This window comes from Tachyglossus aculeatus, chromosome 18 (assembly GCF_015852505.1).
Source record: "Tachyglossus aculeatus isolate mTacAcu1 chromosome 18, mTacAcu1.pri, whole genome shotgun sequence".
Classification (NCBI taxonomy): Eukaryota; Metazoa; Chordata; class Mammalia; order Monotremata; family Tachyglossidae; genus Tachyglossus; species Tachyglossus aculeatus.
Window position 1 is genome coordinate 8,957,809 of NC_052083.1, and position 117,800 is coordinate 9,075,608.

General features: G+C 57.1%; 8 protein-coding genes across 14 annotated transcripts; 5 read left to right on the forward strand and 3 right to left on the reverse strand.

Moving 5' to 3' along the window:
- The first annotated feature begins 5,056 nt into the window (after window positions 1-5,056).
- Window positions 5,057-15,510, forward strand: SLC39A4 (solute carrier family 39 member 4). Its single transcript, XM_038760447.1, has 12 exons — window positions 5,057-5,213; window positions 9,294-9,599; window positions 10,340-10,541; window positions 10,751-10,929; window positions 11,007-11,181; window positions 11,495-11,667; window positions 11,830-11,967; window positions 12,065-12,169; window positions 12,273-12,327; window positions 13,030-13,182; window positions 14,910-15,097; window positions 15,248-15,510. The coding sequence occupies exons 1-12, from the start codon at window positions 5,076-5,078 to the stop codon at window positions 15,374-15,376; spliced, it is 1,941 nt and encodes a 646-aa protein (XP_038616375.1). The 5' UTR covers window positions 5,057-5,075; the 3' UTR covers window positions 15,377-15,510.
- Window positions 15,511-22,708: 7,198 nt separating this feature from the next.
- On the forward strand, window positions 22,709-40,248 carry CPSF1 (cleavage and polyadenylation specific factor 1). 3 transcript variants are annotated; one of them, XM_038760450.1, is made up of 36 exons: window positions 22,709-22,864; window positions 24,277-24,304; window positions 24,503-24,645; window positions 25,180-25,260; window positions 25,476-25,627; window positions 25,893-26,039; window positions 26,207-26,346; window positions 26,512-26,622; window positions 26,974-27,067; window positions 27,357-27,444; window positions 27,548-27,696; window positions 28,206-28,261; window positions 28,382-28,476; window positions 28,883-28,957; window positions 29,079-29,159; window positions 30,904-30,993; window positions 31,741-31,851; window positions 32,009-32,150; window positions 33,201-33,516; window positions 34,635-34,809; window positions 34,895-35,110; window positions 35,199-35,288; window positions 35,372-35,515; window positions 35,637-35,789; window positions 36,015-36,131; window positions 36,617-36,707; window positions 37,407-37,491; window positions 37,718-37,859; window positions 38,033-38,185; window positions 38,469-38,645; window positions 38,831-38,897; window positions 39,074-39,121; window positions 39,291-39,446; window positions 39,673-39,802; window positions 39,896-40,034; window positions 40,121-40,248. In XM_038760450.1, exons 1-36 carry the CDS (start codon window positions 22,709-22,711, stop codon window positions 40,166-40,168), a joined length of 4,386 nt encoding a protein of 1,461 aa, XP_038616378.1. In that variant the 3' UTR covers window positions 40,169-40,248. The 3 variants fall into 3 exon arrangements, with proteins under 3 accessions (XP_038616378.1, XP_038616379.1, XP_038616380.1); XM_038760451.1 differs by having other exon boundaries at window positions 27,548-27,688; window positions 28,210-28,261; XM_038760452.1 differs by lacking the exons at window positions 22,709-22,864; window positions 24,277-24,304; window positions 24,503-24,645 and adding an exon at window positions 24,646-24,710.
- Window positions 40,249-40,734: 486 nt separating this feature from the next.
- On the reverse strand, window positions 40,735-55,870 carry ADCK5 (aarF domain containing kinase 5). Of its 4 annotated transcripts, none has more exons than XM_038760670.1 (15): window positions 55,830-55,870; window positions 52,109-52,209; window positions 51,345-51,494; window positions 45,821-45,896; window positions 44,472-44,672; window positions 44,198-44,338; window positions 43,781-43,894; window positions 43,463-43,594; window positions 43,080-43,163; window positions 42,873-42,954; window positions 42,660-42,738; window positions 42,366-42,457; window positions 41,895-42,147; window positions 41,108-41,224; window positions 40,735-41,018 (listed from the first exon to the last, which is right to left on the reverse strand). In XM_038760670.1, the coding sequence occupies exons 1-15, from the start codon at window positions 55,839-55,841 to the stop codon at window positions 40,913-40,915; spliced, it is 1,740 nt and encodes a 579-aa protein (XP_038616598.1). In that variant the 5' UTR covers window positions 55,842-55,870; the 3' UTR covers window positions 40,735-40,912. The 4 variants fall into 4 exon arrangements, with proteins under 4 accessions (XP_038616598.1, XP_038616601.1, XP_038616600.1 ...); XM_038760673.1 differs by lacking the exon at window positions 55,830-55,870 and adding an exon at window positions 52,323-52,436; XM_038760671.1 differs by lacking the exon at window positions 40,735-41,018 and having other exon boundaries at window positions 41,128-41,224; window positions 41,895-42,127.
- A 3,158-nt stretch (window positions 55,871-59,028) lies between these two features.
- On the reverse strand, window positions 59,029-70,996 carry SLC52A2 (solute carrier family 52 member 2). Its single transcript, XM_038760309.1, has 6 exons — window positions 70,911-70,996; window positions 62,317-62,391; window positions 61,842-61,984; window positions 60,857-61,748; window positions 60,009-60,132; window positions 59,029-59,726 (listed from the first exon to the last, which is right to left on the reverse strand). The coding sequence occupies exons 3-6, from the start codon at window positions 61,972-61,974 to the stop codon at window positions 59,514-59,516; spliced, it is 1,362 nt and encodes a 453-aa protein (XP_038616237.1). The 5' UTR covers window positions 61,975-61,984; window positions 62,317-62,391; window positions 70,911-70,996; the 3' UTR covers window positions 59,029-59,513.
- Window positions 70,997-71,129: 133 nt separating this feature from the next.
- Window positions 71,130-79,712, forward strand: FBXL6 (F-box and leucine rich repeat protein 6). Its single transcript, XM_038760651.1, has 10 exons — window positions 71,130-71,151; window positions 73,533-74,026; window positions 74,760-74,903; window positions 75,474-75,537; window positions 75,805-75,936; window positions 76,053-76,160; window positions 76,339-76,452; window positions 77,390-77,621; window positions 77,932-78,175; window positions 79,352-79,712. The coding sequence occupies exons 2-10, from the start codon at window positions 73,554-73,556 to the stop codon at window positions 79,506-79,508; spliced, it is 1,668 nt and encodes a 555-aa protein (XP_038616579.1). The 5' UTR covers window positions 71,130-71,151; window positions 73,533-73,553; the 3' UTR covers window positions 79,509-79,712.
- Window positions 79,713-81,814: 2,102 nt separating this feature from the next.
- Window positions 81,815-86,874, forward strand: TMEM249 (transmembrane protein 249). Of its 2 annotated transcripts, none has more exons than XM_038760587.1 (6): window positions 81,815-81,886; window positions 82,064-82,210; window positions 84,565-84,665; window positions 86,118-86,313; window positions 86,425-86,510; window positions 86,613-86,874. In XM_038760587.1, exons 1-6 carry the CDS (start codon window positions 81,874-81,876, stop codon window positions 86,787-86,789), a joined length of 720 nt encoding a protein of 239 aa, XP_038616515.1. In that variant the 5' UTR covers window positions 81,815-81,873; the 3' UTR covers window positions 86,790-86,874. The 2 variants fall into 2 exon arrangements, with proteins under 2 accessions (XP_038616515.1, XP_038616516.1); XM_038760588.1 differs by having other exon boundaries at window positions 86,616-86,874.
- Window positions 86,875-99,697: 12,823 nt separating this feature from the next.
- On the forward strand, window positions 99,698-103,716 carry SCRT1 (scratch family transcriptional repressor 1). The gene is made up of 2 exons (XM_038760078.1): window positions 99,698-99,865; window positions 102,791-103,716. The coding sequence occupies exons 1-2, from the start codon at window positions 99,751-99,753 to the stop codon at window positions 103,714-103,716; spliced, it is 1,041 nt and encodes a 346-aa protein (XP_038616006.1). The 5' UTR covers window positions 99,698-99,750.
- A 3,370-nt stretch (window positions 103,717-107,086) lies between these two features.
- Window positions 107,087-117,497, reverse strand: LOC119940278 (TBC1 domain family member 20-like). The gene is made up of 8 exons (XM_038760448.1): window positions 117,394-117,497; window positions 115,398-115,577; window positions 115,205-115,285; window positions 110,975-111,161; window positions 110,740-110,841; window positions 109,687-109,828; window positions 109,352-109,533; window positions 107,087-107,497 (listed from the first exon to the last, which is right to left on the reverse strand). Exons 1-8 carry the CDS (start codon window positions 117,473-117,475, stop codon window positions 107,248-107,250), a joined length of 1,206 nt encoding a protein of 401 aa, XP_038616376.1. The 5' UTR covers window positions 117,476-117,497; the 3' UTR covers window positions 107,087-107,247.
- Window positions 117,498-117,800: the final 303 nt, after the last annotated feature.

The window sequence follows — 117,800 nt, forward strand, 5'->3', positions numbered from 1 at the left end:
TATTGAGCGCTTCCTGTGTGCAGAGCACTGTACTAAGCGCTTGGGAAGTCCAAGTTGGCAACGTCTAGAGACGATCCCTGCCCAACAGCGGGCTCACAGTCTAGAAGGGGGAGACAGACAACAAAACTTAGTTCCCCAGGGCGACCTTCCCCCATCATTCCCCAGCCTGAATCCCCCTCCTCACCCCGGGAAAGGGGCTCCTCTGCTCCCTGGCCTAGTGGGATCAAGTTGGGAAGGGGGCCAGGCTGGGCTCCCATTCCAATTCAACTGTCCCTCACAATCCCCGGAGGCCTGATCACTACTTGGCACATAGTCCCCAGGGCCCAGGGTGGGGGAAAGCCCGGCCATTGTCATGGTGATAATAATAATAATAATAATAATAATAATAATAATGGCATTTATTAAGCACTTACTATGTGCAAAGCACTGTTCTAAGCGCTGGGGAGGTTACAAGGTAATCAGGTTGCCCCACGGGGGGCTCACAGTCTTAATTACCATTTTACAGATGAGGGAACTGAGGCACAGAGAAGTGAAGTGATTTGCCCAAAGTCACACAGCTGACAATCGGTGGAGCCGGGATTTGAACCCATGACCTCTGACTCCAAATCCCGGGCTCTTTCCACTGAGCCAACGCTGCTTCTCTAATGGGACGATTAGATTAGTGATGGGACGATTTCCCCACCCCAGGGGCTGCCAGGGGGGTGGTCTGGCCTGACCTGAGGTAAAGACCCCTAAACTGGAAGAAAGGTCTGAACAGAGGTGGCATGGGGGGATTCATTCATTCATTCGTATTTATTAAGCACTTACTGCGTGCAGAGCACTGTACTAAGCGCTTGGGAAGTACTAGTTGGCAACATATAGAGACGGTCCCTACACAACCCTGGGCCCAATTTCCATGGCTGTGTTGCGGTCCACTAGGCCCAGAGATCCGCTTGTCTTTTCCGGAGCCCCAAATTCCTGTCCCGCTCTCACCCCTGTGGCCTATCTCCCCCTCCCCGCACCCCCAGCTGTTTGTGGGTCATAATAATAACAATGGCATTTATTAAGCGCTTACTATGTGCAAAGCACCGTTCTAAGCGCTGGGGAGGTTACAAGGTGATCAGGTTGTCCCACGGGGGGGCTCCCAGTCTTCACCCCTATTTTACAGACGAGGTAACTGAGGCACAGAGAAGTGAAGTGACTTGCCCCAAATCACACGGAGCCGGGATTCGAACCCACAACCTCTGACTCCCAAGCCCGTGCTCTTTCCACGGAGCCACGCTGCCCAGAGTAAGCGATTTATTAAGCACTTACTATGTGCAAAGCACTGTTCTAAGCGCTGGGGAGGTTACAAGGTGATCAGGCTGCCCCACGGGAGGCTCACGATCTTCACCCCCATTTTACAGATGAGGTAACTGAGGCACAGAGAAGTGAAGTGACTTCATCATCATCATCAATCGTATTTATTGAGCGCTTACTATGTGCAGAGCACTGTACTAAGCGCTTGGGAAGTACAAATTGGCAACATATAGAGACAGTCCCTACCCAACAGTGGGCTCACAGTCTAAAAGGGGGAGACAGAGAACAAAACCAAACATACTAACAAAATAAATAGAAGTGACTTGCCCAAAGTCACCCAGCTGACAATTGGCGGAGGCAGGATTTGAACCCATGACCTCGGACTCCAAAGCCCGGGCTCTTTCCACTGAGCCACACTTGCTCTCTTGAAGCCCGGTTGCTAGTGTGGGGTGGAGGGTTGGTTTTATCTGCCGGGACCCCAACAACTCCCTACCCCCAATTCCATCCCAGGGGAGGACTGAGCATGGAGGCAGACATCAAGGCAGCCCAGACTACAGGACACGTGAGAGAAAGGCCAAACCTTCCTTCTTCCTTCAGTCGTATTTATTGAGCGCTTACTATGTGCAGAGCACTGCACTAAGCGCTTGGGAAGTACAAATAGTCAACATACAGAGACGGTCCCTACCCAACAACGGGCTCACAGTCTAGAAGGGGGGACCTTACGCTCAAACCAGCAGCTGTGGGTGTGTTCAATAATAATAACAATACTTAGGGCGCCTGATAGGCGCTAATTAATTAATTAATCCCAGCTCTGCCAATTGTCAGCTGTGTGACCTTGGGCAAGTCACTTCACTTCTCCGGGCCTCAGTTACCTCATCTGTAAAATGGGGATTAAGACTGTGAGCCCCCCGTGGGACAACCTGATCACCTTGTAACCTCCCCAGCGCTTAGAACAGTGCTTCGCACATAGTAAGCGCTTAATAAATGCCATTATAATAATAATAATAATAATTATGTGCCAAGCACTATACTAAGCACTGGGGAAGATACAAGTTGGGTTGGACAAGTGATTCTGAACACTGCTCGTCGACATCCCTTCATCCTTTTAGACTGTGAGCCCACTGTTGGGTAGGGACTGTCTCTATATGTTGCCAACTTGGACTTCCCAAGCGCTTAGTACAGTGCTCTGCACACAGTAAGCGCTCAATAAATACGATTGATTGATTGATCCTGCCCCCCAGTGTGGCATAGGGAAGCAGTGTGGCTCAGTGGAAAGAGCCTGGGCTTTGGAGTCAGAGGTCACGGGTTCAAATCCCGGCTCCGCCAACTGTCAGCTGTGTGACTTTGGGCAAGTCACTTCACTTCTCTGTGCCTCAGTTATCTCATCTGTAAAAGGGGGGTTAAGACTGTGAGCCCCCAGTGGGACAACCTAATCACCTTGTAACCTCCCCAGCGCTTAGAACGGTGCTTTGCACATAGTAAGTGCTTAATAAATGCCATCATTATTATTATTATTATAGTGGACAGAGCACGGACCTGGGTTCTAATCCCGGCTCTTCCGCTTGTCTGCTGTGTGACCCTGGGCAATTCACTTCTCTGTGCCTCAGTTGCCTCATCTGTAAAATGGGGATGAAGACTGTGTGGACAGGGACTGTGTCGAACCCAATCACCTTGTATCTACCCCAGCAGTATGTATAGCGCCTGGTATACAGTAAGCGCCTAACAAATACCATTGTTATTATTGTTTGTTAAGAGCTATTTACTAAACACTGTGCTAAATGCTGGAGGGTAGACACAGTCCCCATCCCCCATGAGGCTCACAGTCTAAGAGAGAGGGAGAACAGGTTTTCGATCCCCATTTTACAGATGAGGAGACTAAGATTCAGAAGGGAAGTGACTTGCTCAGTGCCCCACAGCAGGCAAGTGGCGGAGTCGGGATTAGAACCCGGGTCTCCCGACTTTATTCTGATGACTTGTCACCCGTCCACATGTTTTGTTTTGTTGTCTCTCTCCCCCTTCTAGACTGCGAGCCCGTTGCTGGGTAGGGACCGTCTCTAGGTGCTGCCAACTTGTGTTTCCCAAGCGCTTAGTCCAGTGCTCTGCACACAGTAAGCGCTCAGTAAATACAAATGAATGAATGAATGAATGACTCCCGCCCTGTGCTGAGAGTTCCCATCTGAGGGTGAGAAGGAGATCTTGGTGGGGGAAAGGGGAAGCCTGGCACTAACTCCAGTCTGTGACAAGTGACCTCTTCCTTCCTAGGACACCCCTATATGGGCAGGCTCCGGGGTACGGCCCCCCACCGCCCTCCCAAGTTGTCCCCCGACCCCTGACCCCTCTTCTACGTCTCCCCCCGGCCCCCCACCGTCCTCCCAAATTGTCCCCTGACCCCTCACCCCTCCCAAGCTGTCCCCCGGCCTCCCACCCCTCTACCCCGGCTCCCCACCGCCCTCCCAAATTGTCCCCTGACCCCTCACCCCTCCCAAGCTGTCCCCCGGCCTCCCACCGCCCTCCCAAATTGTCCCCTGACCCCTGACCCCTCCCAAACTGTCCCCCGGCCTCCCACCCCTCTCCCCCGGCTCCCCACCGTCCTCCCAAGTTGTCCCCGACCCCTCACCCCCTCCCAAGGTGTACCCCGACGCCCACCGGCCCCCCACCGCCCTCCCAAACTGTCCCCTGACCCCTCACCCCCTCTCAAGTTGTCCCCCGTCCCCCCCCCGCCCTCCCAAATTGTCCCCCGTCCCCTCACCCCTCTCCTACGTCTCCCCCCGCCCTCCCAAACTGTCCCCCGACCCCTCACCGCCCTCCCAAGTTGTCCCCCGGCCCCCAACACCCTCCCAAGTTGTCCCCTGACCCCTCACCGCCCTCCCAAGTTATCCCCTGGCCCCCCACCGCCCTCCCAAGTTGTCCCCTGACCCCTCACCCCCTCCCAAGTTGTCCCCCGGCCTCCCACCGCCCTCCCAAACTGTCCCCTCACCCCCTCCCAAGTTGTCCCCCCGTCCCCCCACCGCCCTCCCAAATCAATAATGACAATAACAATAATGATAGCATTTATTAAGCGCTTACTCTGTGCCAAGCCCTGTTCTAAGCGCTGGAGAGGTTCCAAGGAGATCAGGGTGTCCCACGTGGGGCTCCCAGTCTCCATCCCCATTTTCCAGGTGAGGTCACCGAGGCCCAGGGAAGTGAAGCGACTTGCCCAAAGTCACCCAGCTGGCAACTGGCAGAGGCGGGATTCGAACCCACGACGTCTGACTCCAAAGCCCGGGCTGTTTCCACTGAGCCACGCTGCTTCTCGAAATTGACCCCTGACCCCTGACCCCTTCCCAAATTACCCCCGGCCCCGCAAAGTGTCCCCTGCCCCCTCACCGCCCTCCCAGGTTGTCCCCTGACCTCTCCCCCCCTCCCAAGCGGTCCCCCCGCCCCCCGTCCCGTCCCAAGCGGTCCCCCCGCCCCCCGTCCCGTCCGGTCCCGTCCCGCGGCAGAGTGGGCGAGGCTGGCCGTGGGGCCCGGTGGAAATGGTTAACTGGGGCGGCCCGGGGCGCGGCCAATCAGTGGCCCGGCCGGCCCCCGCCCCGGCCCCGGCCCCGGCCCCGGCCCCTCCGACGGCCCCTCCGACGGCCTCCTCTCCTCTCCTCTCCGCCGCCAGCTGCCTCGGGGCACCGGTGCCACAACCACCCCACCGACCCCCCGAGGGCCCCAGGCCGCCCGGAGCCATGGGGGTCCCGGGGCCGTCCTGCCTGCGGGTGACGACGACGACGCCGACGACGACGACGCTGCTGCTGGCCTGCCTGGGGCTAATGCCGGGGGCCAGCCCCGAGCCCGGCCTGCTGGCCCTGCTGGCCGGCGGGGCCGGCGGTGTGGGGCGGGACACCCCGGGCTCCCTGTTAAATACAGTGTGGGCCCGTGTGCACTGCCCCGACGGGCCGTGTGGAAAGGTAAGGCCTCCCCTCCTCCCTCCCCCCCTCTGCCCTCTCTGCCCTCTGCCCTCTGCCCCCGACGGCCCGGGACCGCAGGGCATCCACGGGGGCAAACTCCACCCGGGCCTGGGGCGGGCCGGGCCCCGACGACGCGTTCAACTCATCCCCGACTTCCGAAGCCCGGCCCCGACCCGGCCCAGACCCTACCCGGATCCTGCCCTGATCCTGCCCTGATTCTGCCCAGCCCCTGCCCCAGCCTTGTCCAGATTCTGCCCAGATCCTACCCTGACTCTGCCCTGACTCTGCCCAGACCCTGTCCTGATTCTGCCCAGCCCTGTCCAGATCCTGCCCAGATCCTACCCTGACTCTGTCCAGATCCTGCCCTGACTCTGTCCAGATCCTGCCCAGACCTTGCCCTGACTCTGCCCAGATCCTGCCCTGACTCTGCCCAGACCCTGCCCCAGCCCTGTCCAGATCCTGCCCTGACTCTGCCCAGATCTTGCCCTGACTCTGCCCAAACCCTGCCCTGACTCTGTCCAGATCCTGCCCAGACCTTTCCCTGACTCTGCCCTGACTCTGCCCAGATCCTGCCCTGACTCTGCCCAGTCCTTTCCCTGACTCTGCCCGGATCCTGCCCTGACTCTGCCCTGACTCTGCCCAGCTCCTGCCCTGACTCTGCCCAGTCCTTTCCCTGACTCTGCCCTGACTCTGCCCGGATCCTGCCCTGACTCTGCCCTGACTCTGCCCAGATCCTGCCCTGACTCTGCCCAGTCCTTTCCCTGACTCTGCCCTGACTCTGCCCAGATCCTGCCCTGACTCTGCCCAGTCCTTTCCCTGACTCTGCCCTGACTCTGCCCAGATCCTGCCCTGACTCTGCCCAGACCTTTCCCTGACTCTACCCTGACTCTGCCCGGATCCTGCCCTGACTCTGCCCAGACCGTGTCCTGATTCTGCCCAGCCTTGCCCAGATCCTGCCCTGACTCTGCCCAGTCCTTTCCCTGACTCTGCCCTGACTCTGCCCAGATCCTGCCCTGACTCTGCCCAGACCTTTCCCTGACTCTACCCTGACTCTGCCCGGATCCTGCCCTGACTCTGCCCAGACCGTGTCCTGATTCTGCCCAGCCTTGCCCAGATCCTGCCCTGACTGCCCAGATCTTGCCCTGACTCTGCCCATACCCTGCCCTGACTCTGTCCAGATCCTGCCCATCCCCCGTCCTGATTCTGCCCATCCCCTGTCCTGATTCTTCCCAGCCCCTGCCCCAGCCCTGTCCAGATCCTGCCCAGCCCCTATCCAGCCCCTGCTCAGGCTCTGCCCCAGCCCTGTCCCGATCCTGCCCAGCCGCTGCCCCCTTCTCCAAGCTTGGTCCAGGGTTGGGGGAGGCGCCCGGGACCCTCGGCTCGACCATGCCCCCGCCTCCACCCCCGAGCTGGGCGTCCCAAACCTGGATTTGGGCCCAGGGGAGCAGTCTGGCAGAGCCTCGGGTGTCCGCCCCATCGTCCACAGAGGCAACAACAGGCAAACTTGGAAGCAAGTTGGAGATGGATTCCTCCTCCCCCCCAAGTCGTCCACCTCCTCCCCCCCACAAGCAGCTCTCTGGAAAGCCCGAGGCTACCACCTGCCACATTCCTGCATTCCTCTGCTGGGGGGTTGGAGGGAAGGGGGAAGGGGGCAACAGCCTCCACACCTTTGGGAGCTGGTTGGAGGTGGGAAGGGCCTTTCCTTGGCTCCTGCCCCTCAACCCCAGTCCCAGAAGCGGGGCGAGGAGAAATGAAAACTGGGCCCACCCTCTCCCCATCCTCCTGCCCCCACTCCCTGGTGAAATCACCAGATCCGGGAAGGCCCTGGGCAGAGCTGGCTCAGCCCCAGGAGAGATTCTCAGAGACTCAGTTGTGCCCCAAGTAGCCTGGGGGCTGACTCTGAGAAAGTTGACCTGGGGCACATGGGAGGAATACAGATCCCAGTAGGGAAGGGCTAAGGGAGGAGGAAGAGAGATAGTAATAACCGGCCAGGGGGTGCGGGGAGAGGATTGTCCATCTCTTGACCTCACCCTGCTCCCAGGGTGTGGGGGAGATGGGGGAAGCACAGAAGATGGCAACTCTCTCTCTCTTCAATCCAGTCAGGTCCTTTCCTCTCCCCAGAGCTAACCCTGACACCCCGCTTCTGATAGCATATATGCAGTGCTTACTTTATGGAGCGCTTACTGTGTGCAGAGCGCTGTACTAATCAACAATCAGTCGTATTTATTGAGCGCTTACTGTGTGCAGAGCACTGTACTAAGCGCTCGGGAAGTACAAGTTGGCAACGTATAGAGACAGTCCCTACCCAACAGTGGGCTCACAGTCTAAAAGACTAAGCGCTTTACTAAGCGCTTGGGAAGTAGGGAAGCAGCGTGGCTCAGCGGAAAGGGCCCGGGCTTTGAAGTCGGAGGTCATCGGTTCAAATCCCGGCCCCGCCACTTGGCAGCTGTGTGACTTTGGGCAAGTCACTTCACTTCTCTGGGCCTCAGTTCCCTCCTCTGTAAAATGGGGATTAAGACTGTGAGCCCCCTGTGGGACAACCTGATCACCTTGTAAGTTCCCCAGCAGTGCTTTGCACATAGTAAGTGCTTAATAAATGTCATCATTATTATTATTATTATGTGCACAGCACTGTTCTAAGCGCTGGGGAGGTTACAAGGTGATCAGCTTGCCCCATGGGGGACTCACAAGTCTTAATCCCCATTTTACAGAGGAGGTAACTGAGGCACAGAGAAGTTAAGTGACTTGCCCAAAATCACACTTGCCCCTTAGTTTGTGAGCCCCGATTAGGACAGAGATCATTGTCTGATCCGATCACCTTGATTGATTCATTCAGTCGTATTTACGTCTCCCCCTTCTAGACTGTGAGCCCACTGTTGGGTAGGGACCATCTCTATGTGTTGCCAACTTGTACTTCCCAAGTGCTTAGTACAGTGCTCTGCACACAGTAAGCGCTCGATAAATACGATTGATTGAATGAATGAATGAATTTATTGAGTGCTTACTGTGTGCAGAGCACTGTACTAAGCGCTTGGGAAATACAAGTTGGCAACATATAGAGACGATCCTATTGTAACTGTTAGCCCAGTGCTCGGCACAGAGAGCTTAATAAATACCTTAATTACCCCCCTTCCCAAGCTGGAAGCGGGCATGCCCGGGTTCCCGGATCCTCCGCGGTTTTCTTCCCCCCATGTGAGTTCCCCTGCCCCTCTCAGAGCCTGTCCCAATCCTGAACGGGACAACCTAGGATGAGGGGCGGATCGGGAAGGAATGGCGGGACTGAACTCAATCCTTGTGTCCCTGCTCCTCCCGGCCCCCCTCTAATAATAATAAGAAGAATGATGGCATTTGTTAAGCGCTTACTATGTGCCAAGCACTGTTCTAAGCACTAGGGGGGATACAAGGTGATCAGGTTGTGCCACATGGGGCTCACAGCCTTAATCCCCATTTTCCAGATGATGTAACTGAGGCACAGAGAAGTTAAAAGTGACTTGCCCGAAGTCACACAGCTGACTTCGGCCCACGTCATCCCCCGGGCCTGGAATGCCCTCCCTCTGCCCATCCGCCAAGCTAGCTCTCTTCCTCCCTTCAAGGCCCTGCTGAGAGCTCACCTCTTCCAGGAGGCCTTCCCAGACTGAGCCCCTTCCTTCCTCTCCCCCTCGTCCCCCTCTCCATCTCCCCATCTTACCTCCTTCCCTTCCCCACAGCACCTGTATATATGTATATATGTTTGTACATATTTTTTACTCTATTTATTTATTTATTTATTTTATTTGTACATATCTATTCTATTTATTTTATTTTGCTAGTATGTTTGGTTTTGTTCTCTGTCTCCCCCTTTTAGACTGTGAGCCCACTGTTGGGTAGGGACTGTCTCTATTTGTTGCCAATTTGTACTTCCCAAGCGCTTAGTACAGTGCTCTGCACATAGTAAGCGCTCAATAAATACGATTGATGATGATGACAAGCGGCGGAGCTGGGATTAGCGAGAGCACTGTAGTAAGCGTGAGGCTCAGCTTGGGCCAGAGATCCTTGGCTGCGGGAGCGAGCCGGCTGATGACTCGGTGTCTCTGCCCTCAGTGCCTGGACGAGGACGACGTGCTGGCCCTGCTGGGGCGGTCCGAGGGGCCGGTGCTGGGCTCTGGGGACGTGCCGCGCCTCAGTGCCGGGGTCCTGCTCTATCTCAGTGACCCCCCTGGGGTGTGCGCCGACGCCAGAGCCCGACGCTGGGGACTCCGGGCCGAAGCCCTCCTCCGGGCCCTGGAAGGAGCACCGGACGACCCTGCCCCCCTGCCCACCTCCAACATCGCCGTGAACTCTGACCTCCTGAGCCAGCTGATGAGGAGGGTCCTGACCCACTACCGTCAGGAGCCGGGGGGCTCCAAGGTGAGGGGGGAGGGCTTCGTTGGCCCTGAAATAATAACAACAATAATGATGGTATTTGTTAAGCGCTTACTACGTGCAAAGCGCTGTTCTAAGCACTGGGGGGGATACAAGGCCATCAGGTTGTCCCACGTGGGGCTCACCATCTTAATCCCCATTTGACAGATGAGGGAACTGAGGCCCAGAGAGGTGAGGTGACTTGCCTAAAGTCACACAGCTGACAATTGCCGGAGCCGGGATTTGAACCGGTTACCTCTGACTCCAAAGCCGGGGCTCTTTCCACTGAGCCACGCTGCTTCTCTACTGAAATGACCAGGCCCAGAGAGGTGAAGTGACTTGCCCAAAGTCACACAGCTGACAATTGGCAGAGCCGGGATTTGAACCGGTGACCTCTCACTCCAAAGCCGGGGTTCTTTCCACTGAGCCACGCTGCTTCTCTACTGAAATGACCTGCTCTGGGGGAGCCTTGCTGGCATTCTCACCTCATTCATTCATTCATTCAATCGTATTTATTGAGCGCTTCCTGTGTGCAGAGCACTGGACTAAGCGCTTGGGAAGGACAAGTTGGCAACATATAGAGACGGTCCCTACCCAACGGCGGGCTCACAACCTCATTCAGCCTGGTGGGAAGAGCTGGGCACGGGCGGCAGAGGGTGGGCCCGGTGGGGTTCGGGGCTGGCCCTGGGGGAGAGAGGGACGTTTCTTGGGGACGTCGCTCAGCTCCGAGCCCGTCTCTCCCCCAGCCCTGTGTGGATGTCGGCCAAGTGTTGGCAGAAGCGGCGGGGGCTGCGGGGCCTGGGGGCCGGGGGCCAGAGCGGGCGCTGGCCGCCCTGCTGGACCACGTTCTGGCCGGGTCCTGCTTCCGGGCCCTGCCGCCGCCAGACTACTTCGTGGACTACGTCTTCCGGCACGTGGGCAATGAGTCCCGCAATCTCACACTGACGGGTGAGGAGGGTCCGGGGGCACGGTCGGGGACGAAGGGGCCCAGGCGGGCAGGGGCCCGCTGCTCGGAAAGGAGGGCGGCCGAGGAGGGGTAGGGGTAGTCCGGGAGGAGCTGAAAACCCGGCGGCGCGGGACTAAGAAACCGGTTGGAGGGTGGTCGGGGGGTGGGAGAGGGTCAAGCTAAGCCCAGGCCGTCCCTCTCACCCCCTCAGAGCTGAGCGCCCTGATGGGACACCTTAGGGTGGGGAAGGAGGCCTCAGCCCATCCCCACGGCCACACGGACCCTGGCAACCACGACCACGGGGACCACAACCACACAGAGCGACGGAGGAGGAGGAGGAACAGCCTCTGGCGGGGGGAGTCTCGGGAGTCCGGCGACGTGTGGGACACGGTGAGGCAGAGACGGGGGGCCGGGGGCGGGACCCCCAGATGAGGGCCCCGCCCCCTCACCCTCCCTGTGCCCCCCAGGTGTGTCTGAGTGCCTCGGAGGTACTGGAGGTGTATGAGATAGCCGGGGCCGGGGGCGTCTCCCCCGCAGCCTGGGCTCAGCTCAGTCCGGCCCTGATCCAGCAGCAGCTGAGCGGAGCCTGTCTTTCGTCCCCCGACCCGGCCCCGGCAGCCGGACAGCTGACCCAGGCGGAGAGTGAGTGACCCCGGGAGTGGCGTCCCCGTCCCCTCCCTCCCCTTGCCCCACCCCTTCTGCCAATCTGCAATTCATTTATTCATTCAGTCGTATCTGTTGAGCGCTTACTGTGTGCAGAGCTCTGTACTAAGCGCTTGGGAAGTACAAGTTGGCAACATGTAGAGACGGTCCCTACCCAACGACGGGCTGCAATCCCACCCCTGAGGCGGGGCACCGGACTCTCTGCCCCAGTCCGTCCCCTCCCTCGCCCCCCGCCTCCCCCACAGGATACCCATCCCGCCTCCCCCGGTCCCTGTGCCCCCCACTCCCGTAGAGTACCTGTACGGGTCGCTGGCGACCCTGCTCATCTGTCTGGGCTCTCTCGTCGGCCTCGTCTTCCTGTCCTGCTCCGCTTGCGCCTCCGCCTCCCACTATATCACCCAGACCTTCCTGAGCCTGGCCGTGGGTTCGCTCACCGGAGACGCTGTCCTCCACCTCATCCCCAAGGTAGGCCGGCTCCGAACGCCCCCGCGGCCCCTCCGCCTCCGCACGCCCGGAGGAAGCGGGGGGGACCCCCGACGCTGGTCTATCCCACTCCCCTCCGTCCGACTCCGGGGCCCGCCGCCCCGTCCCTCACTGTCCTCCCCTCACCGCTCCCACCGGCCCTAGGTCCTGGGCCTGCATTCCCACGAGGCCGAGGCGGGGCCGGTGGAGCCGGTGTGGCGGCTGTTGGTTGTGTTGGGCGGCTTCTACAGCTTCTTCCTTCTGGAGTCCCTCTTCAGCCTCCTGGGAGCCCACGGCCACAAGGTGGGAGAGGGGGGAAGCCGGGGCCACCGAACGGGCACCCCCGGGAAACCCCCGGCCCGGCCCAGAGGTGCTTCCGGTGACTGGGTCCGTCCCCCAGGACTCGACGGACGGGCACTGCGATCATGGGCTGCCCCTGCCGATGGCACAGAATGAGCTGAAGCTGAGGAAACAGCCCTCTCCGGGGGGGTCCCGCGCTGACCTGGTACGCCCCGTCCCCCCGTACCACCTGCCCCCGCCCCTCCTTGGCACCGGAGACCCCCACAACCTCCCACACTCATCCCGGCTTCCCCATCCGCCTCCCTCAGGTCTCCGTTGAGAACCCAGAGCAGGGCGACCCGGAGACACGGAAGGCCAGTCGGGGTGAGTTTGGGCCACGGAGTCGGCGCCCCGGCCCCACTCTCCCCTCCCGAGGCCCCGCCCCAGCCCGGGATCTGCACCCCCCCAGAAATCAATCAATCAATCAATCAATTGTATTTATTGAGCGCTTACTAATCAATCAATCAATCAATCAATCGTATTTATTGAGCGCTTACTGTGTGCAGAGCACTGGACTAAGCGCTTGGGAAGTACAAGTTCCCAAGTTGGGAACTTGTTGGGAAATGCCTCGTGCCCCTCTCCTCCCTCATTCCCAAGCTGTCCCCAGCCCTCGGGACCTGACCACCGCCCTCCATCCTGAGAAGCAGCGTGGCTCAGTGGAAAGAGCCCGGGCTTTGGAGTCAGAGGTCATGGGTTCGAATCCCGGCTCCGCCACCTCATCATCATCAATCGTATTTATTGAGCGCTTACTATGTGCAGAGCACTGTACTAAGCGCTTGGGAAGTACAAATTGGCAACATATAGAGACAGTCCCTACCCAACAGTGGGCTCACTTGTCAGCTGAGTGACTTGGGGCAAGTCCCTTAACTTCTCTGCGCCTCAGTTCCCTCATCTGGAAAATGGGGATGAAGACCGTGAGCCCCCGGTGGGACAACCCCGTCACCTCGTAGCCTCCCCAGCGCTTAGAACAGTGCTTGGCGCATAGGAAGCGCTTAATAAATGCCGTCGTTATTATTATCCTCCCAGAGTTACAGGTCCTGCCGTACATGATCACGGTCGGCGACGCGCTGCACAACTTCGCGGACGGGCTGGCGGTGGGGGCCGCCTTCTCCTCGTCCTGGAGCACCGGGCTGGCCACCTCGCTGGCCGTGCTCTGCCACGAGCTGCCCCACGAGCTGGGTCAGTGCCTTGGGCCGCCGGGGGGACGGGGACGGGGCCCGGCCGGTGTCCCTCAGGGCCACCAGAAAGAGGCCGGTGGCAACCGGCAGGATCCGGATCAATATCAATCAATCAATCGTATTTATTGAGCGCTTACTGTGTGCAGAGCACTGGACTAAAGAAGCAGCGTGGCTCAGTGGAAAGAGCCCGGGCTCTGGAGTCAGAGGTCACGGGTTCAAACCCCGGCTCCGCCAATTGCCAGCTGTGTGACTTCGCTTCTCTGCGCCTTAGTTACCTCATCTGTAAAATGGGGATTAAGACCGTGAGCCCCCTGTGGGACAACCTGATCACCATGTAACCTCCCCAGCGCTTAGAACAGTGCTTTGCACATAGTAAGCGCTGAATAAATGCTATCATTATGAGAAGCAGTGTGGGTCAGTGGAAAGAGCCCGGGCTTTGGAGTCAGAGGTCGTGGGTTCAAATCCCGGCTCCGCCACTTGTCAGCTGTGTGACTCTGGGCAAGTCACTTCACTTTTCTGGGCCTCAGTTCCCTCATCTGTAAAATGGGGATTAAGACTGTGAGCCCCATGGGGGACAACCTGATCACCTTGTAACCTCCCCAGCGCTTAGAACAGTGCTTTGCACATAGTAAGCGCTTAATAAATGCCATTATTATTATTATTATTATAATTATTATTATTATTATTACTAAGCACTTGGGAAGTACAAGTTGGCAACAACTTGTTGTTGATGTTACAACATCCAGATCTTGAAGTCGAGCCGAACTTCAGCAGCAGCGCCTGCCTCACGCTCTGCCCCACGTGCAGCGGCGCGTGGGTGGCTCTATTTATTTATTATTCCTCTATTTACTTATTTATTTTACTTGTCCGTATCTATTCTATTTATTTTATTTTGTTAATATGTTTTGTTTTGTGGCCCCCAGCCCTTCTCTGCTCTGGGGGGATTGTCACACAGAAGTTGGTTACTCTATTTATTTATTTATTTTACTTGTACATATCTGTTCTCTCTGTGTTGCCAACTTGTACTTCCCAAGCGCTTAGTACAGTGCTCTGCACCCAGTAAGCGCTCCATAAATACGATTGATTGATTGAGTGTCCTCCGTCTCCCCCTTCTAGACTGTGAGCCCACTGTTGGGTAGAGGAATGCCCTCCCTCTGCCCATCCGCCAAGCTCGCTCTCTTCCTCCCTTCAAGGCCCTACTGAGAGCTCACCTCCTCCAGGAGGCCTTCCCAGACTGAGCCCCTTCCTTCCTCTCCCCCTCGTCCCCGTCTCCATCCCCCCATCTTACCTCCTTCCCCTCCCCACAGCACCTGTATATATGTATACATATTTGTACATATTTATTACTCTATTTATTTATTCTACTTGTACATATCTATTTATTTTATTTTGTTAGTATGTTTGGTTGTGTTCTCTGTCTCCCCCTTTTAGACTGTGAGCCCGCTGTTGGGTAGGGACCGTCTCTATACGTTGCCAACTTGGACTTCCCAAGCGCTTAGTCCAGTGCTCTGCACACAGTCAGCGCTCAATAAATACGATTGATGATGATGATGACCGTCTCTACGTGCTGCCGCCTTGTACTTCCCAAGCGCTGAGTGCGGTGCTCTGCGCACAGTAAGCGCTTAGGACGGCGCTTTGCACATAGTAAGCGCTTAGCAAGTGCCATTAAAATAAATAAATATGATTGATTGATTGATTGATTGACGGCCCCCGCCCCTTGTCTCCCAGGTGACTTTGCCGCGCTGCTGCACGTGGGGCTGAGCGTGAGGCGGGCGCTGCTGCTGAACTTCGGCTCGGCCCTGACGGCCTTCCTGGGCCTCTACGTGGCCCTGGCCGTCGGGGCCCAAGGGGACTTCGAGATCTGGATCCTGTCGGTGGCCACCGGCCTCTTTCTCTACGTGGCGCTCTGCGACATGGTGCGGGGCCGGGGGCCGGGCCCGCCGACCGCCGGGAAGCGGGGGGCGAGGGCTTCGGCAATGGGGGGCGGACGGGGATCCCGGGCCCGGAGGGGAGGAGGGGGCCGGAGCCAGCCCCCCTGAGCTCCCCGGCCCTTCCCGCCCCTCCAGCTTCCCGCCATGCTGAGCGTGAAGGACCCCCGGCCCCGGCTCCTCTTCCTGCTCCATAACGTGGGGCTGCTGGGCGGCTGGGCCATCCTGCTGCTGCTGTCCTTGTACGAGGAGAACATCGCCCTCTGACCACCCTTTGACCCCCCCGGTTTCCCGGTTGAGATCATTCCCACGTCACCGGTGGGCTTCGACTCGCCTGGGCGCTCAGTGCAGCGCCCTGCACCCAGTCGGCACTCAATAAATACCGCTGACTGGTTGATTGATTGATTTGATTGACTCGCCTCGGTACCCCCCGATAATAATAATAATGATGGCATTTATTAAGCGCTTACTATGTGCAGAGCACTGTTCTAATTATTATTATTAAGCACAATAAATACCGCTGACTGATTGATTGATTCGATTGACTCGCCTCTGTACCCCCCGATAATAAGAATAATGATGGCATTTATTAAGCGCTTATTATGTGCAAAGCACTGTTCTAATTATTATTATTATTAAGCACAATAAATACCGCTGACTGATTGACTGATTCGATTGACTCGCCTCTGTACCCCACAATAATAATAATAATGATGGCATTTAGTAAGCGCTTGCCATGTGCAGAGCACTGTTCTAATGTGATCTAATCGTACCCTGCCCTTCAACCTCCCCTCTCTGCACCCAGTCAGCACTCAATAAATACCACTGGTTGATTGATTGATTTGATTGACTCGCCTCTGTACCCCCGATAATAATAATGATGGCATTTATTAAGCGCTTACTATGTGCAGAGCACTGTTCTAATTATTATTATTAAGCACAATAAATACCGCTGACTGATTGATTGATTCGATTGACTCGCCTCTGTACCCCCCGATAATAAGAATAATGATGGCATTTATTAAGCGCTTATTATGTGCAAAGCACTGTTCTAATTATTATTATTATTAAGCACAATAAATACCGCTGACTGATTGACTGATTCGATTGACTCGCCTCTGTACCCCACAATAATAATAATAATGATGGCATTTAGTAAGCGCTTGCCATGTGCAGAGCACTGTTCTAATGTGATCTAATCGTACCCTGCCCTTCAACCTCCCCTCTCTGCACCCAGTCAGCACTCAATAAATACCACTGGTTGATTGATTGATTTGATTGACTCGCCTCTGTACCCCCGATAATAATAATGATGGCATTTATTAAGCGCTTACTATGTGCAAAGCACTGTTCTAATTATTATTATTAAGCACAATAAATACCGCTGACTGATTGACTGGTTGATTCGATTGACTCACCTCTGTACCCCGCGATAATAATAATAATGATGGCATTTAGTAAGCGCTTGCCATGTGCAGAACACTGTTCTAATGCGATCTAATCATACCCTGCCCTTAGACCTCCCTTCTCTGCACCCAGTCAGCACTCAATAAATACCACTGATTGATTGATCGATTCGATTGACTCGCCTCTGTACCCCCCGATAATAATAATGATGGCATTTATTAAGCGCTTACTATGTGCAAAGCACTGTTCTAATTACTGTTATTATTAAGCATAATAAATACCGCTGACTGATTGATTGACTCGCCTCTGTACCCCGCGATAATAATAATAATGATGGCATTTATTAAGTGCTTGCAATGTGCAAAGCACTGTTCTAATGCGATCTAATTGTACCCTGACCTTCGACCTCCCCTCTCTGCACCCAGTCAGCACTCAATAAATACCACTGATTGATTGATTCAATTGACTCACCTCTGTACCCCCCATAATAATAATAATGACGGCATTTATTAAGCGCTTACTATGTGCAAAGCACTGTTCTAATTATTATTATTAAGCACAGTAAATACCGCTGACTGATTGATTGATTCGATTGACTCACCTCTGTACCCCGCGATAATAATAATAATGATGGCATTTATTAAGTGCTTGCAATGTGCAAAGCACTGTTCTAATGCGATCTAATCGTACCCTGCACTTCAACCTCCCCTCTCTGCACCCAGTCAGCACTCAATAAATACAACTGATTGATTGATTGATTCGACTGACTCGCCTCTGTCAATAATAATGATGGCATTTAGTAAGCGCTTGCCATGTGCAGAGCACTGTTCTAATGCGATCTAATCATAACCTGCCCTTAGACCTCCCTTCTCTGCACCCAGTCAGCACTCAATAAATACCACTGATTGATTGATTGATTCGATTGACTCGCCTGTGTACCCCCCGATAATAATAATAATGATGGCATTTAGTAAGCGCTTACTATGTGCAAACCACTGTTCTAATTATTATTATTAAGCACAATAAATACTGCTGACTGATTGATTCGATTGACTCACCTCTGTACCCCGCGATAATAATAATAATGATGGCATTTATTAAGTGCTTGCAATGTGCAAAGCACTGTTCTAATGCTACCTAATCGTACCCTGACCTTCGACCTCCCCTCTGCACCCAGGCAGCACTCAATAAATACCACTGATTGATTGATTGATTCGATTGACTCGCCTCTGTACCCCCCGATAATAATAATAATGATGGCATTTATTAAGCGCTTACTATGTGCAAAGCACTGTTCTAATTATTATTATTAAGCACAATAAATACCGCTGACTGATTGACTGATTGATTTGATTGACTCACCTCTGTACCCCGCGATAATAATAATAATGATGGCATTTAGTAAGCGCTTGCCATGTGCAGAACACTGCTCTAATGCGATCTAATCGTACCCTGCCCTTCAACCTCCCCTCTCTGCACCCAGTCAGCACTCAATAAATACCACTGGTTGATTGATTGATTTGATTGACTCGCCTCTGTACCCCCGATAATAATAATGATGGCATTTATTAAGCGCTTACTATGTGCAAAGCACTGTTCTAATTATTATTATTAAGCACAATAAATACCGCTGACTGATTGACTGGTTGATTCGATTGACTCGCCTCTGTACCCCGCGATAATAATAATAATGACGGCATTTAGTAAGCGCTTGCCATGTGCAGAACACTGTTCTAATGCGATCTAATCATACCCTGCCCTTCAACCTCCCCTCTCTGCACCCAGTCAGCACTCAATAAATGCCGCTGACTGATTGATTGATTGATTCAATTGACTCGCCTCTGTACCCCCCGATAATAATAACAATAATGATGGCATTTATTAAGCGCTTACTATGTGCAAAGCACTGTTCTAATTATTATTATTATTAAGCACAATAAATACCGCTGACTGATTGATTGATTGATTGAATTGACTCGCCTCTATACCCCGCGATAATAATAATAATGAAGACATTTATTAAGCGCTTACTATGTGCAAAGCACTGTTCTAATGCGATCGGATCGTACCCTGCCCTTCGACCTCCCCTCTCTGCACCCAGTCAGCACTCAATAAATACCACTGATTGATTGATTGATTCGATTGACTCGCCTCTGTACCCTGTGATAATAATAATAGTGATGGCATTTATTAAGCGCAATAAACACCACTGACTGATTGATTGATTGATTCGATTGACTCGCCTTTGTACCCTGTGATAATAATAATAATGATGGCATTTATTAAGCGCTATTTTCAAAAGACTGTTCTAATGCGATCGAATCGTACCCTGCCCTTCGACCTCCCCTCTCTGCACCCAGTCAGTGCTCAATAAATACCACTGATTGACTGATTGATTGATTCGATTGACTCACCTCTGTACCCCGCGATAATAATAATGAATCGTACCCTGCCCTTCGACCTCCCCTCTCTGCACCCAGTCAGTGCTCAATAAATACCACTGATTGACTGATTGATTGATTCGATTGACTCACCTCTGTACCCCGCGATAATAATAATGATGGCATTTATTAAGCGCAATAAATACCGCTGATTGATTGATTGATTCGATTGACTCGCCTCTGTACCCTGCGATAATAATAACAATGATGGCATTTATTAAGCGCTTACTATGTCCAAAGCACTGTTCTAAGGCGATCGAATCATACCCTGCCCTTCGACCTCCCCTCTCTGCACCCAGTCAGCACTCAATAAATACCACTGATTGATTGATTGATTCGATTGACTCGCCTCTGTACCCCACGATAATAATAATAATGATGGCATTTACTAAGCGCAATAAATACCGCTGACTGATTGATTGATTGATTCTATTGACTCGCCTCTGTACCCTGCGATAATAATAACAATGATGGCATTTACTAAGCGCTTACTATGTCCAAAGCACTGTTCTAAGGAGATTGAATTGTACCCTGCCCTTCGACCTCCCCTCTCTGCACCCAGTCAGCACTCAATAAATACCACTGATTGATTGATTCGATATACTCACCTCTGTACCCCGCGATAATAATAATAATGATGGCATTTATTAAGCGCAATAAATACCACTGACTGGTTGATTGATTGATTCGATTGACTCACCTCTGTACCCTGCGATAATAATAACAATGGTGGCATTTATTAAGCGCTTACTATGTCCAAAGCACTGTTCTAAGGCGATCGAATCGTACCCTGCCCTTCGACCTCCCCTCTCTGCACCCAGTCAGCGCTCAATAAATACCGATGACTGATTGATTGATTGATTCGATTGCCTGCTTCGGATTCCACCTCCGCTCCCGTTTAGGGTGGGAGATGGAGGTTTGTCTGGTGGCCCTGGTAGGGCTGTGTGGTTGGAGATGGGGGCGGCTGGGGAGGAGGCCGAGAATCCCGTAGAAAGCTTCTGCTGTCCGTGCTACCCATCTGTGTGTCATCACCTTATAATCTCCCCAGCGCTTAGAACAGCGCTTTGCACATAGTAAGCGCTTAATAAATGCCATCATTATTATTATTATTATTAATTCCCTGTGCCTCAGTTTCCTCACCTGTAAAATGGGGATTGACTATGAGCCCCACATGGGACAACCTGATCACCTGGTAACCTCCCCAGCGCTTAGAACAGTGCTTTGCACAGAGTAAGCACTTAACAAATGCCATCATTATTATTATCATCAACTGTCTCCGCCGAGCCAGAAATAAAGCGCCCTCGATGCGAGGGGCCACGACTCCCACGGGGAGGGAGGTAGGGTGGCCTGTTGCTCTGGTCTTCAGCCGTCTCCAAGTCAGCGTTGGGAATGTTGGATTGGGAAGGGTCGGGAAAGATGCCGTCCGTATTCTAGAGCGCTGGAAGTCGCCCCCCTGGAAGGACAGTGGGACAGGGGTTGCCAGGATTATAATAATAATAATAATAATAATAATAATAATGGCATTTATTAAGCACTTACTATGTGCAAAGCACTGTTCTAAGCGCTGGGGAGGTTACAAGGTGAACAGGTTGTCCCACACGGGGCTCACAGTCTTAACCCCCATTCATTCATTCATTCATTCAATCGTATGTATTGAGCGCTTACTGTGTGCAGAGCACTGGACTAAGCGCTTGGGAAGTACAAGTTGGCAACAGATAGAGACGGTCCTTACCCAACAGCGGGCTCACAGTCTAGAAGGGGGAGACAGACAACAAAGCAACACATATTAATAAAATAAATAGAATTTACAAGTAAAATACATAGAGTAATAAATCTGTACAGACATATATACAGGTGCTGTGGAGAGGAAGGAGGGGGCTCAGTCTGGGAAGAGGGGGAGTTCGTGGCAATACATGCTGGGAGGAGGTGACAGATGAGGTAACTGAGGCACAGAGAAGTGAAGTGACTTGCCCAAAGTCACACAGCTGACAATTGGCAGAGCTGGGATTTGAACCCATGAACTCTGACTCCAAAGCCCGGGCTCTTTCCACTGAGCCACGCTGCTTCTCAGACAGATAAGCGCCGAATACAGTATCCTGCTCCCAGTAAGCACTCAGTAAATACAATTGATCGTATTTACCAGTGCCTCCGTTTCCTCAACTGTCAAATGGGTTCATTCATTCATTTAATCGTCTTGAGCGCTTACTGTGTGCAGAGCACTAGACTAAGCGCTTGGGAAGTCCAAGTTGGCAACATATGGAGGCGGTCCCTACCCAACAGCGGGCTCACAGTCTAGAAGAGTTTAGAGAAGCAGCATGGCTCAGTGGAAAGAGGCCGGGCTTTGGAGTCAGAGGTCATGGGTTCGAATCCCAGCTCCGCCACATGTCTGCTGTGTGACCTTGGGCAAGTCACTTCACTTCTCTGTGCCTCAGTTCCCTCATCCGTAAAATGGGGATTAAGACTGTGAGCCCCCCGTGGGACAACCTGATCACCTTGTAACCTCCCCAGCGCTTAGAACAGTGCTTTGCACATAGTAAGCGCTTAACAAATGCTATCATTATTATTATTATTATTATTAGAAGGGGGAGACAGACAACAAAGACTGAGTCCCCTCCTTCCTCTTCCCCTCCTCCCCCCTCCATCTCCCACGCCTTACCTCCTTCGCTTCCCCACAGCACCTGTATAGATGTATACATGTTTTTACGTATTTATTACTCTGTTTATTTATTTATTTTACTTGTGCATATTCTATTTATTTTATTTTGTCAATATGTTTTGTTTTGTTCTCTGCCTCCCCCTTCTGCCGCTGTTCTCCGTCCGTCCTCCAGGGGCCGCTGTTCTCCGTCCGTCCTCCAGGGGCCGCTGTTCTCCGTCCGTCCTCCAGGGGCCGCTGTTCTCCGTCCGGCCTCCAGACTGAGCTCCCTCCTTCCTCTCCCCCCCCATCCCCCCCGCCTTACCTCCTTCCCCTCCCCACAGCACCTGTATATATGTATATACGTTTGTACGGATTTATGACCCTATTTATTTATTTATTTATTTTACTTGTACATATCTATTCTTTTTATTTTATTTTATTAATATGTTTGGTTTTGTTCTCTGCCTCCCCCTTCTAGACTGTGAGCCCACTGTCGGGTAGGGACCGCCTCTATACGTTGCCGACCTGTACTTCCCGAGCGCTTAGTACAGTGCTCTGCACACACCCACTGTTGGGTAGGGACTGTCTCTATATGTTGCCAATTTGTACTTCCCAAGCGCTTAGTACAGTGCTCTGCACATAGTAAGCGCTCAATAAATACGATTGATGATGATGATGACGAATAAATACGAATGAATGAACGAACGAATGAATGAATGAATGAATGAATGAATGAATGAATGAATGAAAAAAAGGGGGCCGCGGTTCCCGGTCCGGCCCCCAGGGGCCGCTGGCGGTCCGGGCGATGGTCTCGGCGTCCTGGAGGGGGCGCGCGAGGGCCGGAACGTCGGTGCCGGGGAGTCGGGGTCCCGGCCGGCCGGAGTTCGGCGCCGCGCCGCCGGCGGTGCGCAGGCGCAGTGAGAACGCGCGCGCGCGCCCCCTGGCGGCCCCCGGCGGCCCCGTGGCGGTGGTGGGCCCCGCGCCCTCCCTCCCTCCCTCCGTCCCTCCCTCCGTCCGTGTCGGTGTGTCTGTCTGTGTGTCCGTCTGTCTGTGTCCGTCTGTGTGTCGGTTTCCCCCCGCCCGCCCCCGCCCCTCCCCGGGGCTCCCGGCGCGGCGATGTACGCCGTGTACAAGCAGGCGCACCCGCCGACGGGGGTGGAGTTCTCCATGTACTGCAACTTCTTCGGCAGCGCCGAGCGCAACCTGGTGGTGGCCGGGACCTCCCAGCTCTACGTCTACAGGCTCCACCACGCCGCCCCCGCCGCCGCCGAGGTCACCGGGGGAGGGAGAGGGGGGGGGGAGAGGGGGTTTGGGGAGAGAGGGGAAGGGGGTGGGGGGGAGAGAGGGAGTGGGGGGAGAGAAGGGGTGGAGGGGAGAGAGGGGGTAGAGAGGAGAGAAGGGGTGGGGGGAGAGAGGGGAAGGGGGTGGAGGGAGGAGAGAAGGGGTGGGGAAGAAGGTAGGGAGGAGAGAAGGGGTGGAGGGAGGGAAGGGGTGGGGGGAGAGGGGCTGGGGGAGAGGGTAGGAGGGAGAGAAGGAGTGGAGGGAGAGAGAGGAAGGGGGTTTAGGGAGGAGAGAAGGGGTGGAGGGAGGGGAGAGGGGGGTGGAGGGAAGGGAGGGGAAGGGGTGGAGGGAGAGGGGAAGGGGGAAGGAGGAGAGGAGAAGGGGGTAGGGAGGAGAAAAGGGGTGGGGGGAGAGGGGCTGGAGGGGGAGGGGGAAGAGGGTAGGAGGGAGAGAAGGGGTGGGGGGAGAGAAGGAGGGGGTGGGGGGAGAGAAGGAGTGGAGGGGGAGAGGAGAAGGGGGTTAGGGAGGAGAAAAGGGGTAGGGGGAGAGAGGGGAAGGGGCAGAGAGGAGAGGGAGTGGAGGGAGAGAAGGGGTGGAGGGAGGAGAGGGAAAGGGGTGGAGGGGGGACGGGGGTGGGGTGGAAGGGAGGTGGGGGTTGGGGAGAAGGGGGAGGGGGAGGGGGGTGGGTGAAGGGCTGAGGGGATGGCGCGGAATGGGGTGGGGCGTGGGGTAGTTGCCCATCAGTGTGGGTGAGTGAGTGCCATCAGGTGTGAGCACAGGGGTGAAGGTGTCAGCCCCCAGCCCCGACCCCGGGGAGATGGAGAGTTGGCCGGAGGGGTGGGTCTGAGAGGAGAGGCTTGGGGGAAGGAGCCGGCCACCTCCCCCCGCCCAGCCAAATCGGCTCCCACTGGGGCAGGGGAGAAGCGGGCAGAGCCCAGCTGTCGGGATCCCGGCGCCCCCGGGGCTCTTCCTCACCGATGGGCTTGGGCACGGCCTGTCAGTCAGGGCCAGTGCCACCAGGTGTGATTTGCGCCGAGCCCCTCTCCCCAGCCACTGGGCTGGAGGTTGGATCCCCTTTGGCCCCTGGCTGCCTCCAAGGGACGGGAACCGGCTCCAATTCCCACCTACGTATCCCCTCCCAGTTCATTCATTCAATCGTATTTATTGAGCGCTTACTGCGTGCAGAGCACTGTACTGAGTGCCTAGTACAGTGCTTTGTGCCCAGTAAGAGCTTAATAAATGGTCTACTGCTGCTGCTACTCCCACTCTGAAAGCTGGGATCAGCCTCCTGACTGAGACCCCTCTGGCCAGGCCGGGGCAGAGGGCTCCGAGATGCGTCCCGGGGAAGGAGGGAGGGAGGGGAGAATTTTCTCCTCTTGGCAACCTTGTCTTTTCTTCCCCAGTCAGCGACCAAGAGTGATAGGAATCCAGGTGAGGGGCCGGGGGCCCGTGGGGAGGGACGGGGGCGGGCAGGGCATGGTGGGGCTGGGCCCTGGGCTGAGCGATGGGACTGAGGGATCGCGAGCCTTCGGAGCCCTCCCCCCGACGCCCGGCACGGGGGCAGGGGAGCCGACGGGCAAGGGCCGACTCCCTGCTTCTCACTCCTCCCTCTTCCTCCTCTCCCCATAGATGGCAAGGCTCCCCGAGAGCACCGAGAGAAGCTGGAGCTGGTGGCTTCCTTCTCTTTCTTTGGCAACGTCATGTCCATGGCCAGCGTCCAGCTCGCCGGGGCCAAGCGCGATGCCCTGCTGCTCAGCTTCAAGGATGCCAAGGTGCCTGCCACGGTGGGAAGGGAAGAAGCCTCTAACGGCAACTGGAGGCCCACCCTGGAAGCCAGGTCGGGTGGGAGCGCCTACCCGTCGGCTAATACCGATTCCCCGTCGAGGGACAGAGCCCTGGGCCAGATATCTGGGGTCTCTGTTAGATGGCGGCCCAGGCTCTGCCCCCCACCAGGAGGGCCCAGGCTGGCAGACACCTGGATCCTCCTATTTTTGGACAGGTTTAGGGCGGGGACAACAGGCAGAAACTGAGGTGGGAGGGCAGAGTGATAAGGAAGTGGGGGAGGAGGTCGCCGAGGCGTGCGTGCGTGGTGGTCGGAGGCCTCAGAGGGCATCATCATCATCATCAATCGTATTTATTGAGCGCTTACTATGTGCAGAGCACTGTACTAAGCGCTTGGGAAGTACAAATTGGCAACACATAGAGACAGTCCCTACCCAACAGTGGGCTCACAGTCTAAAAGGGCAGAGCTCAGCCCCTGGGAAGAGTGGGCTGGGACTGACGGATAACCTCCGTTCCCTTGGCAGCTGTCTGTGGTGGAGTATGACCCCGGCACCCATGACCTGAAGACTCTCTCCCTGCATTATTTTGAGGAGCCAGAGCTGCGGGTGAGTCCCTATGCTGGCCCTTCCCTCACCCGCGCCGGCCCTGAGCCCCCCGACATTCGTTCCCCTCCGCACACACGTCCCTGTGTCGACGGGGGACTCCCGCACCTCCTCAGGCCCGTCCCCGGGGGTGGGCGGGGAGCCCAGGGTCCACGGGAAGGATTCAGTAGCCCCCAGCTCGCCGGCTCCCTGACGGTCTGTCCCGTCGCCCGCCGCAGGACGGGTTTGTCCAGAACGTGCACATCCCCCGGGTTCGGGTGGACCCTGACGGACGCTGCGCCGTGATGCTGATCTACGGGACCCGGCTCGTCGTGTTGCCCTTCCGCAGGGAGAGCCTGGCCGAGGAGCACGAGGGGCCCGTCGGGGAGGGGTACGTTGCGGGGGGGGAGGAGGAGAGGGCCGGCCCGGCCGAGGAGCAGCGGGGGCCTTGCGAGGGGGGCGGCGAGGGGGAGCCGAGAGGCCTACAGTTGGGGATCTCGCGGGTGGGAGGAAATTGAGGGAGAGGAGAAAAGTCCTGTGGGCCGGCGGGGAGGAGAGACCCCGCCACCTGTCACCTCCCCATCTTCCCGGGCCCCGTCCGCCCGGCCCCGACTGCCCAGTGACACCTCCACCCTGCCCCTGCTTTCCTCCTCCAGGCAGAAGTCGAGTTTTTTACCCAGCTACATCATCGACGTGCGGGCGTTGGATGAGAAACTGCTCAACATCATTGACCTTCAGTTCCTGCACGGCTATTACGAGCCCACCCTCCTGATCCTCTACGAGCCCAACCAGACCTGGCCTGGGTGCGGCCACCCCCCCCCCCCTCGTCCCTCCGTCCCCTCGTTGTCCACCCCTGCCTCGTTCTCACCCTTCCTGCCCCTTGAAGCCCAAGCCGGTCTGGCTCGGACTCTGTTTCCCCCTGGCCGCCCCCCGGTTAAGACCTTCCCCCTCCTTGCCTCTGTTGGCCCAGGCGGGTGGCCGTGCGGCAGGACACTTGCTCCATCGTGGCCATCTCGCTCAACATCCTGCAGAAGGTCCATCCGGTCATCTGGTCCCTCACCAGCCTGCCCTTCGACTGCACCCAGGCGCTGGCCGTGCCCAAGCCCATCGGTGAGGAGGAGCCCCGGGGGCGCCGGGATCCGACAGCTGGGCTCTGCCCGCTTCTCCCCTGCCCCAGTGGGAGCCGATTTGGCTGGGCGGGGGGAGGTGGCCGGCTCGTCCCCCCAAACCTCTCCTCTCAGACCCTCCCCCCGCCAACTCTCCATCTCTCCCCAGGCGGAGTGGTGATCTTCGCCGTGAACTCGCTGCTCTACCTGAACCAGAGCGTCCCCCCGTACGGCGTCTCCCTCAACAGCCTGACCGCCGGCACCACGGCCTTCCCCCTGCGTGAGCCCTGACGCGACCGAAGGCGGGGGCGGGCGGGCGCTGGGATGGGGGCGGGGGTCCGAGGAGGGCCTGGTGGGCTCGAGGATTGGGAGCGGGAGGTAGTTCACCGTAACCTTTGGGCCGTTGGGGTTTCCTGCCCGCTTCCAGTCAGACCGGGCTTGTCCCTCCATCCCACTGCCCTGGGCTTCTCTTCCCGTCCCGCCAGCTGTGCCCAGCTTGCCTCTATCTCTTGCCCCCTCGGCCTCCTTTTTACCCCCTTCAAAGCCTCTGTGTTCCCGGAGCGTGACCAGACCCCAGGCCCACCCCTGCCCTTCTGTCTTGGCTCCACTTCTTCTCCTTGCCTTCTCCCAGGTCTGCACGACGGGGTGAGGATCACGCTGGACTGTGCCCAGGCGGCCTTCATCTCCTATGACAAAATGGTCATCTCGCTCAAGGGCGGGGAGATGTGAGTATCCCGGGTCCTCCCCTGTCATTCCCCCGGTCCACAGTCCGTTCCTACTTGCCCGTGGTCCAGGTTCCCACCCCCAAAAGGCCCTCCTCCCCTGTCCGTCCCACACCCCTGGGGACCCCGTCCACTCCTCCCTCCCAGCCCCAGGGCCATCTTCTATGTTGCCTCAGGACCATCCTACAGAAAGACAAGGCCGAGGGCCCACCTCGGGCCCCAACGAACCCCAATGACACCAGCCCCTTTCACCGCCCTCTCTCCCTTCCTGTCTCACCCCCTCTCTCCCCAGCTACGTCCTGACCCTCATCACGGACGGCATGCGCAGCGTCCGGTCCTTCCACTTCGACAGGGCCGCCGCCAGCGTCCTCACCACCTGCGTGAGTGCCCTGCGGGCCCGGGGGGGGGCCGAGCGGGGGCCGGCTGGGTGAAGGGAAGGCCCGGGGGCGGCTAATGAGTTGGATCGGCCCCGCCGTCCCTTAGATGATCACCATGGAGCCCGGGTACCTGTTCTTGGGTTCCCGTCTCGGCAACTCGCTGCTGCTCAAGTACACGGAGAAGCTGCAGGAACCCCCCGCGGGCAGTGCCCGGGAGCCAGCCCGGGAATCCGGGGTGGACAAGCAGGTCAGTGGGGCCCCCGACTCCTCCAACCCCGGAGCCCTAGCCCGGCCGGGCCCCCGTCTTTCCCCTCCCCGCACCCATCCCCCCGTTTTCCCGCCCGCTTTCCCTCCCGCTTTGAGTGGACGGCCGGGCCATCTCGGGGGCCCCGATGCCTGTCCAGTGAAAGAGCTGCAGCGGTTCAGCTCAGCCCATATCCGGGCTCACTTCTGGGCCAGCGGTCCCCCAGTCTCCGACCTCGTTCCCTTCAGTCCCAGCGCCCAAAATAGATGTGCCTGGAGGGCGGGGAGGATTAGAACCCAGGCCCCACTCAGCCAGGTTGGAGTCTGTACTGACCCGATCTGGCCGCACAGACGCAGGAACGCGGGCCCGGCAGCCAGCTGGCCGTCCCCAGTCAGACTTGGAGGCCTGGAGCCCGGGCCGGGAGTGACGGGGAAGGAAGGCATCTGGGCTCGGGTTGGGGGAGCGGGACCAAGTCAAGGCTGCTTCTGGCCCCGCCACGACCCCTCCCCTCTCTGTGTCCCCAGGAGGAGCCCCCTGTCAAGAAGAAGCGCGTAGAGCAAGCACTTGGCTGGGCGGGTAGGAGCCGGGCCCCGCCGGAGGGGTCGGGGGTGGCGGCAGGTTAACGGGGGGCTGGGGGGGGGGGGGGGTGCGGTCGGAGCCCGGGGCGGGCCTGAGCCGGAGGGGCCTGGGTTCCAGGGGGAAAGTCGGCCGCGCAGGACGAGGTGGACGAGATCGAGGTGTACGGCAGCGAGGCCCAGTCCGGCACCCAGCTGGCCACCTACTCCTTCGAGGTGAGGGCCACGGACACTCCTCTGCCCTTTTATCCCCCTCCTTCCCGTTCCCTCCCCGGGGTCCCAGCGGACGCCACTGCATCCGGTTCCCCTTCCCCGCCCCTGCCCTCCCAGTTCCCAGGCCTGCCGTGCCTCCTCCCCCAAAATTCCCTCGTCCACCCATCCGTTAGTCAACCGATCCCGTTTATCGAGGCCTCATCGTGCGCAGGGCACTGTACTGAGCGAATGGGAAAGTACAACACGATAGAGTTGGAAGACCCCATCCCTGCCCACCGTGAGCTTACAGTTTATAGGGGGATTGTCTCCGGGGGGACCGAGCAGGACTCGGTGCTTATCAGAATGTACGGTTAACGACCCGGTCTGAATTCTCCGACGACCCACCCGGGTCCACTCCCCCTCCACTCAGGTGTGCGACAGTATCCTGAACATCGGTCCCTGTGCCAACGCTGCCATGGGGGAGCCGGCCTTCCTGTCCGAGGAGGTAGGTGGCCCTCGGGGGCACCGGAGGCCTGATAGAGCTGGAGATGGGGCAGGCCTTGGTGGTCCGAGGAGGGAGCCGCTCACCGAACGTCCCCTCCCCGCCTTCCCCTCTCGCCCGGCAGTTCCAGAACAGCCCCGAGCCTGACCTGGAGATTGTGGTTTGCTCGGGCTACGGAAAGAACGGGGCACTGTCCGTCCTGCAGGTGAGGCTGGCGGCTGGCGGGGCCGCGCAGACCGCGGGTGGGGCTGGGGCTTTCCGTGCTGCCAGGGGTGCGGGGTGGGGATGGGGGCCGGGGTAGCTAGGAGGCAATATCGGGGAGTCGTTCGGGGGGCCAAGGTCTCCCCACGGACTGGGGAGCCCGGGGAAGGGAGTGAGGGGCCGGGAGGCGTGGGGTGGGAACTAAGGTGGAGGAGATGGGAAAGAGCTCTGGGCGAGGACCAATCGGTGGTATTTATTGAGTGCTTATTGCGGACAGAGTGCTGTGATGATAAGCACTTGGGAGGATACGATGCAAAAAAAATCAATAGACAGTCCCTGCTCACAAGAAGCTTACGGTCTAAAGGGAGAGACGGCCATTAAAATGAATTGTGGATGTACATATACGTGTATATGTTGCCAACTTGGACTTCCCAAGCGCTTAGTACAGTGCTCTGCACACAGTAAGCGCTCAATAAATACGATTGATTGATTGATAAGTGCTGTGGGACTGAGGAGAGGGTTAATGTCAAGGGCCTACGAAGCCCCCCTTTCCCTCTGCTGCTCCTCCCCTCCCCATCGCCCCGATTCGCTCCTTCTGCTCTAACCCTCTCCCCACTCCACTGCACTTGTGTATATATGTACATGTTTATCACCCTATGTATTTTATTAATGGTGTGTGTGTATAGTTCTGTTTACATATATTGATGCTAGTTTACTTTTGTTGTCTGTCTCCCCCCTTCTAGACTGTGAGCCTGTTGTTGGGCAGGAATTATCCCTATATGGTGCTGAATCGAACTTTCCAAGCGCTTAGTACGGTGCTCCTGCGCACAGTAAGCAGTCAATAAATATGATTGAATGAGCAAATGAATGCAGGTCCAAGTCCGCGGGCAGTGCAGGAGGGAGAAGGAGTTAGGGGAAAGAGGGGTTAATTGAGGAAGGTCTCCTGGGGAAGATGTGATTTGAATAATCAATCAATCAATCAATCGTATTTATTGAGCGCTTACTGTGTGCAGAGCACTGTACTAAGCGCTTGGGAAGTACAAGTTGGCAACATATAGAGACAGTCCCTACCCAACAGTGGGCTCACAGTCTAAAAGGGGGAGACAGAGAACAAAACCAAACATACTAACAAAATAAAATAAAAAGAATAGGTATGTACAAGTAATGAATAAGGCTTTGAAGGTGGGGAGAAGGGTGCTCTGGCATATATGGAAGGGGAGGAAAGTGTAAGCTAGAAGGAGGATATGGGAAAGGGCTCGGTGGTGAGATAGATGAGAGCAAGTCACCTCGCTTCTCGGTGCCTCGGTTCCCTCGTCTGTAAAATGGGGATTAAGACCGTGAGCCCCATATGGGACGGGGACTGGGTCCAGCCCGATTGGCTTGTATCACCCCAGTGCTTAGAACAGCGCCTGGCACATAGCAAGCGCTTCACAAATGCCACAGTGGTTATTATCGCGAAGGTCGTGGCGGGGAGGGTATGCCATAGGTCTGGTGCTGGTGCCCCAGTAGCCGTCTTGGCCCCAGGGGCCCCCCACTGCCATCGGCACGCGGTCCTCCAAAGCCCAGCAATGCCTTAGGAAAGCCCCGCTCCAGCCCGCCTCGCTCACCCTGAGGAGAACCGGCCAGGGCGCAGTCTGGGGATGGAGTCCAGTCCCGGGGGGATGGAGATGGTGGCCTGGCTGAGCCTTCCTCCTCCTCCTCCTTCTCCTCCTTCTCGCCCCTCCCGACCCGGCTCCCTCACGCTGCAGAAGAGCATCCGACCGCAAGTGGTGACGACCTTTGAGCTGCCCGGCTGCTACGACATGTGGACGGTCATCGCACCTGTGCGCAAGGAGGAGGTCAGGGCCCTTCACTCGGTCGTATTTATTGAGCACTTAGTGCGTGCAGAGCACTGTACTAAGTGCTTCCCTGTCCCGCCTCCCCTCCACCCCAGTGTCCCCTCCAGAGCCTCCCTCCTCCTCTCCTTCTCCCTCCTACCACCCTTTTTCCTTCCCTCTCCCCCCTCCAGAACATATCTTTCTCTCTCTCCCTCTCTCCACCCCTCTCTCCTTCCCTCCCCTCCTTCCTCCTTGGGGTCCCAGGTCCAAGCAGCGTGGCTCAGTGGAAAGAGCCCGGGCTTTGGAGTCAGAGGTCATGGGTTCAAATCCCGGCTCCACCAACTGAAAGCCGTGTGACTTTGGGCAAGTCACTTAACTCCTCGGGGCCTCAGTTCCCTCATCTGGAAAATGGGGATTAAAACCGTGAGCCCCCCGTGGGACAACCTGATCACCTTGTAACCTCCCCAGCGCTTAGAACAGTGCTTTGCACATAGTAAGCACTTAACGAATACCGTTATTATTATTATTATTAGGGAGCCCCTTGGCATCTCTTGGAAAGATGAGAGTTGTCTCCCTACTCTCCATTTCCCTTCTGTTTTTTCCATCGTTCTCCTCTTCCCACTCCCTTTCTTTTTCCTTCCCCTACCCGTGTAGCTCCACCATCTCCCTTATCCCTTCTTCCTGTCCCCCATCCTTCCTCCTTTTTCCCAACCCAGTCAGGCCTTCATTTCTCTTATCTGGTCCCATCTCCCCGGTCTCTGTCCCCAGGGTGATAGCCCCAAGGGGGAAGGAGCTGAGAGTGAACCCCCCCCACCCGAACCAGAAGATGATGGGAAGAGACACGGCTTTCTGATCCTGAGCCGGGAAGACTCTACCATGGTGAGGGCGCGGGTTTGGAAGGAATTGACGGGAGGTGGAGTGGGGTGGCCCATCACTACTGCTCCCCAGTTTGGACCCCGCTGCCGTGCGGGGCGGAGTGTTTGGGCCTGGGGGTTTGGGAGCTTTAAACCCTCCCCTCCTCGTGTCTGTCGTCCAGATCTTGCAGACGGGGCAGGAGATAATGGAGCTGGACACAAGCGGCTTCGCCACCCAGGGCCCCACCGTCTACGCCGGCAACATCGGCGACGACCGCTACATCGTGCAGGTCTCGCCCCTCGGCCTGCGCCTGCTGGAAGGAGGTGGGGCCCCCCCCGTCGGGTGCTGGGGTGTTGGGGGTAGACGGGCGGGGGGCCGCAGGGTCGCCCCGTCCGTTTCCCACTGCGGGGTCATGAGGGCTGAGGCTGGGGAGACCCCCGCCAAGGCCAAACCTTTTCCGTGTCGCCTGATTGGGCCCCCCAGCTGACCTCCAGGGACCCCTTTGGTCTTCCTGGGGCTGATGCCGTGTGCCTTCCCAGCATCCCCTGGGGTCTGGGGCCTCAGGTTCCATGGAGGCAATTCATTCATTCATTCAATCGTATTTATTGAGCGCTTACTGTGTGCACTGTACTAAGCGCTTGGGAAGTACAAGTTGGCAACATGTAGAGACGGTCCCTACCCAACAACGGGCTTACAGTCTAGAAGGAGGAGCCACAACAAAACAAAACATACTAACATATCAATCAATCAATCGTATTTATTGAGCGCTTACTGTGTGCAGAGCACTGTACTAAGCGCTCGGGAAGTACAAGTTGGCAAAATGTAGAGACGGTCCCTACCCAACAACGGGCTCAGAGTCTAGAAGGGGGAGACAGACAACAAAACAAAGCATATTAACATATCACCTGTATATATGTATATCACCTGTATATATGTGTATATGTACGGATTTATTACTCTTATTTGTACATATTTATTCTATTTATTTTACTTCGTTACTATGTTTTGTTTTGTTGTCTGTCTCCCCCTCCTAGACTGTGAGCCCGCTGTTGGGTAGGGACCGCCTCTATATGTTGCCAACTTGGACTTCCCAAGCGCTTAGTCCAGTGCTCTGCACACAGTAAGCGCTCAATAAATACGATCGAGTGAATGAATGAATATTAACAAAATTAAATAAATGGGATAGTAAATATGTATAAATAGAATGGGCCCACAGCTCCTCCCTATCCCCACTAGACCCGGCTTCCAGGCGGCCGGGAGCCGGCGCTGAGCTCGGGAGGCACTGGGGAGAGAGGCCGGGTTCCGCGAGGCTTTGGGAAGCCTGGGAGGATGGGCGACCGATGTCAGTGGCGTTTTCTGTCCCCCACCCCCAGTGAACCAGTTGCATTTCATCCCCGTGGACCTGGGCTCCCCCATCGTGCAGTGTGCCGTGGCCGACCCCTACGTGGTCATCATGAGCGCCGAGGGCCACGTCACCATGTTCCTGCTCAAGAGCGACTCGTACGGCGGCCGGACCCACCGCCTGGCCCTGCATAAGCCCCCGCTGCACTCCCAGTCGAAGGTGATCGCTCTGTGCGTGTACCGGGACGTGAGCGGCATGTTCACCACCGAGAGCCGAGCCTCCGGCCCCCGCGACGACCCCAACCTGCGTGGCCAGAGCGAGGCGGAGCCCCTGCTGCAGGAACTCAGGTGTCGCCGACCCTCCGGGGCCGGGGAGAGGGGGATCGGAGCGGGCGGGAGAGGGGGCCGGCCTGCGGGCTGGGGAAAAGCAACCGGGGAACGGGCCGGAGACCGGGGAGTGACGAGAGGGAGGTCGAGGGGTGAGGGAGAAGGCGAGGAGCTTAGAACGCAGTAAGCGCTCAATAAATAAAAGTGGTGGATTGAGAGGAGGGAAGTGGCCGGAGTAGGAAACCGTTGCCACCGCGACATTGGCAGAAGGGGTGGATGTGGTCTCGGGTGAACCGGCCCGTCCACGCGCTGCGGACCGTCGCCGTAACACCTGTTAGCATGTACATCTTCTAGACTGCGAGCCCACTGTTGGGTAGGGACCGTCTCTATATGTTGCCAACTTGTACTTCCCAAGCGCTTAGTACAGTGCTCTGCACACAGTGAGCGCTCAGTAGATACGATGGAATGAATGTTAAGCGCTTACTGGGTGGAAAACACTCGGCACCGCCCTAGGGTGAGTGGCGGACGTCATCACAGGGCTCCAGGCTAAGTGGAGAAGGAACACCGCTAGCGAATAAAATACAAATACGATGAAACAAGTTCAGATTAACAGGCGGCCCGTGGACCCATTATATAGGCCTGGGACAGGACACCTCTCAGTCAGTCAGTCAGTCGTATTTATTGAGCGCTTACTCCGTGCAGAGCACTGTACTGAGCGCTTGGGAGAGGACACTTTAACAATGTAACAGAGACGTTCCCTGCCCACTGTGAGCTGGCGGCGGCCCCGGGGCTGTTGTTACAGTTGCGCGGGCGCGCGGTGCTCCCCGTGACGTCGGGCGGTGGGGAGGGAGGCTGCCCCCGGCAGTTGGCACCGGCCCTGAGGGGCAGCCGGGCTCTCCTGCCCACCAACTCGTGGGTAGTGCCCGGTCACTGAGCCCCAGCGAGGCCTCGGGACTGAACCGGCCTCGGTCCTTCCCCCCATCCCAACTGGGTGTGGGGCTCCAAGGGAGTCCAGGACAGCGGGGCTGCGGCCCAAAGCCCCCGGTGACCCGCCGGGGCGGACTGGTGGCGGAGCCCGCGGGCTAGGGTACGCGTGGGGCGCGCCCACCCATCCGTGACCTCCCCGCCCGTTCCTCCAGCCACACAGTGGACGACGAGGAGGAGATGCTGTACGGCGACTCCAGCTCCCTGTTCAGCCCGAGCCGCGACGAGCCGCGCCGCAGCAGCCTGCCCCCCGCCGACCGCGATGCCCCCCAGTATCGGGCGGAGCCCACCCACTGGTGCCTTTTGGCGCGCGATAACGGAGCCATGGAGGTACCAGCCGACTCCCTCCGTCCGGCCCGGCCTCTCCCGATGCCCTCTCCCCATCTCATCCCGTCGTTCCCACCCTCTCCCTCAGATCTACCAGCTCCCCGAGTGGCGCCTGGTTTTCCTGGTCAAAAACTTCCCCATGGGGCAGCGGGTGTTGGTGGACAGCTCCTTCGGGCAGCCCGCCGCCTCCGCCGCCCAGGCCGAGGCCAAGAAGGAGGAGCCAGCCCGCCAAGGCGAGCTGCCGCTGGTCAAGGAGGTGCTGCTGGTCGCCCTGGGCAACCGTCAGACTCGCCCCTACCTGCTGGTGAGGGGGCCGGGGCAGAGGGGGCCGGGGAGGGGCGGCAGGCGGGGCCCGAGCCAAGTCTCCCCACCCCGTCCCCCGCCCGCCCCAGGTTCACGTGGACCAGGAGCTGCTCATCTACGAGGCCTTCGCCCACGACTCGCAGCTCGGCCAGAGCAACCTCAAAGTGCGGTTCAAGAAGGTACCGGACCCCCCGCCCCCGCCCCCTGACCGGCCGAGCCCCGCTGTCCGGGCTCGCCCCACCCAGCCCCGCTCTCCCCGCAGGTCCCCCACAACATCAACTTCCGGGAGAAGAAACCGAAGCCGTCCAAGAAGAAGCCGGAGAGCGGCGGGGGCGAGGAGGGAGCCGGGCCCCGGGGCCGGGTGGCCCGGTTCCGTTACTTTGAGGACATCTACGGCTACTCGGGGGTCAGCGGGGGCCCCGGGGGGAGGCCGGGGTCAAGGCTGGCAGGGGTCTAGAGGGCTGGGGGCCGGAGCCAGAGGCGGGCCCGCGGAAGGGGCCGAGCCGGCCGATCCCTCCCCCTGCCAGGTGTTCATCTGCGGGCCCTCCCCGCACTGGCTCCTGGTCACCGCGCGAGGGGCCCTGCGGCTGCACCCCATGACGATCGACGGCCTCATCGACTCCTTCGCCCCCTTCCACAACGTCAACTGCCCCAAGGGCTTCCTCTACTTCAACAGACAGGTACGGCGACCGCCCGGCCTCCCCTCCCGGCGCCGGGAGGGGAGGGGGAGTCCTCGGCTTCCTCAGGGACGGGTGGGCCCGGAGGAGGGGAACCGAACCGGGCCGGGGGTGCCCGAGGGCCGACGTCGGTGAGGCCACGCTTGGACGCGTGCGTGTGTTGGGGGTGCCGACCCCCCATCTCCCGGCTCCCATGTTTGGCTGAGGCTCCTCACCCCGTGCCCGCAGGGAGAGCTGCGGATCAGCGTCCTGCCGGCCTATCTCTCCTACGACGCCCCGTGGCCCGTCCGCAAGATCCCACTGCGCTGCACTGCCCATTACGTGGCCTATCACGTCGAATCGAAGGTCAGAGCCCCAACCTCCTGCACCCTGGGCCCACCCCCAACCCCAGTCCGGGCCTGGTTTGGCTCCCCTCTGCCCCCTGATTGGAGATACTGCCAGAAAGCGCTCAGTAAAGCGCTCAGTAAATACGATGGAATGAGTGAAAGGCGCCCAGCCCGGACTGGAAGAAGCCCACTTGTGGGGATGAGCCTTGGATTCTCCAGACTACACTTCCCAGTAGCCCACGGGACAGCAGCGGGATCCTACCGCTTCCCATCTGGTCCCTTAAGCGCTTAGTACAGTGCTCTGCACACCGTAAGCGCTCAATAAATACGATTGAATGAGTGAATGGTCCCGCCCCAACCTGGGCCGGCAGGAGCATCATTTCGGCGCAGACCCTGCTGGAGGGTTTCCTCCCCCAAGTCCCTCCCTAAAGCCATAGGCTCCCCCCCGCTCCACCGAAATGTGGGACCCCAGAGCAGAGATCCCGAACTCCTGCCCCGTCCCAGGTGTATGTCGTGGCCACCAGCTCCAACACGCTGTGCACCCGGATCCCGCGCATGACGGGCGAGGAGAAGGAGTTTGAAGCCATCGAGAGGGGTGAGTGTGGCCACCCCCAGGCCCCGGGTGCAGGGGGGACGGGGGCGCGGGACGGGTCCGAGGACCCCGCCTTCCAGATAGACTGGATCGAGTCGAATGGAATGGAGCAGGGGGGATAGGGAAAGGGGTCCCGGGAAAACGTGGAGGTGGCAGTTTGGAGCCCAGGGAAGCGGTTTTGGGTGGAAGGGGAGGAGGGGGGCTAGTGGGGAAGGCCCTCTCCAGCTGGAGAGCAAGTCTAAGGAGGATGGGGGGGACAGGCCGAGCGGTGTTGGCAGGCGAGAGCCAGGTGTCCAGCTTCCCCCGCCTCACCTGCTAACCCCTGCGCCCTGGGGGGCCGTGGTGAGTAGGAGGCGAGAAGCAGCGTGGCTCAGTGGAAAGAGCACGGGCTTTGGAGTCGGAGGGCATTTGTTCTAATCCCGGCTCCGCCAGTTGTCAGCTGTGTGACTTTGGGCAAGTCACTTCACTTCTCTGGGCCTCAGTTCCCTCATCTGTAAAACGGGGATGAAGACTGTGAGCCCCCCGTGGGACAACCTGATCACCTTGTCACCTCCCCAGCGCTTAGAACAGTGCTTTGCACATAGCGCTTAATAAATGCCACCATTATTATTATTATTAGGAGGGCCCTGGGGAGAGGGGGCATGGTGTCCGTTTCTCTGTCCCCCTGCCCCTTCTCCTCTCACCTCCCTCATCACTCCCCAGATGAGCGCTACATCCACCCACTGCAGGAGGCTTTCTCCATCCAGCTCATCTCCCCCGTGAGCTGGGAGGCCATTCCCAACGCCAGGTAGGACGCCAGCCTCCATTCCTCTCTGCCTTGTCCTCCCAACCTCCTTCCTCCTGTCAAACCAAGGACCGAACCCCTCTCTTGGAAATCAGGGCTCGGCCAACGGCGGCAGCGGCTCTGGCCCGGCCCGCCCCGGGGCTCTGCCGTCTGCCCCGTTCGAGGGGTGGGCCTGCGGTCGGCCACCCGCCCTCAAGGCTTCTCTCCCCACCCCCTCGCCGCCCTCCAGGATCGAGCTGGAGGAATGGGAGCACGTGACGTGCATGAAGACGGTTTCCCTGCGCAGCGAGGAGACCGTGTCCGGCCTCAAGGGCTACGTGGCGGCCGGGACCTGCCTCATGCAGGGGGAGGAAGTCACGTGCCGGGGACGGGTACGGCCCGCGGGCGGTTTCCCGGGACAAGGATAACCCGGGGAAGCGGCGTAGTGGGTGGGTAGGGCGCAGGGGCTGCCGCGGACGAGCGGAGGCGGGGGGACCGCTCCAGGCAGGGCCCGTGGCGGGGGCTTGGGCCGGAAGGGAGAAGTGAGTCCCCTCTGTGCTTCCAGATCCTCATCATGGATGTGATCGAGGTGGTGCCAGAGCCGGGGCAGCCCCTCACCAAGAACAAGTTCAAGGTTCTCTACGAAAAGGAACAGAAGGGCCCCGTGACGGCGCTGTGCCACTGCAATGGCTACCTAGTGTCGGCCATCGGACAGAAGGTGAGGACCGCGTGCCGCCCGCCCGAGCCTCGGGTCAGAGCGAGGAGCTGAAGTCTTTTATCCTCTCCCAAGCACTCAGTCTAGCACTGTGCCCCTTTTAGGTGCTCAGTAAATAGTAGCGATTGGTTGGTTGGCACACCCACACAGCATGGTAGATGCTGGAGGGCCGATTCAGGCGTGGGCAGGCGGTTAGACATCCAGACCAAGAGGTGCCCTAACGCCCCGGATTTTTCCATGACGGTCCTGGGGTTTCCTAACACTGCGCCTGGCTCCGCTCCCCTAGATTTTCCTGTGGTCGCTACGTGCCAGCGAGCTTACGGGCATGGCCTTCATCGACACGCAGCTCTACATCCACCAGATGATCAGCGTGAAGAACTTCATCCTGGCAGCGGACGTCATGAAGAGCATCTCGCTGCTGCGCTACCAGGAGGAGAGCAAGACGCTGAGCCTCGTCAGCCGAGTGAGGACGGGGCCGGCCTTGGGTCGGGGGGCACCGAGCTGGCCATCTGCCTTGGCCTTCTGCGGGATCAACCCGCTCAAGACTGGGCCCCCGAGCTCCAGACCCCGTAAGGGTGTAGGACGTTGCGGGGGGCCGGACAGGGCGGGAACGAGCCCCTCAGTCCCGGCCCTCTGGTGATTCCCCAGGATGCCAAGCCCTTGGAGGTTTACAGCGTGGACTTCATGGTGGACAACGCCCAGCTCGGCTTCCTGGGTCAGTGAGAGGGCCTCCCCCTCTAGGGCTCGGGCAGCACACGGGGGCGGCGGAAACTTAAGTTGCGGATTTGTACTTCCCAAGCGCTCAGTCCAGTGCTCTGCACACAGTAAGCGCTCGATAAATATGATCGAATGAAAGATCCTGACCCGTGCTCCTTTCGCCCCCCGCAACAGTGTCTGACCGGGACCGCAATCTCATGGTTTACATGTACCTGCCTGAAGGTAAGAACCAGGATGACCCCGGCAGGGAGCGGGGCTGGGATCCCGTCGTCCCGGGCCTCCGCCTGATTCCCGGGGCAGGGGTGGGTGAGAGGGGGAGGAGGAGGAGCGGCTGGGTGGGACGGTCTCCGAAGGCGGGACTCTCCAGTGTCCCGGGTCCTTCCCCTCCCAGCCAAGGAGAGTTTTGGGGGAATGCGGCTGCTACGGCGGGCGGACTTCCACGTTGGGGCCCACGTCAACGCTTTCTGGCGGACGCCCTGCCGCGGGGCGGCAGAAGGACCCAGCAAAAAGTCCATCGTCTGGGAGAACAAGCACATCACCTGGTTTGGTACGGGGGCCAAAAGGGCTGGGCTTGGTGGGGTTGGGGGTGGATACTGTTGGGTAGGGACTGTCTCAAAATGTTGCCAATTTGCACTTCCCAAGTGCTTAGTACAGTGCTCTGCACATAGTAAGTGCTCAATAAATAGATGATTAAATACGATTGATGATGATGATGATGATGCCACTTGCTCTTTGGGAGCTGAAGCTCTGCTGACCTCTCTCCCCCCCCGCAGCCACCTTGGACGGGGGCATCGGACTGCTGCTGCCCATGCAGGAGAAGACGTACCGGCGCCTGCTCATGCTGCAGAACGCGCTGACCACGATGCTGCCCCACCACGCCGGCCTAAACCCCCGTGCCTTCCGGTCAGTGGCACGGCCCCGGGGCGGGTCCCCCCCCCCCACCGGCGGGTCCCGGGTCCCCCGGCGGCCTGACCGCCGCGCGTCCCTCGTCCCCAGGCTGCTGCACATGGACCGGCGGACCCTGCAGAACGCAGTGCGCAACATCTTGGACGGGGAACTGCTCAACCGCTACCTCTACCTGAGCACCATGGAACGGGCCGAGCTGGCCAAGAAGATCGGCACCACGCCCGACATCGTGAGCCTTTTGGCCCAGGGTGGACCCGGGTGGGGCTTCGGGGGCTCTTACCTCCCCCCTAACTTGCCTTTCTTCTTCGCCCCCAGATCCTGGACGACTTGCTGGAGATCGACCGTGTCACGGCTCACTTCTAATTGGGGTATCTGCCCCCAAGCCCCCCCCTCCCTTTTTTTGTACTGAACTGGTTCCTTAAGTTGTTTAAAAAAAATACAGAAATGGTCAAAACTGTGTTTGGGGGTGATTGGGGGTGGAGCCTGGCCAGCGAGGCTCAGTGGAAAGAGCCCGGGCTTTGGAGTCAGAGGTCATGGGTTCAAATCCCGGCCCGGCCAATTGTCAGCTGTGTGACTTTGGGCAAGTCACAGTTCCCTCATCTGTAAAATGGGGATTAAGACTGGAAGTCTCCCGTGGGACAACCTGATCACCTTGTATCCTCCCCAGCGCTTAGAACAGTGCTTTGCACATAGTAAGCGCTTAATAAATTCATTCAATCGTATTTATTGAGCGCTTACTGTGTGCAGAGCACTGTACTAAGCGCTTGGGAAGTCCAAGTTGGCAACATAGAGAGACGGTCCCTACCCAACAGTGGGCTCACAGTCTAGAAGGGGGAATGATGATGCCACCATCATCATCATTTAGGCGGAGGAAGAGGGAAGGCACGGCACCAAACCCAGATTTTTTGAGTTTTATTTTGTGACTTGTGGTGGAGCCAGCACTCTGAGCCCACCCCTCCCCCAAGGCATCTGCCGGGGTGGGTGGGAAGGGGGACGCTGCAGCCCGGGGGTCTTTTCCCCAAGCTCTGCCCCCGAGTTGCCACGGGGCCGGGCCCGGCCCGGCCCTCCGCGAGCCCCAGCGGCAGGGAGGACCTCCGGCTCCAGCTCCTACGTCTCCAGGTACTCGTACAGCCCCTCGGGCTGGGCAATGAGCCCCAGGGAGGCCAGGAGCCGGATGCCCATGGCCGTGACGCGCATGTACAAGATCTCCAACCTGGAGGGGAGGAGGGGGGAAGCAGGGCTCCGGAAAGGACACGGCTCTGCCGCTCCCCGTCCACCCTCCGCCGGGCGCAGCCCCCTCACCTGAGGGCGAGCTCGAACTTGATGCTTTCCCATGCGACTTTGAGCCAACGCAGAATGCTGCTGTGTAGGAGCCCATGGGACCGCTCCCCTGCCAGCCGGCTCCAGCCCTTAACCGCGCTGCCCGCCGCCCCCACAACCAAGGGGTAGTCAGTGCCAACTGGCAGGGGCCACGTGCGGGTGCAAATTCATTCAATCGTATTTACTGAGTGCTTACTATGTGGAGAGCACTGTACTAAGCGCTTGACCCCCTTTGCCCCCCTTCCCCTATGGGCAGGGAGTCCAGCTGGGGCTAGTCAGTGCCAGCTGGCAGGGGCCACGTGCGAGTGCAAACTCATTCAATCGTATTTATTGAGCGCTTACTGTGTGCAGAGCACCGTACTAAGCGCTTGACCCCCTTTGAACCCCTTCCCCTATGGGCAGGGAGTCCAGCTGGGGCTAGTCAGTGCCAACTGGCAGGGGCCACGTGCGAGTGCAAATTCGTTCAATCGCATTTATTGAGCACTTACTGTGTGCAGAGCACTGTACTAAGCACCTGACCCCCTTTACCCCCCTTCCTCTATGGGCAGGGAGTCCAGCTGGGGCCTCCTCAGGCAAAACCGCCTGACCTCAGTCTCTGCCCGCCCCCCCATCCCGTAGCCTCTGTGCCTTCTCCGTCGATAATCGATCACGGGTATTTTAACCTCCTTCCTCCCAGCCCCTCTCCCCCGCAGGCTTACGCCGACCGGTCCAACGGTTCCCCGGCCCCGCTCCCCCAAAACCCATCTGCGCGTGGCAGGGCGGGCCTCACCTCTTGGCCATGAGGAAGTAGCGGTCCACAGGGGTTCCCAGCGTCACGTTGATGGAGCGGACGGTGTTGAGGTTGCGGAAGATGAGCAGCATGGGGCGGGGCAGGGCCCGGAGGACGTCCATGATGCGGGCAAAGTGCTCTTTGGCCATTTCCTGCATGTAGGCCGCCTCCTCGGCCGAGAGCAGGCTGGTGCGCCACAGCTGGCCCATGTGGATGGGCCGCTGCATCAGGATCTCACAGAACAGGAAGTAGTCTGCGTCGGGGCATGAGGCGGGGCCGTGCTGCGACCGGGACCCCCACGCTCCGTCTCCCACTCGCCTCTGGGAATCCCTCCCCCGGATGAAGCTTAGCGCCTTTTGGCCCCGGCCGCCCTCAACGGTCACCACCGGAGCGGTGAGGGGGAGAGAGGAAGAGCAGGCTTGTGGCCGGCTCTCCCCAGCTCCCACCCCCCGCCCCGTCCAGCCTCCTCACCTTCCACCCCAAGCTTGGCAGAATAGGCCTTCATGGCTGCATCATCCCGCAGGATAACGGCCCGCCACAGCTGGCACAGCACGGACCGGTCGCTGGACAAGATTGGGGAGAAATTGGGGGTGGGGGTTGCCTGACCCCGGGGGAGGCCTCCCCGTCGGGGACCGTTGGACGTCGGCCCGGAGCCGGTCTGCTCCGTGGGGTACGGCAGGGGGACAGGCTGGAGGAGTGGGGGCACTGAGTGGCTGAAAGGGACCCATCCGTGTCCCCCTTCCCGTCCCCGCCAGTGGTTCTTACTCCTCGTTCAGGAATTGGTAGAGGCCGTGATCCAGCAACACCAGCTCCGCCTGCCCGTCCGCGCCCTTCCTCACCAGCACTGAAACCAGATGCCACCTGAGTGCCCGCCCCACCTCCAACAGCCAGTCGGGCAGGGGAGAGGCCAGGGCCCAGCCTGGCACCGGGGGAAGGCTTCCTGGGGGCGGGTGGGGTGGGAGGACAGACGACGCCTACCGTTCCCGGGGTGGGGGTCGGCATGGATGAAGCCCGTGTAGAAGATCTGCTCGGCAAACACCCGGATCAACTTCTCGGCCGTCTGCCGGAGAGAGGGAGAGCCGTCCTTTAGGGTCTCGGGGCGGGGGAGCGGGAGGACCAGCGGTCTCGATCCCGCCACCGCTCCGTCCACAATTTCGGCCCACCTCCCGGCCGGCCCCCGCTCACATCCTTCAGGGTCAGGCCTCGCCTCTTGATCTCCTCCACGTTGTTGACCTTGCAGCCGTCGCAGAAGTCCGCAGTCAGCACCCGCTAGAAGGGATGGGGGCGGGAGAGGAGGCGGCTGGGAAACCAGGACCCCGACCGCTGACCTCTGAGGTCGGCGGGAAGCTGGACGGCGAGGGCCGCGCAGCCTCTAGGCCCCAGGTGACCAGACTCTTTCCTCTTGGAAAGTCTGTCGCGTCTGAGGCCCTGGAGACCGGCCTGCCTCCCACCAGCCCTGTCACAGAGACTTCCACTTGGGGCCTGGGTGGGTTGGGTCGTTTCTGAACCCAGCCCTTTGTTTTGGTGGGGGCTGAGTTCGAGAGGCGCGCCCTCCCCTGGGGTCCTACCTTGCTGGATTTGTCCCAGTGCACACGAGGCACCACGACGTAGCTGAAATGCTGGAGGTCCCGGGCGCAGCGCTCGGCGTTACGGCCCTCGTTCTCAAAGTCCAGTTCCTGGGCCAGGGTCTCCTTGAGATCCTGGCAGGTGGGGAGAGGGGGGGCTAAGCACACATCTGGTAACCCCCTCCCACCCCCCCCGCCCCCCCCAGTCAACTGGGGAATCCCCCAGCCCCAACGTGGGTGAGTCGCGCTGCCCATCCGACCCGATGTTCGGCCTCCGGGACACGCGGGGGGCCGTGGCGGCGGCCCCGGGGGAGGGGGTACCTTGAGGACCCAGCTGAAGCCGAAGCTGGGGTGCATGAACTCGATGATCTGCAGCAGGAGCTCCAGGGTCTGGATGTCGCTGTCAAACCTGTCCCTCAGGTCGATGTACTGCACCTGCCTCGGGAGCCACAGCTCGGCTCAACCTGGCTGCGACACGGCCTCTTTCCACCGCTCTGCCTTCTTCTCCAAGCCCTGCCCTCTCTCCTAGCGGCATGGGAATTGCCCAGGGCGGACGCTGAACCCGTTGCCCAGTCCCCAGCGGGAGCCCTCTGCGTCCAGAGCCTTGGGCAGAGTGGACGGGGAAGAGTTCGCCACAGCAGACGGGTGACTTGGCCCGAAACGTCTCACCCGGCCCGCTCCCGCGGATCCTTCCCAGTTGGGCCTCGCCCCTCCCACCTCCCCCCGGTGCTCACCCACCTTCACGGCCACCTCGGTGCCATCGTGAAGCTTGGCCTTGTGCACCTGTGCCAGGCTGGCAGCCGCCACGGGCTGATAGTCAAATTCCCGGAACAGCTGGTGGGCGGGCACCCGGAAGTCCTCCAGGAACAGCTCGTCCACCTGACGGGGGGGACCGGAGCAGGGACAGCTTCGTTGAGGCCCGGAGCCCTCCTCCCTCTGGTTCTAGGTGGTCAGAGGGACCCGGGGGGAAGGACGGGGGTTGGGGGGGGATGGCCTGGCCGAGCTGACTCACCTCTTTGTGGCCTCGGGTGAGGGCTTTGTCCTCCAGTACCCTCAGGGTGGTGATGTACTCAGAGGGCAGCAGGTGGTTGAAGGAGCAGAGCCCCTGGCCCAGCTTGACGTAGAGCCCCCCGTTGCGGATGGCCCCCTCCACCAGACGGTCAGCTGCTCGCTGATGGCACGCTGCCATCACCTCCTGGTACTCTGGGCTGTTCTGACCGGAGGGAAGGAGAGGGGGACAGGGATGGCTCTCGCCGGCGAGTCGGGGCCTCTCCCTCATCCTCTCTGGCTAGAATCGGGGAACCAGGGCGACCACGCGCCATGGGGACGTTTGGCTCGGCCCTCGGGGCCCAGACCGGACTGGTGGCCCAGATCGCTCTGGATGGGAGCGTTTTCTGGCCGGATGGCCCTCGACCCAACCCCTGTGCCCTCCCCTGACCCTAAAACAGCTCAGCTCTGCAACCTGTCAAGAATGGCAGAGGCCCCAACACAGGAAGGTCAGTCAGAGCAAACCAATACCCCAGCTCCAGTCCTACCAGCCTAGCAACTGAGACTTCCTCTCAAGGAAAATGATGCCGTGCCCCACCAATGCTGGGCCGCTAGCTTGAATACTGCTTTCCGAGCACCTCACGAGGGGTAATGGACAGGCAGATCGCCTATCACAGGGGTGTACAACGGACACAACCCCTAAACCTTAATCCAGCCCTGTTCAATCCCTTTCTGCCACTTCAAACCTCCGAACCTTAATCCGGCCCTGTTTAATCCCTTTCTGCCGCTTCAAACCCCCAAGCCCAGGCTATCTGTTTATCCCCAGCACTTAGTACAGTGCTTGCCACCTAGTAAACGCTTAATAAATAGCACTGTTATTATCTCCTGACCCCTACAAGGACACCAGCAGCTGTTGGGGATGAAGGGAAAGTCTGCTTCCAGGGAGGCGAGGTCTCCTCGTCCTGGGGAAACGGCCCCCCGGACAACCAGCCTTCGACTGCAGGCCCCGAGAACGACGGGAGGGGAGGGAGGAAAGGGGAGCAAACAGTTCCAGGCTGGATGAAGGCAAGAGTAATGGGGGAAACTTGCCCCCATTTCCTTCCTGAGGGGAACAGGGCCAGAGTTGGGAAAGAAGGGAAGATCACCGGTAGGAGCCTTCTGCTTCTAGGCTACCTCCTGAGGTGGCCAGCTCCTCCCAGATTGGTCCCCCACCTTCTCCGAGTCCTTGGAAGGCAGTGAAAGGGGCCATGAGGGGCTGGTGGAGGGAAAATGAAGACCAGAGAAACCAGACAGCGTCTCCCAAATACGGAGGAGGAAGAGGAATCCTTCCCCAGTCTGGTCACTCTGCTCCCCGGCTCCTCCCACGAGACCTACCTCATCAAGCCCTCGCAGGATCACATTGGAACACCACCAGTAGTCCACGGAGATCTGCATGCCCAGCCGAAGAGACCTGCCGGGACCAAAGCCAGAAAGGAGTCGGGGCCGTCCTGGATCTCATCCCAGACACTCCCCGCAACGGAGATTCTCGCTGGGATAAGGAGGACCTTCCCAAAGCTGGAGCGGGGAAGAGGGGGGAAGCCACGGGGTCTCCTTCCCTGGAGATTTCACGTCGTGGAGGTTTCCCCCCATCCCCTCCCAGCCCCAACCTTCCCATCGCCTGATTTCCTGGGCTACATAAGAGCCATCCAGCCCACGAAGGAGGGGCCAGGCAGGTAAGGGCCTGTTTGGGGGAGCACAGCAGGACTTGTTCTGGCTCAGATGTTGGGTGACACTGACTGCCAATCAGTCAATCCCAGCTCAGCCACTTGTCAGCTGTGTGACTTTGGGCAAGTCACTTAACTTCTCTGTGCCTCAGTTCCCTCACCTGTAAATTGGGGATTAAGACTGTGAGCCCCCCTTGGGACAACATGATCATCTTGTAACCTCCCCAGCGCTTAGAACAGTGCTTTGCACATAGTAAGTGCTTAATAAGTGCCACCATCATCATCATCAATTACTTCTGCCAGAATCCCTTGCAGTCCAACCTGGAGTTCTTGATTTCCCCGGCTGGACGCAACTCCCATTTCCTGAGGGAGACTACCTTACCCACCAAAATCTGCCCTTCCTATTGGGAGGGGGGCTCCAGAACAGCCCAAAGAAATCAGACGGCTGACCGGCAAACTCCTGCAAGGAGCACTCTGGACAAGAAACCCCTTCCACCCCGTGTCTGTCCGGGACGGGCAGAAAATGCAATTCCGACCCTGGGGGCTCCGACTCCAGCTTTGGACAAGGCCCTCCCCAACCACCATCACGTCTGCCCCGGGGGGATGTGCGGAAAGCCCAACTCCGCCACTGGGGTAGAGCCAAGTTAATCAGGTCCGACAGTCCCACACGGGGCTCACAGTTTTAACCCCTATTTTACAGAGGAGGCAGCTAAGGCAAAGTTACGTGACTTGAAGATATGGAGACCCGGCGGACAGTGGCGGGGTAGGGATAAAACCCAGGTTCTCTGACACCAAGCCTATACTCTATCCACACACTGCGCCTTTCAATTAGAATGAACCGCAGCGCGTTAACCTTGTTTCTTAACATACTGTTTGGCTTTATTTTATACATCATCTCCTTGTGTCTCCTGTGCGTCTGTGCCATCTTCCCAGCCCTTTCTGTTTTACAGCCCTCAGGTCTGACTCAATTTCCTTCTATCTTCACCCAGAGTAAGCACTCAACGAGTGCGATCAATTAGAAAAAAAGAAGAAAAAAAGACAATGGGAATCGGGGGTGGGGGGGTACAACTACCAAGGAGCAGCATTGCGTAGTGGCTAGACCACAGGCCTGAGTCAGAAGGGAGTGGGTTCTAATTCCAGCTCTGTCACCTGCCTGCTGTGTGACCTTGGCCGAGTCCCTTCACTTCTCTGTGCCTCAGTTACCTCATCTGTCGAACGGGGATTGGGATTGTGAGCCGCAAGTGGGCCAGGGACTGTGTCTGACCCGATTTGCTTGTATCCACCCCAGTGCTCAGTACTGTGCTAGCACATTTAAAAGCTATGGAGGGTGTGGATTAATAAAATTATTAAGATTATATTAAGATTAGAACTACATACATTTCCATTTATATAATTATATTGATTATACAATTATGTTAATACATTATGCTTAATAAGATCAAGAGCTTATCTAAATAATCATAATAAACAATAAATAGTAACTATTTATTATTAAGTAGGCTACTTCTAGTATAGTGGATACTGCCATCGGCCACCAGAAGAACTGGTTTGATGGGGATGAAGACTGTGAGCCCCACATGGGACAACCTGGTTACCTTGTGGCTACCCCAGTGCTTAGAACAGTGCTTGGCACATAGTAAGCGCTCCAACAAAAAACATTATTATTATTATTATTATAAGTACATGCAAGAGCTACTCACAGAAAAAACAAGTGCCATTTACTTATTTAGGATACTTGTTATGCCTTTCTGCCCTAAGCATGGGGTTCCTAATCTAAAATTTGCTTCTCTTCCTGGACACACAAACAACTACAGAGGACGGAGAACTTGCCAAAACACGGAGACATCAAAGCCTCAGCTGAGCCGATCTGCCAGCGGGGAAGGGAGATTCAGACTTTTCCTCGACATGGAGAATATCACAGGGATTCAAAGAAGGTGGAATTTTCCCATCTTCCGGAAGGGAGGCGAGACTGCTGACTTTGGAAACTATCGAGGCCATGGCGGCCTCAAAACCGTCGCTGGCAGTGAGCTCTGCGGGGTCCCGGCCGGGTTCTTCCAGAAACACCGTGCCCTTGCAGAATCCCGGAATCCCTTGCAGAGCAGGGCGGTCACGATCGTGGTGGCCCAGGAGCGGCGAATGGAACAATGAGACCTCGACACGGGGTTTGTAGTGCTCGCACTATTTTGTTTCTACAAAAGCGTTCTGGTTTCCCCCACTCCTCAAGAGCCTCCAGCGGCTCCTCATCCACCTCCGCATCAAACAGAAATTCCTGACCATCGGCATTAAAACAATCGCCTTACCCTTTTCTACCTCACCACTTTTCTACTACAACCCAACCAGCACGATTCACTCTTCTAATGCCAACCTACTCGCTGTACCTCAGTCTCATCTATCTTGCCACCGACCTCTCGCCCATGTCCCGTCTCTAGCCTGGAACGTCCTCCCCTCTCCATATCCGACAATTACTCTCCCCGCCTTCAAAGTCCTCCAAGAGTTAAGCGCTTTGATGTTCACCCATGCCCCCAACCCTACTGCACTTCATGCCCGTCCTCCCCGTCCAGTCTGTAAGCTCCTCGTGTTCAGAAATTATGCTGAACTTTTGGATGCGCCCTCGCAATTAGACTGTGAGCCCACTGTTGGGTAGGGACTGTCTCTATATGTTGCCAACTTGTACTTCCCAAGCGCTTAGTACAGTGCTCTGCACACAGTAAGCGCTCAATAAATACGATTGATGATGATGATGATGATGATGATTTGCTCCCTTTATTCACCCCTCCTTCAGTCCCACGGCACTCAGGTACATATCCATAATTTGTTTATTTCTAGTGATATCCTCCTCCCCCCTCTAGACTGTAAGGTCGTTGTGGGCAGGGAGCATGCCTACCGTCTCTGTTATGCTGAACTCTCCCAAGCGCTTAGCACAGTGCTTGGCACGCAGTAAGCGCTCGACAAATTTGGTTGATTGATGACTCTCCCAAGTGCTTAGTACAGTGCTCTTGCTCAGTAAATTCTATTGAGTCCTTCCTCAAACCTTAGGCAGAGGCCACATCCTCACACAAGGGCAAACACCCCGACTCACAGCGGACAATAAAAGTTCTAGACATCCTTGAAAGACACACATTCCCAGACAATCAGCAACTATCCTAGCTAATGAGCTGAAGCCTCCCACTAGATCAGAGAATCACATCCCGGGAAGGGGCCTCAAGAGGCGGCCGTCAGGTGGATCTATCCTTACCGTGGTTTTCCGCTTTTCCTTTTTTCCCCCCAGTCCTCAAGGACTTCCCTACCTAGGAGAGCTCTCCCCCAGATCTCCATCGCCCGGCGGAAACATCTGCCAATCCCTTCCGTGGCCTGGGATCCCCGCCAGAGAGCCGTTTGACTCTGGCCCTCCCCACCCAGGGGGACTTGTTGGGGCCAGCTGCTCGCTTTTGATCCGCAGAGTGAGGACAGAAGGGGAACAGGGCCTGGTCTCTTGGCTCTCCCTTCCTGACTGCAGGGGGGATGGGGAAGGAGGGGGCCGGGACATTTTCCCTGGCCCGCCTCCTTGCCTGATGTAACTGAGGTTGGTGCGTTCGCTTCCCAGTGAGCGGGAAGGGGTGCACGTCAAGTGGCTTGTCCCGGCTTCCTCTGAGCCCACAGAGTCTCTCATCCCCAGGACGTGCTGGCTCCAGGATATCCCGGAGCCAGCCCTCGGGCAGCGTGGCTGGGAACAAGGAAGTGGCCTGGTCACCCCGTCGGCCGGGCCTTCACCTCATTCATTCATTCATTCGTTCGTTCGTATTCAGTCGTATTTATTGAGCGCTGGGGAAGTAGAAGTTGGCAACATATAGAGACGGTCCCTACCCAACAGCGGGCTCACCGTCGGAGGAGAGCCAGTTTCCCATCCTGGAGCCGAAGGTCTGGTGAGGAGTCGGGCTGACCGTCTTTCGGCTCTGGATTATTCAGCCGGCCCCCGTGGGTGGGGAGAGATGCGGGAGGGCGAAGGAGAGGTGGCCGGGGAGAGGAGGGGGAGTAAAGCAATTTGGAGGACAAGGTTGGGCAAAGTTGAACGATCAACCAGAGAGAGTTCCTGACTGATCTGGAGATGTCCCCCTCCCCGACAGCCCGGAGCTGGCCGCGGGCAGGGTTGGGGGCCCGGGTGACCCTGGACCTGCCTTCCCTCTCCCCACAGTATCGTCACAGAACCGTGGGCAAGGGCAGGCGACCCAAGTCAGGGTCTTCAGCCAGGATTTCCCCGCCATGCTGAGCTTCCCCCAATAGTGGCTGGGAAGGGCTCCCTCCCTCCCTGACATTAGGTTGCTCACCGGAGAGGGAGGGAGACCTGCTCTGGGGGCATCGTCAAGCAGCCAGCCATGAGTGTAAAGATACCACCGACGGACGAATGGGCTTTAATTCAAGACGTTCAGGGGGTGGTCCCCTGGGTCTCCAGGTGCTGGCTCGTTAATCCATGCTGGAGAAATGGCCTAAACCGTGATGGCTGCGTCACATGTGCTCGCTCCTTCCTCCCGTCCAGCTATCGCAGACAATGGTTGGACTGGGCCTTGTACATATTTACTATTCTATTTTGTTAACGATGTGCATCTAGCTTTACTTCTATTTATTCTGATGACTCGACACCTGTTCACGTTTTGTTTTGTTGTCTGTCTCCCCCTTCTAGACTGTGAGCCTGTTGTTGAGTAGGGACCATCTCTATATGTTGCCAACTTGTACTTCTCAAGTGCTTAGTACAGTGCCCTGCACACAGTAAGCGCTCAATACATATGATTGACTGAATGAATGGGCACCCTGGTAGCCACGATGACTCTCACAGGACCGACTCCACCCTTCAACCAGGGCTATGCCAGGGGCCGCGGGGGCCTGCCCGGTCTGATCTGAGCGGAACAGGTGCGGCCTTGGAGGAAGCTACTGAGGAAGGGGCGGGCGGTACCTCGGTCGGTAACTGGGGTCTGTTCTGAGGCAAAGAGATGGACCAGAGGATGCTCTGCCTGCCAATGTTTGGACTTGAAACACCAGGCGGCTGAGTCAGGGTCAGCCTCAGGAAACCACCTTTCAGCAACTTAGGGAGGAACTTGAAGGCGGGGGCAAAGAGAAAGGAAAACCTCCTAGTTCCACCCCAGAGCCCGAAGAAAATGGGATACCTTCGCACACAGTCCTCCGCATATACGTGCACGCACAAGCAGACCCACTCAACCCACCTGCTAAACCGAGCAAAGCCCTCCACCACCAGCCTCATCCTCCTCCTCTCCTGCGTCTCGGCGATGCTGTAGCGGATGCCCACCAACAAGGGCACGCCCACCGCTGTGCCTAGAAGGAGCTTCCTCCATGGCTTCCTGAGGCCCACGGAGCTGCACGGGAAAGGCAGAAACTTGAAAGCCGTGATCTCTTTCCCGTTCACGGCTCACCTGGCTGATCCCGCTGGACTGGGGGTCGGCTGGGGGGGCTGCGGACATGGGGGGCCAGAGCAGGGGCCGAAACCCTGGGCGAGGCTGGATTGGCTCTAAGGCCCCTGCAAGACTGTGAGTCTGGACCAGAATGGCCTCTAACTCGAGCCCACCAAGTCCCCAGTTTGCGGCTCACATGCCGAGCCTCTCTCCAACCCCTATTCTGGCCCGGTACGGACAAGAAGCGAGGACAGGACACCCCCGCCCCCCACCAACCAGTTCCTCTCCCCACCTTCAAAGCCTTGGAGGCCTTCCCTGACTAAGCCCTCTTTCCCCACTCCCTTCTGCGTTGCCCCGATTTGCTCTCTTTATTCACCCATTCCTCATATCTGTCATTTATTTATTTATATTGACGTCCGTCTCCCCCTCTAAGCTGTGAGCTCACTGTGGGCAGGGAGCGTGTCTACCAACTCTGTTGTATTGTCCACCCCCAAGCCCTCAGTACAGTGCTCTGCCCACAGTAAGCGCCCAATAAATACCACCGACTGACTGATCGGACCCCGGTTCACGGCACTGACCTTTCTGGTAGGGACCTGACGTTTCTCTGGAAGAGCAGGGGAGTGCCCAGCCAGGAGCGCTCGCTCTGCAGCAGGGCGGAGTGAAAGCGGCACAGCTGTCCCTGCAGAGAGAAGGAGGGCGGCGGGGTCAGGAGGCGGCAGGGATCGAGGGGGTCACCGCCACGGTACCCCGCTGTTGAAGGCGCCTCTCCTCACGACCCGGGGAACGCTGTACCCTGTGGCGTGTCTCCTTGGAGGCTGACGTAGGGAAGGCAAAGGAAGACGATACATGAAGACAGGAGACTCTCTGAGCGAGCTGTGCTCTCCAAAGGGTCCAGTTATTTCCACTTGAGGAAAAGGTAATCCACAGTGGAAAAACGGTAAGTCGGAAGAATTGTGGTATTTGCTAAGCGCATACTATTTGCCCAGGCGCCGTGATAAACGCTGGGGTACAGACGAGGAAACTGGGTTGGACACAGTCCGTGTCCCACATGGGGTTCACAGTCTTAAAACCCATTTGACGGGTGAGGTAAATGAGGCACAGAGAAGTGGGCAGACTTGCCCAATATCACACGGTAGACAAATGGCGGACCAGGATTAGAACCCAGATCCTTCTTACTCCCAGGTCCTTGCTCTAACCACTAGGCCACGGCTGCCTTACTTATTGCCTCAGTCTTACTCCCTTCTACTTGGACTGTGAGTCCCGTATGGGATAGGGATTGTGTCCAACCTGATTATCCCACTAGAAGACCAGGAGCCACTCAGGTGCCAAGCCCAAGGAAGGGCACCCAGCTGCAGCCCTCTGCCAGCCCCTGCTGCCTCTGCCCACCCCAATGGAGATCCCCGCCACTGAACTGGTGGCAGAGGGGGAAAGGGAGGGCTCCAGCTTCTGCCAAATTCCAAATCAAATATCTCCAGCCTGGAATTTGGTTCTTAGTACAGGGACGAGGGTCTCGCTGGTATCCACCAGGCGCTCGGTCTCTCGCTCCATCTCCCCGGGGAGAGGCTCAACCCCAAGGGGAAGAGAAAAGACCCGGGCTCTGACTTCCCAGTATCCCACCGGGTCCAAGCCCCCGACACATCCGCGCTCAGCCGAAGAGGTCCATATCAGATCCATCTTGAGGATTGCAAAACAGCCGCAAATCAAAGGACGGTGTCCTTGATCCAACGTTCCCAGAGATACGGAGCCATCCCACCCGCGGAGCTGGGCTGGGCCCCAAATCCCCCGCAGCGGGCAAGGCCACCCGCGGCCCAGCGTGCCGGGAATTTGCAGCGGCTCTCCAGGACGGCGATCCTTAGGATCCTGGCCCTGACGTGTCGGAAACGTCTCCGCTCGGCAGAACGCGGCACTCGCCGGGAAGGGAGGCCGAAAGTACCTCGGGCTTGGGGACAGGCGGAACCTAACGGGCAAACGGCTCTGACGCTTTCTGGGAGAGTAAAAGAGACCTCCCCCGACGCACACACTTGAGGCAGGGTGGTTCGTGGGAAACCGAGGTAGGAGGGAAGCACACGTACGAGTCCCGCAGGCACAGACGGTACCTGCTGCCCTCACAAGCTCCATAACAGGGATGAGGGAGACACTCTCATTGCCCAGAAAACAGACTGGGAGCTAAGCAGAACGCAGGAGGAACTGGACCAGTTCCAGTTAGTACAGTGCTAAGCGCTTAGTACAGTGCTCTGCACATAGTAAGCGCTCAATAAATACGATTGATGATGATGATGATGACCAAGGGGAAGGTGAGATGGCCGCAGCCTGTCAGCTCCTCCTGGAGTCTGTAATCTCCTGGTGGGCAGGGATCGCCTCTGTCAACTCCATTAGGAAAGTAGCATGGCTTAGTGGAAAGAGCTTAGAACAGTGCTTTGCACATAGTAAGCGCTTAATAAATGCCATTATTATTATTATTATAATTAAAGAGCCCGGGCTTGGGAGTCCGAGGATGTGGGTTCTAATCCCAGCTCTGCCACCTTTCGCCTGGGGCAAGCCGCTTAACTTCTCTGTGCCTCAGTTACCTCATCTGGAAAACGGGGATTAAGACTGTGAGCCCCACGTGAGACAATCTGATCACCTTGTATCTACCTTAGCATTTAGAACAGTGCTTGGCCCACAGTAAGCGCTTCACAAATACCTTAATTATAGTAAGCGCTTGATAAACGCCATTATTATTATTAATCTGCCGGGCAGAGGAGAAACAGACGTACGCTGCGAAACACATTACACGGTGCAGGGTGGTTGGGGAGAAAACACGCTGAAAAGTCTGACGCAGAGACAGGCAGATCAAAACGAACACATGAAAGAACAGGCTTCTCTGCACATAGTAAGCACTCAATAAATACGATTGATGAGGCTTCAGCTCCAAAGCTCCTGTTATTTTGAAAGACCCAAGGCTATGAACGTGCCAGGTGGAAGCCTGCTAGACAGTCCCCTTCTAGACTGTGAGCCCACTGTTGGGTAGGGACCATCTCTTTATGTTGCCAACTTGTACTTCCCAAGCGCTTAGTACAATGCTCTGCACACAGTAGGCGCTCAATAAATACGACTGAATGAATGAATGAATAGAACCCCCCGTGGGACAACACGATCACCTTGTAGCCACTCCAGCACTTGGAATAGTGCTCTGCACACAATAATAAGCAACTGGTAAATGTCATTATTATTATTATTACAACAAGGTGGTCAGGTTGTCCCACTCACAGTCTTCACCCCCATTTTAGAGAAGCAGCATGGCTCAGTGGGAAGAGCCCGGGCTTTGGAGTCAGAGGTCATGGGTTCAAATTCCAGCTCCGCCACTTGTCAGCTGTGTGACTTTGGGCAAGTCACTTCACTTCTCTGTGCCTCAGTTACCTCACCTGTAAAGTGGGGATTAAGCTCGTGAGCCCCACATGGGACAACCTGATCACCTCGTACCCTCCCCGGCGCTTAGAACAGTGCTTTGCACATAGTAAGCGCTTAACAAATGCCATCATCATCATCATTTTAGACAGAAAGAGGCGGCCCCGGAGAACGGCCTCGGCCGGACGCTGGGCCCCGGCCAACTTCCAGCGCTTAGTACAGTGCCTGGCACGTAGTAGGCGCTTAACAAATACCATAATAACAACTATTATTGACAAACACCACCATAATAAGCAGCGTGGCTCAGTGGAAAGAGCCCGGGCTTTGGAGTCAGAGGTCATGGGTTCAAATTCCGGCTCCACCACTTGTTAGCTGTGTGACTTTGGGCAAGTCACTTCACTTCTCTGGGCCTCAGTTCCCTCATCTGTAAAATGGGGGTGAAGACTGTGAGCTCCCCATGGGACAACCTGATCACCTCGTACCCTCCCCAGCGCTTAGAACAGTGCTTTGCACATAGCAAGCGCTTAACAAATGTCATCATCATCATCATTTTAGGTAGAAAGAGGCAGCCCCGGGGAATGGCCTCGGCCAACTTCCAGCGCTTAGTACAGTGCCTGGCACGTAACAGGCGCTTAACAAATACCATAATAATAACTATTATTGAGAAACACCATCATAATAATTGTTATTATCATTCACTGCCAACCCGGCGGGGCGTCGCCCCCCAACGAACGCTAGGGGCGCCCTGCCCCGAGCCCCCGCAGCCCGCCCGGGGAGGGGCCGCCTCAGGCGAGGCCCATCCGCCTCCATCCGCCCCCATCCGCTTCCATCCGCCCCCGCGGGGGAGGTCAGAGGTCACAGGGCAACGGAGGGGGGTCGCCCCGGGTCATCCCCGACCTCGGGTCTCCTCACCGCCCGCCACATCGCCGCTCGCGCCGGTCCGGGCTCGCGCTCTGCTTCCCGCCCGGCCGGCGCGCAGGCGCAGCGCGGCGCCCGCCCCCCCTCCCACTCCCTCACACCCCGCGCACGCGCGCTTGAGGCCCGGCCCGTCCTTGATCGCTCCCCGGGGCGCGCGCGCCCTTTATCTCTCTCGCGTGATCTCGCTCTCTCGCGTGATCTCCCTGGTCGCTCCCCTCATGCTCGCCCTCGACCTAACTCAGGCCTGGGGCGCCTCACACCCCACCCACGGGCAACTGGCTTTTACTCATAATAATAACAATAATAATAATAATGGCATTTATTAAACGCTTACTATGCGCAAAACACTGTTCTAAGCGCTGGGGAGGTTACAAGGTGATCAAGTTGTCCCCCCAGGGGGCTCAACTGAGGCACAGAGAAGTTCATTCATTCATTGAGAAGCAGCGTGGCTCAGTGGAAAGAGCACGGGCTTTGGAGTCAGAGGTCATGGGTTCGAATCCCGACTCTACCACATCCATCAATCAATTAATTGTATTTATTGAGCGCTTACTGTGTGCAGAGCACCGTACTAAGCACTTGGGAAGTACAAGTTGGCAACATATAGACAGTCCCTACCCAACAGTGGGCTCACAGTCTAAAAGACGGATGTGTGACCTTGGGCAAGTCACTTAACTTCTCTTTTAGACCGTGAGCCCACTGTTGGGTAGGGACTGTCTCTATATGTTGCCAACTTGGACTTCCCAAGCGCTTAGTACAGTGCTCTGCACACAGTGCTCAATAAATACAATTGATTGATTGATTCTCTGAGCCTCAGTTACCTCATCTGTAAAATGGGGATTGACTGTGAGCCCCACGGGGGGCAACTTGATCACCTTGTATCCCCCCCCCCCCAGCGCTTAGAACAGTGCTCTGCACATAGCGCTTAACAAATGGCATCATTAGTATTATTATTCATTCATTCAATCCTATTTATTGATTGATTTATTGATTAAGTCCTAAGCACTTGGGAAGTACAAGTTGGCAACATATAAGTGACTCGCTTAACTTCATCTGGAAAATGGGAATTCATAATCGTATTTGTTAAGCGCTTACTAGGTGCCAAGCACTGTTCTAAGCGCTGGGGCAGCGTGGCTCAGTGGAAAAGAACCCGGGCTTTGGAGTCAGAGGTCATGGGTTCAAGTCCCAGCTCCGCCACTTGTCTGCTGTGTGACTTTGGGCAAGTCACTTCACTTCTCTGGGCCTCAGTTACCTCATCTGTAAAATGGGGATGAAGACTGTGAGCCCCACATGGGACAACCTGATCACCTTGTAACCTCCCCAGCGCTTAGAACAGTGCTTTGCACATAGTAAGTGCTTAATAAATGCCATCATTATTATTATTATTTTTACAAGGTGATCAGGTTGTCCCATAGGAGGCTCACAATCTTAATCCCCATTTTACAGATGAGGGAACTGAGGCACAGATAAGTGAAGTGACTTGCTTAACTTGTCTGGAAAATGGGAATTCATAATCGTAATCATATTTGTTAAGCGCTTACTATGCACAAAGCCCTGTTCTAAGCGCTGGGGAGGTTACAAGGTGATCAGGTTGTCCCAAGGGGGGCTCACAATCTTCATCCCCATTTTACAGATAAGGGGACTGAGGCCTAGAGAAGTGAAGTGACTTGCCCAAAGTCACACAGCTGACAATTGGCAGATCCAGGATTTGAACCCATGACTTCTAACTCCAAAGCCCGGGCTCTTTCCACTGAGCCACGCTGCTTATTAATAATAATAATAATGGCATTTATTAAGCGCTTACTATGCACAAAGCACTGTTCTAAACGCTGGGGAGGTTACAAGGTGATCAGGTTGTCCCAAGGGGGGCTCACAATCTTCATCCCCATTTTACAGATGAGGGAGCTGAGGCCCAGAGAAGTGAAGGGACTTGCTTAACTTCGTCTGGAAAATGGGAATTCATAACGGGAGCTGAGGCCCAGAGAAGTTAAGTGACTTGCCCAAAGTCACACAGCTGACAATCGGCCGAGCCGGGATTTGAACCCGTGACCTCTGACTCCAAAGCCCGGGCTCTTTTCCACGGAGCCACGCTGCTTCCCTGATTCTGAGATAGAATCAGATGGGGTGGGGAGGGGCCTTCCAAGGGGCAGTCAAGCGCCCTGAAAGTGAGGCTGGGGGACATTTGTTCGGGTTTGGCTTCTAGACTGCAGCTGGACTTGCCCAAGAGACGAGGTATCTTGCCGCGACTTGCTGCAGCTGGAGGTGGGGCGGGCTAAGCCCGGGCCCGGATTCGAACAGTTGCCAGCCAGGGCCTGTTCCCCCGAAAGCGTGGGTGGGAGAGAGGGATCTGGGCCGGGAAGAGGTGAAGGGGTGACATTTGGGAGGTGTAAGCTGCCTGGCCCCTTCCCCTCTCCCCCCAGTTACGGGATGTGCGGAGAACAAAGAGCAGGACTCGGTTCTCAGAGCCCCGCTAGCCCAGAAGGCTGCTGAAGGAGGGGATCTCGGAAGAGTCTGTGAAAGATGGGGGCCACCGAATCCGCCCCCATCCGAGTCCTAGGCATCCTTTTCCCCCACGAGCAGTGTGTCTAATGGTCACAGCACGGTCCTGGAGGTCAGAGGGCCCCGGGTTCTACTCCCAGATCCGCCACTTATCTACAGTGTGACCCCGGGCAAGTCACTTCACTTCTCTGCCTCAGTTCCCTCATCTGTAAAATGGGGGTTAAGACAGTGAGCCCCATGTGAGACATGGATGGTGTCCAACCTGCTTACCTTGTGTCTACCTCAGTGCTCAGAACAGTGTCTGCCGTATATTCAGCGCTTAACAAATATCATTTTTAAAAAAATATCCCTCCTGTACCTGACAGAGATGGAGACAGAGATGGATGACTTATAAGAAGTTAGTATCCACAAGAAACTCATCTACCTTCAGCTTTCTAAGGGGAGAGGTATTCGATTTTTAGAATGTCTGGCATGAGGTGGTCCGTTCTTGTTCAGCAGAAAAATCCTGGGCCAATTCCCATTAGCTAGAGCTGGAAAAAGCCCAGTGAAAAAGCCTGCACCCTCCATTCCCTTATTCCTAAAACTAAATCCCAAGTTTCAAACCCATTTTAGCTTCTCCTGCCGCCGCCCCAACCACCGGTTCCACCTATCCACCCCATCCCTTCCATCGTACACCGCGCACGTAACAGGTAAAAGCTCACTTCAGGCAACAGTTTTATTGTAAAACTCCACCTTAAGTGGGGACCTGCCCCTCCTCCCCCTCACTGTCCCCCAGGGGAGTGAAAAGGAGGGATTCCAGTCCTGCTATCCCAGGCTAGCCCAAACCCCCAGGTCAGTCAGTGACCTCCCCACTTGAACATCAAGGAAGGGCGCGGAGGATGGGGGAGTGCAAACGTGGGCCTAGAGATAGAAGGGAAAAGGGGCCGGGGGCGGGGGGTCCTGAGTTGGTCCCTCGGGGAAGAGGAGTCAGTAGTAGGGCCACGGAGGGGACTCTGTGCCCACTTCATCCCCGGCGGCAGGGAGGAGGCATTCACGCGGAGTGAGTCGGTCTGGAGGAGAATTTGCGGGGCCCTGACGGGTTAAGGCGGGGGCCCCGGAGGCATCCGTCCGGCCAGAGGCGGGCAGGGGGGCGGGGGAGGACTGGAGCGAAGGGACTCAGGGCCAGGGGGCCGGAGGGGCCCCTCAGGCCCTGCAGCCGTCCACGCAGTCCTGGCCGCTGTGGAAGAGTTGATAGATGCTGGTGAGCGGAAACATGACCGCGGCCCCCAGGAGCGAGCCGGCCTGGATGGCCACGCCGGCCCACAGCAGGCCCCGCCGGCCTCTGGCGTGCAGCAGCGAACCCACGGACACTTTCACGTAGGACAGCAGCCCCAGGCCCAGCACCCAGGCCACCACCTACAGAAGGGGGCAGAGAGGTGGGAGAGGGAGGAGGGACGGGAAGAAAGAGACGAAATGAGGGGGCGGGAGGATGAGCGCGGTGCGCAGTGCGCGGAGCTCAGGAGGAAAGTCAATGGGAGGGTAGCCCCAGGGAAGAGGGAAGGGATAGGAGAAGGGCCCCCACCTCTCCAGGGAAGAACCGAGACCCCAGGATGGGGAACTTCCCCACTACCAAGCACGAGGCCCCACCCTGGATCGCCCCGGAGCCCCCCCGGCCGATCAGCCGCCAGTTGGACTCACCACCAGGGCAGTGCCGGGCACGGTGCCCACCATGGGCGGGCAGGGGCTCAGGACAGCCAGCACCATTAGGAAAGTCCCACAGGCCGTCCCGGCCAAGGCCAGCGCAGCCAGGCCCAGGGCCGTCCTGGAGCAGAGGGGGCAGGAAAAGATCAAGGAGAACTTAGCCCGGGCTGGGCCTGGCGGAAGAAACCCTTTCATTTCAAGCCCAGCCCGGGTCGGTCGACTTCCAGTCAAACCTGGCTCGGATTCCCCTGGCTCCCTGCCATGGTGGTGGGGGTGTGAATGCATGGGTGAGGCTTTTCCGCCCAGGCGTGGCATTCCTGGGACTGCTGGACTTATCACGCCCAGGACCACCCGGAGGCATCCCCGGGAAGTGAGTCCCAGTCCAATCCAAAGTCAACAGGAAGAGGAAGCGGCCCACGGGCGCCTCAGACGTTTAGGGCTCTCGGCACCTTGGGGTCGAGGGGTCGATGGGTCGTAAGGCATTAGGTGGGGACTCCCATTCCTCACCCCCCCGCCTTAACGGTGGAAAGAGCCCGGGCTTTGGAGTCAGAGGTCATGGGTTCAAATCCCGGCTCTGCCACTTGTCAGCTGTGTGACTTTGGGCAAGTCACTTCACTTCTCTGGGCCTCAGTTACCTCATCTGTAAAATGGGGATTAATTAAGACTGTGAGCCCCCTGTGGGACAACCTGATCACCTTGTAACCTCCCCAGTGCTTAGAACAGTGCTTTGCACATAGTAAGCGCTTAATAAATGCCATCATTATTATTATTATTATTATTAACGGTCACTGCCTCGCCAGCGCCTCCATCATCCCTAAGCCCCCCACCGACGGCTCTCCCCACACCTGCAGAGGACGGCCATGGCCACGAAGCAGGCCAGCGTGTTAGCCACGTTGCTGAGCACCACGGCCAAGTGGTAAGCGGTGCGGCCGTACGGCAAGCAGGAGTAGCTCTGGATGGCGGGCAGCACCCCGTTGGTCAGCGCGTTGACCAGGGCCAGCAGCCCCAGCAAGTACGCGGTCCGGCTGGTCCAGAACGGGGCGGGCGGGGACTCCCCCTCCACCGCGGCGCCCGCTCCGGCCTGGTCCCGTAGCGGAGACGATTCCTCCCCCGGCTCCGGAGGCGCCGGCGGGGGCGGGAGGAGCAGCAGGAGGCCCGCGAAGGCGCCGGCCGACAGGGCCAGCAGGCCCGCCAGAGCCCAGAAGAAGGTCCCGGCTGAGAAACGCTCTTGGAAGTAGATGGGCACCAGGGCGGGAGCGGGCGGGGGCGGGGAGGGAACGGGGGTCGGGAGGAAGGACAGGCTGGGCAGGGGCGCGCCGGGGGCCGGCAGGCTCAGGTTGCGGCATTCAAGCCGGCCCACCCCCTGGGCCAGGGCCAGGACGCAGGGCAGCAGGGCGCTGAGGCCCTGACCCAGGAAGAAAGTCCGGAGGCAGGCCGGCGGGAGGCGGGTGAGGAAGGGCAGGAAGGTGAGGTTAGAAGTGCAGCAGGCCACGGCCAGCGCGAAAGCCAGCACCAAGAAGGCCACGGCGTGGGGCTGGCCCAGCACGGACGCCGTGCGGGCCCACAGCGGGGCCAGCAGGGCCATCCCCACCACGGCCAGCAACTGCACCGCCCGGATGAGTCGCCGCTCCCCGGGCCCCGCCCCTCCCCAGCCGCACCGCCGGCACAACGTTACAACCAGCGGTCCCACGTTTCCTAGGGCGATCAACACCGAGAGGTAGGCAGGCAGGTTCCACCCTGCGGATAGAAAGGGGTGGCGGGGGGCTCCAACTCCAGCCCCCGGATCCCCCTTCCCCCCAGCCGGTCCCCCGGTCCCCCGAGCCAACTCACCCTCGGGCAGATCTTGCACCACAACGGGCAGCTCCACCCAGATCCCGTTGATGGCCACCCAGGAGCCCATGCCGAACAGAGCCACCAGCACGTGGGTGCGGACCGTGCGACCCGCCTTCGGGGAAGCCGCCATCCCGCCGGCCCTGGGCGTCGGGAGGGCGGAAGGCCGGGGTCGGGGCATCTCTTAGGAGATCTCGGCCCAGCCCTCCCGTCCCGGCGCGTCCCCGGCCCGGCTACCGGTCCCGGGATTGTGGGGAGGGGGTGAAGGGGGAGAGAGAAGGAAGGGAACTGATCCCTTGGGAGAGCCCCTGCCACCTGGGAGGCTCAGGGAAGAGGGAAATTTGCGCGGGGATGATGTCACTGACAGAGAGGGGGTACATCGAGGCTGGAACCCTTCATCCTGAGGGGCTGAGGGTACCCCCAACTTGCCCGTCGACCACCCTCCGGTCCTGCTGCCTTCCACGCGGTCACTAACCTGAGGGTCCCTGGGCGGGCTCGGGTCTCCCAGCCGGGGCCGGCCTCCGCCGACCCGCTCCTTCAGGCTGCGAGGCTGCAAAAGACAGCCGAGTCAGGGCCGGGGGCCGGATCTGGGGCCAGGGGTGGGGCGCAGTCGGGGAGGTGGGAGGAGACAGAGAGGCTGGGGGGCACTGAGCTGGAACGGGAACACAGCTGAGCCGGGCCGGCGGCTCGGGAGCCCAAGGCCAGCTTCATCCGGAGGGCGTCGGGGGACCACGGGCCTGAAACCAGTTGCCAACTCCAGCCCCTGCTCTGCAGCCCTGGGGGCACTACGGGCCCGCTCAGACGGAACCTAAGCCTGGCCACCTCACGGCTCCATTCTGCCCTCCAGGGAGGACATCCCGCCCTCCAAACACCCCATGTTCCCCCAATTCCTCTGTTGGCCCCCCACCCCTTTAGTTCCCCTCCCCACTGCCCTATTTCCTAGGGCTGCGAAGAGCAGTCACAAACCAAAAATGGGGACTCCAAGCCCACCTCTCTCTCAGGAAACTCACTGTTCTTCCTACTGACTACTCTGGACCTGATTTTCTTGTACCTACCCCAGTGCTTAGCATGTAGTAAGCGTGATTAATAAATACTATTAATTACTATTACTACCTGCACCACGCTACTCTTGACTTTTAGGCCTCCAATAACTGTGGGCTTCATCCTGTCAGCCCCAATAATAATAACGGTAATAATGACGGCATTTATTAAGCGCTTACTATGTGCAAAGCACTGTTCAAAGCGCTGGGAAGGTTACAAGGTGATCAGGCTATCCCACAGGGGGCCCACAGTCTTAATCCCCGTTTTACAGATGAGGGAACTGAGGCACAGAGAAGTGAAGTGACTTGCCCGAAGTCACACAGCTGACAATTGGCAGAGCCGGTATTCGAACCCATGACCTCTGACTTCGACGCCCGTGCCCTTTCCACTGAGCCATGCTGCTTCTCTACAGCTTGGCACGTAGTAAGTGATTAACATATACTATGAGTTACTATTATTATCTGCACCACGCTACTCTTGACTTTTAGGCCTCCGATAACTCTCTGTGGGCTTCATCCTGTCAGCCCCAATAATAATAATATTAATAATGATGGCATTTATTAAGCGCTTACTATGTGCAAAGCACTGTTCTAAGCGCTGGCGAGGATACAAGATGATCAGGTTGTCCCATGTGGGGCTCCCAGTCTTCATCCCCATTTTACAGATGAGGGAACTGAGGCACAGAGAAGTCAAGTGACTTGCCCAAGGTCACACAGCTGACAACTGGCGGAGCCGGGATGAGCCCGGCTGCTCCCTGGTAACGGGCTCACACCGGGGGAGAAGGCACTGGGGGGTTTCCCTGGGAAAGGGGCAGCAGGGGAGAAGTTGTGGGGACCTGGGTCCTCATGGGGAGAGGGGAGGGATTAGAATGGTGGAGGGTGTTGCTGAATTGTACTTCCCAAGCACTTAGTACAGTGCTCTGCACACAGTAAGCGCTCAATAAATACACCCGACTGGCATGGACTCCTTGTATCTGATGCCTTCAGCCCACAAAGCAGGGTGGGCTCATTAGAGCAGCATGGTCTAGTAGAAAGAACAAATTTCAGGGAGCCGAAAGACCCCGGTTCAAATCCTGGCTCTGCTGCTTGTCTGCTGTGTGACCTTGGGCAAGTCACTTAACTTCTTTGAGCCTATTTCCTCCTCTGTTCTCCCTCCCCAGTTAGACTGTGAGCCCCATGTGGGACAGGATCATGTCTGACTTGATTATCCTGAATCGACCCCAGCGCTTGGCACACAGAAAGCCCTTTAAAAATACCACAATTATTACTGTTCTTATGGTGGCTACCTCAGCGGGGTCTGGAACTACAAACCCCACAGCCATAGGCTTGTGAAAGAACACTGGACTGGGAGTCAGGAGACCTGGGTTCTAATCCTGGCCACCTGCCTGTTCCATGCGCCTCAGTTTCCTCTTTGATAAAATGGGGCTAGGCTACCTGCTCTCTCCCTCTCAGGGCCGTGAAGGACAGGAACTGTCTGATCTCATTACCTCGACCCTTCCCCAGCACTTAACACAGTGCTTGGCGTGTAGTACATGATAAAGAAGCAGCATGGCTCAGTGGAAAGAGCACGGGCTTTGGAGTCAGAGGTCATGGGTTCGAATCCCACTCAGCCACATGTTTGCTGTGTGACCTTCAGCAAGTCACTTAATTTCTCTGAGCCTCAGTTACCTCATCTGTAAAACGGGGATGAAGACTGTGGGCCCCACGTGGGACAACCTGATCACCTTGTATCCCCCCCGGCGCTTAGAACAGTGCTTTGCACATAGTAAGCGCTTAACAAATGCCATCATTATTATTGTTATTATGAAGACGGTATTTGTGAATTATTATTAATAATAATAATAATGCCATTTATTAAGCACTTATTACGTGCAAAGCACTGTTCTAAGTGCTGTGGAGGTTACTGGGTGATCAGGTTGTCCCACGGGGGGCTCACAGTCTTCATCCCCATTTTACAGATGAGGTAACTGAGGCACAGAGAAGTGACTTGCCCAAAGGCACACAGCTGACAATTGGCGCAGCCGGGATTTGAACCCATAACCTCTGACTCCAAAGCCCATGCTCTTTCCACTGAGCCACCGCTGCTTCTCCATGTGTAAAGTACTGTTCTAAGCGCTGGGGAAGATACAAGCTAATCAGGTTGGGCACAGTCCATGACCCACCTGGGGCTCACAGTGTTAATCCCCATTTTACTGATGAGGGAACTGAGGCACAGAGAAGTGAAGCGACCTGCCCAAGGTCAAACAGCCGACCAGCGGCGGGGCCGGGATTAGAAATCAGGTCCTTCTGACTCCTGGGTTTATGCTCTGACCACCAGGCCACGTTGCTTAAGTACATGCTTAATACCATTATTATTTTTATTATCATTAAGCACCCTGGTGACATCACGAACAGGCACTAAGCGAAAGCCACTCAGTGGCTCCAGTTTGTCTCAGGCATCTCAGTCCCGGGACACAGCCAGGGTTAGTCCACGGATTCGGGGCTCTTCCCAGATTCCTACTTGGGGAAAGAAGGCGGCACCTCTACCTTCCATGATGCCACACTCATAAATCCGGGGTCAAGGCCAAATCTTGCCCGTTCACTCCCCCGATCAGCCCAGCCCCTTCTTCCTCGAGAAACTCTCCGCTACTAGGAGAGTAGAGAGCCAGAGGCAGCGTGGCTCAGTGAAGGGAGCCGGGGCTTTGGAGTCAGAGGTCATGAGTTCAAATCCCGGCTCTGCCAATTGTCAGCTGGGTGACTTTGGGCAAGTCACTTAACTTCTCTGTGTCTCAGTTACCTCATCTGGCAAATGGGGATTAAGACTGTGAGCCCCCTGAGGGGCAACCTGATCACCTTGTAACCTTCCCCAGCGCCTAGAACAGTGCTTTGCACATAGTAAGCGCTTAATAAATGCCATTATTATTATTATTATTATTACTACCCCATTCCTCAGCTGCCAGCCTCCTAGCAGACCTCCCCTGGGCCCCTTCTGGCCTGTTCCTCCGTAAGAATCTTCTTATGGCAAAGGACTGACCTCCCTTCTCCCTGCTCAGAAGATGCCAGAAGTTCCCAGTTGTTGGTCCAATAATAATAATAATTATGGTATTTGTTAAGCGCTTACTAGGTGCCCAGCACTGTTCTAAGCGCTGGGGTTGATACAAGGAAATCAGGTTGTCCCACGTGGGACTCACAGTCTTAATCCCCATTTTACAGATGAGGCAACTGAGCCACAGAGAAGTGAAGGGGCTTCAAGTCCAAACTCCCAAGCTTGGGCTTTAGAGCCCTCTCATCATCATCATCATCAATCGTATTTATTGAGCACTTACTATGTGCAGAGCACTGTACTAAGCGCTTATCTCCACTCATCGCCTCTCAATAGCCAGTGTCCGATCTCACCCCTCGCTCCTCACGGTGCTCGAGTACAGTGTCCGCACCCTCTTTCTCAGAGGAACGGGGGTCCTTTCTCCCCTGACTTCAGTTCCACCGGCAAAGCACTCGGCCCTCAATGCTGGGATGCTCACTATCGTCGGGGGCCTGGAAGCGCCTTGAGGTCAGGGATCTTCCTCCTCTCCTAGAAGCTTTGAGCTCTGCCCACAAGTGTTTAATAAATCCTACTGATTAACGGACCCTCAACGCCCCATTCCTCCCGCTCGGGAGGGATGAACGAAGGAAGGAAGGAAGGAAGGAATGAAGGAAGGAATGAACGAAGGAAGGAAGGAATGAACGAAGAAAGGAGGGAATGAGTGAATGCAGGAATGAAGGAATGAGTGAATGAAGGGAGGAAAGAAGGAATTCCCTCATTTCCAGGCCCTACCCACAGAAGCCCGCTGAGAAAGATGGTGGAGGGTGGGAAGAGGAGGGAAAAGGAGGAAGGGACGGGGTAAGGAAAGAGGGAGGTAGAGGGAAAAGGTAGGGAAAGGGTGAGGTGAGGGAGTATATATGTATATATGTTTGTACATATTTATTACTCTATTTATTTATTTATTTTACTTGTACATATCTATTCTATTTATTTTATTAGTATGTTTGGTTTTGTTCTCTGTCTCCCCCTTTTAGACTGTGAGCCCACTGTTGGGCAGCGACTGTCTCTATATGTTGCCAATTTGTACTTCCCAAGCGCTTAGTACAGTGCTCTGCACACAGTAAGCGCTCAATAAATACGATTGATGATGATGATGATCCCTCCCACTCAGGCAGAGCAGATCAGCAGTCAAGGTATCAACCCGGAGTAATTCCCTCATTTCCAGGCCCTGACCACAGAAGCCCGCTGAGAAAGACGGTGGAGGGTGGGAAGAGGAGGGAAAAGGAGAGAGGGACGGGGTAAGGAAAGAGGGAGGTAGAGGGAAAAGGTAGGGAAAGGGTGAGGTGAGGGAGTATATATGTATATATGTTTGTACATATTTATTACTCTATTTATTTATTTATTTTACTTGTAATCTATTCTATTTATTTTATTTTGTTAGTATGTTTGGTTTTGTTCTCTGTCTCCCCCTTTTAGACTGTGAGCCCACTGTTGGGTAGGGACTGTCTCTATATGTTGCCAAATTGTACTTCCCAAGCGCTTAGTACAGTGCTCTGCACATAGTAAGCGCACAATAAATACGATTGATGATGATGAGAGGGTGAAGAGAAAGGGAGAGGGGTAAGGGGGAAGCACCAAAGTCAGGTGGGATAGCATCAAGGAAGTCTTCCTCATCCCCTTGGACCTTGGACTCTGCCTCTCCCCTCTCATTCACTGATTCAACTGAATTTATTAAGTGCTTCACAGCACTGTACTAGGTGCTTGGGAAAGAATAATACAACAATAAACAGTGACAATCCCGGCCCACAGTCTAGCCAGGGGGAGACTGACATCTATACAAATAAATAAAATGACAGATCTATACGCAAACGCTGTAGGCCTGGGGTAGGGGGAGAGCAAAAGGAGGAAGTCAGGGTGACGCAGAAGGAAGTGGGAGCTGAGGAAAAGTGGGGCTTGGGCTGGGAAGGCTTCTCGGAGGAGCTTTAAAGGGGGAGAGAGTGGTTGTGCATCGGATCTGAGGAGGGAGGGCGTTCCAGGCCAGAGGCAGGACGTGAGGCAGCATGGCCTAGTGGCTAGAGCCCGGGCGTCAAAAGGCCGTGGGTTCTGCTGTGTGACCTTGGGCCGGTCACTTCATTTCTCTGGGCCTCGGTTTCCTCATCTGTAAAATGGGGATTGGGACCGTGAGCCCCACGTGGGGCAGGCACTGTGTCCAACCCTCCTTGTCTTCACCCCGGCGCTTGGTACAGTGCCCGGCACATGGTAAGCGCTTACCAAATACCACATTTACTTACTTGGGCCGGGGGTCGGCGGCGAGACAGGGGAGATGGAGGCGAGGGGAGAAGGTGAGCGGCGGCAGAGGAGCGGAGTGTGTGGGCGGAGATGGAGAAGGAGAGAAGGGAGGTGAGGGAGGAGTGGAAGGCGGAACGTCTGTTTACTTGTTCTGTTTTGTTGTCATCATCATCATCATCATCAGTTGTATTTATTGAGCGCTTACTTATGTGCAGAGCACTGTACTAAGCGCTTGGGAAGTACAAATTGGCAACATACAGAGACAGTCCCTACCCAACAGTGGGCTCACAGTCTAAAAGGGGGAGACAGAGAACAAAACCAAACATACTAACAAAGTAAAATAAATAGAATAGATATGTACAAGTAAAATAAATAAATAAATAGAGTAATAAATATGTACAAACATATATACATATATACAGGTGCTGTGGGGAAGGGAAGGAGGTAAGATGGGGGGATGGAGAGGGGGACGAGGGGAAGAGGAAGGAAGGGGCTCAGTCTGAGGTTGTCCGTCTCCCCTTCTAGACTGGAAGCCCGTTGTTGGGTAGGGATTGTCTCTATCTGTTGCGGATTTATACTTCCCAAGCGCTTAGTACAGTGCTCTGCCCACAGTAATAATAATAACAGCAATGATGTTATTATTATTATTATTAATAATAATAATGGTATTTACTAAGTGCTTGCTATGTGCCGAGCGCTGTTCTAAGCCCTGGGATAGATGCAAGGTTACCAGGTCGTCCCACGTGGGGCTCACAGTCTTCATCCCCATTTCACAGATGAAGTAACCGAGGTACAGAGAAGTGAAGTGACTTGCCCGAAGTCACAAAGCTGACAAGTGGTGGATCCGGGATTAGAACCCACGACCTCTGACTCCCAAGCCGGGGCTCCTTTCACTAAGCCACGCTGCCAAGCACTGTTCTAAGCACTGGGGTAGATACAAGGTGATCAGGTTGTCCCACGTGGGGCTCACAGTCCTCATCCCTGTTTTACAGACGAGGGAACTGAGGCCTGGAAAAGTTAAGTGGCTTGCCCGAGGTCACACAGCTGACAAGTGGCGGAGCCAAGATTAGAACCCATGACCTCTGACTGCCAAGCCTGGGCTTTTTCCACTGAGCCACGGTGCTTCTCAGTAAGTGCTCAATAAATACGATTGAATGAATGAAGGAAGGAAGGAAGGAATAATAATGATGGTATTTATTAAGCTTTTATGTGCAAAGCACTGTTCCAAGCACTGGGGAGGTTACAAGGTAATCAGGTTGTCCCAGAGGGGGCTCATAGTCTTAATCCCCATTTTACAGATGAGGTAACTGAGGCCCAGAGAAGTTAAGGGACTTGCCCAAAGTCACACAGCTAACAATTGGCAGAGCTGGGACTCATGACCTCTGACTCCAAAACCCGGGCTCTTTTCATTGAGCCATGTTGCTTCACTTGAAGGAAGGAAGGAAGGACAGAAGGAATGAGTGAATGAAGGGAGGAAGGAAGGAAGCAATGAATGAATGAATGTAGGAAGGAAGGAATGAGTGAATGAAGGAAGGAATGAACGAAGGAAGGAAGGAATGAAGGACAGAAGGAATGAGTGAATGAAGGGAGGAAGGAAGGAATGAACGAAGGAAGGAGTGAATGAGAGTGCAGGAATGAAGGAATGAATGAAGGGAGGAGGGAATGAGTGAATGCAGGAATGAAGGAATGGGTGAATGAAGGGAGGAAAGAAGGAATGAAGGAAGGAATGAACGAAGGAAGGAAGGAATGAATGAATAAAGGAAGGAAGGAAGGAATGAAGGAAGGAAGGAATGAACAGCGTGGCTCAGTGGAAAGAGCCCGGGCTTTGGAGTCAGAGGTCATGGGTTCAAATCCCAGCTCCGCCAATTGTCCGCTGTGTGACGTTGGGCAAGTCACTTCACTTCTCTGAGCCTCAGTTCCCTCATCTGTAAAATGAGGATTGAGACTGTGAGCCCCGTGTGGGACAACCTGATCACCTTATAACCTCCCCAGCGCTTAGAACAGTGCTTTGCACATAGTAAGCGCTTAATAAACGCCATTAAAAAAAAAGAACAAAGGAAGGAAGGAATGAGTGAATGCAGAATGAAGGAATGAGTGAATGAAGGGAGGAGGGAAGGAACGAATGAAGTAATGAAAATGCATGAATGAAGGAATGAGTGAGTAATGATGATGATGATGATGGCATTTATTAAGTGTTTACTATGTGCAAAGCACTGTTCTAAGCCCTGGGGAGGATACAGGGTGATCGGGTTGTCCCACGGAGGGCTCACGGTCTTAATCCCCATTTTCCAGATGAGGGAACTGAGGCCCAGAGAAGTGAAGTGACTTGCTCAGAGTCACCCGGCTGACAATTGGCGGGGCCGGGGTTGGAACCCATGACCTCTAACTCCCAGGCCCGGCCTCTTTCCACTGAGCCACGCCGAGTGAATGAAGGGAGGAATGAACGAGTGAAGGAATGAGTGAAGGAGGGAAGGAAGGAATGAAGGAAGGAGTGAAGGGAGGGAGGGAGGGAGGAAGGCAGGCCGGACTCAGTGGGCTGGTCCGGGCCCTGCCTCGCCTCTCCATTCGTTGTCCCTGAGGTTGGCCATTCGGCCATTCGGGCCTCGTCGGGTCGGGGCGAAGGAAGGAAGGAAGGAAGGAAGGAAGGACGAGGGCCCGGAGGAGGCGACCAGAGACGACGGACAAAGACAGACAGAGATGGACACACAGACGGAGGCCGAGGGGACGATGGAGACTCACGTGGAGGCGGCGTCGGCGGTGTCGGCGTCGGGAGGGTGTGAGGCCGGCTGCCCAGGCCCCCCGGGGCCCACGGGGCCCGGCCCCACGGACACTCCCGCCCCGGAAGTCCCGCCCCCACCGGAACCACGGACTAGGCCCCACCGAGGAGGAGGAGGAGGAGGAGGAGGAGGAGGACGAGGAGGACGAGGAGGAGGAGGAGGAGGCCGAGGAGGAGGAGGAGGAGGCCGCCGCCCGGGAGGGGGTGAGTTGCCCCTTCCCCCGTGTCTCTCTCTCTCTCCCCTTCTCACACAGACACACACAAATATTCCCCTCTGCTTCCCCCCGATACTTCCTTTGTTCCCCCCATACAGTCCGTCTGTCTCCCCCTCTCTCAAACAGACACACACAAACACACAAATATTCCCCTCTGCTTCCCCCCCCACTTCCTGTGTTCCCCCCATACAGTCCCTCTGTCTCCCCCTCTCTCAAACACTCCCTCTGTCAAACACTCCCCGTGTCTCCCCCCCACACACTCCATCTTCCCCCTCGCTCACACACTTCCTGAGTCTCCCTCCCTCTCAGACACTCCCTCTGTCTCCCCCTCTCTCAAACACTCCCTGTGTCTCCCACACACTCTCTCTCACACACTCCACCTTCCCCCTCGCTCACACACTTCCTGAGTCTCCCCCCATACACTCCCTGTGTCTCCCCCTCTCTCAGACACTCCCTCTCTCAACCACTCCCTGTGTCTCCCCCCCTCACACACTCCATCTTCCCCCTCGCTCACACACTTCCTGTGTCTCCCCCCTGTGTCACACACTTCCTTTGTCTCCCCCCGACCCACTCCCACTCTTCCCCCCTCTTTCACACACTCCCTGTCTCCCCCTTTCACACACTTCCTGCATCTCCCCCATACACTCCCTGTCTCTCCCTCTCTCAAACACTCCCTGTGTGTCCCCCTCTCATACACTCTGCCTCCCTCCGTCTCACACACTCCCCGTGTCCCCCTTACTCTGTTTATTTATTTTACTTGTACATATTTATTCTACTTATTTTATTTTGTTAATATGTTTTGTTTCGTTGTCTGTCTCCCCCTTCTAGACTGTGAGCCCACTGTTGCATAGGGACCATCTCTATATGTTGCCAGCCTGTACTTCCCAAGCGCTTAGTACAGTGCTCTGCACACAGTAAGCGCTCAATAAATACGATTGAATGAATGAACAATCCCTGTCTCCGCCCTCTCTCAAACACTCCGTGTCTCCCACACACACACACTCCCATATCTCTCCTCTCACACTTCTTGTGTCCCCCCCATACACTCCCTCTGTCTCCCCCCCCTCATTCATTCATTCAATCGTATTTATTGAGCGCTTACTGTGTGCAGAGCACTGTACTAAGCGCTTGGGAAGTACAAGTCGGCAAGCGATAGAGACGGTCCCTACCCAACGACGGGCTCACAGTCTAGAAGGGGGAGACAGACAACAAAACAAAACACGGAGACAGGTGTCAAAATCCTCAGAACAAATAGAATTAAAGCTATGTGCATATCATTAAAATAGAGTAGTAAATAGGTACAAGTAAAACAGAGTAATAAATCTGTACAAATCTATAGAAGTGCTGTGGGGAGGGGAAGGAGCTAGGGCGAGGGGATGGGGAGGAGGAAAGGAAAAAGGGGACTCAGTCTGGGAAGGCTTCCTGGAGGAAGAGAGCTAGCTTGGCAGATGTATGGAGGGAGGGCATTCCAGGCCAGGGGGAGGACGTGGGCCGGGGGTCGACGGCGGGACAGGCGAGAACGAGGCACGGTGAGGAGGTGAGCGGCAGAGGAATGGAGGGTGCAGGCTCGGCTGGAGAAGGGCAGAAGGGAGTTGAGGTAGGCGGGGGTGAGGGATGGAGAGTCTCCCCCACACACATACTGCCGTGCCCCCCCCCCCCACTCCTTATGTCTTGTCATCTCACACATCGTATCTGTGTCTCTATTATACAGTCCCCTCCCAAGTGCTTAGTACAGTGCGCTGCCCACAGTAAGCGCTCAATAAATACGATTGACTTGCTTTCGTGTCCTCTCTCACACAGACACCCACACACAAACACACTCCGTACCTCCCCCGTCTCTCACACACTCCCTGTCTCCCCCCCATACACTCTCTGTGATTCCCCCCCCACACACACTCTGTCTCATCATCTCACACATCCTCCCTGTTGGTTATATCGTACTCCCCCAAGTGCTTAGTACAGTGCTCTGCACACCATAAGTGCTCAATAAATGACTGACTTCTCTCACATAATCACACTCCCTGTGTCTCCCCTTCTCTCATACACTCCCTCTGTCTCCCCCGCACACACTCCGTGTTTCCTCCTCTCGCACAACCTCCCTGTGCCTCTATTATAGTGCGCTTTCCCAAGCACTTAGTAAAGTGCTTTGCGCACAGTAAGCGCTCAATAAATGATTGACTGCCTTACTTTCCCCTCTTCTCTCTCTCTCACACACAGACACATACAAACGCACTCCCTGTGTCGCCTCCCCCCGCCGCTTCATACACAAACTCTCACAGGCCCCTGGTCCTAACCAAATCCTCTCCCCCGGTATCAGCCCCACCCCAGGGGCTACTTATCACCCCCACCTCCCGCTCCTCCACTCTCTAGGACCCACAGGCCCCGGAGAGCATGGAGGAGTCACAGGGGGCACCCAGCAGTGGGACCACCTCCCCGCCCGAGACCAACCCTCGGCCCCCAGCCGGGGGGCCCAGCACAAGCTCCAAGCCGAGAGCCCGTTCGGCCGTCACCAAGAAGAGGGCCCGCCGACCGCCACGGGCCAGCAACCCGGGCTACCTCATCCAAGAGACCGAGGGCATGCTGTTGGTCATCTCCGACTTAGGCGAGGGCGGCCCGCGCCAGCCTCGGAAAAGGCCCCGCCGGCCCGAGAGACCCCAGCGGCCGGGCCCCCCGGTCCGGCGAGCCCGGAGCCGAGGGGAGAAGCCAAGGGCCTCGAGGCGGGGGCCGGAACGAGAGGCGTCCCTCCCCCTGGACATCAACGCCGCCCCCGAGCCGGGCTGGGGGGAGCGGCTCCCCGTGGAGCTCCTGGTGCGGATCTTCCAGACCGCGGTGGCGGAGGACGGGGCGGTGCCTTTCCTCTGCAGGTAACAGTCCTCTTTCCCCAAAGAGGAACCTCTTCATCCCAACCTCATAGACTCCTTAGGCACACACAATCCAGAGACCGGTTTAGTCAACCAGTCAGTGGAATTTGAGTGCTTACTGTTTGCAGAGCACTGTACTAAACACCTGGGAGAGTACATTAGAACAGAGGTGGTAGATACGTTCCCTGCCCACCACAACTTACTGTCTAGAGGACTTTAATCCACCTCTCTGCCTCGGGGAGGGCAGCACCATGACCAACCCACAGAGCTTTCTGTCCGTCTTGGTTGTAAGGGGCATCAGGAGGAGGAACTGTCAGATTGTCAGTAGCCTTCATTGCCGTTCCCTTTAACCTCGCCCCATCCTGCCCCGGCCCAGTGGGGAGGGGGAACACCTGGTTTACCTCCCCCCTGCCCCAAACTCTGGCTGCTAACCCCCAACACTGACCCTGCAGCCTTCTCAGATGCAGGCTGAGAGATCCCAATTGCTTCGCTGCCCTTTCCTCAAGCCTAATGCCCCGGGCCCTGTGGCCTTTTAGGATTTTAGGAGACGGGGAGGGGTTCCAGAAGTCCCACGGCGGGTCAGGCCCCTCGAGGCTCTGAGTCCAGCGGGGAAAAAGGGTCCTCGAGTAGGGGGCGGGCCTGGGAACCCAAAAAAAAACAGCTCCCGGAGGCCCACGGGCCACGGTACCTGGGGCATCTCTGAGGCTATTACCATTCGTGCCGTCTTCCCTCCCAGGGTTGCCCGGGTGTGCCGCCGTTGGTACGATGCAGCCTCCCATCCGTTGCTTTGGCGCAAAGTTTCCATTGCCCCCCCCAAAGCCCTGACCCCACACCCCACCAAGAGGATCCTCGTGGCCTTACAGTGGCTAGTGCCCAACAGGTGAGCTGGCAGAGATGCTGAGCGGCAAAGCCAATCTCCTCCCCCTCCGGGAACTGGTTCAAGATCGCAGCCAGATCCGATTGGGAGGGAACCGACGCGGCGCCCGGCAGCCTCCCTTTCGGCCCGGCGCACGTCCGGGGCGAGGGCCGGGGCGCCGTCGCTTACGGGCCGAGTCTTGCGTGTTTGTCACTGTCCGCTGCTCTTCAGAGGGCGTGGGTCCCAGCAGCCCCGGGGTGGCCGTGTACCAAAGGGAATAGTGTCTTCGGAAGGGGATCCCAAGCCGCTTCTGATAACACTTGGGCGCTACTTTGACCTGCCTCGGCCCACGGGTCCCGGGGCTTCACTCAGACTGAGCCGAGCTTCAAGATCTCTAGTCCGAACGGGGCCCTCGGCGCAACGAACATCCTGACCCGGTTGGGAGGGTCTGACCGGCTGGCCTCCTCAGAATCCGAGGTCCTGGGTCATTTTCCTGCTGGCCCTTGGCCTCACGTTAGGGGCTGTGCCCCAAGCCGGGGTTGGACCGGATCTGGGCTGGGCAGAGCTGATCCCTGCCTTGTTTCTGGGCCTCAGGTTTTCACTACTTCGGGAGTTTTCTCTCTTTCACTGGAAGAGTCACGTGCCTCTGATCCTGAAGGTGAGATAGGGGCGGGGGAATTGGGGCTGCTGCCTAGGACCCCAGGCTTCCCTTTTCTCTATCCCCCGACTTCCAGCGCCATTCCCTTCCTTTGCACCTCAGCCACCTGGTCCCCCAAAGCCTGTGCTCCTCCCCTGCCAGCCCCTCCTTTCTCTGGCCGTAGTCTGCCCTGCGTCACCGGCTCTGTTCTCTCAGATGCTCCTCCCTCCCCCTCCACCCGCCCCACCGGCCTCTTCCTGTCCCGCTGAGGGGTCCCTGTCCCTCCAGGCAGTGAGCGAGTCCTGCCCACACCTCATGTCCGTCAGACTGGACCACTGCCAGGCCGTAAGCACCGAGGCTCTCGGGGCACTGGCTGAGCGCTGCTCCCAACTCACCAGCCTCAACCTGAAGAACTCCCAGGTGGGTCTCTCCCACGGAAGCGCTGGGCCCCTGGCCGGCTTGGGGGAAGGACTGGTCAGTGACACCCCACCACCACCACCACCACCTCCCCCTTTTCCCGGCCACTTGGGCCCCAGGTGGAGTCGGTGGCCGTGGTGAGCTTCCTGGAGGCGGCCGGCCTGCGGCTGCGGGACCTGCAGCTGACATACAGCAGCCGGCTGAACGCTATCGTGACGACCCTGTCGGTAAGCGCCCTGGTCCCGGGAAGAGGGACGGGGCCGCCACCGCCACACAGGCGGACTGAGGAGCTGGCCCCGGGAGAGCCTCCCTCCCTCCGTGCCCTCCCTCCGTGCCGTCCTGCTCCTGATGTGCCCCGGAGCTCTCCCCCGCGCCACTCCTGACCCCACGGATTGCTCTGAGCAGGGCGGCTGCTGCCCGGAGCTGCAGCTGCTGGAGATTGATACGGGGATCCAGCCCAACAGCCAACACTTCCAGCTGAACATCGAGGGGCTCCAGGCCGGCTGCCCAAGCCTACAGGTACCACTGCCGCCCGAGCCGCTCGGTCAGCCTCCTAGCCCCTCGTCTCGTCGGCCTCTCCTGCAGTCTCCCGACACTCCCCTTCGTTTCTCCGCCCGGCCCCTCCTCGACCTTGGGTGCTCCGGACTTTCTCGGCCCCGGTGTCTTCTCTCACTCCTCTTCCTTGTTCCTGTCTCTGCTCCCCCAAGTGGCCCCTTCCCTGACCTCAGTCTCCCTCGCCCCTCAGAGCCAGCCTTAGACCCACCCCAGCAGGCGCAGGGCTAAAAAAAAAGTTACCCGTCCGTCTGTTCACTTCCCAAGGACCCAATGCCCAGTTACCAATCTGGCCCAGTGGCCCGAGTTGGACCACCGAATCTCTCCGGGGCCTCAATCCCAGAGGTCAGTCCATCTTTCCTCCTCCCCAGGGTTTAGAACCCTTCTGGAGGCCTGACCGGCTGTGGTGGCATTGGAGGGGAGGGCAGAGGCCCGGGGGGGGAACCTCAAGACAGAGATGGGCATTGCCCCAAGGAGATAGGGGTGGCTTGGGCATCCTTTGCCTTCAGCGTCCCGGCCACTGCTCAGTGCCTCAAACCCAAGGGGGGGAAGTTGTCAGCCCCCAGCTGTCCTGCCTCCCTCCAAGGCTCACGCTGTCCAGGTGAGTCCCCCTCCCCCCCCCCAGGGCCAGGATCTGGAGGTAGAGGCCAGCCCTGGCCACAGATTCTCTGGGTGGCTGGTGCCCTGAACCCACTGGGTAGAAGTGCAGCAACTACAACTCTACGGGCCCAATGGGTGCTCACCGATGCTTCCACGAATCGGTGCAGGGGGTCCGCACATGGCCACCCCCAGACAGGCAGCCTTGCCTGGCCCAAAGCCACATCCTGGAACCCCGTCCTCCTTCAGGCCCGACCCGGCACCTGGTGGTCTTCCTGCCCGCCCACCCTCCCTCCGTTCCCCCCAGGTCCTGCGCCTGCTCAACCTCATCTGGTCCCCCAAGCCCCCATCGCGGACGGCGTCGGTGGGCCCGGGCTTCCCGCACCTGAAAGAGCTCTGCCTGGCCACCTCCGCCCACACCTTCGTCACTAACGAGGCCCTGGCCCGCCTTCTGTGCCGCTCCCCTCACCTGCGGGTGCTCGACGTCCGGGGCTGCTCCCGCCTCACCCCCGCCGGCCTGTACAGCCTGTCCTGCCCGGGTCAGTGAGCCGGGGAGGGAGGGAGGAAGAGTTGCCGTCTCCCACCCGGCTGGGTCATAAGTCCGGTTCTGGCCAGGTGCCCGCCGGCTTCTAGGGGTGGGAAGTGGACGGGGTCGGCATTCGGAGAGTTGAATCCGGGGAACTCGTGGAGATCAGCTGAGGGAAGACCAAGCCTTACTTTGGGGGAGCTGCTGACCTAGACCACCCCTCTCCACAGTGTGTGAGTGCACACACCCCTGGCCCCAGAGGGGCAGGGGGAGCGGGAATAAGAAGCCAAGCTCTCTCGTCCTTTGTCCCCTCCCCGTCCCAGAGGTGGAGCAGCTGCACTGGGGCCTGTACTATGCCGACGTGGAAGTGGCCCAGCCCCAGAAGGACTGTCACCTGCTCACCTGGAAGTGGCGAGGGCTACGGGAGCTGGATCTCAGCGGCCAGAGCTTCCGGGAGGCTGACCTGGAGCAGGCCCTGGCGGCCTTCACGGACGGAGACCCCGAGCGCAGTCCCGCCCTGCACTCCCTCAGCCTCAAGGGCACCCGGGTCACTCTGACCAGCGTCAGGTCAGTCTGGGACGTCCCCCTTTCCTCTCCCATCTCTCCCCCCTTGTCGTCGTCACCTTTTCCCCCGTGGTCCAGTAGGCCTAAGGACGGGGCCGCCTTAGTCTCATCAGCTGACTTTTGCAGGCAGGGGTTTCCGTGTCTCCTTTTCCCCTGCCGAACATCGAGGGGCTGCAGCTGTGGCACCTGAATGTGGGGATATGGATCCCGTGGGGTCCCCCAGAGAGATCGGTCCTGGCGTTTATTCTATTCAGTATCTCTTTGGATGGCCTGAAGGAAGGAAGAGACAAAAATCCCGCCCATCAAGCCTGCCGCCAGCCCTGCATAGCCCCTACCTCGGACAGGATCCGAAGGGAGAAATGGGGAGGTGACCCTGCAAAGTCCGGATGAGGTTTGCTAGGGCAGAGTGTGTGGAAGCACACCTGGGGGGTGAAAAATAGCCATCCAGACAGGATGGCGAAAGAACCGCCAGGCACAAGCTCAGCAGAAAAGAAAGAGGTCGAGGGAGGGGAGTTTAATATACGACAGCAGTACTGAAGTTAGGAAGAGCCAGCTAATGGGTAATGGCTCTGGGCAGGGATTCCCCCACCCTCCGCAGTGCCTTGGTTAGATTCTTGTTCGTGCTGGCGTCCTTCCCTGCTCCCGCATTTCGGACGAGCTATGTGGAAATGTCAAAAGATGCGAGAAGGCTTAGCCTGGAGAGGGAGGCCATAATCACTCTTAAGTATATCAATCAATCGTATTTATTGAGCGCTTATTGTGTGCAGAGCACTGTACTAAGCGCTTGAAGTATATAGCATTTTCATGGGGAGGATTGCAACTACCAGATATTCTCTACATCTCAGGCTTGAGCAGGAAGAAGTGAGTTTAAGGCAGGACCAGAGGAAAAAGTTTCTGTGGACAGGAGAAAACTCTGAAACGGTTTACCCAGGAGTGAAGCGGAGATGTGGCCCTGGAGCTGGCTCTAAGGAGGGAACAGACAAGCGGCTAGGAGTGGTGGAGTTAGCCGCTCTCCTGGAGTCAGGGGGCTGGACCACACGACCTCTTGAGTTTCCTTTCGGGTCTCGGAGTTACCTACCGCTCAAGCTTGACCCTTCTGTACGTACATCACCCCACCTGGCCAGCTCCCGGCGGATGCACCGCTCCGACAAAAGCTCACAGCGTCTCCTTTTCCCTCAGCACCTTGATCAGCAGCTGCCCAACCCTGACCTACCTCAATCTTTCGGCCTGCCGTTACATGCCGCGGGGCATGAAGAGAGTGTACCGGGGCCCGGAGGAGCTCCGCCAGTGCCTGGATCAGCTCCTCAGCAGCACGGCCACTCGGGAACCAACTTAGGACCCCGATGCCGCCTCAGTGGAAGGGACAGGGGAAGTTTACCCCTCTTCCCCAGATCAGGGGAAGCCGAGGGAGCGCCAATTTGAGACCTCCAGCCCAGGCCCGGAAAGAGAACATCTGCTAACTTTCCCTCTTCGTCCTGTCTTCCCACCCCCGCAGTTTCTACACATTTCAGGTTTTGTAAAACGGAAATTAAAACTTCAACGCCATTAGCCACTGCGGAATGTCGTGCCTTTCGTCTGTAGAGGCCCGGATGGGCCCCCTGGCATTTCTTTGAGGCCTTGCCTTCCTGGAGCTCGCGCTCTAAAAAAATCAATAGGTTTTGGTCTGATAATGACTCAAGGGCTTGGAGGAGGAGGAGGAGGATGGAGAGTAATTGGTCTCGGGGTTTTAGAGCTAGAAGCGCTGGCTGGAGGGAGGGGCTCGGGAGAAGGGGAAATAGCAGGGAGGCCTTTGCAGACTCTGGGCATCGCAGGGGTGGCAGGCTGGGCTGGAATAGGGGAGGTGAGGGTGCCGAGAAGGTCGATTGCATCTGGGGTGGTGACTGAAAACAGTAGCGACTGAAAACAGTAGCGGCAATTTCCGTGTGGAAAGAAAAAGGCTAATTGAGGTTTACCAACAGGGCGAAGCTAGCGTGGCTCGCCGAACCCCGGAACACCTATTGAAGCTTGACTAAAGGAAACGTTTCTTCTTATAACAATGTAGCAAACATCGCATTATTAAAACGGAAAGGTTTGGCAGGCCGAAAATGTCAGTAAGTTCAAGGAGGTGTGCAGAAAACAAGATTGCAGAGGGAGAAATGAGCGATGTTAGGTAATCCAACCACAAGAATGGATATCAAAGAGGGTCAGCACATTGGTCCTTCCAAAAACTGTCCTGCACGTCTCTCCCTACTCCTCAAAAACCTCGAATGCTGCCCAACTAAACTCCCCGAGGCACTCGGCTGTCTCCTACTTATCTTTGCCCCTCTCCCACTAAAACGCATCCCAAACATTTCACTCCTCTAACCCCCTTGCTCATTCCCTCCCTCTTGTCTGGAGCTCCCTCCCTCTCCACATCGGACAGGCCACCATTCTCCTCATCTACTAAAAAATCACATCTCCAGGAGGCCATCCCTGACTAACCTCTAATCCCTCTCCCTTATTCCCCCTCCCTTACTGCGTCACCTACACACTTAGGTCCTTAACCTCATAAGCACTTTGGTACTAAGCCATAGCATCAGAGAAAGCAGCGTGGTGCAGTGGAAAGAGCACGGACTTTGGAGTCGGTGGTCATGGGTTCAAATCCTGGGGCCGCCAATTGTCAGCTGTGTGACTTTGGGCAAGTCACTTAACTGCTCTGTGCCTGTTACCTCATCTGTAAAATGGGGATTGACTGTGAGCCCCCCCGTGGGACAACCTGATCACATTGTAGCCTCCTCAGTGCTTAGAACAGTACTTTGCACATAGTAAGCGCTTAATAAATGCCATCATTATTATTATGTCCATATCCTTATACTCTGTTGCTTCCCCTGTGTTGTACTTTAATGTCTCTCCCCCCCCACCCCGCCGACAGTAAACTCCTTGAGAGTAGAGATCCTGTTTACTTATTCAGTTGTACTCTCCCAAGTGCTTAACACAGTGCTTGGCACCCAGTAAGCCCTCAATAAATGCCACTGATTGATTTCAAATGCCCTGTGGCTTCTGTCAGTGGCACAATTCAGGGCCGGGCAGAGCAATGGCCCGATCCAAGCAGGTGTGACTCTCAGTCCCTGTCATCCAAGGCCTCTGACGAGACCTAAAGTTTCCTGTCAGACATGAAAGACCCGAGACGGTGATCTTTTGGCCCCTTAGTTCATTGAAGCTTGTCACAGCCCACCCCTAAAATCTTTGCCCCTGCACTCCAGTTGGCACCTATGCCCTCGGCCTCATGAAGAGGGCGGAGGGTGCTGGAACACACACAGCTGTGTGACTTTGGGCGAGTCGCCTAACTTCTCTGGGCCTCAGTTCCCTCATCTGTAAAAGGGGGATTAAGACTGTGAGCCCCACGTGGGACAACCTGATCACCTTGTATCCCCCCCACCCAGCGCTTGGAACGGTGCTTGGCACATAGTAAGCGCTTAACAAATACCATCATCATTATTATTATCACCTCTTCAGCATAGCTCCAGGGCGTGCCATCATTATTATTATTAATAAAGGCCATCATTGTTATTATTATTATTATTTAGAATGCGGAGAAGAAGGTGGTCCTTTTGTTGACCCAAGGAACCTGGACTGGCGTTCAGTTTCCAATCTCTGTTGCCATGGAGATGAGTCCCTCCCTCCTCCTCTAGGACATTCCTATCCAACCTCCACCTGCTCCGTTGCTCTCCTCCAGATCTGCCATGAGTTTCACGGGTATCAGAAGAAGTGGGAGAAGGAAGAGGGGAAAGGGAGGCGGAGGGTGAAATGGTCCAGGAGTGGGCTTCCCGGATAAAGTCCCTTCCCCACCGCCCTCCCCGAGCCCCGGGCTAGGGACAGCATCCCACCAATGCTGGCTCCTGAGGTGCTCCTCCCTCCCCGCTTTCTCCCAAGGCTGGATGAAGAGCTTCCTGCCTTCCGTGAAGATGATGAAGAAAAAGTTTTCGCTGTGGGATCTCGGCTTCTTCAGCACCGAGAGCCACCTGGCCCAGCGACTCAAGAAGAACAGTTGCCACCCGTTCACCTTGCAGCAGCCCAATGGTCGGGGGAGATCACCACTGGATCGGGGGCAGTGTGTGTCTGTATTTGTGTGCGTGTTGGAGGAGAGGGGCAACAATCAGGCAGAGAGGACGGAGCGTGACTGGGCTGGGGCAGTGTGTGTGAGTGCTTGTGTATATGGAGGGAGATCAATAAATACAATTGAATGAAGGAATGAGAGGGGCAAAAATCAGGGACAGTGGGGATGGGGAGAGCATGACGATTGGGGCAGTGTGTCTGTGTGTATCTGTGTGTCTGTGTGTTGGGAGAGAGGGGTAACAATTAGGGACAGTGGAGATGGGGGACAGCAAGACTGGATGGAGGGGGGGATGGAGAAGTATGTATGTATATATGTTTGTACGTATTTATTACTCTATTTTATTTGTACATATTTATTCCATTTAGTTTATATGTTTTGTTTTGTTGTCTGTCTCCCCCTTCTAGACTGTGAGCCCGCTGTTGGGTAGGGACCGTCTCTATATGTTGCCAACTTGGACTTCCCAAGCGCTTAGTACAGTGCTCTGCACACAGTAAGCGCTCAATAAATATGATTGATTGATTGATTGGATTGGGGCAGTGTTGGCGTGTGTGTTGGCGTGTATATGTTTTGTGTGTGTGTGATGGGGAAGGGGAAGGTGGGGGGGGCGATTCAGCTCTCAGCCCTACTGAGCGCTCACCTCCTCCAAGAGGCCTTCCCAGACTGAGCCCCCTTTTCCCTCTCCTCCTCCCCATCCCCTCCGCCCTACCTCCTTCCCCTCCCCACAGCACCTGTATATATGTTTGTACAGATTGATTGCTCTATTTATTTTACTTGGACATATTTACTATCCTATTTCTTTTGTTGATGATGTGCGTCTGGCTTTAATTCTTTTTGTTCTGACGACTTGACACCCGTCCACATGTTTTGATCTGTTGTCTGTCTCCCCCTTCTAGACTGTGAGCCCGTTGTTGGGTAGGGACCATCTCTCTATAATAATAATAGTAATAATGGCATTTATTAGGCGCTATGTGCAAAGCACTGTTCTAAGTGCTGGCAATCAATCAATCAATCAGTTGTATTTATTGAGCGCTTACTGTGTGCAGAGCACTGTACTAAGTGCTTGGGAAGTACAAGTTGGCAACATATAGAGACAGTCCCTACCCAACAGTGGGCTCACAGTCTGCGTTAATGACTTGTCCTTCCCAAGCGCTTAGTCCAGTGCTCTGCACCCAGTAAGCGCTCAAAAAATATGATTGAATGAATGACTGGATGGTGGGGGGAGAGGGACAAAAATCAGGGACAGTGGGTATGGGGAAAGCATGACTGTATTGGGGCAGTGTGCGTGTGTGTGTGTGTGTGTGTGTGTTTCTGTGTGTCTGTGTGTCTGTGTGTTGGGGGACACAGTCTTTTAGACTGTGAGCCCACTGTTGGGTAGGGACTGTCTCTATATGTTGCCAATTTGTACTTCCCAAGCGCTTAGTACAGTGCTCTGCACATAGTAAGCGCTCAATAAATACAATTGATGATGATGGGGGAGAGGGGCAACAATTAGGGACAGTGGATATGGGGGAATGAATGACTGGATGGAGGGGGAGAGGGACAAAAATCAGGGACAGTGTTCTAGACTGTGAGCCCACTGCTGGGTAGGGTCTGTCTCTATATGTTGCCAACTTGTACTTCCCAAGCGTTTAGTACAGTGCTCTGCACACAGTAAGCGCTCAATAAATACGATTGAATGAATGAATGAATGAATGAATGAATGAATGAATGAATTGGGGCAGTGTGTGGTGTGTGTGTCTGTGTGTTGGAGGAGAGGGGCAACAATTAGGGACAGTGGAGATGGGAGACAGCAAGACTGGATTGGGGCAGTGTTGGTGTGTGTTGGCATGTGTGTGTTTGTGTTTTGTGTGCTTGTGGTGTGTGTGTGTGTCTGTGTGCTGGGGGAGAGGGGCAACAATTATGGAGAGTGGAGATGGTGGGCAGCAAGATTGGATTGGGGCAGTGTTGGTGTGTGTTGGCATGTGTGTGTTTGTGTTTTGTGTGCTTGTGGTGTGTGTGTGCCTGTGTGCTGGGAGAGAGGGGCAACAATTATGGAGAGTGGAGATGGGGGGCAGCAAGATTGGATAGGGGCAGTGTTGGTGTGTGTTGGCATGTGTGTGTTTGTGTTTTGTGTGCTTGTGTGTGTGTGTGTGATGGAAGGGGAAGGGGGGGGGCGAATCAGGGACAGCGGGTTTGGGGGAAGGGAGGGTGATGGGCCCGGGGTCAGAGGTCATGGGGGCCCCGGGGGGGAGTGGGGAGTCCCGGGTGGCGGGCGGGGGGCACCGTCCAGGCCCGGGGCCCCCAGCATCCTGACCCCCGCCATCCCGGCGGCCTTTAGTCTTCGTGCTCGAGTATTACCACGACTCCCTGTGGAAGGGGGGGATGCTCTGCCTGGCCTGCCTCGTCGGCCTGCAGTTCTCCTACTTACTGAAGATCACCGTGAGTCGGGGGTGGGGGCACCCTGGAGGGAGGGGAGAGGACCAGAGATAAAGCCCCCCCCCCCCCCACCGCCTCCTCTCACTATAGAGAAGCAGTGTGGCCCAGTGGAAAGAGCCCGGGCTTTGGAGTCAGAGGTCATGGGTTCAATCTTCTAGTAATAATAATAATAATAATGACGGTATTTGTTAAGCGCTTACTAGGTGGAAAGCACTGTTCTAAGCGCTGGGGAGGTTACAAGGTGATCGGGTTGTCCCGGGGGGCGCTCACAGTCTTCATCCCCATTTTACAGATGAGAGAACTGAGGCCCAAAGAAGTTAAGTGACTTGCCCAAAGTCACACAGCTGACAAGTGGCGGCGCTTGTAACCTCCCCAGCGCTTAGAACAGTGCTTTGCACATAGTAAGCGCTTAATAAACGCCATTATTATTATTATTATGACCTGGGTTCTAATTCCAGCTCCACCCCATGACTGCTGTTAAGAGCTTGGGCAAGTCGCTTCCCTTCCCCGTGCCTCAGTTCCCTCCCAGAGAAGCAGCGTGGCTCAGTGGAAAGAGCCCGGGCTTGGGAGTCAGAGGTCATGGGTTCTAATCCCGCCTCTGCCACTGGTCTGCTGTGTGACCTCAGGCAAGTCGCTTCACCTCTCTGGGCTTCGGCTACCACATCTGTAAAATGGGGATTGAGACTGTGAGCCCCATGTGGGACAGGGACTGTGTCCATCCTGATTAACTCGTATCTATCCCAGTGCTTAGAGCAGTGCTTGGCACCTAGTAACCATTTAACAAATGCCATTATTATTATCACTATGATTAATAATAATAAAATGGGGATTAAGAGCGTGAGGCCCATGTGGGACAGGGACTGTGTCCAACCTGATTAACTTGTATCTATCCCAGTGCTTAGAGCAGTGCTTGGCACCTAGTAAACGTTTAACAAATGCCATTATTATTATCACTGCTATTATTAATAATAATAATAAAATGGGAATTAAGAGCGTGAGCCCCATGTGGGACAGGCACGGTGTCCAACCTGATTAACTTATATGTACCCCAGCATTTAGAATAATAATAATAATGATAATGATGGCATTTATTAAGCACTTACTATGTGCAAAGCACTGTTCTAAGCGAGGTTACAAGGTGATCAGGCTGTCCCACGGGGGGCTCACAGTCTTCATCCCCATTTTACAGACGAGGGAACTGAGGCCCAGAGAAGTTAACATTGCTTGGCGCCTAGTAAGCGCTGAATAAATGCCATTATTATTATTGTTATTATTCTCAGTGCCCTCTCCAGCCCTGGGTCATTCACCCGGCGATTCTAGGATTCTTCCCTATCCGCCCCAGCCCCATTCCCAGCCTTTGGAGGTTCTTCTCCCCTTCTTCTCTTCCCCCCCTTCCCTCTCCTCGCAGTTTCCCCTTCCCCTCACCCCTCTCCTCTTTCCTCCTCCTCTTTTCAGGAGAATTCTGAGGAAGGAAGCGGCTTCCTGATCTACGGGCTGGGCATCGGGCTGTGGTTCGTGCTGTCCTCCGTGCAGAAGCGCCGCCTGGTACTAAACCATACGCGCGGCCTCTACCACTTCTCCATCAGCAGCCGCATGGTCTACCAGGGCCCCGTTCACTATATCTACGTCCGGATGGCCGTGCGCATCGACGGTAGGGCGGCGGGGATGGGGGGCACCCGGGCAAACCGGCCCGGGAAAGGGGACCACCCCCCACGCCGGCTATTTTGAGGCCGAGAGACCTCCCACCCCCTCCCACCCGCAGCCTACGGACGCCGCTTCTACCAGCTGGTTCTGTGTGGGCACAAGCTAGAAGCGCTAGTGTTGGTGAAGCTGTCGGAGCGCTATGAGGTAGGGATTCCTGGGGCCCGTTGATCTTTTCGTCCTCCCCTCCCTCTCCTCAACTCCCCCCTTCCCCTCCATCTCCCCACCGCCCCGTCCTTCTCCCTGCAGCAGATGGAGTTCCTGGGCCGATACGTGGCCCACAAACTCAACCTCAACTACTTCGACTGCACTTCCCTGTCCACCCGCCACGTAATCCGCCACTGGCCCCTGGGCGAAGGGCCCGGAACGCTGGGCATCCAGGGCATCACCCGGCGGCGGTACCACGGCAGACAGGACGGCTACTGAGAAGCCTCCCGCCCCTCGCGGGGCATCGCAACTGACTCGAAAGGGACTCGAACCCCGAAACGTCCAGTTCCTCCCTATCTCCCGATTCTACTCATTTCAACGAGAATAATTAAGAATAATGATGGTACTGGGAAAGTGCTTACTCTGGGCCCGGCCCTGTACTGAGCGCCGGGGTGGACACCGGGTTGGAGACGGTCCCTGGCCCGCGCAGGGCTCGCGGCCTCGATCCCCATTTTCCAGGTGAGGTCACTGAGGCCCGGAGAGGTGAAGTGACCTGCCCAAGGTCACACAGCAGACAAGTGGCGAGGCCGGGATTGGAAGGCATGACCTTCTGATTCCCAAGCCCTGGCTCTATCCACTATGCCATCGTTGGCTCCTCCCCATCTCCAGGGGGGTCCACGTGTAGGGAATAGTGCCAACTCCCCCCTCACCCATCCCCATCTCTTCCCTCGCCTCTCAATCATTCATTCATTCATTCAATCGTATTTATTGAGCGCTTACTGTGTGCAGAGCACTGTACTAAGCGCTTGGGAAGTCCAAGTTGGCAACATATAGAGATGGTCCCTACCCAACAGCGGGCTCACAGTCTAGAAGGGGGAGACGGAGAACAAAACAAGACATCATTCCCTCTCCAGTAAAGCAGGCCGTAGCTTTGGCCTGAGGAATCTTTGTCCCACCTCAACCCATTGGATCGGCCCCCCGGGGGGAGTGACGGGAATGCTGGAAGCCAACATGGCTGCAGTGCCTGTTGGGAGCATGGTGGACCCGACTGTCCCCTTCTCTGTGACATTTCAACTCAGACCCCTGCTATGCTCCATAGCTCAACTTCCCGCAAGTCAAACGGATGACTATCAAGCCCTCACCCTGCCTTGACCTTCCCCAAGACCCGTTCCCCTTCCGAACCTCTTCCGTCTCTCCCCGGAGTTATCTCCTAGGCTTTCCCACGTGCCACACCCAGAAGACTATCTCTAAATTAGGCTAGGATTCCAAATCCAGGGACCTCTCACTCGGTTTCCCTACCCACTGTGTCCCAGCCCCGCTCCCATCTTCAATACCTGTTCTCCCTCCTACTTCGACTATATGCCCCACCTGGGACTTGATTATCTTGGACCAACTCCAGTGTTTTGCACACATAATGATCACTTCAGTACAGTTATTATCATGATCACAATCTTGCAGAAGTTCCAAGTCCCTGCTAGAAGCAAATCTGAACTCCGGCCCTTGGGTTTTGCCTCCAACTCAGAACCCAGGGAGAGAGAGGGGGGAATCCTTCCTTCTCCGTCACGCTATCAGCCCTGGAGAACTGGTACTGTCTTCTTCTCCCTCTGTTCCTCCCTAGTTCAAAGTAATATGTTTGTGACTATAAGTGTCCTATCTACCCATCAAATCCTCAGGGTCTGTCTTTCTCCCTCTGTCCTTCCTTCCCAACTTAATATAGTGTGTTCTCTTACCTCCTTACCTTACCTCCTTCCCTTCCCCACAGCACCTGTATATATGTATATATGTGTAATGTGTTTGTGACTATAAGTGTCCTGTCTACCCATCAAATCCTCAGGGTCTGTCTTTCTCCCTCTGTCCTTCCTTCCCAACTTAATATAGTGTGTTCTCTTACCTCCTTACCTTACCTCCTTCCTTACCTCTTTCCCTTCCCCACAGCACCTGTATATATGTGTATATGTTTGTACATATTTATTACTCTATTATTTTACTTGTACATATCTATTCTATTTATTTTATTTTGTTAATATATTTGGTTTTGTTCTCTGTCTCCCCCTTCTAGACTGTGAGCCCGCTGTTGGGTAGGGACCGTCTCTGTATGTTGCCAACTTGGACTTCCCAAGCGCTTAGTACAGTGCTCTGCACACAGCGCTCAACAAATATGATTGATTTGATTGATTGATTCTCTCTCTCTCCATCATTTACTGAGCACCTTCAGCCTGCAAAGAACTGTAGCAGATAATTAGGAACTTACAAGAGAAGTCCAAGGGGTAGGCCCAGCCTTGGAGGTGTTCACCATCGAGTGTGATTGAGGGCAGATCCGAACCTCACGTCAAACCTGATGGGCCCAATTGGCCTCACCCTCCGACCCCAGCCATACACACAGAGACGGAGCAAGAGCCATAATGGGGCCATGGAGAAACATGCACGGGGGTACAGGACGCTCACACGCACAGGGAACACGCGTTCTACACAGATACACCCGAACAGACCTGAGCTCTGATTGCAACCTGAGCTGGGCTGGGGGGGTGGTCAGCATGATGGATTGCTTCAGCTCCCAACTCTGATCCTTCCCGCCCCATCATCATCATCATCAATCGTATTTATTGAGCGCTTACTATGTGCAGAGCACTGTACTAAGCGCTTGGGAAGTACAAATTGGCAACGTATAGAGACAGTCCCTACCCAACATTGGGCTCACAGTCTAAAAGGGGGAGACAGAGAACAAAACCAAACATACTAACAAAATAAAATAAATAGAATAGATATGTACAAGTAAAATAAATAGAGTAATAAATATGTAAAGCATATATACATATATACAGGTGCTGTGGGAAGGGAAGGGGGTAAGATGGGGGGATGGAGAGGGGGACGAGGGGGAGAGGAAGGAAGGGGCTCAGTCTGGGGCATCCCAGTCCCCATCCCAGTCTGACTCCAGCAAGCCCCCTCCTTTCCCGTAACTCTCCCCCCTGCTCCCAACCCCACCATCCACACCTCGGGGCAGGTTGGCCGGCCAGAGCCTTGATAGTGATGGGAGCTGGCGGCTCAGTGGCCGGGCAGGAAATAATGAGCAGAAACAGCTGGTGGAGGGTGGAGAGGGGGAACGGAGAGGATGGGGGTGGGCTGGACTGGGGGTGTCGGGGGCCTGGGGGGGGGATTCCTGTGCGGACCACCCACCCCAGCCAGCTACAGTTACCGATGGAGAAAGAGCTCATTCCCCTATCTCTAGCTCCCCATCTCCCAACCCTTTATAATGAGTCGGGGGGCGGGGGTGGCACAGAGAGAAGCCTAGTAACAGAGAGAAGCCAAAAAAAAAAAAAATAGTGGCGGGGGGAGAGACAGAGATAGAAAGAGACAGAGGGAGAGAACAGGCTTCATTCCTAGTTCCAGGGCCAGTAGGGCTAAATTCCAATCTTTTTGTCCTTTCACTACTACTACTACTAATGATGGTATTTGTTAAGCACTTATAATAATAATAATAATGACATTTATTAAGCACTTACTATGTGGAAATAGCCTCCCCCTTCTAGACTGTGAGCCCACTGTTGGGTAGGGACTGTCTCTATATGTCACCAACTTGGACTTCCCAAGCGCTTAGTACAGTGCTCTGCACACAGTAAGCGCTCAATAAATATGATTGATTGATTGATTGGAAAGCACTGTTCTAAGCGCTGGGGAGGACACAAGGTGATCAGGTTGTCCCACCGGGGGCTCGCAGTCTTAATCCCCATTTTACAGATGAGGGAACTGAGGCCCGGAGAAGTGAAGGGACTTGCCCAAAGTCACACAGCTGACAAGTGGCGGAGCTGGGATTCGAACCCATGACCTCTGACTCCAAATAATGATAATAATAGTAATAATGGTACTTGTTAAGCGCTTACTATGTGCAAAGCACTGTTCTAAGCGCTGGGGAGGATACAAGGTGATCAGGTTGTCCCACGGGGGCCTCACAGTCTTAAACCCCATTTTACAGATGAGGGAACTGAGGCCCAGAGAAGTTAAGTGACTTGCCCAAAGTCACACAGCTGACAAGTGGCGGAGCCGGGATTTGAACCCATGACCTCTGACTCCAAAGCCCAGGCTCTTTCCACTAAGCCATGCTGCTTCTCATTATGTACCAAGTACTGTTCATTCATTCATTCAATCAATCGTATTTATTGAGCACTTACTGTGTGCAGAGCACTGTACTAAGTGCTTGGAAAGTACAATTTGGCAACAGATAGAGACAATCCCTACCCAATAATGGGCTCACTGTCTAGAAGGGGGTGACAGACAACAAAACAAAACAAGTAGACAGGCGTCAATCCTATCAAAATAGATCAATAGAATCACAGATATATACACATCATTAATAAAATAGAGTAATATGTACTGTTCAAAGCGCTGGAGTAGATACAAGGTGATCAGTTTGTCCTACGTGGGGCTCACAGTCTTAATCCCCATTTTACAGATGAGGGAACTGAGGCTCAGAGAAGTGAAGTGCCTTGCCCAAAGTCACACAGCCGATGAGTGGCAGAGCCAGGATTTGAACCCACAACTTCTGACTCCCAAGCCCGGGCTCTTCCCTCTAAGCACTTACTCCTATGTGTCTCTCTGCCATCCCCTTAATTCCCTTCCTTCCCAGGCCAAGCCCATTGACTCCTTCCTTTCTCTTCCCACCTTGCCAACCCTTACCCTTACTAGAGAAGCAGCGTAGCTCAGTGGAAAGAGCCCGGGCTCTGGGGTCAGAGGTCATGGGTTCAAATCCCGGCCCCACCAATTGTCAGCTGTGTGGCTTTGGGCAAGTCACTTCACCTTTTAGACTGTGAGCCCACTGTTGGGTAAGGACTGTCTCTATATGTTGCCAACCTGTACTTCCCAAGCGCTTAGTACAGTGCTCTGCACACAGTAAGCGCTCGATAAATACGATTGATGATTGATGGCTTCACTTCTCGGTCCCTCAGTTCCCTCCCCTGTAAAATGGGGATGACGACTGTGAGCCCCCCCATGGGACAACCTGATCACCTTTTAACTTGAACAGTGCTTTGCACCTAGTAAGCGCTTAATAAATGCCATTATTATTATTATTATTATTAGCTGCAGGCCTGCCCTGCTGGCTCTGTCCTGAAGAACCAGACTAGTGCCTTCTCTCTGTCCCATCTTTCGAATCCCAGCCATTCTTTCGCCCTGCCCTAGGTCCTAATTCTCCGTCCAGCCCCCGCTACAACTCGAACCAGTCCCTGCCCTGGTATTTCCACACCCTCTGACTCCCGATCGGCCCTCGTGTAACCATCCCCATTTTCCTCTTTCCTCTTCACCCCGGTCTCCCAACTCCCCGGGCCGGCTAGCCTGGACCTCGTCTGACTCTCCATTTGTCCAGCCAGCCGGGTCAAGGCGAAGCCCAGCGAAGGAAGCAGAGGAGGGGGACGGTGGGGGGAAAGGGATGTGCTGAAGGGGGTGGAGAAAAGAGGGCTCCCTGCAGGCCTTCCCCCACCGCCTGGCAGCCCGTCTGTGGGACTAATTAACGGCGAGTGGTTAATTAGCAACACCTGCATCTTCTCCCCCCCCCCCCCCCCACTTCGGCCTCAGTTCCCCGCTCTCGCCCCCCGGCGTGGTGCCCCCTTGCCGTCATCGCTCCCTTCCCCTCCCCTTATCCAGATTCAGGCTCTTCTCTGACCTCTGGGAGTGAAAGGGCTGGCGGAGGGGAGACGTGAGGCCGGAGCTGGAGGACGGGGGTCAGGGAGGGCGACGACGACGACGACGACGGGGGGCTGGGAGGATGCTACCGAGGCCCGGACATTTAGCTTTAATTCGATTTGTTCCGACATGTTTTGTCTCCCCCTTCTAGACTGTGAGCCCGCTGTCGGGTAGGGACCGTCTCTATCTGTTGCTGCCTTGTCCTTCCCAAGCGCTTAGTACAGTGCTCTGCACACAGGAAGCGCTCAATAAGTACGATTGAATGAATGGATGGATGGATGGAGGGTCAGAGGGCGACCGGCCTAAGGGGAAACCGTGTCTTCCGCGAGTAGCCCCCACGACACCCATGACCTGTTGTGTCCATCCCCTGGTTTCCCAGGCCGTCCCTTGTGTGTGTCTCTCTCTCTCACACACGCAAACACACACACACGTGCGCACTTTGTGCCTCTTTTCGCTCCCTGCCTCTCCCCATCGGGCTCCCGGACGCCGGCCGCTGGCTACTAGCCCCAGAACGCCGGCTCCGGAGAGCTATATGGTGCTCGCTTTACCTCCCGATCGACCAGTCGACAAGCAGAGGCCTCTCTCTCTGCCAATTAAGCCGTCGGTTCATCTGGGGCTGATTTGCAAAGCAGATATGGGGGGGAAGGGGGAAGGGGGGAGGGTCCCACCCCCCAAAAAATCCCATAGGGGCGTGGGCTGCATCTGGGGCCTTGCTGGTCGGGGGGTCTGCTCGGGCCGGGGGCCTGCGTAATTGAGTCGGGGGGCCCCATGTGCTCTCCCCGGGCCGGGCGGAGGGGGCTGATGGCGGCCCGGCCAGCCCAGCTGCGCCTCCCGCCCCCGAGTAACGGATGCTCTCCCTCCAACCCGACGTGCCCCGCCTTGACCGTCCCCCCAAGAGGCCGGGCCCATGTGTTTCCCAAATCGCCCCCGCGGGGCGACGGGAGAGCCGGCTCCTCGTGTGTCCGCGTGTGTGTACGTCTATCCGTGTGTGTCTATGTGTCTGCGTGCGCGCGCTTCATTAGGGGGACGAACGGGAGGGCAGAGTCCGGGGGATGCGGACCGGCTGGGGCAGAGGGCAGGGGCCTGGGGGCGGAGGGCTGAGAGCCCACGGAGAGAGACAGAGGGGCAGGCGAGGCCGAGCGAGCCCGCGGCCCCGAGGGACCGGACCGGACCAGACGAGATAGCCGCCGGAGGTCGGCAGGGACTAGGCCGAGCCCTCGGCCTGACTCTTCTGGCGGCCGGGAGCTGGAAGGCCTGGGTTCGATGCCCGTCTTCCCCTCCCCGCGGCCTCCACCCCGATGGTAATGAGCCGGCTGGCTCCAGATGAGACCCACACTCTCCTCACCCTTCCTCCCCCCGGCAACCCCCGCAATCAAAATGGTAATTGGCTCTATTTCCCCGGCTGTGGCCTTGCCGCCCCCCACGCTTGCCCCCTCAATTCCCCCCCCACCAGCCCCTCGGGGTCGGACCCTTCCACCTCAGCCGGCCCCCCCATCCCCAGCCCCTTCCCTCGCCCGACCAGGCCCGAGCCGGGGCCTGCTGCCCCTCCGGGCCACGCTGCTTGGGCGAGATAAGGGGGCTGCTCCGCCCCTCCCCGCTTCTCCCGCCCCGTGGGACCCCCTGACACGCAAGATGAATGGCCCCGTGCACAAAAGACCCCCGTCCCCCTCGCACACGCATCCACAGACGCCCCCTCCTCCGCCGGGCCCCAGCAGAGAGAGCAGACAAGTGCAGCGCAGTGTGAGCCAGAGTGTGACCGTGAGCCTGACTGGGATGGTGATGGGGACCGTACTTGCGACTGTGTGGTTGTGGGGGAGACACACTGTGTGTTGGTGTGACCTTGGAGCGTCCAACTGGCAGAGCCGGGGTTTGAACCCACGACCTCTGACTCCAAAGCCCAGGCTCTTTCCACTGAGCCATGCTGCTTCTACTATGTGCAAAGCACTGTTCTAAGCGCTGGGAGGGGGGATAAAAGGTGATCAGGTTGTCCCACGTGGGGCTCACATTCTCAATCCCCATTTTCCAGATGAGGCCACTGAGGCCCAGAGAAGTGAAGTGACTGGCGCAAAGGCACACAGCTGACAGGGGGCGGAGCCGGGATTCGAACCCATGACCTTCTAACTCCTAGGCCCGAGCTCTTTCCACCGAGCCATAATAACAATGATAATGATGATAATAATAATAATGGCATTTATTAAGTGCTTACTACGTGCAAAGCACTGTTCTAAGCGCTGGGGAGGTTACAAGGTGATCAGGTTGCCCAGGCCCGGGCTCTTGCCACTAGGGCTTGCTGTATATACATACATACACATATGTGTACGTGTGACACCTGTCTCCATGTTTTGTTTTGTTGTCCGTCTCCCCCGTCTAGACTGTGAACCCGTTGTTGGGTAATAAATAATAATAAATGATGACATTTCTTAAGCGCTTACTATGTGCAAAGCACCGTTCTAAGTGCTGGGGAGGTTACGAGGTGATGAGGTTGTCCCACGGGGGGCTCACAGTCTTAATCCCCATTTTCCAGATGAGGGAACTGAGGCCCAGAGAAGTTAAGTGACTTGCCCAAAGTCACACAACTGACCATTGGCAGAGTCAGGATTTGAACCCATGACCTCCGACCCCAAAGCCCGGGCTCTTTCCATTGAGCCACGCTGCTTCGGTCCCACGGGTAGGGACTGTCTCTATCGAGAAGCAGCGTGGCTCAGTGGAAAAAGCCCAGGCTTGAGAGTCAGAGGTCGTAGGTTCGAATCCCACCTCCGCCGCTTGTCAGCTGCGTGACTTTGGGCAAGTCACTTCACTTCCCTGGGCCTCAGTGCCCTCATCTGAAAAATGGGGATGAAGACTGTGAGCCCCCCGTGGGATGACCTGATCACTTTGTATCCCCCCCCAGCGCTTAGGACAGTGCTTCGCACATAGTAAGCGCTTAACAAATGCCGTCATTATTATTATTAAAATGGGGATTGAGACTGCGAGCCCCACGTGGGACAACCTGATCACTTTGTAACCCCCACCAGGGCTTAGAACAGTGCTTCGCACATAGTAAATGCTTAACAAATACCATCATCATTATTATAATTATTACTATTAAAATGGAGATTGAGAGTGTGAGCCCCACGTGGGACAACCTGATGACCTTGTATCCATCCCAGCGCTTGGAACAGGTTCCCCCTTCTAGACTGTGAGCTCGCTGTTGGGTAGGGACCGTCTCTGTACGTTGCCAACTCATACTTCCCAAGCGCTTAGTACAGTGCTCTGCACACAGTAAGCACTCAATAAATACGATTGAATGAATGAACGAATGAACACAGTGAGCACTTAACAAATGCCATGATTATTATTACTATTAAAATGGGGATTGAGACTGTGAGCCCCACGTGGGACAACCCAATGACCTTGTATCCGTCCCAGCACTTGGAACAGTGCTTGGCACATAGTATGCGCTTAACAAACACCATTATTATTACTTTTATTATTAAAATGGGGATTGAGACTGTGAGCCCCACGTGTGACAACCTGATGACCTTGTATCCCCCAGCGCTTAGAACAGTGCTTGGCCTATAGTGAGCGCTTAACAAATTCCATTATTATTATTATTATTATTATCCCTCCCCTCTCCCCGGCCGATTTGGACTCTCCCCAGCGCTTAGTCCAGTGCTCTGCGCACAGTGAGCGCTCACTAAATACGATTGAATGAATTTCATTCTTTCATTCAATCGTATTTAGTGAGCACTTCCTGGGTGCACAGCACTGTACTAAGCGCTTGGGAAGTACAAGTCGGTGACATACAGAAACGGTCCTTCCCCAACAAAGGGCTCCCAGTCTAGAAGGGGGAGACAGACGACAAAGCAGAACAAGTAGACAGGTGTCAATACCATTGAGCGCTTCCTGGGTGCAGAACACTGTACTAAGCGCTTGGGAAGGACAAATCGGCAACAGATAGAGACGGTCCTTACCCGACAACGGGCTCCCAGGCTAGAAGGGGGAGACAGACTACAAAACAGAACAAGTAGACAGGTGTCAGCTGTGCAACTTTGGACAAGTCACTTAACTTGTCTGTGCCTGAGTTACCTCATCTGTAAAATGGGGATTAAGACTGTGAGCCCCCCGTAGGACCACCTGATCTCCTTGTAACCTCCCCAGCGCTTAGAACAGTGCTTTGCACATAGTAAGCGCTTAATAAAATGCCATTATTATTATTATTATTATTATATAATAGGGGAAGGGGGAGACAGACGACAAAAAAGAACAAGTAGACAGGTGTCAAAGCCGTCAGAATGAATGAATGAAGGAGTGAATGAATGAATGAAGGAGTGAATGAATGAATGCTGGCGGCGGGAAGGGACAATGGCGGTGCGCGGGCCACCCGAGAATGGGGGACACACGACGCCCCCTAGCGGCGCCATTGGGAAGGGACGCCTCCTCCCCCCCCCAACGTCGGCGCTTGCTCCCCCTAGGGGCGGGGCTGACGGGTTCCTCGCCTTCCCATTGGCTGGATCCCCGTGACGTCACCGGGTGACTGGGAGATTTCAGGCCGCCGCCGCCGCCGCCGCCGTGGATACTTTGGTTGCCGGGCGAGCCTGCCGCCGAACTCAGGCGGGAGGGCGGAAAAAAAAATAATAAAAAAAAAAGAAATTCGACGGAATAACGGCGATGGCAGAGCAGATTAATCAAAATCGATCCCCCTCCCGCCCCGAAGTGGTGCCGGGCTTGCCCCGGGGGTTGGGATGGGGAGGGTCTCCGAGGAAGGGAGGGAGGCCGGGGACCCCCTGGCAGGAGGAGGGGTCAGCCCAGGTGACGGCGGGGGGAGGGGGTACACTGCGGCAGCGAGCAACGCGCCTTCCCAAGTGCAGATCTGCTGCCTCAGCAGCGCAGGACCGCCGGACCGCCCCCTCCTCCCCTCCCCTCCCCTCCCCGGCACAGCACAGCCGGGATCCGGGGCCTCCCAGCCCCGCTGCCGGGGGGAGAGGGGGTGGGAGGGGGTGGGAGGGGACGGGAGGGGATGGGAGGCTGAGATCTCCCCTCCCCCAAAAGGACCCGGGGACCCCAGGGGCTTAAAGACCCTTTTTGGACCCGGGCTGCCAATAGTGGGGAGAGGGCAAGAAGATGGGGAGGAGGGGGAGGAGAGGATGGGGAGGAGGAGGGGGAGTCCCTGCAGGGTTGGGGTGGGAGGGGGAGACTGAGCTCTCCCTTTCCCCAAAAAGACCCGGGGTGCCCAGGGGCTTTATAGCCCCTTTTTGGGCCCGGGCTGCCAATAGTGGGGAGGGGGAGGAGGAGGAGCAATCCATGCAGGGTGGGGATGGGTAAGGGGAACCTGAACTCTCCCTTCTCCCAAAAGGAGAGCCCCTTTTTGGGCCCGGGCTGCCAATAGTGGGGAGGGGACGGGAGGATGGGGAGGATGGGGAGGAGGAGGAGGAGGAGTAACCCATGCAGGGTGGGGATGTGGGGATGGGGAGGGGGAATTTGAGCTCTCCCTTCCCCCAGAGGGAATCGGGGCGCCCAGGGGCTTAAAGCCCTTTTTTGGGCCCGGGCTGCCAACAGTGGGGAAGGGACGGGAGGATGGGGAGGATGGGGAGGAGGAGTCGGAGTCCATGCAGTGTGGAGGTGGGGAGGGGGAGTCTAAGCTCTCCCTTCCCCCAAAAGGACCCGGGGTGCCCAGGGGCTTTAAAGCCCCTTTTTGGGCTCGAGCTGTCAATAGTGGGGAGGGGACGGGGGAGGGAGAAGGGGGAGGATGGAGAGGACGAGTCGGAGTCCTTGCAGGGTGGGGATGGGGAGAGGGAGACTGAGCTCTCTCTTCCCCCAAAAGGAATCGGGGCTCCCAGGGACTTAAAGCCCCTTTTTGGGCCCGGGCTGCCAATAGTGGGGAGGAGGCGGAGAAGGGAGGATGGGGAGGATGGGGAGGATGGGGAGGAGAAGGGTGAGGAGGATGAGTCCATGCAGGGTGGGGATGGGGGGGGCATCTGAGCTCTCCCTTCCCCCAAAAGGAATCGGGGAGCCCAGGGGTTTACAGCCCCTTTTTGGGCCCGGGCTGTCAGTAGTGGGGAGGGGGTGGAGAAGGGAAGAAGATGGGGAGGAGGAGGAGTCCATGCAGGGTGGGGATGGGGAATCTGAGTTCTTCCTTCCCCCAAAAGGAATCGGGGCTCCCAATGACTTAAAGCCCCTTTTTGGGCCCGGGCTGTCAATGGTGGGGAGGGGGCGGGGGAGGATAGGGAGGATGGAGAAGAGGATGGAGAGGAGGAGGAGTCCATGCAGGGTGGGGACGGGGTGGGGTGTCTGAGCTCTCCCTTCCCCCAAAAGGACCCGGGGTGCCCAGGGGCCTTAAAGCCCCTTTTTGGGCCCGGGCTGTCAATAGTGGGGAGGGGGCGGGGGAGGGAGAAGAATGGGGAGGATGGAGAGGAGGAGGAGGAGGAGGAGTCCTTGCAGGGTGGGGATGGGGAGGGGGAGTCTGAGGAGCTCTCCCTTCCCCCAAAGGAATCGGGGCTCCCAGGGACTTAAAGCCCCTTTTTGGGCCCGGGCTGTCAATAGAGGGGAGGGGGCAGGAGGATGGGGAGGAGGAGGAGGAGGAGGAGTCCATGCAGGGTGGGGGAACCTGAGCTCTCCCTTCCCCCAAAAGGAATCGGGGCTCCCAGGGACTTTAAAAGCCCCTTTTTGGGCCCGGGCTGTCAATAGTGGGGAGGGGGCAGGAGGAGGAGTCCATGCAGGGGGGGGGAACCCGAGTTCTCCCTTCCCCCCAAAGGACCCGGGGCGCCCAGGGGCTTTAGAGCCCCTTTTTGGGCCCGGGCTGTCAATAGTGGGGAGGGGGGCAGAAGGAGGAGGAGTTGTCCATGCAGGGTGGGGGAACCCGAGTTCTCCCTTCCCCCAAAGGACCCGGGGCGCCCAGGGGCTTTAGAGCCCCTTTTTGGGCCCGGGCTGTCAATAGCGGGGAGGGGGCGGGGGAGGAGGAGGAGTCGTCCATGCAGCCCCTGGGGCAAGCAGGCAGTCGGGTGGGCGGGGGGGGGGGTCGCTTGTGCGGTGGGCCCCTGGTCCCGGGGGCCCCGGCCGGCCCCAGCCCACGCCCCCCGGCCCGTTCGGGGGGGGCGAGGGGGGCGGACCCAGGGGGCTGTCCGACTCCGGAGCCGCCCCCTGCCCATCCCTGGCGCCCCTCCCCCGGCCTCGGCGGCTTCGGCTGGGGCTGCTCAGGCGGCAGAACAATAAGCGGAGGAGCCGCCGGTCGCAGCCGGTCCTGGCCCCCCGCCCCCCAGCGCTGGCCACGGTGCTGAGAGCGGGGGGGGGGCGCCGCCCCTCCCCCCCCGGCCATGGGGGCCCGCTGAGCCGCCGGCCACCGGGGCGGGCCCCCAGCCGGACCCACCCGCGGCCCCCTCCTCCATCCTCCATCCTCCATCCATCCATCCATCCATCCATCCATCCTCCATCCTCCTCCATCCCGCATCCCCCCCCGGCCCCCCCCCCCCGCCCGGCCGGGGAAAACGGCACTGCGGGACGGAGCGGAGGACGGGGAGCAGCAGGCCCCGCCGATGGTGAGGGGGCCCCGCTTCGGCCCCCGCCCCCCGGCCCCCCGCAGGCCGGCACCATGCCCAGGTCTTTCCTGGTCAAAAAGGTCAAGCTGGACGCCTTCTCCTCGGCCGACCTCGACGGGGCCTACGGACGGGCCCGGGGGGACTTGGGAGCCAGGCTGCACCACAAGGGTGAGAAGGGGGGCACCCCCGAATTGGGGGGCACCGGCACTGGGGGGACCCAGGGGCCCCGGGAGAGGGGGGGAATTGATCATAATAACGGCACCTCTTAAGCGCTCACTACAGGCCATCAGCTGGTCCCACGGGGGGCTCGCCGTCTTCACCCCCCCCCCATCCCGCAGACGGGGGGGCCGAGGCTCGGAGAAGTTAAGCGACTCGCCCAAGGTCACGCAGCAGGCAGGTGGCGGCGGCCGGGAACGGGCCTGGGAGAGAGGGGACAAGGACACCCTCTTAGACTTTGCCCCCACACCGCACGCACAAAAACGTGGATTCACAGACACAAGGCCGCACGGCTCTGCGGAGTTCCTCACCTGCCCAAATGGGCACCGGCTGTCACACGGCCCCCCCCAACACACCCCGTCTCGCACGCGCAACACAGTGCCTTTCCCCACACACAATCGCGGGGGTCACCAACACGGTCAAGACGGCCTGGGGTCAGGGACCCGGACGCCCTCGCCCTAGTCGCCGGTCGCCGCGCTTGGGAAGCCCAAGACTGGTGGGAGGATGAGGACGGGCCCAGTTTGGCGGGGAGCGGATGGGAAAGCCCGGCGATGGCCAGTTTGGGGGGCGGGAGGGCCCAGAGACGGATCAGGCCGACTTCGGGGGGCGAACGGATCCGTCGTGGGCCCGAGGATTGCGGAGCGAAGACGCCACCCTAGAGGGAGGGGGGCCCGGGAGAGCCTGGGTTCTTTGTCTGGGGGACTCCAAGTTCAAGGACAACTGTTAGGGCCCAGGCGGGGAGGAGAGGAGCGGACGGGGCGACTGTGACCGTGTGGGCTACTTGCGCTTCCGGGCGTGAGGCCGAACTCTCCGGGAGGCCGGCCTCCTCTGTCGACCGTGGTTTCTGGAGAACGACGGGGACCGCGTGGCGTGGGGACTCCCCGCCGCCCCGTGCGGGATTCTGTCACGCGTCCGCATCCCCGGGTCGCCGGAGTCCGGCCGGGCCCCCGGCCAGGGGACGGAGGTGCGGGTCGGTCGGCGACACGTGATGCCACCGTGACCGGATCTCTGAGGGTGGACCGTGACCCCGGGGTGGGCCTGGCACGCTGGTGCGTGTTGGAGGGGGCGACTGGGTGACCGCGTGCCCGTCCGTGCCTCGCCGGGGGTAAGGGTGTACGTGTATCCGGAGGCCGCGGGTCGCTCCACGAGCGGATCTCCGTTTGCGACGGGCAGTGCGTGGGTGTGTCTTTGTGTGGGGGACCGTTTCCGTGCCTGGGTACGTAGGGGTGTGCGTGTGTGTGTGTGCGCTTCGCCGGGTACGGCTGTAGCCGTGCGTGGGGCCGTTTCTTGTGACGGTGACTGTTTGGCTGTGTGTGACTTGGCTTGTGCCCTTCTGGGGGGTGACTTCGCCGTGGTGTGTGCGCATGCGCGCGCGTGTGTGTTTATGTGTGTGATTTTACAGTTGTGTGTGTGTGTGTGCGGGCTTGTCTATGTGCGTGACTCGGCTGCGTGTGGGAATGTGTGTTTATGTGTGCAACTTTATGGTTCTCTGTGTGTGTGTGTGTGTGTGTCTGTCTATGTGTGTGACTTTACTGTTGTGTGCGTGTGATGGTGTGTTGGTCTATGTGTGTGACTTTACGGCTGTGGGTGCGCGTGTGAATGTGTGTGTTTGTCTAAGCATGTGACTTTACAGTTTTGTGTGTGTGTGTGACTACGGGTGTGTGTGTGTGTGTGTGCATCTATGTGTGTGACTTTACTGCTGTGCGTGTGTGTGGTTGTGTGCTTGTGTGTGACTACGGTTGTATGTGTGTGCACAGGTGAACGTTTGTGTTTTTGTCTAAGTGTGAGACTTACCGCCATGTGTATGTCTATGTTGATGGTTGTATGTGTGTGTATGTGGGTGTGAATGTGTGTGTTTGTGTGTGTGACTATGGTTGTGTATGTGTGTGTTTGTGAATGTGTGTGTTTGTCTATGTGTGTGACTACTGTTTTGTGTGTGTGTGCGAATGTGTGCTTGTCTATGTGTGTGACATTACGGCTGTGTACGTGTATGTGTTTGTCTATGTGTGTGACTGTTTATGTGTGCCCACCCACCCCCAGCCAGAGATGGCCTCGGCTTGTCCCAGCGGAGAGGAGGAGGAGGAGGAGGAGGAGGAGGAGGAGGAGGAGAAGGAGGAAGGGTCTTGGGAAACAGGGGGGTGGGCGAGGGCAGGGGTTGGGGGACTAAGAAGAAGAAGAAGAAGAAGAAGAGGGGTCCCAGGGGGGCGAAGGAGCTGGCACCAGGGAGGCCAGGAGCGGGCACGGAGGGGGCGGGGAGGTGGAGGCGGCGGGTCCGCAGTGTGTTGCATAACCCGGGAACCTGATGAAGGGGAGCCTGATGGGGCGGGAGGCGACCGCCGGGCGTCCCCCCTCGCCCCCATTCCCTCCCACCCCCACCCTCTCCTCCTCCTCCTCCTCCTCCTCCTCCTCCGGAAGGACCGGCTGAGGCGGAGGCCTGGTCCTGCCCGGGCCTCGGGACAGTGGGGAAGGGGCGAAGCCAGACCCGGAACGGGGGCTCCACCCCTTCGCCCTTCCCCCACCCCTCACCTCAATTCTTCTCCCTCTCCCCCCCCACCCCCCATCCGTCTCTCGTCTCTCGTCTGTCTCCTTCTCTCTTCATCTTGCCCTTTGTCTCTCCCCCGCTCGTCCGTGCGTCTCCTTCCGGCCCGGCCTCCCTCTCTGGTCCGGTCTTTCCTTTCCGTCCGTTTGCCTCCTCGCCTCGCTCCCTCTGCCCGTCTGTTTGTCCGCGTCCCCGTCGCTCTGTCCGCGTCTCCGTGTCCCTCCCGTCCCCCGTCCGTCTGTTTTTCCGCGCCCCCCGTGTCTCCCCCATCCTCCGGGCCGTCCGCCTCCGGGTGTCCCTCCGTGTCCTCCGCCCCCCCATCCCCGTTTCACCCGCAGGATACCTCGGAGACTACATCCCGCCGTCGGTGTACGATGGAGGCCCGGAAGGCGCGCTCCTCAAGGGCCCGTCCCCGCAGCCCATGTACGCGGCGGCGGTGCGGGGGGAGCTGGGCCCGGCGGCCGGTTCGGGCCCGGCCCCGCCGCCGCGCAGCCCCCGGGCCGAGCTGGCCACGGCCGGCGGCTACATCAACGGGGACGCGGCGGTCAGCGAGGGCTACGCGGCCGCGGCCTTCTACATCACCGACGGAAGGTCGCGGCGCATGGGGGCCGAGGCCCGGGCCGGCCGGGGCCAGACGGGGACCGGGCCCGCCGCCTCCGCCGCCGCCGCCGCCGCCGCCGGATCCGGGTCGGGCCCCGGGCCCGAGCCCCGCGGCGGGGCCGGCCGCCACGCGTGCAGCGAGTGCGGGAAGACGTACGCCACGTCCAGCAACCTGAGCCGCCACAAGCAGACGCACCGCAGCCTGGACAGCAAGCTGGCCAAGCGCTGCCCGACGTGCGGCAAGGTCTACGTGTCCATGCCCGCCATGGCCATGCATCTGCTGACCCACGACCTGAAGCACAAGTGCGGCGTGTGCGGCAAGGCCTTCTCGCGGCCCTGGCTGCTGCAGGGCCACATGCGGTCGCACACGGGCGAGAAGCCCTTCGGCTGCGCGCACTGTGGCAAGGCCTTCGCCGACCGCTCCAACCTGCGGGCCCACATGCAGACCCACTCGGCCTTCAAGCACTTCCAATGCAAGCGCTGCAAGAAGAGCTTCGCCCTCAAGTCTTACCTGAACAAACACTACGAGTCCGCCTGCTTCAAGGGCGGCGGGGCCGGGGCCAGCCCGCAGGCCTCCCCGGCGGCGGCGGCGGCGGTGGCGGGGGCGGCGGGGGCGGGCGCCGCGACCCCCGGGCCTCCCCGGCTCGGCCCGCTGCAGGCCTGAGGGCCGCGGGGCCGCCCCTCCGCACGGCCCGGGCCGGACGGCTAGGCCGCAGGGGGCCGGACCCCCTCGGCCCGCCGCCGGCCCGGGGAAAGAGGGGTGGTGGGACGGGACGGGGGGACCGCCAATCTCCCACCCACCCACCCACCCACCCTTGGGGCGTTTAGACGGTCGCCTGGGTGGGGTGACGAAGGTGCGTTTGGAGGGGAAGCCCCCAACCTCGCCTTTCCCGCCAAATCCGAACTCTTCCGGCCCGTCCCCCGGGCCCCCTCCCCCTCGTCGATAACGACTCCTATCGAATCGCATGGACCTTATAGCCCCCTCCCCAAACCCCCCCACCCCCGACCCCCTTGACTCTTCCGCCCCCGCCCCGGGGGCCCACCCCGCGACCCCCCTCCCGCTCCCCGGGCATTAAATGCTCGCGGGGGTCGGGAGAGGGTCTTTTAGGGGCAAAAGTAATAATAATAATAATAATAATAATAATTTAAGAAAAAAAATAGGGCGACCCCCCCCCCCCCCGGCTCAATCCCCTTCCCGCTGCCAACACCTCAGTATTCCGCCTTGCGGAGGGGGAAAAAGCCAGGGTGGGACGGGGGGCGTCCCGAACGCGTCGTTTTGTGTGTGGGGTGGGGGGAGGTTGGGGTTCTTTTTGTTATTTATTTATGTATTTATTATGACTTAACGTTTTAAATTATGGACGGATTGCACTGGGGTCGGAGGAAGGGCCGGGGTTGGAAGGACACCGCCCCCCCCCTGCCTCCTTCCCCCTCCCCTTCTCCCCCCTCGGTCCGAAGCGGTCCAGACCCTCTGCTAGACGTCCCACCAACAATCCCCCCCCCCACCCCGGGTCCCCTCCTCACTCCCCCCCAGTCCGTTGCCAATTCGCCCCGTCTATGCCAAAGCCTCGGCGGCGCCCCTCACCCCCTCCTCGACCCCCCAGCCCCCCAAAGGGGACCCCCCCCCCATCGGCCGCCGCCTTTGTGACGTCACTGCATGCCCCCCCGCCCCCCCGGGGCCGCCCCCTCCCCTCGCCCCCCCTTAGGGTAGTATCGAGAGCAATACTCTCGCTAAGAGTCCGACCCCGACTATAGAGCAATAACGCGCACTGCATGTCAAGCTGCCGCCGCCTCTAGTATTACTGAGAATCAGGTAACCCCAGACCCCCCCCCCTTTGCCCCCAGACCCACCCCCTCTGCCCCCAGGCCATGCCCCCTCGCCCCCAGCCCCCCACCCCTCCGGCCACCGAAATCAGGGACGCTGCGCCGGGCCGGCCGGGGCCTGCGGGGGTCTGCGGGGTCCGGCGGGGTCCGGCCGTGCGGCCTTTCGCTCCTCCCCTTCGCCCCCCGACCCACGGCCGGGTCCCGGGCCGGGGGGACCCCCTTTCCTGGTTCCCGAGGGGCAGGGGGGACCTGCAACTGGGAATGGATCGATACCGAGAGAGGGAGAGAGAGAGAGAGAGGGAGACACACACACACACACGTGTACACACACTCCCGCACACATGTACACACACTCCCCCACACATGCACACACACACCCCAACACACATGCCCAGACCCCCACGCGCACACAGACTGTGAGCCCGTTGTTGGGTAGGGACCGTCTCTATCTGCTGCCGATTTGTTCTTCCCAAGCACTTTGTCCAGTGCTCTGCACACAGGAAGCGCTCAATAAATACTACTGAATGAATGAACACACACACGCACCCCCCCCACACACACTCAGGCTTCGCTTTCAGGGGTATCCCATCCATCGCCGGCCTTCCACATCCCAACAGCCTCACCCCATCATTAGACGACCCCCCACCCGCCCCGCCAGATAGCCATCTGGAGACCGGCGACAGAGGCGGACGTCAGTTCCCTTCGATGCTTCCACGGCCTCCAACTCCCCCTCACCGACACGGACACGCCTAAGCGCACAATTAGGGTAGGGACCGTGTCTGTACGTTGCCGACCCGTACCTCCCAGGCGCTTAGAACAGTGCTCCGAGCACAGGAAGCGCTCAGTAAATACGACGGCCCACACGGAAGTACAAATCCGGGCAGCGGCGCGCCTAGCCGGCGACCCCGGCATCTGCTCCCGCTCCGCCACGTTGGCCGGGAGACCCGGACCACGCTTCCACAGGCCCGGGAGGGGCACGCAATCCTCTCCTTCTCCTCGTCCACGCGGGCCTCCTCCTCTCCCCGAATCGCACACGCGTGGCCCAGCGCACACAAGGCCTCTCTCTCTCTCTCCCTCTCTCCCCCCCGCACTGTTCCTCCACTTCCCCAGCTCCCCCGTCCCCCCCCCCACCCCCTTCCTGCCCTCCCCTCCCCTCCCGTTCCAATAACTAAGCAGCACAATAACCTAACTTAGCGATTCAGGTAGCAGGAACGTGTTTCATTAGATAGCACCTATGTTTTTGTACCGACTCGAAAGGAAACGCACGTGCCGGGCCAGAGCCCCCGCCCCGCCTGTACATGTACATACCCCTGGCCCGGCCCAGCCCGGGTTTTTACGCGGCCTCGCCCCCGTTTGGGGCCGGGGCCTGGAGGCTCGGAGCCGCCACGACCTCCTTCCTAAGCACAGTAGCACCAGCTCCGGGAGCATCGACCTCCGCAGGAGAATAAAGTTGACTCTTTCTTGATAAGACGCGGCTTCGCGCCTTCTTGCCGCTGCCGTGGGCCCCCCCCATCCCGACGCCGCCCTTTCCCGCTCCCCGCAAGATCCCAGCCCTTCCCCGTCTCCCGGAGTCTCCCTGGGATCCGTGGGACGGGCTCGCAGGCGTCGCGCGTTGTCCCGCGCTCCCCGGGGGCGGTGGGGTGGGTCGTCGTCCTCCATCTGGCTCGGGAGAGCGCGGGTTCCAATCCCCGCTCCGCCGCTCGTCGGCGGGGTGACCCTGGGCAAGTCGCCTCTGCTTCCCTGGGCCTCGGCGACCTCATCTCCAAAAGGGGGATGAAGGCTGCGAGCCCCACGTGAACCAACTTGATCATCCCAGAGCTTAAGACAGTTCTTGGCACCTAGTAAGCGCTAATACCCCTTTTAGACTGTGAGCCCACTGTTGGGTAGGGACTGTCTCTATATGTTGCCAATTTGTACTTCCCAAGCGCTTAGTACAGTGCTCTGCACACAGTAAGCGCTCAATAAATACGATTGATAGATTGATTGATTAATACGTGCCATCGTGAGGATTCCGATTATCCTCGGACCACGAGGGGGCCGCTCCGCCCGGAGGGAAGGCGAGAAAAGGAAGGAGAAAGGCCGGTGGGAGGCAAGAACAATAATCCCAGATGCCTCCGTCCCTCTCCACCACCCCTCATTTCCCGAGCACCGAAAGCCCCTTCTCCCCTCCGGGCCCAGCAGAGACAGAGACCTCGACACGAGGTGTCCACCGACGCGTTTATTGTCCCACTCTCCGACCCCGCGTCCGTCCCCTCGGGCTCCCGGCCCACCCCGGGGGCCCTCCATCTGTCTGTCTGCCGGCGGGTCTGGGGAGGGGGGAGGAGGTGGGAGGTGTCCGGGGGGATCCCGTCCGGCTGGGCCGCCGTCCGGTCCTCTAGAAAAGCTGCAGGAGGAAGTCCGGGGCCCACTCCAGGGCCGAGTGCGTGACGGCCAGGGCGGCCGCCCCCAGGGTGGCCGACAGCCCCCACACCGCGGCCTTGACCAGCCCGCTGGGCGCCCCGGACCTGCCCCCGACGCTCGGTCCCGGCTCCACCTCCGCCTCTCGCCGCCGTCGCCGCAGGATGGAGTCCGGCCGCTGCTTGGAGGAGGCCGCCTGCAGCGCGGGGAAGGAGCCAATGGCCAGGCTGGGAGGTGGGAGAGGGCAGCGGTCAGAGGGAGCTCTGTGGACCGTCCTGGCCGAACCCAGGCCCGCCCTCCCACTCCGGTGCTCAAGCTGGGCCCGAACCGTCCGAAACGACGGCTCAGAGGGAGACAAAGGGGAAGCAGCGAGGCCTAGCGGAAAAAGCACGAGGCTGGGAGCCGGAGGATCTGGGTTCTAATCCCGGCTCCACCGCGTGCCTCCTGTATGACCTCGGGCAAGTCTCTGGCCTCGGTCTCCTCATACGCAAAATGGGGCTTCAATCCTGTTCTACCGTGAGCCCCGCGTGGGACCTCATGATCTTATTCCTACCCCAGCGCTTTGTACAGTGCTTGGGACGCACTAAGGGCTTGACAAATGCCGCGTTTATCACAGTGAACAAATCAATCCTTGGGGGAATCATTAAAAGGAGTCTCTCTCAACTGGGTACAATTCAGTTTTACTCCTGACGAGACGGAGCGATGCAGAGTCTCCCCCTTTTAGACTGTAAGCCCACTGTTGGGTAGGGACTGTCTCTATATGTTGCCAACTTGTACTTCCCAAGCGCTTAGTACAGTGCTCTGCACACAGTAAGCGCTCAATAAATACAATTGATGATGATGATGATGATGAACCGGGGCACCTGATCTGGGAAGTAGAGGACTGCCAGTTCTTCTAATCTCCTCCCAATCTTGCATCCCCAAGACGGTTCGCTGGGAAGCGAGGCACCTCTCCCAGGAGAAATTAAGTTCTGCTCCTGGCTCTTCCCCAATATCCTTCTTCCCAGGGTGCTTTTTTTTTTGTAGTATTTGTTAAGGGCTTAATAATAATGATGGTATTTGTTAAGCACTTACTCTGTGCGGAGCACTATTCTAAGCCCTGGGGGAGACACAAGGTGGTCAGGTTGCCCCACGTGGGGCTCACGGTCTTAATCCCCATTTTACAGATGAGGGAACTGAGGCACAGAGAAGTTAAGTGGCTTGCCCAAGGTCACCCAGCTGACAAGTGGCGGAGCTGGGATTCGAACCCCTGACCTCTGACTCCCAAGCCCGGGCTCTTTCCACTGAGCCACGCGGCTTACTAAGTGCCGGGCACTGTATTCAGCATGGGGGGTAAGACCACCAGCTAATCGGGTTGATGATGATGGCATTTATTAAGCACTTACTATGTGCAAACCACTGTTCTAAGGGCTGGGGAGGTTACAAAGGTGATCAGGTTGTACCACGTGGGGCTCACGGTCTTCATCCCCATTTTACAGATGAGGGAACTGAGGCCCAGAGAAGTGAAGTGACTTGCCCAAAGTCACACAACTGACAATTGGCAGAGCCAGGATTCGAACCCATAATAATAATAATAATAATGATGACACTTATTAAGCGCTTACTATGTGCAAGGCACTGTTCTAAGCGCTGGGGGGATATAAGGCGACCAGGTTGTCCCATGTGCGGCTCACAGTCTTCATCCCCATTTAGAGATGAGGTAACTGAGGCCCAGAGAAGTGAAGTGACTTGCCCAAAGTCACACAGCTGACAAGTGGCGGAGGTGGGATTTGAACCCATGACCTCTGACTCCAAAGGCCGTGCTCTTTCCACTGAGCCACGCTGCTTACTAAGTGCCGGGCGCTGTATTCAGCATTGGGGGGGTAAGACCCCAGCTAATCGGGTCGGACACAGTCCCTGCCCCACGCGGGGCTCACAGTCTGAATCCCCATTTCACAGATGAGGCAACCGAGGCTCAGGGAAGCGAAGCGACTCGGCCAAGGTGGCACGGCAGTCCTCTGACACCCGAGCCCGTGCTCTCCCCACTGGGCCAGGCTGCCCCTCCCCTTCCTCTCCATCCCCAGGCCCGGCCCGACTCTCACCTCCGATGCCGAGGGGCAGCCTGGCGAGCCAAATCGGGGTGGGGGTGGTGGGCAAAGAGCTGCAGGGCCCGGGCCAGGAGGGTCTCGTCCGGCAAGCGCGGGGGCAGGTGAGACAGCAGGTGGTGTAGACGGGCCATGTCGCACGGGCCGTCCAGAACCTCGGCTTCGCGATGTAACACCACCTACGGCCCGGCCGACGTGGCTGTCGTCCCGGCCCTCGGGGCCTCCCGTCACCGCGCTCTTCTGCCCCCCGAATCTCCGCTTTCCTCCCCCGTCACCCTGGCACCCGCTCCCCCGGAGCTCCCCCGGACCCCCTCCACCCCCGGCTCGCTTACCGCAGCGGCGAGGTAGATGGGCATCAGCGGGTGTGAGGCCAGGAAGAAATCGGCGAGCCTTAGCACGTGGGCCATGTCAGGGAGCACGTGGCCAAACCAGGTCAGCAGCCAACTCAGGGCAAAAACCGGGCCCACGTCCGCCCTAAACACAGACCCCCGAGGCGCTTCAGACACTACCGATCCATCTTAACACGTCAGTCTCCCCGTCTAGACCGTCGGCTCGCTAGGGGCAGGGAACGGATCGGTTAATCCTGTTGCACCGGACTCTCCTGAGCAGCGCTCTGCATGGAACACTCACCAAATACGGTCGATCGACCGGTTTGACTCCAAAGATCATCATCAATCGTACTTATTGAGCGCTTACTGTGTGCAGAGCACTGGACTAAGCGCTTGGGAAGTCCAAGCTGGCAACATAGAGAGACAGTCCCTACCCAACGGTGGGCTCACAGTCTAAAAGGGGGAGACGGAGAACAAAACCAAACATACTAACAAAATAAAATAAATAGGATAGATATGTACGAGTAAAATAGAGTAACAAATATGTACAAAACTAACAAATATCATCATCATCAATTGTATTTACTGAGCGCTTACTATGTGCAGAGCACTGGACTAAGCGCTTGGGAAGTACAAATTGGCAACATAGAGAGACAGTCCCTACCCAACAGTGGGCTCACAGTCTAAAAGGGGAGACAGAGAACAAAAGCAAACATACTAACAAAATAAAATAATAGGATAGATATGTACAAGTAAAATAAATAAATAGAGTAATAAATATGTACAAACATATATACATGTATACAGGTGCTGTGGGGAAGGGAAGGAGGTAAGATGGGGGGATGGTATGTCCAAAGATCCAGCCACCGCCGACGCAGCAGCCCCAACCGTTCCCGAGCGACCTCCTTCTCCCCCCCCTTCCACTCATTCAACCGTATTTATGGAGCGCTCACTGTGCTGTACTAAGCGCTTGGGCAGTACAAGTCGGCAACATAGTCCGTTCCCGGACCCTCCCCGACCCGAAGGCCGACGCGGGGGCCTTTCGGCTTCTCTTACCTCTCCATAAAGCGATGCAGCCGGGGACTCTCCCGGGCCAGGAGAGGCAATAGGTAGTTGAGGATGTGCTTGGTGCTGTCCATTGTGGGATCCATGAAATCCCTGCAGGGCCAGGGGGCCGGGGAGATGGCAGAACGGGAGTTTGCGGGGAGGGTGATGAGGGGAACGAGGGAGGGCCGGGGAGCTGGGGGTTTTTTTCTTCCCCCCCCCGCCCCGGCCTGGCCCCGGGTGGTACCTGAGGTGATGGATGGAGAGCTGGTCCAGCAGGGCAGTGGCCGAGCGCGGCCCCATGACCAGCAGGAAGGCCAGCGCGAGCTCGTGGTAGCCCTGGTAATAGTGCAGCTCAGGCCGGGCATGCAGCACCGCCAAGATCAGGGCCACCAGCTGTCCCTGCAGGACGGACCTCTGCTCTGCCCGCATGCCTGGCGGGAGAAGAGAGGGACAGGGGCGGCCACGACCCAGTCAGCCTGAATCCCGGCTCCTGCCCTCCCCCCGGCCCCTTACCTCTATTCACTCATTCATTCAATCAATCAATCAATCGTATTTATTGAGCGCTTACTGTGTGCACAGCACTGGACTAAGCAAGCTAGCAACATATAGAGACAGTCCCTACCCAACAGTGGGCTCACAGTCTAGAAGGGGGAGACAGAGAACAAAACCGAACATACTAACAAAATAAAATAAATAGAATATCATCAGCATCATCAATCGTATTTATTGAGCGCTTACTGTGTGCAGAGCACTGGACTAAGCGCTTGGGAAGTCCAAGTTGGCAACATAGAGAGACGGTCCCTACCCAACAGTGGGCTCACAGTCTAGAAGGGGGAGACAGAGAACAAAATCGAACATACTAACAAAATAAAATAAATAGAATAGATAGGTACAAGTAAAATAAATAGAGTAATAAATATGTACAAACATATCATCATCATCATCAATCGTATTTATTGAGCGCTTACTATGTGCAGAACACTGGACTAAGCACTTGGGAAGTACAAATTGGCAACATATAGAGACAGTCCCTACCCAACAGTGGGCTCACAGTCTAGAAGGGGGAGACAGAGAACAAAACCGAACATACTAACAAAATAAAATAAATAGAACAGATAGGTACAAGTAAAATAAATAAATAGAGTAATAAATATGTACAAACATATCATCATCATCATCAATCGTATTTATTGAGCGCTTACTATGTGCAGAGCACTGGACTAAGCGCTTGGGAAGTACAAATTGGCAACATATAGAGACAGTCCCTACCCAACAGTGGGCTCACAGTCTAGAAGGGGGAGACAGAGAACAAAACCAAACAAACTAATAAAAGAAATGGAATAGATATGTACAAGTAAAATAAATAAATAAATAGAGTAATAAATATGTACAAACATATATACATATATACAGGTGCTGTGGGGAAGGGAAGGAATAGATAGGTACAAGTAAAATAAATAGAGTAATAAACATGTACAAACATATATACATATATACAGGTACTGTGGGGAAGGGAAGGAGATAAGATACGGGGGATGGAGAGGGGGACGAGGGGGAGAGGAAGGAAGGGGCTCAGTGTGGGAAGGCTTCCTGGAGGAGGTGAGCTCTCAGTAGGGCCTTGAAGGGAGGAAGAGAGCTGGCTTGGCGGATGGACAGAGGGAGGGCATTCCAGGCCCGGGGGTCGATGGCGGGACAGGAAGGCTGAGTAGGTGCGAAGAAGGTTGTCGTTAATGTAACTTGGTGATAACAAGGGCCTTTTTCACGGGGTGGGTTGGGGGGAGAGTCAATCGCATTTACTGAGCGCTTATTGCGCTGGGGACCGCACAGGAGACAGAAGCGGACACGCGTCTAGTCGTCAGAACAAATAGAATTAAAGCCAAATGCACATCACATCAGAGAAGCAGCGTGGCTCGGTGGAAAAGAGCTCGGGCTTTGGAGTCAGAGGTCATGGGTTCAAATCCCGGCTCTGCCAACTGTCAGCTGTGGGACTCTGGGCAAGTCACCTCACTTCTCTGGGCCTCGGTTCCCTCAGCTGGAAAATGGGGATTAAGACTGTGAGCCCCCCGTGGGACAACCTGATCACCTTGTAACCTCCTCAGCGCTTAGAACGGTGCTTTGCACATAGTAAGTGCTTAATAAATGCCATCATTATTATTATTATTATTATCACTAACAAAGTAAATAGAATAGAGAAGCAGCGTGGCTTAGCGGAAAGAGCCCGGGCTTGGGAGTCGGAGGTCGTGGGTTCTAATCCTGGCTCTGCCACTTGTCTGCTGTGTGACGTCGGGCACGCCGCTTCTCTTCTCTGGGCCTCAGTCACCTCGCCTGGAAAATGGGGATTAAGACTGCGGGCCCCACGTGGATGACCTGTTTACCTTGTATCTACCCCGGTGCTTAGACCAGTGCTTGGCTCGTAGTAAGCCCCGAACGAATGCCATAATTATAGAGAAGCAGCGTGGCTCGGTGGAAAGAGCCCAGGCTTTGGAGTCAAAGGTCATGGGTTCAAATCCCAGTTCCGCCAATTGTCGGCTGTGTGGCTTTGGGCAAGTCACTTCACTTCTCTGGGCCTCAGTTCCCTCATCTGTAAAATGGGGATTAAGACTGTGAGCCCCCTGAAGGACAACCTGATCACCTCGTAACCTCCCCAGCGCTTAGAACAGTGCTTTGCACATAGTAAGCGCTTAATAAATGCCATCGTCATTATTACAATAAAACAACAAGCGGATACGTTCCCTGCCCACGACGAGCTAACGGTCTAGCGGAGGAGACGGACATTAATATAAATAAATTACAGACGCACATAAGTGCTGCGGGGGTGGATGAATTGAAACAAGGAGGGAGCGAGTCAGGGCGACAGAGGGAGAGGAAGAAGGGGAAAGAACAAGGAAAGGCCTTGGGGGAGTTACCTTGAGGTAACTGAGGCACAGAGAATAATAATAATGGCATTTATTAAGCGCTTACTATGTGCCAAGCACTGTTCTAAGCGCTGGGGAGGTTACAAGGTGATCAGGTTGTCCTTCAGGGGGCTCACAGTCTTAATCCCCATTTTCCAGATGAGGTAACAGAGGCCCGGAGAAGTGAAGTGACTTGCCCAAAGTCCCACAGCTGACAATTGGCGGAGCCGGGATTTGAACCCACGACCTCTGACTCCAAAGCCCGGGCTCTTTCCACCGAGCCACGCTGCTTCTACTATGTGCAAAGCACTGTTGTAAGCGCTGGGAGGGGGGATAAAAGGTGAGGGAGGTTACAAGGTGATCAGGTTGTCCCCCGGGGAGGCTCACGGTCTTAATCCCCATTATCCAGATGAGGGAACTGAGGCTCAGAGAAGCGAAGTGACTTGCCCAAAGTCACACAGCTGACAATCAAACCCCGACTCCGCCATATGTCTGCTGTGTGACCTTGGGCAAGTCACTTCACTTCTCTGAGCCTCAGTTCCCTCATCCGGAAAATGGGGATTGAGATTGTGAGCCCCACGTGGGACAACTTGATCACTTTGTTTCCCCCCCAGCGCTTAGAACAGTGCTCTGCACATAGTAAGCGCTTAACAAATGCTATCATTATTATTATTACTGTTATTATTATAATAACAGTAAGCAGCGTGGTGCAGTGAAAAGAGCACGGGCTTTGGAGTCAGAGGTCATGGGTTCGAATCCCGCCTCCACCACATGACGGCTGTGTGACCTTGGGCAAGTCACTTCACTTCTCTGAGCCTCAGTGACCTCATCTGTAAAACGGGGATTGACTGTGAGCCCCACGTGGGGCAACTTGATCACCTTGTATCCCCCCCCCAGCGCTTAGAACAGTGCTGTGCGCATAGTAAGCGCTTAACAAATGCTATCATTATAATTATTACTGTTATTATTATAATAACAGTAAGCAGCGTGGTTCAGTGAAAAGAGCCCGGGCTTTGGAGTCAGAGGTCATGGGTTCGCATCCCGCCTCCACCACATGACGGCTGTGTGACCTTGGGCAAGTCACTTAACTTCTCTGAGCCTCAGTGACCTCATCTGTAAAATGGGGATTGATTGTGAGCCCCACGTGGGGCAACTTGATCACCTTGTATCCCCCCCAGCGCTTAGAACAGTGCTCTGCACATAGTAAACGCTTAACAAATGCTATCATTATTATTATTATTACTGTTATTATTATGATAACAGTAAGCTGCATGGTTCAGTGAAAAGAGCCCGGGCTTTGGAGTCAGAGGTCATGGGTTCGAATCCCGCTTCCACCATGACAGCTGTGTGACCTCGGGCAAGTCACTTCACTTCTCTGAGCCTCAGTGACCTCATCTGTAAAATGGGGATTGATTGTGAGCCCCACGTGGGGCAACCTGATCACCTTGTATCCCCCCCCAGGGCTTAGAACAGTGCTCTGCACATAGTAAGCGCTTAACAAATGCTACCATTATTATTATTACTGTTATTATTATAAGGAGGCGGGACAATCCCTGCCCACAACGAACTCCCGGTCTCACCTCGGGGGAAGCGCCCCAGGGAGCGTGCCACATCCATCCGCACCTGACTGGAGTCCCTGTGGTCCCGGACGGGGCTCCGGCCTGGAAAGGAAGGGGGCCGAGGGAAAGGCCGGTGGAGGGGAGCCCCCCACTACCCACCCCGACTCCGACCCATCCGTGCCCGGCCCAGTCCGTGCCCGTTGCCCGCCGTTACCTGGATGGGGCGGCAGGTCGTAGGGATTCACGCCCAGGAGCCGGGGCCAGACCCGCCTGCGGACCTGGTCGCTGAGCAGCCCGCCGCGGCCCCGGGCGGCCGCCCGCAGGGCCTCCACGTCCACGGGGTCCCGGCTCAGCGCCTCGTGGATGTCCAGGAGCTTCTGCTTCCGCCAGGACACTGCGGGGACCGAAACCCCGGCCCACTCAAACCTGGGTGACCCTTGACCCCAGCCCCTACTTACTATTAATAATAACGATGGCATTTGTTAGGCGCTTATTATGTGCAAAGCACTGTTCTAAGCGCTGGAGGGGATACGAGGTGATCGAGCTGTCCCACGGGGGGCTCACGGTCTTCATCCCCATTTTACAGATGAGGTAATGAGGCTCAGAGAAGTGAAGTGACTGGCCCAAGGGCACACAGCAGACGTGAGCCCACTGTTGGGTAGGGGCCGTCTCTATATGTTGCAAACTTGTACCTCCCAAGCGCTTAGTACAGTACTAAGCGATCAATAAATACGATTGAATGAATGAATGAATGTGGCGGAGCCGGAATTCGAACCCATGACCTCCGACTCCAAAGCCCAGGCTCTTTCCACTGAGCCACGCTACTTCTTTATTCTATTTATTTTGTTAGTGATGCGCATTTGGCTTTAATTCTATTTGTTCTGACGACTAGACACCCGTCCACATGTTTTGTTTTGTGGTCCGTCTCCCCCTTCTAGACTGTGAGCTCGTTGTCATCATCATCATCAATCGTATTTATTGAGCGCTTACTGTGTGCAGGGCACTGTACTAAGCGCTTGGGAAGTACAAGTTGGTAACATATAGAGACAGTCCCTACCCAACAGCGGGCTCACAGTCTAAAAGGGGGAGACAGAGAACAAAACCAAACATACTAACAAAATAAAATAAATAGAATAGATATGTACAAGTAAAATAAATAGAGTAATAAATCCGTACAAACATATATACATATATACAGGAGCTGTGGGAAAGGGAAGGAGGTAAGGAGGGGGGGATGGAGAGGGGAAGGAGGGGGCTCAGTCTGGGAAGGCCTCCTGGAGGAGGCGAAGTCCTCCTGGTCACACAGCAGACATGTGGCAGAGCTGGGATTCAAACCCATGACCTCTGACTCCAAATATAACAAGAATAATGTTGGCATTTGTTAAGCGCTTACTATGTGCAAAGCACTGTTCTAAGCGCTGGGAGGAATACAAGGAGATGAGGTTGTCCCACGGGGGGCTCACAGTCTTCATCCCCATTTTACAGACGAGGGAACTGAGGCTCAGGGAAGTGCAGTGCCTTGCCCAAGGTCACACAGCAGACATGTGGGGGAGGCGGCACTCGAACCCATGACCTGTGACTCCCAAGCCCGCGCTCTTTCCACTGAGCCGCGCTGCTTCTCAGGAGGGGCCCAAGCGCTTAGCGCGGTGCTCCTCTCCATCCCCCCCATCTTACCTCCTTCCCTTCCCCACAGCACCTGTATATATGTCTATATGTTTGTACATATTTGTTACTCTATTTATTTATTTCTTTATTTTACTTGTCCATAGCTATTCTATTTATTTTATTTTGTTAGCATGTTTGGTTTTGTTCTCTGTCTCCCCCTGTTAGACTGTGAGCCCGCTGTTGGGTAGGGACCGTCTCTAGATGTTGCCAACTTGGACTTCCCAAGCGCTTAGTACAGTGCTCTGCACGCAGTAAGCGCTCAATAAATACGATTGACGATGATGCTCTGCACGCAGTAAGCGCTCAATAAATACGAATGAATGAATGAGTGAATGAATGAATGAATGAAGGGGGCCCTCCCCCCCCGGCTCCCTCGCGCTTCGCCCCCGCACGCGGCCTCGCCCGCCTCAAGCCCTTCCCGCCTCGCGCGCTGATTGGCTGCCTTCCCCGCCAGCCCCGCCCCTCATTGGCCGGGCCCCAGACGGCCGGCTCTCCCATTGGCTGGCCGCCGCTTCCGCTTCCGGGAGGGCGGGCCGCTCACTCACGGCTGTCCCGTTTCCTTCCGGCTCCGGGGGCGGACGACGGCTCGGCCGAGCCGGTCGCCGTCGGCCTGCGGCCGCCCCTCATTCCGCACCCGTCTCCTCCTCCTCCTCCTCCGCGCCTGAGGCGGTCCCGCCGGCCCGCCCCTCCTCCCCTGCCATTGGTCCCCGCGTCTCCCCGCCCCCGGCTTCCTATTGGCCAGGGCGGCCGTCGCTCATCCCCTCCACCAATAGGCGCCCGTCCCGCCCCCCGGCCGGAAGCGGTGCCTCCTGGGAAACGTAGTTTTCGCCCGGGCTGAAAGTCTCGGGCGACGGCGGACTCTAGCGGCGGCGGGTGGGATTGCGGCGAAGTGTGTCCATTCCTTCGTATTTAATAATAATAATAATAATAATAAAGACATTTATTAAGCGCT

Coding starts and splice junctions, on each gene's coding strand:
- SLC39A4 (XM_038760447.1), top strand. CDS start 5,076: ATGCCGGGGGCCAGCCCCGAGCCCGGCCTGCTGGCCCTGCTGGCCGGC. Junction 5,214..9,293: donor CCGACGGGCCGTGTGGAAAG/GTAAGGCCTCCC, acceptor CTCTGCCCTCAG/TGCCTGGACGAGGACGACGT. Junction 10,930..11,006: donor CCGGCGACGTGTGGGACACG/GTGAGGCAGAGA, acceptor TGTGCCCCCCAG/GTGTGTCTGAGTGCCTCGGA.
- CPSF1 (XM_038760450.1), top strand. CDS start 22,709: ATGTACGCCGTGTACAAGCAGGCGCACCCGCCGACGGGGGTGGAGTTC. Junction 35,516..35,636: donor ACATCTACGGCTACTCGGGG/GTCAGCGGGGGC, acceptor TCCCCCTGCCAG/GTGTTCATCTGCGGGCCCTC. Junction 39,803..39,895: donor CTAAACCCCCGTGCCTTCCG/GTCAGTGGCACG, acceptor CCTCGTCCCCAG/GCTGCTGCACATGGACCGGC.
- ADCK5 (XM_038760670.1), bottom strand. Junction 43,164..43,462: donor ACTGGGACAAATCCAGCAAG/GTAGGACCCCAG, acceptor CATCCCTTCTAG/CGGGTGCTGACTGCGGACTT. Junction 41,225..41,894: donor TACTTCCTCATGGCCAAGAG/GTGAGGCCCGCC, acceptor GGCGGCGGGCAG/CGCGGTTAAGGGCTGGAGCC.
- SLC52A2 (XM_038760309.1), bottom strand. CDS start 61,974: ATGGCGGCTTCCCCGAAGGCGGGTCGCACGGTCCGCACCCACGTGCTG. Junction 61,749..61,841: donor GGTGCAAGATCTGCCCGAGG/GTGAGTTGGCTC, acceptor TTCTATCCGCAG/GGTGGAACCTGCCTGCCTAC. Junction 60,133..60,856: donor GCCATGGCCGTCCTCTGCAG/GTGTGGGGAGAG, acceptor CCTCTGCTCCAG/GACGGCCCTGGGCCTGGCTG.
- FBXL6 (XM_038760651.1), top strand. CDS start 73,554: ATGGAGGAGTCACAGGGGGCACCCAGCAGTGGGACCACCTCCCCGCCC. Junction 74,904..75,473: donor CAGTGGCTAGTGCCCAACAG/GTGAGCTGGCAG, acceptor TCTGGGCCTCAG/GTTTTCACTACTTCGGGAGT. Junction 77,622..77,931: donor GTACAGCCTGTCCTGCCCGG/GTCAGTGAGCCG, acceptor TCCCCGTCCCAG/AGGTGGAGCAGCTGCACTGG.
- TMEM249 (XM_038760587.1), top strand. Junction 82,211..84,564: donor CACCTTGCAGCAGCCCAATG/GTCGGGGGAGAT, acceptor GGCGGCCTTTAG/TCTTCGTGCTCGAGTATTAC. Junction 86,314..86,424: donor GATGGCCGTGCGCATCGACG/GTAGGGCGGCGG, acceptor TCCCACCCGCAG/CCTACGGACGCCGCTTCTAC.
- SCRT1 (XM_038760078.1), top strand. CDS start 99,751: ATGCCCAGGTCTTTCCTGGTCAAAAAGGTCAAGCTGGACGCCTTCTCC. Junction 99,866..102,790: donor AGCCAGGCTGCACCACAAGG/GTGAGAAGGGGG, acceptor TTTCACCCGCAG/GATACCTCGGAGACTACATC.
- LOC119940278 (XM_038760448.1), bottom strand. CDS start 117,475: ATGAGGGGCGGCCGCAGGCCGACGGCGACCGGCTCGGCCGAGCCGTCG. Junction 115,286..115,397: donor CGACCTGCCGCCCCATCCAG/GTAACGGCGGGC, acceptor CTTCCTTTCCAG/GCCGGAGCCCCGTCCGGGAC. Junction 111,162..115,204: donor CCTGGGGCGCTTCCCCCGAG/GTGAGACCGGGA, acceptor TTCTCCCGCCAG/GCATGCGGGCAGAGCAGAGG.